At 50.6% G+C, this 144,179-nt stretch overlaps 1 protein-coding gene across 1 annotated transcript; it reads right to left on the bottom strand.

Moving 5' to 3' along the window:
- Positions 1 to 73,590: 73,590 nt before the first annotated feature.
- LOC139265765 (interferon-inducible GTPase 5-like) lies at positions 73,591 to 116,067 on the bottom strand. The gene is made up of 3 exons (XM_070883137.1): positions 115,931 to 116,067; positions 83,611 to 83,770; positions 73,591 to 76,810 (listed from the first exon to the last, which is right to left on the bottom strand). Exons 2-3 carry the CDS (start codon positions 83,628 to 83,630, stop codon positions 75,568 to 75,570), a joined length of 1,263 nt encoding a protein of 420 aa, XP_070739238.1. The 5' UTR covers positions 83,631 to 83,770; positions 115,931 to 116,067; the 3' UTR covers positions 73,591 to 75,567.
- Between the last annotated feature and the right edge of the window lie 28,112 nt (positions 116,068 to 144,179).

The following is a 144,179-nucleotide window of genomic DNA, read 5'->3' as shown; positions in this document are numbered from 1 at the left end:
ACAGGCATGGCACCGCACGCCGTCCGACGTCCAGAAGACACGGTAGGCAGTCCCCTGTGCGCCACATTAAAGCTGCCCTCTGTCGTCTCCTCCCGCGCCAGCCGGACAAAAAGCTGGCGGCGGAAGGAGAACACATGGCGCAGGCTGTTCTCCCTGAGGCCGAGCGGTATGGGGTTGATCCCTGACCTTACCTCCCCCAGTTGGTGTAGGTGAGGGAGGAGGAGCTCAGCGGGAACAAAGGGCGGGACGTTTGAAAGGATGACCCTCTGCGCGGTGGCCTCGAGAGGGTCCACTGGCAGGAACGTCCCGCCCACCGTGAGCCCCTTTTCAAGGGCCAGGGACACCGCCCACTCCGACCCCAGGAAGAATACAGCCTTCCCAGACATCTTGGAGGCTGCGACAATGGCCGAGGGGCCGACTACCCCAGCCATCACCCGCACGCACTCCTCAATGCTCATTGTGGGGTGAGTGTAGCTCTTGACCCCGTGTTTCTTTGTTATTAGTCTGAACGGTGGCAGGGCAGCAGGAGGCGCAGGAAGTGCCGTGGATATGGACGTCGCCTGTACATATGTCTTTGCTGGCCCTGGCACCGGCGTGGATGGGGTCACCATCACGGGGTCCCTTTAAGGGCCACACCCACCCCAAAGTCACAGGCCTTAATGGTCTTAAATGGCCTCGTTGGTGTTTGAACAGAGGGAGCTCTAAAAGAGGCACACCTCTCCCCTAGTTGACAATTGGGGAGGGGCCTTGCTCCCTCTGCTCAGTTGTCTTAATTGTCTTATTTCCAAATTAGGAGGAAAGGGCTCTCAGAGAGAGAGGGTAGAGACTGGGAGAGAGAGAAAGTGTGCGGGGGTGGGAAAGAGGGAAGCTGCGAGGGCAGGACTCCCCTCACAGTGATGGGTGGGTGTTTCTTGGGGTGCACTCCCCAGATGGCAAAAAACACAGTCTTTGTAGATGGTCTTCGGGTGAGGGGAGAAGATGTCTTCACCTGGGGTAGCTGGAGTCACCCAGGCACGCACTCGCAACGATGTAAAATAGGGTAATGAATGATTCTTCAGCCAGGTAGCTCCAGCTATCCCAGGCTAGGCAATGGGGGAGGGGTGCTTCAGTGATGTGTGGGGCCTAGCTGTAAGCAAGACCCCCACACACACTTCCACACACACACACCCACTGCGATGTTCCGGCCCTCGAATGGCCTTCTTTCCTCCCCCCACCGATACAACAAAGTCTTTCGGGGAATGCACCAAAAACACACCCACCTGTCGAAGATTGTAGAAATGGCTCTCCCTCCTTCCACACTGGATGGTGTTTTCTCAGGTTGTTCTTTTCCCCCTCTCTCCAACTCTCTGTAGCAGTAATAAAGTTGATACATTTTCTGCTTTCCTCCTCTCCCTCTGGATGTTGAACTGTAGTAAGCCCCCTCCTCCTCTTCCTGGGCTGGTCTCAGGGTTCACTCTCGGCCTTCCAGCCAGGAGCAAAGCAGGGAGTTCCTTCTCTCACAACAGCAGAGCTCCAACTGAATAGGCCACGCCTCCAAAGCTCCACCATTGGTCCTCAGAACTCTTTTTTGGGAGAAAATTAAAACATTAAATCATTAAATCGTGTCCCCCCGATCTGGGGGGCGCACCAAACATTTCCAAGGCCCATTTTTGTTGTGTTTTTTTTGTTTTTTTTGGGTTTTTTTAAGTTTTTATTTGGGCACTAAAATCTTATTTTTTTCCTCCAAGTGCCCCCTATAAAAGGGGAGGGGGACACTAAAAACACCGGCAATTAAAACAAATTAAACTTTAAAACATCAAATCAAATTTAAAATTTGTTTGCCGGGGGTTTGGCGCCGATGAGGAATTCCTTCCGGACGGGGGTCAGTTCGGACGGGATCGTCCCACGTGCTTGAGCCTCCTCGATGCACCTAACGGAGTCAGGGTCCAGAGCTGTTTTTAGCGACTCGATGGCATCGGCCGCGCGGCGGACGTTGGCGGAATTTAGGTGCCACGCCAGCGTGTCTGGCGCCATCCAGCCAGCTCCTCCGCCATCGAGCAGGTGGTCACCTCACCACCACAGCCCTCTCGTCCGACCGCCACCTAAAACCTCGGTTGTGGAGGTACGGATTCCCGAGCAGCGGCTCCTGCAGGACAGCCGCCACTCCAGCCGGTGGAGAGCTGCGCTTGGTGGAGACTTTGTTCCAGACCCTGGTGAGTTCCTTGTAAAAGACAGGCAGCTCCTGGAAGGCGGTCCTGACGACCCCCAAGCTCACAAACAAGAGCTGCGTGTCATAGTTGAGGCCGTGCTGCTGGCGGAAGAAGTACATCGCCAGAGCACGCCATCTGGGAGGGGGCTCGACGTAAAGGTATCTCTGCAGGGTCTGAAGACGGAATGTCGCGAGCTGGGTGCTGACGCACACCAACGACTGACCGCCCTCCCCAAGCCGGAGACTCAAGACCGCGGCAGAGACCCAGTGCTTCCTGTTGTTCCAGAAGAAGTCCACCAGCTTCTTCTGTATCTTGGTGACAAACGCAGGGGGAGGGGTCAAAGTGACCAGCCGGTACCACAACATGGCGGCCACCAGCTGGTTTATGACTAGAGCTCGACCCCTGTAGGACAGCACTCGGAGCTGTCCTGTCCAGCGCCCTAGGTGAGCGGCGACCTTGGCCTCCAGCTCTTGCCAGTTCGCCAGCCATGCTTCCTCGTCGGGGCTAAGGTAGACTCCCAGATAGAGGAGATGGGTCGTGCTCCAGGCAAAAGGCCTGAGCTCCTCCGGCAGGGAGTCCGGAACATTTCTCTCAGTTGATCATGGCGGAGGATGCGGCCGAGTAAATCTCCTGGCACTCACGCATCCTCCGCAGGTCAGCTGGATCCTCTACCGCGAGGAGCACGTCATCGGCATAAGCCGAGAGGACGACCTCCACGCCCGGCCCTTTCAGAGCCAGTCCCGTCAACCTCATCTGCAGGAGGCGCAGGAAAGGCTCCACGCAGATGGCATATAACTAGCCGGACATGGGGCATCCCTGGCGCACCCCTCTCTCAAAGCGAAGGGGCGCCGTCAAGGACCCATTAACCTTTATCAGACACTCTGCGGCGGCGTACAAAAGTTGGATCCGGGCGACGAAATGCATCCCGAACCCAAAAGCGCGCAGAGTTCCGAACAGATCGTCGTGATCCACCCTGTCGAACGCCTTCTCTTGGTCAAGTGATAGGAAGGCGACCGACAGACCAGCCTCCTGGGAATGATGGATGAGGTCCCGGACCAGATGGATGTTATCGTGGATTGTCCGGCCCGAGACCGTGTAGGACTGGTCGGGGTGGATCATGTGGTCCAGCACGGCGCCAAGGCGAGCAGACATCGCCCTGGCGAAGATTTTGTCGTCCGTGCTGAGGAGGGAGACCGGGCGGCAGTTCTTAAGGAGGCGGAGATCGCCATTCTTAGGCAGCAGGACGATGACTGCCCTACGCCAAGAGAGGGGCATCTCCCCGGTCGCCAGACTTCCCCCAGGACACGCGCATAGTCACCCCCCAAGGACGTCCCAGAACGCCCTGTGGAACTCCACGGTCAGCCCATCCAGCCCCGGGGCTTTTCCCCTCGAGAGCTGGGCGAGGGCGCCAGTCAGCTCCGCCAGGCATAGCGGAGCTTCCAGATTTTCGGCGCCCTCCGGGCCGACCTTCAGCAGGTCCTCCCACAAAACTCGACACGCTTCCTTGCTGGACGGCTCCGGAGAGAACAGAGCCCCGTAATATTCACGGGCCCTGTTGTTGACGCCCTCCGGATCCGAGACGAGAGAGCCGTCGTCGGCCAGCAGTGTCAAGAGCTGCTTACGGACACTCTGTCTTTTTTCCAGCGAGTAGAAGAAGGGGGAGCTGCGGTCCAGATCCCGCAGGAACTGGATCCGCGACCTCATGAAAGCGCCTTGGGACCCGACGAGCTGCAGGTCCTTCAGCGCGGCCTTGTTTGCTTCGTACACCATCCGCAGGGACGGGTCCTCGACGACTTGACCGAGACGGGACTCCAGGTCGAGCACCTCTTTTTCTAGGCGCCCGATCCTGGCTGCCCGCCTCTTGTTCGACCCCCTCGCGTACTCTTGACAGAAGACGTGGACATGAGCCTTGCCCACGTCCCACCATAGCCTCAAGGAGGGGAAGCCCCACTGCTTCCTTCTCCAGTCGTCCCAGAAACGACGGAACGAGTCCTGGAACCGCACGTCCTCCAGCAGCTGGTTGTTAAAATGCCAGTACGCGGACCCCGTCCTCGCGCGGAGCGAAGTGAGCTCCGCCCACACCATGTGGTGGTCCGAACACAGCACCGGCCGCATGGAGGTTGCCGGGATGCAGGAAACGTATGCCTGAGACACGTAAAGGCGGTCGACTCTGGACCATCCTACTCCAGGCCTCACCCAAGTAAAGGCGCTGGAGTCGGGATGGAGATTTCGCCAGACATCCACCAAGTCGAAGGACCCGACCAGGTCCCTCAACTTCTCCATCGCCGTCATGCTCTGCGGGGCACCGGAGCGGTCCCTCGCCTCAAGGGTGCAGTTAAAATCCCCCCCGAGGACAATGCATTCGCCGACATCGACGGAGCCAAGAAGAGCGGACACTTGTTCGAAGAAGCGCGTTTGCTGTGGGCCGGGCTGAGGGGCGTACACATTCACGAGATGGAGCGGAACGTCCCCCAGGCAAAATGTGACGTGCAGCAAGCGCCCTGGCACGGGCTCCTCGACCCCCAAGATCTCCGGCTGAAAATGCGGGGCCAACAAGATGGCCACCCCACAAGAGGTGGTAGTGAGGTGGCTCATGCGGACCTCTCCTTGTCATTCCAGGAGCCACGTGGCTTCGTCTCCCGGAACGATGTGGGTTTCTTGCAGGAAGCACACCGCATCTTTCCCCTCCCGCAGGAGCGAAAAATTGTTAAATCTACGGTGTGCCTCTCTGCCGCCGTTGATGTTGAGGCTGGCTATGGTTATCTTCATGACAAAAGTATAGTGCAACCTCTACCTAACCTATTGTGGGGGGCGGGGGGAGTGGAGTCGTTTGTTGACCTCCACTCCTTCAGCAGCCCAGCGAGGAACCTTTTGAGCCGGCACAGCTCAAGGCCTTGCGCCTTTGATAAGGGCCCGCCCGTGGCCATGGTTTTAGCGGTGGCGCGGACGGACGCGACGAGCAGCCCCGGCTCGGACCATCTTTCCAGGGCCAGATGGGCTCAGTTGCGGCGACCCTGGCTCTGGACCAAAAAGTCCCGGAGTTCTTTTGCAGGAATGAGGGGGTCTCAGCGGCGGGCACGAGGAGATCCACCGCCTCGCTGGCGATGGACTCGAGATCTTCTCCCGCGTCCCCCACCGAGTCCTCGTCCCCCTCCGGGAGGTCGCCGCCAGCAGCGGGCCCGTCGACCGCACGAGGTACGGCAAATGGCCCGGCCGCTCCATCCGGCCCTGGCTCTGCCCCGATCCCACCCCCAGGATCATCGGCAGAGGAGTCCCCACTGGGCTCTTTTAAAAGCGGTGCTGGGTCGGGAGGAGACAGCGGAAGGGGTTCCTCCTCCGCCCCAGGAGCCAGGGAAGGCAGAGAGACCCGGTCAAAGAAATGTTTCAGGTCCTCCAAGTAACCCAGCTCCAATGTAGGGGGTGAGGGTTGTTGTTCTTCCCCCTCCCCACTGCCACCCCCCGACCCAGCGTGTGGATGTTCTGTAATATTATTAACATTTTCAGTTTCTGCCGGGTCGAGCGACTCCCGGGGGAAGTTGGTTCATAGCTGGGTGGGCTCAGGTTCGGCCTTTTCGGCCCCGCCCGCCTCAGTCCCCGGGACGCTCGACCCGGCGGCTACGCATTCCTCCGTTGGCCCCACGCCATCCCCGGGAGGCAGAGGCCGGGCAGCCTCGACTGCCTCGCCCTCCCCGGGGACAGATTCCTCCTGCCTACGACGCAGTTTGGGGGCACTGGTGGGGGACGCGGGACACGCGGCGGGCACCGACTCCTCCGCGGAGAAATGTTATTCCCCCTCCGCCTCATTGGAGCGGCGCCTATTTTGTTCCTGGGGGGGCGCGGAGGCAGGGAGACCTCCATGTCTGCCGAGGCCTCCCGCTCCACTCCCCCTTTTTTTTTTATCTTGCCCGCGCCCGAACCCCTCTGCGGTATTGGTCAAGGGCTCGGGCACGGGCTCAGGGCACCCCGCGCTCGCCGGTGACGGGTTTGGGCTGAGCGCGGTAAACAAATTGTCTGGCGCACTGAGGGGACCCGCCTCGAGATGTTTCGCCTTCTTCCGCGCCTTCCTTCCGATCGGACGCTCTCCCTCCCCCCTGCCGGAGGCCGTGAAAACAAAGGCCCCCGACGATGCCCGCGCAACTACAGCTCCCGGCACGCGGACGCAATTGGTGGGAGGGGTGGCGGCGGCGCCAGCCTTGGCTGCCTTCGGTGGTTTGGCAGCCCTGGAGGCGGGGCAGTTCTTGCGAACGTGCCCCACCTCCCTACAGGCATGGCACCGCACGCCGTCCGACGTCCAAAAGACGCGGTGGGCAGTCCCCTCGTGCACCACATTAAAATTGCCCTCCGTCGTCTCCTCCCGCGCCAGCCGGACAAAGAGCTGGCGGCGGAAGGAGAAGATGTGGCGCAGGCTGTTCTCCCTGAGGCCGAGCGGCATGGGGTTGATCCCCGACCTCACCTCCCCCAGTTGGTGTAGGTGAGGGAGGAGGAGCCCAGCGGGAACAAAGGGGTGGACTTTAGAAATGATGACCCTCTGCGCGGTGGCCTCGAGAGGGTCCACCGGCAGGAATGTACCACCCACCGTGAGCCCCTTTACGAGCGCCCGCTCCGACCCCAGGAAGAATACAGCCTTCCCAGACATCTTGGAGGCCGCGACAATGGCCGAGGGGCCGACTACCCCAGCCATCGCCCACACGCACTCCGCGATGCTCATTGTGGGGTGAGTGTAGCTCTTGACCCCGTGTTTTTTTGTTATGAGTCTGAATGGTGGCATAACAGGAGGCACCGTGGATGTGGACGCCACCTGCGCGTACGTCTTAGCTGGCCCTGCCACCGGCGTGGATGGGGTCGCCATCACGGGGTCCCTTTACGGGCTACACCCACCCCAAAGTCACAGGCCTTAATGGTCTTTAATTGGCCTCGTAGGTGTTTTGAGCAGAGGGATCTCTTAATGGGGCACACCTCTCCCCTAGTTAATGAATGGGGAGGGGCCTTGCTCCATCTGCTCAGTTGTCTTAATTGTCTTATTTCCAAATTAGGAGGAAAGGGCTCTCAGAGAGAGAGGGGAGAGATAGAGATCAAGAGAAATAAAGCGGGGGGTGGGAAAGAGGGAAGCTGCGAGGGCAGGTCTCCTCTCACACCGATGGGTTGGCCTTTTTCTGGGGTGCACTCCCCAGATGATGGAAAAAATCAAGACACAGTCCTTGTCGATGGTCTTCGGGTGGGGGGAGAAGATGTCTTCACCTGGGGCAGCTGGAGCCACCCAGGCACACACTCCCAACGATGTTAAATAGGGTGATTAGTACTACTTCAGCCAGGTAGCTCCAGCTATCCCAGGCTAGGCAATGGGGGAGGGGTGCTTCAGTGGTGTGTGGGGCCTAGCTGTAAGCAAGACCCCCACACACACTTCCACACACACACACCCGCCACGATGTTCCGGCCCTCGAATGGTCTTCTTTCCTCCCCCCACCGATACAACAAAGTCTTTCGGGGAATGCACCAAAACACACCCACCTGTCAAAGATTGTAGAAATGGCTCTCCCTCCTTCCACACTGGATGGTGTTTTTTCAGGTTGTTCTTTTCCCCCTCTCTCCAACTCTCTGAAGTAATAATAAGTGATAAATTTTCTGCTCTCCTCCTCTCCCTCTGGACGTTGAATGGTAGTAAGCCAGCCCCCTTCTCCTCTTCCTGGGCTGGTCTCAGGGCTCTCTCCAGGCTTTCCAGGCAGGAGCTTTTGCAGCAAGCTCCTTCTCTCACAGCAGCACAGCTCCAACTGAATAGGCCACGCCTCCAAAGCTCCACCATTGGTCCACAGAACTCTTTTTGTGAGAACATTAAAACATTAAATCATTAAATTGTGTCCCCACGATCTGGGGGACGCACCAAACATTTCCAAGGCCCTTTTTTTTTGTTTTTTTTTTTGTTTCTTTTGTGTTTTTGTTTTTTTTAAAGTTTTTTTTGGGGCACTAAAATCATATTTTTTTTTTTTTCCTCCAAGTGCCCACTATAAAAGGGGAGGGGGACAATAAAAACACCGGCAATTAAAACAAATTAAACTTTAAAACATCAAATCAAATTAAAATTTGGTTGCCGGGCATGACGATGTACTCCAGTCCCTCCGGTGCCCACCTCTCGCGGAAGGCCGCGAGTGTACCGGTGGACACCGCGTGCTCCATCTCCAAGGATGTACGCGCGGAAGAGAGGCAGGCAGTCAGGTTGAACGACCCCTTCGATCACCCGCTGCCTGGACCGGCTGATGGGACCCTTGGCCGTGCCCAGGAGCAGTCCTACGAGGAGGCCCTCGGACCTACCCGCTCCCCTCCACACAGGGTGCCCAAAGATCAGGATTGTGGGATTGAAGTGCAGCCAGAATTTCAGGAGCAGCCCCTTTAAATAATAAAACAGGGGCTGCAACCTCGCGCATTCCATAAAAACATGGAACACGGACTCTTCCAGACCGCAGAAATTGCAGTCAGCCTGGGAGCCCGTGAACCGGCTTAAATATTTATTGCACGGGACTGCTCCATGCACCACCCTCCAGACCAAGTCCCCGATAAATACTGGGAGGACTCCCATGTAGAGTGCCCTCCATCGGGGACCCCCGCCTCCTCCGGACGGCAAGATGGTACGCCATGGCGTGTCCGGACGGCAGGCGAGGATGGCAAAGTTGAGAGTGTGCAGGAGCAGCCCGTACAGGAAACCCCTCCGCGTGGAACTGAAAGGCACTGAGGGGATTTCCTCGAGGCGGCTCAAGTTGTGAGGCGCCGGCTCCCGAGGGAGGTTCTGGGGTTTGGCGCCGATGAGGAATTCCGTCCGGACGGGGGTCAGTTTGGACGGGATCTCCCCACGTGCTTGAGCCTCCTCGATGCACCTAAAGGAGTCAGGGCCCAGAGCTGTTTTTAGCCACTCGATGGCATCGGCCGCGCGGCAGACGTTGGTGGAATTTAGGCGCCGCGCCAGCGTGTCTGGCGCCATCCAGCCCGCTCCTCCGCCATCAAGCAGGTCCCTGACCCTGGTCACCTCACCAGCCACAGCCCTCTTGACCGACTGCCACCTAAAACCTCGGTCGTGGAGGTACGGATTCCCGAGCAGCGGCTCCTGCAGGACAGCCGCCACTCCAGCCGGTGGAGAGCTGCGCTTGGTGGAGACTTTATTCCAGATCCTGGTGAGTTCCTTGTAAAAGACAGGCAGCTCCTGGAAGGCAGTCCTGACGCCCCCTAAGCTCACAAACAGGAGTTGCGTGTCGTAGTTGAGGCCGTGCTGCTGGCGGAGGAAATAGTCGCCAGAGCACGCCACCAAGGAGGGGGCTCGACGTAAAGGTATCTCTGCAGGGTCTGAAGAAGGAAAGTCACGAGCTGGGTACTGACGCATACCAATGACTGACCGCCCTCCCCAACCGGGAGACTCAGGACCACGGCAGAGACCCAGTGCTTCCTGTTGTTCCAGAAGAAGTCCACCAGCTTCTTCTGTATCTTGGTGACAAACGCAGGGGGAGGGTTCAAAGTGACCAGCCGGTACCACAACATGGCGGCCACCAGCTGGTTTATGACTAGCGCTCGACCCCTGTAGGACAGCACTCTGAGCAGTCCTGTCCAGCACCCCAGGCGAGCGGTGACCTTGGCCTCCAGCTCTTGCCAGTTCGCCGGCCAGGCTTCCTCGTCGGGGCTAAGGTAGACTCCCAGATAGAGGAGATGGGTCGTGCTCCATGCAAAAGGCCTGAGCTCCTCCGGCAGGGAGTCCACCCGCCACTGACCCATCAGGAGTCCGGAACATTTCTCCCAGTTGATCCTGGCAGAGGATGCGGCCGAGTAAATCTCCTGGCACTCACGCATCCTCCGCAGGTCAGCGGGATCCTCTACCGCGAGAGCACGTCATCGGCCGAAGCCGAGAGGACGACATCCACGCCCGGCCCTTGCAGAGCCGGTCCCGTCACCTCGTCCGCAGGAGGCGCAGAAAAGGCTCCAAGCAGATGGCATATAACTGGCCAGACATGGGGCATCCCTGGCGCACCCCTCTCCCAAAGTGAAGGGGCGCCGTCAAGGACCCGTTAACCTTTATCAGACACTCCGCGGCGGCGTACAAAAGTCGGATCCGGGTGACGAAATGCATCCCGAACCCGAAAGCGCGCAGAGTTCTGAACAGATAGTCGTGATCCACCTTGTCGAACGCCTTCTCTTGGTCAAGGGATAGGAAGGCGATCGACAGACCAGCCTCCTGGGAATGATGGATGAGGTCCCGGACCAGATGGATGTTATCGTGGATTGTCCGGCCCGGGACCGTGTAGGACTGGTCGGGGTGGATCATGTGGTCCAGCACGGTGCCAAGGCGAGCAGACATCGCCATGGCGAAGATTTTGTCGTCCGTGCTGAGGAGGGAGACCGGGCGCCAGTTCTTAAGGAGGGGGAGGTCACCCTTCTTAGGCAGCAGGACGATGACTGCCCTGCGCCAAGAGAGGGGCATCTCCCCGGTCGCCAGACTTTCCCCCAGGACCCACGTGTAGTCGCCCCCCAGGACGTCCCAGAATGCCCTGTGGAACTCCACGGTCAGCCCGTCCAGCCCCGGGGCTTTTCCCCTCGAGAGCTGGGCGAGGGCGCCGGTCAGCTCCGCCAGGCTTAGAGGAGCTTCCAGATTTTCGGCGCCCTCCGGGCCGACCTTCAGCAGGTCCTCCCACAAAACTCTACACGCTTCCTTGCTGGACGGCTCCGGAGAGAACAGAGCCCCGTAATATTGACGGGCCCTGTTGTTGACGCCCTCCGGATCCGAGACGAGAGAGCCGTTGTCGGCCAGCAGCGTCAAGAGCTGCTTACGGACACTCTGTCTTTTCTCCAGCGAGTAGAAGGGGGAGCCACGGTCCAGATCCCGCAGGAACCGGATCCGCGACCTCACGAACGCGCCTCGGGACCCGACGAGCTGCAGGTCCTTCAGCGCGGCCTTCTTCGCTTCGTACACCGTCCGCAGGGCCGGGTCCTCAATGACTTGACCGAGACGGGACTCCAGGTCGAGCACCTCTTTTTCTAGGCGCCCGACCCTGGCCGCCCGCCTCTTGGTCGACCCCCTCGCGTACTCTTGACAGAAGACGCGGACATGAGCCTTGCCCACATCCCATCATAGCCTCAAGGAGGGGAAGCCCCCCTGCTTCCTTCTCCAGTCGGACCAGAAACGACGGAACGAGTCCTGGAACCGCACGTCCTCCAGCAGCTGGTTGTTAAAATGCCAGTACGCGGACCCTGTCCTCGCGCGGAGCGAAGCGAGCTCCGCCCACACCAGGTGGTGGTCCGAACACGGCACTGGCCGCATGGAGGCCGCCGGGACGCAGGAAACGTACGCCCGAGACACGTAAAGGCGGTCGACTCTGGACCATCCTACTCCAGGCCTCACCCAAGTAAAGGCGTTGGAGTCGGGATGGAGATTTCGCCAGACGTCCACCAAGTCGAAGGACCCGACCAGTTCCCTCAACTTCTCCATCGCCGTCATGCTCTGCGGGGCACCGGAGCGGTCCCTCGCCTCGAGGGTGCAGTTAAAATCCCCCCCGAGGACAATGCAGTCGCCGACGTCGACGGAGCCAAGAAGAGCGGACACTTGTTCGAAGAAGCGCGTTTGCTGTGGGCCGGGCTGAGGGGCGTACACATTCACGAGATGGAGCGGAACGTCCCCCAGGCGAAATGTGACGTGCAGCAAGCGCCCTGGCACGGGCTCCTCGACCCCCAAGATCTCCGGCTGAAAATGCGGGGCCAACAAGATGGCCACCCCACAAGAGGTGGTAGTGAGGTGGCTCATGCGGACCTCTCCTTGTCATTCCAGGAGCCACGTGGCTTCGTCTCCCGGAACGATGTGGGTTTCTTGCAGGAAGCACACCGCATATTTCCCCTCCCGCAGGAGCGAAAAATTGTTAAATCTACGGTGTGCCTCTCTGCCGCCGTTGATGTTGAGGCTGGCTATGGTTATCTTCATGACAAAAGTATAGTGCAACCTCTACCTAACCTATTGTGGGGGGCGGGGGGAGTGGAGTCGTTTGTTGACCTCCACTCCTTCAGCAGCCCAGCGAGGAACCTTTTGAGCCGGCACAGCTCAAGGCCTTGCGCCTTTGATAAGGGCCCGCCCGTGGCCATGGTTTTAGCGGTGGCGCGGACGGACGCGACGAGCAGCCCCGGCTCGGACCATCTTTCCAGGGCCAGATGGGCTCAGTTGCGGCGACCCTGGCTCTGGACCAAAAAGTCCCGGAGTTCCTTTGCAGGAATGAGGGGGTCTCAGCGGCGGGCACGAGGAGATCCACCGCCTCGCTGGCGATGGACTCGAGATTTTCTCCCGCGTCCCCCACCGAGTCCTCGTCCCCCTCCGGGAGGTCGCCGCCAGCAGCGGGCCCGTCGACCGCACGAGGTACGGCAAATGGCCCGGCCGCTCCATCCGGCCCTGGCTCTGCCCCGATCCCACCCCCAGGATCATCGGCAGAGGAGTCCCCACTGGGCTCTTTTAAAAGCGGTGCTGGGTCGGGAGGAGACAGCGGAAGGGGTTCCTCCTCCGCCCCAGGAGCCAGGGAAGGCAGAGAGACCCGGTCAAAGAAATGTTTCAGGTCCTCCAAGTAACCCAGCTCCAATGTAGGGGGTGAGGGTTGTTGTTCTTCCCCCTCCCCACTGCCACCCCCCGACCCAGCGTGTGGATGTTCTGTAATATTATTAACATTTTCAGTTTCTGCCGGGTCGAGCGACTCCCGGGGGAAGTTGGTTCATAGCTGGGTGGGCTCAGGTTCGGCCTTTTCGGCCCCGCCCGCCTCAGTCCCCGGGACGCTCGACCCGGCGGCTACGCATTCCTCCGTTGGCCCCACGCCATCCCCGGGAGGCAGAGGCCGGGCAGCCTCGACTGCCTCGCCCTCCCCGGGGACAGATTCCTCCTGCCTACGACGCAGTTTGGGGGCACTGGTGGGGGACGCGGGACACGCGGCGGGCACCGACTCCTCCGCGGAGAGATGTTGTTCCCCCTCCGCCTCATTGGAGCGGCGCCTATTTTGTTCCTGGGGGGGCGCGGAGGCAGGGAGACCTCCATGTCTGCCGAGGCCTCCCGCTCCACTCCCCCTTTTTTTTTTATCTTGCCCGCGCCCGAACCCCTCTGCGGTATTGGTCAAGGGCTCGGGCACGGGCTCAGGGCACCCCGCGCTCGCCGGTGACGGGTTTGGGCTGAGCGCGGTAAACAAATTGTCTGGCGCACTGAGGGAACCCGCCTCGAGATGTTTCGCCTTCTTCCGCGCCTTCCTTCCGATCGGACGCTCTCCCTCCCCCCTGCCGGAGGCCGTGAAAACAAAGGCCCCCGACGATGCCCGCGCAACTACAGCTCCCGGCACGCGGACGCAATTGGTGGGAGGGGTGGCGGCGGCGCCAGCCTTGGCTGCCTTCGGTGGTTTGGCGGCCCTGGAGGCGGGGCAGTTCTTGCGAACGTGCCCCACCTCCCTACAGGCATGGCACCGCACGCCGTCCGACGTCCAAAAGACGCGGTGGGCAGTCCCCTCGTGCACCACATTAAAATTGCCCTCCGTCGTCTCCTCCCGCGCCAGCCGGACAAAGAGCTGGCGGCGGAAGGAGAAGATGTGGCGCAGGCTGTTCTCCCTGAGGCCGAGCGGCATGGGGTTGATCCCCGACCTCACCTCCCCCAGTTGGTGTAGGTGAGGGAGGAGGAGCCCAGCGGGAACAAAGGGGTGGACTTTAGAAATGATGACCCTCTGCGCGGTGGCCTCGAGAGGGTCCACCGGCAGGAATGTACCACCCACCGTGAGCCCCTTTACGAGCGCCCGCTCCGACCCCAGGAAGAATACAGCCTTCCCAGACATCTTGGAGGCCGCGACAATGGCTGAGGGGCCGACTACCCCAGCCATCGCCCACACGCACTCCGCGATGCTCATTGTGGGGTGAGTGTAGCTCTTGACCCCGTGTTTTTTTGTTATGAGTCTGAATGGTGGCATAACAGGAGTCACCGTGGATGTGGACGCCACCTGCGCGTACGTCTTAGCTGGCCCTGCCACCGGCGTGGATGGGGTCGCCATCACGGGGTCCCTTTACGGGCTACACCCACCCCAAAGTCACAGGCCTTAATGGTCTTTAATTGGCCTCGTAGGTGTTTTGAGCAGAGGGATCTCTTAATGGGGCACACCTCTCCCCTAGTTAATGAATGGGGAGGGGCCTTGCTCCATCTGCTCAGTTGTCTTAATTGTCTTATTTCCAAATTAGGAGGAAAGGGCTCTCAGAGAGAGAGGGGAGAGATAGAGATCAAGAGAAATAAAGCGGGGGGTGGGAAAGAGGGAAGCTGCGAGGGCAGGTCTCCTCTCACACCGATGGGTTGGCCTTTTTCTGGGGTGCACTCCCCAGATGATGGAAAAAATCAAGACACAGTCCTTGTCGATGGTCTTCGGGTGGGGGGAGAAGATGTCTTCACCTGGGGCAGCTGGAGCCACCCAGGCACACACTCCCAACGATGTTAAATAGGGTGATTAGTACTACTTCAGCCAGGTAGCTCCAGCTATCCCAGGCTAGGCAATGGGGGAGGGGTGCTTCAGTGGTGTGTGGGGCCTAGCTGTAAGCAAGACCCCCACACACACTTCCACACACACACACCCGCCACGATGTTCCGGCCCTCGAATGGTCTTCTTTCCTCCCCCCACCGATACAACAAAGTCTTTCGGGGAATGCACCAAAACACACCCACCTGTCAAAGATTGTAGAAATGGCTCTCCCTCCTTCCACACTAGATGGTGTTTTTTCAGGTTGTTCTTTTCCCCCTCTCTCCAACTCTCTGAAGTAATAATAAGTGATAAATTTTCTGCTCTCCTCCTCTCCCTCTGGACGTTGAATGGTAGTAAGCCAGCCCCCTTCTCCTCTTCCTGGGCTGGTCTCAGGGCTCACTCCAGGCTTTCCAGGCAGGAGCTTTTGCAGCAAGCTCCTTCTCTCACAGCAGCACAGCTCCAACTGAATAGGCCACGCCTCCAAAGCTCCACCATTGGTCCACAGAACTCTTTTTGTGAGAACATTAAAACATTAAATCATTAAATTGTGTCCCCACGATCTGGGGGACGCACCAAACATTTCCAAGGCCCTTTTTTTTGTTTTTTTTTTGTTTCTTTTGTGTTTTTGTTTTTTTTAAAGTTTTTTTTGGGGCACTAAAATCATATTTTTTTTTTCCTCCAAGTGCCCACTATAAAAGGGGAGGGGGACACTAAAAACACCGGCAATTAAAACAAATTAAACTTTAAAACATCAAATCAAATTAAAATTTGGTTGCCGGGCATGACGATGTACTCCAGTCCCTCCGGTGCCCACCTCTCGCGGAAGGCCGCGAGTGTACCGGTGGACACCGCGTGCTCCATCTCCAAGGATGTACGCGCGGAAGAGAGGCAGGCAGTCAGGTTGAACGACCCCCTCGATCACCCGCTGCCTGGACCGGCTGATGGGACCCTTGGCCGTGCCCAGGAGCAGTCCTACGAGGAGGCCCTCGGACCTACCCGCTCCCCTCCACACAGGGTGCCCAAAGATCAGGATTGTGGGATTGAAGTGCAGCCAGAATTTCAGGAGCAGCCCCTTTAAATAATAAAACAGGGGCTGCAACCTCGCGCATTCCATAAAAACATGGAACACGGACTCTTCCAGACCGCAGAAATTGCAGTCAGCCTGGGAGCCCGTGTACCGGCTTAAATATTTATTGCACGGGACTGCTCCATGCACCACCCTCCAGACCAAGTCCCCGATAAATACTGGGAGGACTCCCATGTAGAGTGCCCTCCATCGGGGACCCCCGCCTCCTCCGGACGGCAAGATGGTACGCCATGGCGTGTCCGGACGGCAGGCGAGGATGGCAAAGTTGAGAGTGTGCAGGAGCAGCCCGTACAGGAAACCCCTCCGCGTGGAACTGAAAGGCACTGAGGGGATTTCCTCGAGGCGGCTCAAGTTGTGAGGCGCCGGCTCCCGAGGGAGGTTCTGGGGTTTGGCGCCGATGAGGAATTCCGTCCGGACGGGGGTCAGTTTGGACGGGATCTCCCCACGTGCTTGAGCCTCCTCGATGCACCTAAAGGAGTCAGGGCCCAGAGCTGTTTTTAGCCACTCGATGGCATCGGCCGCGCGGCAGACGTTGGTGGAATTTAGGCGCCGCGCCAGCGTGTCTGGCGCCATCCAGCCCGCTCCTCCGCCATCAAGCAGGTCCCTGACCCTGGTCACCTCACCAGCCACAGCCCTCTTGACCGACTGCCACCTAAAACCTCGGTCGTGGAGGTACGGATTCCCGAGCAGCGGCTCCTGCAGGACAGCCGCCACTCCAGCCGGTGGAGAGCTGCGCTTGGTGGAGACTTTATTCCAGATCCTGGTGAGTTCCTTGTAAAAGACAGGCAGCTCCTGGAAGGCAGTCCTGACGCCCCCTAAGCTCACAAACAGGAGTTGCGTGTCATAGTTGAGGCCGTGCTGCTGGCGGAGGAAATAGTCGCCAGAGCACGCCACCAAGGAGGGGGCTCGACGTAAAGGTATCTCTGCAGGGTCTGAAGAAGGAAAGTCACGAGCTGGGTACTGACGCATACCAATGACTGACCGCCCTCCCCAACCGGGAGACTCAGGACCACGGCAGAGACCCAGTGCTTCCTGTTGTTCCAGAAGAAGTCCACCAGCTTCTTCTGTATCTTGGTGACAAACGCAGGGGGAGGGTTCAAAGTGACCAGCCGGTACCACAACATGGCGGCCACCAGCTGGTTTATGACTAGCGCTCGACCCCTGTAGGACAGCACTCTGAGCAGTCCTGTCCAGCACCCCAGGCGAGCGGTGACCTTGGCCTCCAGCTCTTGCCAGTTCGCCGGCCAGGCTTCCTCGTCGGGGCTAAGGTAGACTCCCAGATAGAGGAGATGGGTCGTGCTCCATGCAAAAGGCCTGAGCTCCTCCGGCAGGGAGTCCACCCGCCACTGACCCATCAGGAGTCCGGAACATTTCTCCCAGTTGATCCTGGCAGAGGATGCGGCCGAGTAAATCTCCTGGCACTCACGCATCCTCCGCAGGTCAGCGGGATCCTCTACCGCGAGAGCACGTCATCGGCCGAAGCCGAGAGGACGACATCCACGCCCGGCCCTTGCAGAGCCGGTCCCGTCACCTCGTCCGCAGGAGGCGCAGGAAAGGCTCCAAGCAGATGGCATATAACTGGCCAGACATGGGGCATCCCTGGCGCACCCCTCTCCCAAAGTGAAGGGGCGCCGTCAAGGACCCGTTAACCTTTATCAGACACTCCGCGGCGGCGTACAAAAGTCGGGTCCGGGTGACGAAATGCATCCCGAACCCGAAAGCGCGCAGAGTTCTGAACAGATAGTCGTGATCCACCTTGTCGAACGCCTTCTCTTGGTCAAGGGATAGGAAGGCGATCGACAGACCAGCCTCCTGGGAATGATGGATGAGGTCCCGGACCAGATGGATGTTATCGTGGATTGTCCGGCCCGGGACCGTGTAGGACTGGTCGGGGTGGATCATGTGGTCCAGCACGGTGCCAAGGTGAGCAGACATCGCCATGGCGAAGATTTTGTCGTCCGTGCTGAGGAGGGAGACCGGGCGCCAGTTCTTAAGGAGGGGGAGGTCACCCTTCTTAGGCAGCAGGACGATGACTGCCCTGCGCCAAGAGAGGGGCATCTCCCCGGTCGCCAGACTTTCCCCCAGGACCCACGTGTAGTCGCCCCCCAGGACGTCCCAGAATGCCCTGTGGAACTCCACGGTCAGCCCGTCCAGCCCCGGGGCTTTTCCCCTCGAGAGCTGGGCGAGGGCGCCGGTCAGCTCCGCCAGGCTTAGAGGAGCTTCCAGATTTTCGGCGCCCTCCGGGCCGACCTTCAGCAGGTCCTCCCACAAAACTCTACACGCTTCCTTGCTGGACGGCTCCGGAGAGAACAGAGCCCCGTAATATTGACGGGCCCTGTTGTTGACGCCCTCCGGATCCGAGACGAGAGAGCCGTTGTCGGCCAGCAGCGTCAAGAGCTGCTTACGGACACTCTGTCTTTTCTCCAGCGAGTAGAAGGGGGAGCCACGGTCCAGATCCCGCAGGAACCGGATCCGCGACCTCACGAACGCGCCTCGGGACCCGACGAGCTGCAGGTCCTTCAGCGCGGCCTTCTTCGCTTCGTACACCGTCCGCAGGGCCGGGTCCTCAATGACTTGACCGAGACGGGACTCCAGGTCGAGCACCTCTTTTTCTAGGCGCCCGACCCTGGCCGCCCGCCTCTTGGTCGACCCCCTCGCGTACTCTTGACAGAAGACGCGGACATGAGCCTTGCCCACATCCCATCATAGCCTCAAGGAGGGGAAGCCCCCCTGCTTCCTTCTCCAGTCGGACCAGAAACGACGGAACGAGTCCTGGAACCGCACGTCCTCCAGCAGCTGGTTGTTAAAATGCCAGTACGCGGACCCTGTCCTCGCGCGGAGCGAAGCGAGCTCCGCTCACACCAGGTGGTGGTCCGAACACGGCACTGGCCGCATGGAGGCCGCCGGGACGCAGGAAACGTACGCCCGAGACACGTAAAGGCGGTCGACTCTGGACCATCCTACTCCAGGCCTCACCCAAGTAAAGGCGTTGGAGTCGGGATGGAGATTTCGCCAGACGTCCACCAAGTCGAAGGACCCGACCAGTTCCCTCAACTTCTCCATCGCCGTCATGCTCTGCGGGGCACCGGAGCGGTCCCTCGCCTCGAGGGTGCAGTTAAAATCCCCCCCGAGGACAATGCAGTCGCCGACGTCGACGGAGCCAAGAAGAGCGGACACTTGTTCGAAGAAGCGCGTTTGCTGCGGGCCGGGCTGAGGGGCGTACACGTTCACGAGATGGAGCGGCATGTCCCCCAGGCGAACCGTGATGTGCAGCAAGCGGCCTGGCACAGGCTCCTCGACCCCCAAGATCTCCGGCTGAAAATGCGGGCCAACAAGATGGCCACCCCACAAGAAGTGGTAGTGAGGTGGCTCATGCGGACCTCTCCTTGCCATTCCAGGAGCCACGTGACTTTGTCTCCCGGAACGGTGTGGGTTTCTTGCAGGAAGCACACCGCATATTTCCCCTCCCGCAGGAGCGAAAAATTGTTAAATCTACGGTGTGCCTCTCTGCTGCCGTTGATGTTGAGGCTGGCTATGGTTATCTTCATGACAAAAGCATAGTGCAACCTCTACCTAACCTATTGTGGGGGGGAGTGGAGTCGTTTGTTGACCTCCACTCCTTCAGTAGCCCAGCGAGGAACCTTTTGAGCCGACACAGCTCAAGGCCTTGCGCCTTTGATAAGGGCCCGCCCGCGGCCATGGTTTTAGCGGTGGCGCGGACGGACGCGACGAGCAGCCCCGGCTCAGACCATTTTTGCCGGGCCAGATGGGCTCGGTTGCGGCGACCCCGGCTCTGGACCAAAAAGTCCCGGAGTTCCTTTGCAGGAATGAGGGGGGACTCAGCGGCGGGCACGAGGAGATCCACCACCTCAGTGGCGATGGACTCGAGATCTTCTCCCTCGTACCCCACCGAGTCCCTGTCCCCCTCCGGGAGGTCACCGCCAGCAGCCGGCCCGTCGGCCGCAAGAGGTACGGCAAATGGCCCGGCCGCTCCATCCGGCCCTGGCTCTGCCCCGATCCCACCCCCAGGATCGCCGGCAGAGGAGTCCCCACTGGGCTCTTTTAAAAGCGGTGCTGGGTCAGGAAGTGACAGCGGAAGGGGTTCCCTCTCCACCCCAGGTACCGGGGAACTCGGAGAGACCTGGTTTCGGAAATTCTCCAGGTCCTTCAAGTACCCCAGCTCCAAAGTAGGGGGCGAGGGTTGGTGTTCTTCTCCCTCCCCGCCGCCACCCCCCGGCCCAGCGTGTACAGATTCATTAAAATTGTTAATACTGTGTATTTCTGCCGAGTCGAGCAAGTCCCGGGGGAAGTTGGATGTTGGCTGGGCGGGCTCAGGTTCGGCCTTTTCGGCCCCGCCCACCTCAGTCCCCGGGACGCTCGATCCGGCGGCATCGTATTCCTCCGCTGGCCCCACGCCCCCCACGACAGGCAGATCCCTCATGTTATCCCCGGGAGGCAGAGGCTGGGCAGCCTCGACTGCCCCTCCCTCCCCCGCTCCATCCGGCCCTGGCTCTGCCCCGATCCCACCCCCAGGATCATCGGCAGAGGAGTCCCCACTGGGCTCTTTTAAAAGCGGTGCTGGGTCGGGAGGAGACAGCGTAAGGGGTTCCTCCTCCGCCCCAGGAGCCAGGGAAGGCAGAGAGACCCGGTCAAAGAAATGTTTCAGGTCCTCCAAGTAACCCAGCTCCAATGTAGGGGGTGAGGGTTGTTGTTCTTCCCCCTCCCCACTGCCACCCCCCGACCCAGCGTGTGGATGTTCTGTAATATTATTAACATTTTCAGTTTCTGCCGGGTCGAGCGACTCCCGGGGGAAGTTGGTTCATAGCTGGGTGGGCTCAGGTTCGGCCTTTTCGGCCCCGCCCGCCTCAGTCCCCGGGACGCTCGACCCGGCGGCTACGCATTCCTCCGTTGGCCCCACGCCATCCCCGGGAGGCAGAGGCCGGGCAGCCTCGACTGCCTCGCCCTCCCCGGGGACAGATTCCTCCTGCCTACGACGCAGTTTGGGGGCACTGGTGGGGGACGCGGGACACGCGGCGGGCACCGACTCCTCCGCGGAGAGATGTTGTTCCCCCTCCGCCTCATTGGAGCGGCGCCTATTTTGTTCCTGGGGGTGCGCGGAGGCAGGGAGACCTCCATGTCTGCCGAGGCCTCCCGCTCCGCCCCCCCCCTTTTTCTTATCTTGCCCGCGCCCGAGCCCCTCTGTGATATTGGTCAACGGCTCGGGCACGGGCTCAGGGCAACCCGCGCTCGCCGATGACTGGGTTGGGCTGAGCGCGGTGGTCAAACTTTCTGGCGCACTGAGGGGACCCGCCTCGAGATGTTTTGCCTTCCTCCGCGCCTTCTTTCTGATCGGACGCTCTCCCTCCCCCCCGCCCGAGGCCGTGAAAACAAAGGCCCCCGACGATGCCCGCGCACCTACGGCTCCCGGCATGCGGACGCAACTAGGGGGAGGGGTGGCGGCTGCACCAGCCTTGGCCGCCTTCGGTGGTGTGGCGGCCTTGGAGGCGGGGCAGTTCTTGCGAACGTGCCCCAACTCCCTACAGGCATGGCACCGCATGCCATCCGACGTCCAGAAGACGCGGTAGGCAGCCCCCTCGTGCACCACATTAAATGATCCCTCTGTTGTCTCCTCCTGCGCCAGCCGGACAAAGAGCTGACGGCGGAAGGAGAACACATGGTGCAGGCTGTTCTCCCTGAGGCCGAGCGGTATGGGGTTGATCCCTGACCTTACCTCCCCCAGTTGGTGCAGGTGAGGGAGGAGGAGCTCAGCGGGAACAAAGGGCGGGACATTAGAAAGGACGACCCTCTGCGCGGCGGCCTCGAGAGGGTCCACCGGCAGGAACGTCCCACCCACCGTGAGCCCCTTTTCAAGGGCCAGGGACACCGCCCGCTCCGACCCCAGGAAGAATACAGCCTTCCCAGACATCTTGGAGGCTGCGACAATGGCCGAGGGGCCGACTACCCCAGCCATCACCCGCACGCACTCCTCGATGCTCATTGTGGGGTGAGTGTAGCTCTTGACCCCGTTTTTCTGAGTAATTAGTCTGAATGGTGGCAGGGCAGCAGGAGGCGCAGGAGGCGCCGTGGATGTGGACGCCACCTGCGCATAAGTCTTAGCTGGCCCTGCCACCAGCGTGGATGGAGTCGCCATCACGGGGTCCCTTTAAGGGCTACACCCACCCCAGAGTCACACGCCTTAATGTTCTTAAATTGGCCTCGTTTGAATTTATGAGCAGAGGAGCTCTCAATGAGGCACACCTCTCCCCTAGTTGACAATTGGGGAGGGGCCTTGCTCCCTCTGCTCAGTTGTCTTAATTGTTTTTCCAATTAAGGAGGAAAGGGCTCTCAGAGAGAGAGAGGGGAGAGACAGAGAGAGTGACAGAGAGTGAGTGGGGGGTGGGAAAGAGGGAAGCTGTGAGGGCAGATCTTCCCTCACAGCGATGGGTGGGTGTTTTTCTCGGGCGCACTCCCTAGATGATGGAAAACAAAGCAAGGCACAGTCTTATGGGATAGTCTTCGGGTGGGAGGAGAAGATGTCTTCACCTGGGACAGCTGGAGCCACCCAGGCGCACACTCCCAATGATGTTTAATAGGGTGATTAGTAAATCTTCAGCCAGGTAGCTCCAGCTATCCCAGGCTAGGCAATGGGGGAGGGGTGCTTCAGTGGTGTGTGGGGACTAGCTGTAAGCTAGACCCCCACACACTTCCACACACACACACACCCCGCGATGTTCCGGGCCTCGAAGAAAATCTTCTTTTCTCCCCCCACCAATAAAACAATGTCTTTCGGGGAATGCACCAACACCCACCTGTAGAATGTTGTAGAATCTCCCTCCTTCCACACAGGTTGTTGCTCTTTTGCCCCTCTCTCCAACTCTTTGTTGAAGTAAATAAAGTTGTTGAATTTTTCAGCTCTCCTCCTCTCCCTCTGGACGTTGAGTTGTAGTAAGCCAGCCCCCTCCTCCTCTCCCTGGGCTGGTCTCAGGCTTTCCAGGCAGGAGCAAAGCAGGGAGTTCCTTCTCTCTCAGCAGCACAGCTCCAACTGAATAGGCCACGCCTCCAAAGCTCCACCATTGGTCCACAGATTCCCTGAATGTAACAGGACAGGTGGATAAGGTGTTAAGAAGGCATATGGGATATTTTCCTTTCGTAGTTTCAGCATAGAATATAAGAGCAGGGAGGTTATGATTGAACTGTATAAAGCAATGGTTAGGCCACAACTGGAGTATTGCGTGCAGTTTTGGTCACCACATTACAGCAAAGATGTGATTTCACTAGAGAGGGTATGGAAGAGATGTATGAGAATGTTGCCAGGGCTGGAGAATTTTAGCTATGAGGAAGGATTGGATAGGTTGTGCTTGTTTTCTTTGGAACAGAGGAGGCTGAGGGGAGATCTTATTGAGGTGTATAAAATTATGAGGGGCCTAGAAAGAGAGTTTAGAAGCAACCTATTTCCCTCAACAGAGTCGTCAATAACCAGGGAGCTTAGATTTAATATAATTGGTAGAACGATTAGAGGGGAGTTGAGGAGAACATTTTTCATCCAGAGGGTGGTGGGGGTCTGGGACTCACTGCCTGAAAGGGTGGTAGAGGCAGAAACGCCCTTCACATTTAAGATGTGCTTGGATATCCATTCGTCCGTCCGTCCATCCATCCATATTATCTTTCTGTTCTTTTTTCAAGTGGAAATGTCACTGTGTGTGCGTAACTAATCTCTTCTGTGTTTCACATCACGGGGGTCTTGCCTTGCTGGAAGAGGTTGGTCAACATGATGATCCACTGGGCACTTAGCTGCCAGATTCACAGCCACAACTGCTGCCACCTGCGCACCAATGTGTCGTGTCATCTTACTTACACAAGTCCAGAACAGAGCAACCCACTGCAGGGGACATAGCTGGTGATGAGAAGGGTTTTCATTGGGCGAGGCACAGAGCACTAATGAACATGAGAAGCTGGGAGTGGACGAGAGGAAGGGTGATGTTCGTCCACAGACAATGGAGAAATGGCCGTCCCTCACTGAGCAGCTGAGGATGCCCGATCTCAGAGGCCCAGTCTTTAAAACAGCTATGATGAGGGGGATTTCAATCTCATGCAGGCAGTGGAGATGATGGGAGAATGGGAGGATTCCAGTAGCTGCATCAGCAACACATTTATCAAGGATCCCCATGGCCTGCAGAACACCCTGGACACTGTGGCAGCCCGGGAGGTTTTTGCAGCATCGAGGCACCAGACTTGGACACGACTACCAAGACCTGGTTGGGACCATTCGTCTGCAATGACAATGACCAATAAGACCTTGGAGCCTGTGCCCACCACTGGGCAGTATGGAGTGGGCACAGATGTCCCTCCGGGAAGTAGCATTGAGCCTGTTGCCATCAGACTCCCTCCAATGGCGACACATGAAGGAGCTTCAGATGTGGGCCCCCTCCCCCTGCCACTGCCAGAGGAAAGTTGCCGGAGCCGGTCCCTCTGTGACAGCTGCTTCCCGGAGATGAGAGTTACCTCAGGCTTCTAAGGCTCCGGGGGAAACATCCCAGCTACATACCACTCAACCTCACCTCACTCAGGGAGCATCTCGTAGGAGTAGTAGTTTAGGAGCATGAGCAAGTAAGTTAAATGGCACAAAGGGGAGACATGGTGATAGGATGTAGTTGCAGATAGGGTGATTGGGAGTGCTGACACTTGGTGTAAATCTTGTTCTGTGCAGTAAACACGGCTTGTACACATAGATTTCTGAGTTCATGGGAATCGGATCATGGCAGGGGAAATGTAGACTTCTGTCTTATGAAGGAGCTTGGCAGAAATCTGTGGCAGTGAGGGAATTGTGAGGCTTTGTCTGAGTAAGAAGCCTCTTCTGGTCAAATTCGTGGTAAGGAATGTAAAAGCAAAATCTGCCCAGCAACAAGTGAATTTGCATTGTGCTTGATTCTCATTGGTTATCTTACAGGAAACTGTCCAATCCTATAAAAGGCTATGTTATTAGAGCAGTTCAGCTCTGTCACTATTTACTCCCAGTGTGAGGCACTGAAACAGCAGGACCAGTCACTCTGGATTAAGGTGCTGACAGTGTGAAAACTTCATTGATAGACCGGCCTCCTTCAAGGAACCAGCGCTGGTACTCTCCTTCCTTGAATAGTGCTGTGGGAACTTTTACATCCACCTGAGACGGCCGATGGGGCCTCGGTCTAGTGTTTCATCTGAAAGGCGGCACCTCTAACAATGCAGGGCTCTCTCAGTACTGCACTGCAGTGTCAGTGGAGATTATATACTCAAGTGGAACTTCAACCCACAACTTTCTGACTTAGAGATGTGAGAGCTACGAACTGAGCCAAGGCTGACACGACCAAGTCCTCCTGTGATTGAGGTACTCCCAAGAAAGCTTGTAACATTATGGTGAGTCGGGCGTGGTGGTGCTTTCTGATCAGCAGTCCCAGCTTCCTTTGAGAAGAGGAGCCTCAGCCTCTAATGTTGGTCAAAGTGTGGTACGTGCACATCTGTCTGCAGCTGGGCACAGGGCATCTCTCGTAGTGCCAGCTGTTCCTGGCATCTCTCAACTGGCCATCCAACAGCTCAGGCGGGGTCCCCACTGGGGTCACGGCAACCTAAGTGACAATCAAAGAGATAACACAACAAAAGTAAAGAGAAAGCGGGTCAGGAAATGGCCAAGATACTCTGACCTTTGTAAGATTATCATGGATTAGTTGATTTTTTCAGAATACTTGTTTTAATATCTTGTAATCATTAACATTTTATAATCATCTGTATCCTATAATCATTAGTAATGGATTTATAATCGTGTGTATAATGTAACAGTCTATAATGATCAATTGTATGAAATGATAACCTTTACATATGTGACATGTAACGCTTTTGCTTACAATTAAAAGTCTGTGAGTAAGCTGTATTCAGTCAGTGTGGGGTGAGAAAGAGGGTTGCCATGGCCGAATAGAGTGCAGTTAGCCTGGGAATCAAGGTCAGGGGTAGCTGCCACTGTGTTGGAATGTTATGATATCTGCGGTGACTTTAAAACATAGACCTCTCGCAGGAAACAGCAAGGACACGATGGCGACATGTTCCTTTTGTGTTGCTATAACTACTCCAGATAAGAGACTTGATGGTCAAAAACAGATGATGTAATGGTGTCATAAGACTAGAAACTGCATAACACCACGTGCTATGGCCATGGCATCTTTATCATTGGTTTTGAGCGTAAGCCAGTGATTGGTTCAGGAGGGCTCCATAGGATTTGAATGAGATTAAGTGTATAGGTAGGGGTCTTAACTGCCACAAATTTTGAAGATTTGAGGGGTGGAAGATTTGAGGGGTGGAAGAATTGAAGGGTCGAAGATTTCAGGGATGGAAGATTTCAGGGATGGAAGATTTCAGGGATGGAAGATTTCAGGGAATGGAAGATTTCAGGGATAGTCTGCATCCCAGCGTACTTAAGGAAGTGGCCCTAGAAATAGTAGATGCATTGCTGATCATTTTCCAACAGTCTATCGACTCTGAATTAGTTCCTATGGACTGCAGGGTAGCTAATGTAACACCACTTTTTAAAAAGGGAGGGAGAGAGAAAGCGGGTAATTATAATCCCCTGACATCAGTGGTGGGGAAAATGTTGGAATCAATTATTAGGGATGAAATAGCAGCGCATTTGGAAAGCAGTAACAGGATTGGACCAAGTCAGCATGGATTTATGAAGGGGAAATCATGCTTGACAAATCTTCTAGAATTTTTTGAGGATGTAACTAGTAGAGTGGACAAGGGAGAACCAGTGGATGTAGTGTATTTGGACTTTCAAAAGGCTTTTGACAAGGTCCCACAGAAGAGCTTGGTGTGCAAAATCAAAGCACATGGTACTGGGGGTAATATACTGACATGGATAGAGGACTGGTTGGCCAGCAGGAAGCAGAGAGTCGGGATAAACGGCTCCTTTTCAGAATGGCAGGCAGTGACTAGTGGTGTGCCGCAGGGCTCAGTGCTGGGACCCCAGCTCTTTACTATCGACATCAATAATTTGGATGAAGGAATTGAGTGTAATATCTCCAAGTTTGCAGATGACACTAAACTGAATGCCGGTGTGAGCTGTGAGGGGGACGCTAAGAGGCTGCATGGTGACTTGGACAGGTTAGGTGAGTGGGCAAATGCATGGCAGATGCAGTATAATGTGGATAAATGTGAGGTTATCCACTTTGGGGGCAAAAACCCGAAGACAAAATATTATCTGAATGGTGGTAGATTAGAAAAAGGGGAAGTGCAACGAGACCTGGGTGTCATGGTTCATCAGTCATTGAAAGTTAGCATACAGGTACAGCAGGCGATAAAGAAGCCAAATGTTGGCCTTCATAGTTAGGGGATTTGAGTATAGAAGTAGGGAGGTCTTACTGCAGTTGTACAGGGCCTTGGTGAGGCCTCACCTGGAATATTGTGTTCAGTTTTGGTCTCCGAATCTGAGGAAGGACATTGTTGCTATTGAGGGAGTGCAGTGAAGGTTCACCAGACTGATTCCTGGAATGGCTGGACTGACATATGAGGAGAGACTGGATCAACTGGGCCTTTATACATTGGAGTTTAGAAGGATGAGAGGGGATCTCATAGAAACATACAAGATTTTGATGGGATGGGACATGTTAGATGTGGGTAGATTGTTCCCGATGTTGGGAAACATAGAAACATAGAAAATAGGTGCAGGAGTAGGCCATTCAGCCCTTCTAGCCTGCACCGCCATTCAATGAGCTCATGGCTGAACATGCACTTCAGTACCCGCTTCCTGCTTTCTCGCCATACCCCTTGATCCCCCGAGTAGTAAGGACTTCATCTAACTCCCTTTTGAATATATTTAGTGAATTGGCCTCAACTACTTTCTGTGGTAAAGAATTCCACAGGTTCACCACTCTCTGGGTGAAGAAGTTTCTCCTCATCTCGGTCCTAAATGGCTTACCCCTTATCCTTAGACTGTGACCCCTGGTTCTGGACTTCCCCAACAGAAGTCCAGAACCAAGGGACTCAGTCTTAGGATAAGGGGTAGGCAATTTAGGACTGAGATGAGGAGAAACTTCTTCACTCAGAGAGTTGTTAACCTGTGGAATTCCCTGCCGCAGAGAGTTGTAGATGCCAGTTCATTGGATATATTCAAGAGGGAGTTAGATATGGCCCTTATGGCTAAAGGGATGAAGGGGTATGGAGAGTAAGAGGGAATGATCAGCCATGATCTTATTGAATGGTGGTGCAGGCTCGAAGGGCCGATTGGCCAATTCCTGCACCTATTTTCTATGTTTCTATGTATCCGGGATGGAAGATATCAGGGGATGGAAGATTCCAGGGGATGGAAGATTCCAGGGGATGGAAGATTTCAGGGATGGAAGAATTGAGACAGAGTAAAAGATTTCAGAAAGAATGAAGGAGACACCCGGGAGATGAAGGGAAACGAGAGACAAGGGACATCGGGTGCAGCTTACTCTCGGTTGCGGTGTCTGCCCAGAGTATACGGGGTAATATAAATCTCAATTATACTTGGTGAACTGCTGCTCGAATATTGTAATGTGGTAAGTCTTGCTTGTGGTGAATAAATATAAATCGCTGTCCACAATACGGGCCATCCTCCAATCATTTGGAACCAGGGTCCCTCTGGGATCGTATACCTTTCCATTACTGTGACCTTTTCCGTAAACTTACCGCTGGCGAGCGACCCTGGATAAGCCGCTCAGGCTCACATGTCTGGTGATGGTACGCTGGGTGTCCCGTCCCCCAAATTAATATTTAAATGAAGAGTTGGGTGTTTCAGGGGGACCCATGACTGCCCGCCCCAGGAATGTGTGCGATTCAGTAGGCGGGCGTGTAACGGATCTCCGCCCACTTTACCGACCGGGCCGGATCGATTCCGGCTGCAAATTGGGAAAACCAAATAAAGTGTGAAATATTAAATCTTGATGTGTGGCCTCGCCAGATCGCGCCTTAGAAAAATGAATAAAATACCTCACGACATACCCACCCGTGGAATTGCTCCTACCCTGCTGCCACTGTCCCATGTGAAGTGTCTCAGGACATTGTATTATGTTCAAGGCATTATATAAGGCCACATATTGTGACATTGCTTTACCCAGCCAGAATGGAGATGATTGCGCAATGCCCCTGTCAATCACACCTGGACTGGGACTGAGTTTACACACATGATGTGTCTGTAACTATTCCCCGCTCACTGCATGTTGCTGGTGACATCACCCTGCTGTTTGTCGGAGACTTTGCTGTGGGTTCGCCATGAGTTCTGTTTGTTGTTTCTTTACTAGCTGCCCTCTCTGGGTGTCCAGTGCCAGATGTTTGATACCCTCTCTGGGTGCCCAGAGTGCCAGATGTGTGATGTTTGTATTCTCTCCCAAGTCATCTCAATTCTATACAGTAATTACAACAAAACTAATGGTCTACTGGCTGGTTTCCCATCTTCCATTCTCCGCACACTTGAACACATCTGAAACTCTGCTGTGTGTATTTCTAACTCGTACCAAGTCCTGTTCACCCCTGTGCTCACTGACCTACACTCGCTCCCGGTCCGGCAACACCTTGATTTCAAAATATTCGTCCTCGTGTTCAAATTGCTCGATGGCCTCGAACCTCGCTTTCTTTGTAACCTCCTCCAGCCTTACACCATCTGAGATCTCAACGTTCCTCCAACTCTGGCCTCTTGTCCATCCCTGATTTTCATCACTCCACCACTGGCGGCCGTGCCTTCAGCCGTCTCGGCCCCAAACTCTGGAATTCCCTGCCCAAACCTCCGCCTCTCCACCTATTCCTCCCTCCTTTAAAACGCTGCTTAAAACCTACCTCTTTGACCAAGTGTTTTGTCACCTGTCCGAATGTCTCTTTCTTTGGCTCTCTGTCAATTTTAGTTTGACTTACGTTCCTGTGGAGCACCTCGGGATGTTTAACTACGTTAAAGGCGCTATATAAATGCAAGTTGCTGTAGTGGTGTCGAGCCTGCTGCTGCATTTCAGATTTCTGCTCCTGTGCCGGCAATTGTTCACTCCCTTTGCTCAGCGTGTTTCTGCTTTTCCTTCTCCGGGATTTATTCCGTTCCTTTCGTTTGTAGAATGAGCTCGATCCGCAGAGGCTTCAATGTCCCTTTATTCCGGAGCAGATCTTTCTTTCTGTCTCCTGTGACAAAGTGCAGGCTGTCGCCTGACTTTCCACACAAAAGAGTTCCCTCTTGTGATAATCCATGGTAAAGTCCTTCAGTGCTGCACTGCAGTGTCTGGCATTGTCTGCCGATCCAATGCCTGACTGTCCAATTGGAAATCTAGTCATTCATTGGCTGTGAAACGCTTTGGGTCGTCCGGAGGTCGGGATAGGCGCTATATAAATTCAAGTCCTTTCTTTCACTGTGGCTGCCACACAGGTCTAATTGTGGTCACTCCCAGCCCTAAATCCCATTCACCCATCACCCCTGACACATTAGGACAGGTGACCAAACACTTGGTCAAATAGGTAGGTTTTAAGTTGAGTCCTAAAAGAGGAGAGAGAGTAGGAGAGGTGATGAGATTTGGGGAGGGAATTACTGAACTAAAATTGAGCTTTACCATGTTAATCTGGGCTCAAGATTGGGGAAGGACTGGGCCATTAAAAAGAACCTGAGGGTTCTGTAGTGCCCGCTTGGTGAAACAAATCGTGGAAAGTAAACGGGCCGGCACTGAACACAATTAGGCCCGTGTGCCAGGATCCATATGTTCCCCCTTTGTACAGTGAAAGAAAGAGCTTGCATTTCTATAGCGCCTTTCCAACCTCCGGACGTCCCAAAGCAGTTTACAGGCAATGAATTACGCTTTGACATGTAGTCAATGTCGTAATGTAGGAAACGCTGCCACCAAGTTGTGCACAGCAAGATCCCACTAGCAACAATGCGATAATGACCCTACAATCTGTTTTTTTTTATTGAGCGGTGTTGGCTGAGGGATAAATAATGTCCTGGACACCAGAGAAATCTTCCTTGATCTTCTTTGAAATAGTGCCGTGGGATCTTTTACACCACCTGAGAGGATGGTTTAAGTGGGGCTTGAACCCTCAACCTTGTGACTCAGTGAATGGAAACCCATTTGAATGTTAATGGGGTGAGTGCGCACTGGTGTACTCAGTGTCTTCACAGGAGGAAGACACAAAACGTCAACATCTGGAACTGAATGATAAAACCTACAGCAGACCATTGGGCTCTTCATTCTGAGCTACCCACTCCAGTCGCCTTTCCCCATCCTTCCCGGGATCCCGCAGGGTCCTAGTGCTGACATTGTGAGGTGCCACCGACAGCATTGAGCCTCATCAGGGGCTGGATGATTGGGCGGGCAAGCCTGCAGGGTCCAATGTTAGAGCAAGGAATATCCTCAGCACGAGTTCAGAACAGGTCTGAGTGCGATATTATAATTATGGTAATTAGACCCCACACCTAATGTCACAGCATTCTGACGAGCCATGCCCAGCACTCACTCCCATGTGCAAACCCTGCCTATATATCTGGGGGCCGAATATACAAGGTTTTTGCTCCCTGGACAGATTCACGCTTGATGAGAGCACTGAGGGCCAGTGCCCCTGACCCGTGGCACTCCCGGTTATCTGGCCACTAAAATCAACGCCCGAGAATAATCAGGAGCACCACGAATCTGGTGCAATGACCTCTGACCTGCGCTGTCACCGGGCGAGACGCAGAGCCAGGTCAGAGAGCCCCAATGTCGGGGCTAGAAACACATTCGGGAACTCTGAGTGATGGTGTCATTTAGTTTTGGTTGGTCTCTTTAGCCAGTGTCATGGTGGATGGCAACCGACACAATTCAGTGCCACTGATGCAGGCAAACTGACACCTAGACTGGAGGATGAACAATTCTAATGTAAATTGATTGAGTTGATGATCAGCAAAACATACAGTCAGCTTATCTATAAAGGGTATTGGTGGAAAGTTAGATTACACTGTAAAATCTGAGAAATGCTGAAATTTGGCAAGAGAAGGCTTGCAGCCATTTTGGATACCAACTGAGAATAAACATGACAGTTCTCCCCATCCAACCCACCGGCTCCTTGCCGATGTATATTAGGGTTTGAGGTACACATGGTTCTTTGTGAACACTGCGTTCTGCTTCACCAAATTGAGGATAAGAAAGAATTCACTGAGACAGGTAGGTGGCTCACCAAACTGCACCAAGGAGTGGTGGGCAGTGGATTTGTGCCCACAGCATGTCTTCAATCTCCCCTGGGATATCAGGGGAGGGAGGGGATCAGGCAGGAGACAGACCCTTCCCCACAGGGAGTAGAATGGGAGAGGGAGACAGCGCAGGTCACTGTAGAATGGCACTGCCCGAGACCAGGGAGCAGGGGTCCATGTTTCATCTCAGTTGGGGAATGGAATGGGTTGTGCGCTTGGATCTAACGGGAAAAACACAAAGGAAGGAAGGAAAGGAATCTTAAAAGGGTTTCCTGAATAAATAAACACTATTTGTAAGGTAAAGGCATACAGTTCTTCCAATAAAATCTTTTTCCTTCTGATTGTCCCTAATATATGTATCGCATTCAATGCATTCATTCTGACATCTTGGGCGTGATCTGCCAGCAAGGCAATAGTCTTGTCCCAAATCTAACCTGCAGATAGTGAGGTGCAATAATCCACTGCTGCATTGTACATGAGGAAACCTAGGAATGTCACTGCCTTTCCTCTAACCTCGGGTAGCACATTCCTGAAGAAGACAGCACAGCTCCCTATGTACAAAGTGATCTGGTTGGACAAGTCTTTGCCAATGAGCCGGGAGATGTTGCTTAAATATTTATCATAATCCAGGGTGGTCTCCCCCAATGAAAGTTCTTTTTACTATTCGTTCCTGGGATGTGGGCGTAACTGTCAAGGCCAGCATTTATTGCCCATCCCTAATTGCCCTTGAGCAGCTGGTGGTGAGCCGCCTTCTTGAACTACTGCAGTCCGTGTGGTGAAGGATCTCCAACAGTACTGTTAGGGAGGGAGTTCCAGGATTTTGACCCAGCGACGATGAACAAACAGCAATATACTTCCAAGTCAGCATAGTGTGTAACTTGGAGGGGAATTTGCAGGGGATGGTGCTACTATGTACCTGTTGCCCTTGCCCTTCTAGGTGGTAGAGGTCGCGGGTTTGGGAGGTGCTGGGAAAGAAACCTTGGTGAGTTGCTACAGTGCATCTTGCAGCCACGGTGCACCGGCGGTGGAGGGAGTGAATGTTTAAGGTGGTGGATAGGGTGCCACTCAAGTGGACTGCTTTGCACTGGGTGGTGTCGAGCTTCTTGAGTGTTGTTGGAGCTGCACTCATCCAGGCAAGTGGAGAGTATTCCATTACACTCCTGACTTGTGCCTTGTAGCTGGTGGAAAGGCTTTGGGGAGTCAGGAGGTGAGACACTTGCCACAGAATACCCAGCACCTGACCTGCTCTTGTTGCCACAGTATTTATGTGGCTGGTCCAGTTATGATTTTGGTAAATGGTAACACCCAGGATGTTGATGGTGGGGGATTCAGTGATGGTAATGCTGTTGAATATCAAAGGGAGGTGGTTAGACTCTCGCTTGTTGGAGATAGTCATTGACTGGCACTTGTGTGGCACGAATGTTATTTGGCACTTATCAGCCCAAGCCTGTATATCGTCCAGGACTTGCTGCATGCGAGCATGGACTGCTTCAGTTTCTGAGCAGTTGCGAATGGAACTGAACGCTGTGCAGTCATCAACGAACATCCCCACTTCTGACCTTATGATCGAGGGAAAATCATTGATGAAGGAGCTGCAATTGATTAGGCCTAGGACACTGCCCTGAGGAACTCCTGCAGCAATGGCCTGGAGCTGTGATGATTGGCCTCCAAGCATTACAACCATCTTCCTTTGTGCTAGGTATGACTCCAACCAGTGGAGAGTTTTCCCCTGATGCCCATTAACTTCAGTTTTACTAGGGCTCCTTGATGCCACACTCGGTCCAATGTTGCCTTGATGTCAAGGGCAGTTACTCTCACCTCACCTCTGGAATCCAGCTCCTTTGCCCATGTTTGGACCAAGGCTGTAATGAGGTCTGGAGCCGAGTGGTCTGGAGCCGAGTGGTCCTGGCGAAACCCAAGCTGAGCATCGGTAAGCAGGCTATTGGTGATAGCACTGTTGATGACACCTTTCATCTCTTTGCTGATAATTGAGAAAAGACTGATGGGCCGGTAATTGGCCAGATTGGATTTGTGCTGCTTTTTGTGGACAGGACATATCTGGGCAGTTTTCCACATTGTCGGATAGATGCCAGTTTTGGAACAGCTTGGCTAGAGACGCGGCTAATTCTGGTGCACTCGTCTTCAGCACAACAGTCAGGATGTTGTTGGGACTCATAGCCTTTGCTCTATCCAGTTTGCTCAGCCGTTTCTTGATATCACATGGAGTGAATCGGATTGGCTGAAGACTGACTTCTGTAATGGTGGGGATCTCAGGAGGAGGCCGATATGGATCATCCACTCGGCACTTCTGGCTTGTCTTTTGCACTCGCGTGCTGGGCTCCGCCATCATTGATATTCATGGTGCCTCCTGCTCTCGTTAGTTGTTTAATGGTCCACCACTGTGAATGTTTAAAAATGTATAGAGACATTGAAGTTGAGAACGTGGGAATTGTACAGGGACAGTATAAGCTAACAAACAATTCATGGAGGAATAGCCATGACATCTCAGACTCGAGACTGCGAAATGTTACAACACTAACACATATTGAAACAAAACCCACAGCTTGCAGAAAAACCTCAAGGTCTTATTAAATCATGTTATTAACCTGAAACATTGACAGAAGGTCTTTGTTTAAAATCGGACCATGCTTGGGTCGGCTTATGAGTGGACAAAGGGAAGGAGGGATCAAAAGAGATGGGCTGAGCTGGGATGTCACTCTAGCCCTATCTTGTTATCTTTTGCCGAAAATGTATAACCATCGTGCCTTAACAATGTAACGTCACTTATCCGTAGTGTGTACGCTCTATCGAGAGAGTATATCTTCTGTCTGATAAGTCTTGCCGGCCGGTAAAATAAAGACTGCTTTGTTCAAAGCACAAGAGGTATTCGACTCAGTAATTTTACTGAACCAGATTGAGAGAAAAGAATCTACATTTACATTTGGTGTCAGAAGTGGGATCTCAACGGACGACTGCCGAAAACTTGCGAATTAAGAGCCAGACTAGCCTTGGACGAGACGAGGGGAAAGTGGCCACTGGAGTGAGTATGATTTCAATACTGCTACAGTTTCCCCCGGTTTCAAAAGTCTGAGGAAAGTTTAGCCACTCGCTGGTTCTCAGGTAGTGTCTGAACGAGATCCAGGACAATCTGGTGAATACCTTTCAAACTTAGAATAGGGATAGAGATAGGGAAATTGCGCGATGACGCAGCCAAGCGGCGACTTGGAAAGATAGGTTATAGTTAGAGCTAGATAGGGACAGATGATCAATCATGGATCCAAAAATTAATAGGAAAGAAAAGAGACTCTTGTGAACGTCTGTTTAAATGAGAAATGCTTCTGTGATTTTTACTGTAAAAAAAAGAGCCGGGGAGTTGTGGTTTGTTTTATCTCAAACAGAATGAAAGTTTTTTTTAACCCTTCGTAGTGTTGTCCTGTATGTGGGAAGTTTAAGAGTGTGAACCTTATTAAATTACGTATATTCGGATGATAAGTTACGGAGCCAGGAAATGCACAAAGGATAGGTTTGTTGAGTAAAAAAAAAAGGAAAAAATTACATGGTCCCGGTGGTTAAAAAAAAGGATTTAACATGCTCACTTACTTGTCGAAAGAAAACATTCAGAGAAGGCACAGCAAAACAACTGAGATGGATTCAAAAGGATTAAAAAATATATATATTATATTAAATAACACGACCTTGAGGCTGGAACAATTGAGATAACGAAAAGCAGTCCACAGCCTACATGCCAGACTTCTCTCTAGTTATGGAAAAGAAAAAAAAAAGTAACGTACTAAATAGGTGCTAAAAAAACAATGTTCTGAGATTTTAAATTATGAGAAAAATTCCACTGCAGTCTAAAAGAAAAAAATCACTCCTGTCCAGTTGGCAGAAAAACTCCATTAAATTAGGGCTTTCATTGACTGATTGGATTTAAACTGCGCAGTGACGCGAAAGGATAGGGAAATTTGGAGACTAAAAGAAATTAAATAAGGCTCATAAGAAATCAAATTTAGAAAATTAGGCTCACAGGGAATTAAATAGAGGATAGGTGTTCAAGTCAGGTGGGACGTCGACCTTGTATATCACTTGGCCCGTCCAGGCACTGATTGAATTTAAATCACGCAGCAACTCGGCGCGAACACGCAGCGACGCGAGACGTGCAGCGGCGCGAGCGTGCGGCCGAGTGAAGGAGGGCTGACGCAGACGCGCAGCGGCGCGAGCGTGCGGCCGAGTGGAGGAGGGCTGACGCAGACGCACGGCAGCGTGAATGCGTGGTGACGCGAGACGTGCGGCGGCGCGAGCGCGCGCCCGAGTGAACGTGGGCCGACGCGAATGCGCAGCGTACGTGAACCGCGAGGTAATATCAAGTCAGTGCTGATTTTTGTAAGTCCGTTTATTGTAAGTCTGTTAAGTCTGTTTACTTTGAATTGCACGGCGACGCGGCTTTGTGTTAGTTTAGTAAGTTTGTTAAGTCTGTTCAAGTTTGAATCGCGCGGCGACGCGAGCCGCGGGGCGACGCGGCTTTGTGTTAGTTTAGTAAAGTCTGTTAAGTCTGTTTACTTCAAGTGTTTTGAATCGCGTGACGACGCGAGCCGCGGGGTGACGCGGCTTTGTGTTAGTTTCAGTAAAGTCTGTTTGTTTTAAGTTTGTTCAAATCGCACGACAACGTGAACGCGTAACGACACGGTAATACGAGGGACAGCGTGAAAATGGGTAATCAGTTGGATAAAACAACGGATGCGGATAGTCCGCTACAACAGTTATGTGAGGAATTCCCTGAAAGAGCTAAAGACTTTAGAAAATTATCAGGAGCCCTGAACAAATTATTAGGAGATGACCAGTGGCCTCTAGGTGGCACTAGAAGCGTAGAGGTAGTAAAAAAAAAAGCACAGGGATTGTCAAAAAAAAATTAAAAGATGCATCACTTCTGTCAAGTTGGTAAATAAATGCTATTAAATTAGGACTTTCATTGACAGAGGGAACACATGTTAAAACTGTAGACGTCTTAAAAAAAGAATGTGCGCACGAGAAACTTACTAAGAGATCCTCTGGGACCTCTGAGAAAGGTATTGACCGACTACGTAGTAAAATGGCTGGCTTTGTGTTAACCGAGGCTGATGATGAAATTGATGAGTGGTCACTGACTCAGCGCCCAACGGCGCCTCCCGCACCCCCTGGCCCCTTGCTCCAGTCCTCTTCCCAACACCCTCCACCTTACACTCCGGCGAAAAGAGTTAAAAATAACCCCATACCACCAAAGCAACAAACCCAAACTGACTCCTCATCCTCTGATAGCGATTCGGATCCCCAGTTCACAAGCAATATAGCCGAAAGGACCAGATCTCACACTCGAAAGAGCAGAACTATATCTCGATATCACAGACAGTCCCGTAAATCTTCCAGTCAATCTACCAGTCCAAGTTGTGAAAGACATAGCAAACACCCCCACCGATCGAAACGCAGAACTGTCAAGCAGTCAGACAGCTCCGAAACATCCTCCGACCTAGAAATGATTTCCAAGATCCCAAAGTCCCGACACCAATTCCCTGTCAGACCAATGCCAAACCCTGATGCACAACAAGCTGCAGACCACCCCACTATAGATGTCTATGTGAACAACTATTTCAGTTTATAATGCAGAATCAAGGGACCTGTGGGCCTTGGTAAAGCAAACCTTGAGCCCAACTGAACACACCCGATTTCTAACTCACCTAGGACGTGCTACTCATGATGCATTGTTGGTTGCTCACCCTAAAGATATCCAGGATCGCCTAAACGCTATCTTCAATTCTCTCACCATGACCCTTCAGAAGCCAATCAGTATGGCCACAGTATTAGAAACTAAACCCAAGCGTGAAGAAACTGCCGATTGAAATATACGGGAGTCAATCAGGAGATAATGCCTTCAGGGCAGGAGAGGATTCTCCTCAATTCTGCGCTATCCTACTTCAGTGCCTGCCCTATTCGGTTGCTCACGCTATCCGGACAAATAATGGCCCGGGCCCTGCTAATTATGGACCGCCCTACTGTCCCCGGCCTGGTATGGGAAGAGGTCGGGGCTGGGAAAGACGAGATGGATGCTTTATTTGTGGACAAGAAGGACATTGGAATAGAAATTGTCCCTCCCGTCAGCACGAAAAAGGAAGAGGAGGAAGAGGAGGGGGGCAAGGGGGGAGAGGACAGGGATCTTACATTAACTTCTCTCAGAACAACCCCTTTGGCCAACCGTCCCCCGATTCGAATTGACTACGCAGGGACCCTCCCCGGATGATGAACCGATAATATTGTTAAAAATTCGGAATGAGTGGCAACCCTTCTTGATAGATACGGGAGCCTTCATGTCTTCTGTACAATCAAAGCTTAAACTCCCTGCCTCTACTGAAACACAGGAACTTTCAGGATTCCTGGGACAAATCTCGACATTCCCGGTGTCAGAACCGGTTAAAATGGGTTACCAAGAAGAATCGGTGGAACATCGATTTGTTATCACAACCAATCTGGACTGTAACTTGATGGCTAGAGACCTCCTCTGCAAATTCCAGTTGCATTTGGAGTATGGAGATGATGGGATTATTGTAAAACAGGGAACCCTTAAGTGTCAGTATTATACCACTAGAACCCCTCAGTGGTGGTCTCTGGACATGCCGCAGGCACCCTATCACGTGACCCTAGCATACGATCCCAGTGGAAAGAATCAGGACCTGCAGAACTTTTATCAGGATCACGAAGGGGAAGTGAAGGAAATTCTATTAAGGGCTAGAGTGACTGGACCGGAAGGGAAGGCAGATTTTGTGGAAATGGACAGCTCCCAACGGTGGCACCACATATTACTCGTGAAGTATTACCTCCCCACCACGCTAAAGATTTGGGAGTTATGGTGCGCCAGGCTATAGACGAGGCTGACCCTACCAGCCGGGATGTGCAAATTGTAAAACATGGCCGAACAGTCCAATTCCACGGGGACCCCGAGAAGGTCTTAACCACTCTGCAGCATCATACTGGCTCTGGCATACCTGACTATGTGGATCCTCATGTGTGGGCAGAGGACCCCTCCCAAGTGGGTTATACTCCCATTGATCCGATTGAGATCCCAGTGCAGGGCAATGTGGACTGGCCCTCTATCCGACAGAACCCACTGAAATCACAGGCAATCCTAAACTGACCTTTCGGCACTGTACTGCAATTAATCCGGCCTGTTTTCTTACTGAGCCACCCCAAGATGAGGAAGAACCCAGTCATGATTGTTTATCTTTAATTTAAGAGGCCACATCAGTCAGGGAAGATTTTGTTGATGTACCAATTGAAGATCCAGACTGTATTATGTATGTTGACGGAATTAATCCAGAAGGTACACGAATCTCAGGATACACCATAGTAAACCAGGAGAATCAGGTCTTGGAATCTGCCGCTTTTGAAACTGCCTATTCTGCTCAACAAGCTGAACTATTCGCCCTCACCCGAGCCTGTATCTTGGCCAAAGATCTCAAAGTCAATATCTATACCGACTCTAGGTATGCCTTTGGGGTGGCCCATGATTTCAGACAATTATGGAAAAATAGGGGATTCCTAACCTCACAGGGGAATGAGATATCTCATAAACAGCTAGTATCTGATTTGTTGCAAGCCCTCATGTTCCCCAAATGCATTGCCATTGTCAAATGTACCGCCCACACTACCGGAAATTCTCTGGTTGATATAGGGAATCGTTGTGCTGACCAAGAGGCCAAACAGGCCTCTCGTGACCAACAGATGGTAGTGCCCAAAATTATGAGTCAGACTAAAAATCCTGCGAAGGATAAGTTAGCCTCGGAAAAACCAATGCCAACCATCCAAGATGTTATAAAAGCACAGGAGGACGCTCCTGAAAAAGATAAACTGTTGTGGAAATATTATGGATGTACTTATGACAATGTTTCTAAACTCTGGACCACTCCCGCGGAACAGACTTGCATGTCTGACGAGTTGGCTCTATGGGTTATTGATTGTATGCATTTTGCTACTCATTGTGGAGCAAGAACCACGAGTGATACACTTTTGGCTACTTGGTGGCACCCTAGACTCCAGGCGCTCGCCCAGAACATCAGTAGTCGTTGCCTGGTTTGCCAGCAACATAATCTAGGGAAGGGAGTCCCCTGTGATTGGGGTAAAATGCCCCTACCCGAAGGTCCCTTTGAGACATTTCAGTTGGACTACATTGAGTTGCAAAAAGTTCAGTGTTACAAATATGTGTTAGTAATAGTAGATGTGTTTAGCAGATGGATTGAAGCCTACCCTACCCTGGACAATAAGGCTCAAACTGTTGTTAAGGTGTTAATGAGGGAAATTGTTCCTAGATCTCAGCTCGACTGATGACCACCTATGTTCTTTCTCTGACTCAGGCTCTGCGACTAGCTCACAACCAGGTTCAAGATGCTCACCTCGACCTCCCAGTTTTACCCGAATTGCCCCTCGTGGCACCAGGGAAGTATGGATTCGGAAGGGATTAGAGCCACAATTGGAGGGACCTTTTCAGGTGTTACTCACTACCCCCACTGCAGCCAAGGTTGAGGGGAAAAGTGCCTGGGTTCACCTGCACCACTGCAAGCTCACCACCCTCTAACGAACCTATTTTGCTGGTTATTCTAATTCCTGTTTCTGTTCCAGACTTCCTCTTCTCCATAGCTGAACAAGGCCGTTGGCATCCTAATTGGAATGTGGACCAGTTTGAACTTTTACCCGTAGTGATAGACAGCCAGCTACACCGATGGTGACCTGAGAAGAGAGACGGGAAAACTGAACTCTTTTAATCAGCAAAATAATTGGACTATTTACCTGAATCCTGAGCCATAAGATGAAACTGTCTGTATGCCACAGTCTGTATAATAGTGTTGATATATGACAGTTTCGGTGCATGGGAGGGGAGACAGAGACGAGAGCTACATGTCTTATGTTTATGGGCAAAATGGGAACTTTCTAGATGTTGGGTGTGTTCACATTCCCTATACATTTTACTCCTAGAATGATCCTAAGTGTTATCATGGAATGATAAAAGGGGGGAATGTGAATGTTTAAAAATGTATAGAGACATTGAAGTTGAGAACGTGGGAATTGTATAGGGACAGTATAAGCTAACAAACAATTCATGGAGGAATAGCCATGACATCTCAGACTCGAGACTGCGAAATGTTACAACACTAACACATATTGAAACAAAACCCACAGCTTGCAGAAAAACCTCAAGGTCTTATTAAATCATGTTATTAACCTGAAACATTGACAGAAGGTCTTTGTTTAAAATCGGACCATGCTTGGGTCGGCTTATGAGTGGACAAAGGGAAGGAGGGATCAAAAGAGATGGGCTGAGCTGGGATGTCACTCTAGCCTATCTTGTTATCTTTTGCCGAAAATGTATAACCATCGTGCCTTGACAATGTAACGTCACTTATCCATAGGGAGTGTGTACGCTCTATCGAGAGAGTATATCTTCTGTCTGATAAGTCTTGCCGGCCGGTAAAATAAAGACTGCTTTGTTCAAAGCACAAGAGGTATTCGACTCAGTAATTTTACTGAACCAGATTGAGAGAAAAGAATCTACATTTACACCACCATTCACGACTGGATGTGGCAGGACTGCAGAGCTTTGATCTGATCCATCGATTGTGGGATCGCTTAGCTCTGTCTATAGCATGCTGATTCTGCTGTTTTGCATGCATGTAGTCCTGTGTTGCAGCTTCCCCAGGTTGGTACCTCATTTTTAGGTACACCTGGTACTGCTCTTGGCATGTTCTTCTGCACTCCTCATTGAACCAGGGTTGGTCCCCTGGCTTGATGGTAATGGTAGAGTGAGGAATATGCCGGCCTATGAGGTTACAGATTGTGGTAGAATACAATTCTGCTGCTGCTGATGGCCCACAGTACCTCATGGATGCCCAGTTTTGAGCTGCTAGACTGGTTCTGAATTGATCCCATTTAGCACGGTGTTAGTGCCACACATCATGATGGAGGGTGTCCTCAGTGTGAAGACGGGAGTTCGCCTCCACAAGGACTGTGCGGTGGTCACTGCTACCAATGCTGTAATGTACAGATGCATCTGCGACAGGTAGATTGGTGAGGACGAGGTCAATTAGGTTGTTCCCTTGTGTTGGTTCTCTCACCATCTGCCGCAGGCCCAGTCTGGCAGCTGTGTCCTTGAGGACTCGGCCAGCTCGGTTAGTAGTGGTGCTAACGAGCCACTCTTGGTGATGGACATTGAAGTCCCCCAACCAGAATATATTCTGTGCCCTTCCTACTCTCAGTCTTTCTTCCAAGCGGTGTTCAACATGGAGGAGAACTGATTCATCAACTGAGGGAGGGCGGTAGGTGGTAATCAGCAGGAGGTTTCCTGGCCCATGCTTGACCTGAAGCCATGAGACTTCATGTGGTCCAGAGCCAATGTTGAGGACTCCCAGGGCCACTCCCTCCCAACTGTATACCACTGTGTCGCTGCCTCGGGTGAGTCTGTCCTGCAGGTGTGACAGGGCATACCCAGGGATGGTGATGGAGGAGTCTGGGACATTGGCTGAAAGGTATGATTCTGTGAGTATGACTGTGACAGGCTGTTGCTTGACTAGTGGTGGGACAGCTCTCTCAATTTTGGCACAAGTCACCAGGTGTTAGTGAGGAGGACGTTGGCGGGCCGACTGGGCTGGGTATGCCGTTGTCATGTCGGAAGCCGGTCCGAGATTGATGCCAAGTGGTCCGTTCGGTTTTATTCTTATTGTTGCTCTTAGTGGTAGGTCTTATGTATTTAACCCCTTGTAAACCTGCATTACACTTGACCACCAGAGGGCCTACCTGTTGGAGTCCCAAGTGATCCCAGCATCCCTTGGGAGCACAGTATATAAGCAGGCCACCCATGAGATACCTGCACTCTGGAACCTTAATAAAGGAGCTAAGGTCACGCTTGCTCATTACACACAGTACTCAGTCTGACCATTTATTATCAGTGTAACAATTGGCGACGAGGTAATGAACAACCGCGCAAAAATGCAAAGAACAGTCGGCACCCTGGAGAAGTTTTCAAAGAGGGACGATTGGGAGGCCTTCGTGGAGAGACTCGACCAATATTTCGTGGCCAATGAGCTGGAAGGGAACGAGAACATGACCAAATGAAGGCGATCCTCCTAAGTGTCTGTGAGGCAACAACCTATGGCCTCATGATGAATCTCCTGGCCCCAGAAAAATCCTACGAAGAACTGTGTATGCTGGTTCGAGAGCACCTAAATCCTAAGGAAAGTGGTTTGATGGAGAAATATCGATTCTACACGTGTCAACGTTCGGAAGGCCAAGAAGTTGCGAACCAAGTCGCCGAATTAAGGCACCTTGCAGGACATTGTGAGTTTGAGGGGTTCCGAGAACAAATGCTCAGAGACTTTTTTGTACTGGGCATCGGACATGAGACAATCCTTCGCAAACTGTTGTCTACAGAAACTCCGAATCTAAGTAAAGCCATAACGATAGCCCAGGCATTTATGTCCACCAGCGACAACACCAAGCAGATTTCGCAGAACAAAGAAGTTTCGGCCAGTACTGTGCATAAAGTAACATCGGTTTTGAACAGAAATGTACAGGGCAGAACGTACACGCCGGCTGCTGTGGCCCGACCTCAATTGACCCAGAGTCTGCCATCATCTGTTAATGCGAGGCAGTTAACACCCTGTTGGCGCTGCGGAGGTGATCATTGGCCCCGTCAATGCCGCTTTAAACACTATGCTTGCAATGGCTGCAGAACAATGGGACACCTCCAACGAATGTGCAGGCGAGCTGCAAACTTTGCAAACCACCATGTTGCAGAGGAAGATCGATCCACAGTGGATCAGACGGAATTGGAAACTCATACGGAGGAGGCAGAGGTGTATGGGGTACACGTGTTCATGACAAAATGCCCACCAATCCACCAATAATGTTGAAAGTTGAACTGAACGGTATTCCAGTGTCTATGGAGCTGGACACGGGGGCAAGTCAGTCCATAATGAGTAAAACGGCCTTCAACAGGCTGTGGGGAAAGAAGACACACAGGCCCAAGCTCAACCCCATTCACACCAAACTAAGGACTTACTCAAAGGAACTAATCCCTGTAATTTGGCAGTGCTGAAGTCAAAGTCTCCTATGATGGAGCAGTACATGAACTCCCACTGTGGATTGTGCCAGGGGATGGCCTCACGTTGTTTGGCAGAAGCTGGCTGGGGAAAATCTGCTGGAACTGGGACGACATCCAAGCGCTTTCGTCCGTCGACAACACCGCATGTACCTAGGTTCTAAGTAAGTTTGCTTCGTTATTCGAGCCAGGCATTGGAAGCTTCTCAGGGGCGAAAGTGCAGATCCATTTGGTTCCTGGTATGCGACCCATCCACTGCACGGCTCAGGCGGTACCGTACATGATGCGTGAAAAAGTGGAAATCGAGCTGGACAGCTGCAACGTGAAGGCATCATTACGCTGGTGTAATTTAATGACTGGGCCAGTCCAATTGTTCCGATACTCAAGGAGCATGATACAGTTAGAATTTGTGGGGAATAACGATTAACCATTTTTTGCTGCAGGACCAGTACCCGCTCCCCAAGGCAGACAACCTATTCACGACCCTGGCTGGAGTGCAAACGTTCACCAAGCTGGACCTGACCTCAGCCTACATGATGCAGGAGCTGTAGGAGTCTTCAAAAGGCCTCACCTGCATCAACACGTCTGTTTATCTACAACCGGTGCCCATTCGGGATTCGGTCGGCCGCAGTGATCTTCCAGCGGAACATGGAGAGCCTGCTAAAGTCAGTTCCTTGCACAGTGGTCTTCCAGGATGATATATTGGTTACAGGTGGGGACACCATGGAGCACTTGATGAATCTGGAAGAGGTTCTTAGTCGGTTGGATCGCGTGGGGCTCAGGTTGAAACGCTCGAAGTGTGTTTTCCTGGCACGATGTCGAATTCTTAGGAAGGAGAATTGCAGCAAACGGCATCAGACCCACCGACGCCAAGATGGAGGCCATCAAGAACGTGCCGCGACCACAGAACATGATGGAGCTGCGGTCGTTCCTGGGACTCCTTAACTACTTCGGTAATTTCCTACCTGGGTTAAGCACCCTGCTAGAACCCTTACATGCGCTACTGCGCAAGGGAGACGACTGGATATGGGGGAATTCACAAGAGGTTGCCTTTAAAAAAGCCAGAAACTTACTGTGTTCTAACAAACTGCTTGTCCTGTATAACCCATGTAAACAATTGGTGTTAGCTTGTGATGCGTCGTCATACGGGGCCGGGTGTGTTTTACAACAGGCTAATGAATCAGGAATTTTGCAACCAGTTGCGTATGCATCCAGGAGTTTGTCCAAGACCGTGAGGGCCTCCAGCATGGTTGAAAAAGAGGCTCTGGTGTGCATTTACGGGGTAAAAAAAATGCACCAATACTTATTTAGCCTCAAGTTCGAGCTTGAAACTGACCACAAGCCGCTCATATCGCTTTTCGTGGAGAGCAAAGGAATTAATACCAATGCCTCTGCCCGTATCCAAAGATGGGCGCTCACGCTGTCGGCATACAACTATGTAATCCGCCATAGACCACAGAGAATTACACAGATGCTCACAGTCGGCTACCATTGCCCACCACCGGGGTGGAAGTGGCACAGCCAGCGGACTTGCTCATGGTCATGGAGGCTTTTGAAAATGAGAAATCCCACATTACAGCCCGCCAGATCAGGACCTGGACCAGCCAGGATCCTTCACTGTCCCTAGTAAAAAACTGTGTTCCCTGTGGGAGCTGGTCCAGTGTCCCAGTGGAGATGCAGGAAGTGATTAAACCATTCCACAGATGCAAAGATGAGCTGTCCCTGCAGGTGGACTGACTTTTGCGGGGCAATCGCTTAGGTAGAGACACATTCATTTGCGAACTATACAATACCCACCCAGGCATCGTAATGATGAAAGCCATAACCAGATCCCACATGTGGTGCCCTGGCATCGACTCAGATTTAGAATCATGTGTGCGCCAGTGCAACACTTGCTCTCAGTTGAGCAATACACTCAGAGAGGCACCGCTAAGTTTGTGGTGGTCCTGGCCATCCAAACCGTGGTCGAGGATCCATGTAGACTATACAGGCCCATTCCTCGGCAAAATGTTTTTGTTGTGGACGCTTACTCAAAGTGAATTGAATGTCCAATAATGTCTGTAAGCACATCCATGCCCACCATTGAAAGTCTACGAGCTATGTTTGCCACGCACGGCTTGCCTGATGTCCTAGTCAGCGACAATGGACCGTGCTTTAAGAGTGCTGAATTGAAAGAATTCATGACCCGCAACAGAATCAAACATGTCACATCTGCCCCGTTCAAACCTGCATCCAACGGCCAGGCAGAACAGGTAGTTCAGACCATCAAGCAAAGCTTGAAACACCTGTCGGAAGGCTCCCTGCAGACCCGGTTGTCCCGTGCACTGCTCAGCTACCGCACCAGACCCCACTCACTCACAGGGATTTCCCCAGCCGAGCTGCTCATGAAAAGGACACTTAAAACAAGGCTCTCTCAAGTCCATCCTGATCTACATGATCATGTGGAGTACAAGCGGCATCAACAAAGTGTGTACCATGACCTCGCAAATTTGTCACGCGATATTGAGATCAATGATCCTGTGTTTGTGCTCAATTATGGACATGGCCCCAAATGCCTCGCTGGCACGGTCACAGCCAAAGAGGGGAGTACGGCGTTTTAGGTCAAACTGACCAATGGACAAACGCACAGAAAACACTTGGACAAATCAAATTGCGGTTCACTAACAGTTACGAACAACCTGAAGAGGACTCCACCAACTTTGACCTTCCAACACACACACAAGTGGCAACTGACATCACAGTCGACCATGAAACATCCCCAGCAGCCCGGCAAGGCCGGCTGCCAAACAGCCCAGTGAAGAACTGATCAACCCACCCACACCAGCATTTGTACCGAGACGATTGACAAGGGAGCGCAAAGCCCTAGATCGCCTCATCTTGTAAATAAGTGTACTGTTGACTTCACCGGGGTGGGTGATGTTATGTATTTAATCCCTTGTAACCTGCATCACACCTGTCCACCAGAGAGCCTACCTATTGGAGTCCCAAGGGATCCCAGCATCACTTGGGAGCAGAGTATATAAGCAGGCAACCCCCGAGTTACCTGCACTCTAGAACCTTATTAAAAGAGCGAAGGTCACACTTGCTCATTACACACAGTACTCAGTCTGACCATTTACTATGAGTGTAACAGTAGGCGTGTTGGCTTTTTCAATTTTGGAAATTTAGCGCCAGATGCAAGGGAATCTTAACTTCTTTTAAATTGGGTTTTAGCGCCCCAGGAGGAGGGCAGTAAATCAAGTGCTAATGACCTCAGTGGGGCGCTAACACCAGAGCACGACCCAATTTCAGGTGACTTGCATTCAGCAATCATCCTTCGATCCTTCACACTGGCTCATTCCAGCTCTTAAAGGGGAGGTTCTATCAAGCTGTAGCTGCTCACTTTCACCAGTCCTGCATCTTAAGGTGAACTGAGTGGAACTGCAAGAATTCTTTGCTATGGCTGCTGCTAATCCAACTGTAAAGCGGAGATCTCATCTTTTCAATGATGTAGCATTGGAGGCATTGTTGGGGGCAGGAGAACAAAGGAGGGAAACATTCGTGGGAAGTAGAAGGAGGCCATTGCCCCAGGGCTTCAGGATTATGTGGAGGGAAGTGGCAGAGGAGGTGTCGGCCAGCACTGTCGTACAACGCAGCCTCACACAGTGCCGGAAGAAATTCAACGACCTCGGTCGGCTGGTTAAGGTAAGTACATGCTTCAACAGGTCCTACGTACCAGCCTCTGAACCTCTGTCTGTGCACACTACGCAAACCACTACTCCCCACCACTCAACCACCAAATATGTGCAGCTACTCAAACTCACATCCTCATCTCACACCTTGCTTGCATTCACAGCTATTCAAAGACCGCACGCTTATCTCCCAGACACAGAGCTGGTTTCTGACTCACACAAATTCTTTTGCAGGCCAGGATGGCACACAATGGGAAGGAGCAGCGGAGGACAGGCCGGGGTGAATTCAGCTTTAGCAGCTCTCAGACCTGGAGGAGCGAGTGCTGCGACTGATTGGGCAGCAGGTGGTGGGCGCCATGGCCGTTGGTGACATTGACCCCGCCGGGGGCAACAACGGTGTCTTCATCCCCTCTCCTTTTCTCATCCCACTCCCCCCTCACACCAGAAGGCTTTATCACTTTCCAGTTCCTGATACTGTCTGCCTTCCTTGCTCCATTCCTGCCCCCTCTGCCCTCACTTTAACACGAGTCTTGTACCTTTTATGCTTTCAGATAATCAGCCAGCAGATGACCAGCCAACCCCTGAGCCCCCCCAGTGATAGTGACGGAGGAGAAGAGGAGGAGGACCCAAGCACCACGTCACTGCATCTCTCACCCGCAGGCACCAGGTCAGAGTCAGGCACTTCGTGTTCATTAGAGGTTTGCTGAGCAGAGGGGTCTGCACTGGGTGATGCACTGGGGACAAGCGGGCTGCAGCAAGGTCATGGGAAAGGGTAGCTCCCCGGGGGGAGTTCACATGCGAGATTTGCTGTACAGGACTCAGATACGGACCTTGATGGGGAGGCATTCACAAGAAGGATGATGGCCATGAACTCCGACATGATAGGTGCAATGGCAAAGCTGTCCGAGAGCCTGTCGGCAATGGTAAGGAGCATGGAGGAGTAAACCACAGCACAGAGCATCTGCACACACCATGGACCCCATCATTTCCAGTCTGCAGATGATGGTGGACTCCCAGAGAAACCATGGGAACCCCGACCTGATGCCATATGTGATGGGCAAAGTAGTAGCTTCCATTGCAGCAAAGGCGGAAGCACATAATGTCTTAGTACTGTAATGCAGTCAATAGTTGCTGGCATCAAAGCTCAGACTGCTCTCATGCAGTCTCAGCTGGATACCACGTGAGCTCTGACTGTTGCCATCATCACTGGGTCCACCACATTCGACCGGGGATCTCATGGTGTCTCGACAGGCCACCAATCTGTGCTCCAGCAGATTGGGAGGAGTGCTGAGGGGCTGCTCCGGGGGAGTGGCAGTGGGTCAGTGGAGCAGGAAGCTGCTGTACTCGCTCAGGATGGCATGGATAACCAAGGAAATAAAGGAGAGTATCAAATCAAAGACCAATGCGTATAAGGTGGCCAAGGTTAGTGGGAAACTAGAAGATTGGGAAAATTTTAAACAACAGCAAAGAATGACTAAAAAAGCAATAAAGAAAGGAAAGATAGATTACGAAGGTAAACTTGCGCAAAACATAAAAACAGATAGTAAAAGCTTTTATAGATATATAAAACGGAAAAGAGTGACTAAAGTAAATGTTGGTCCCTTAGAAGATGAGAAGGGGGATTTAATAATGGGAAATGTGGAAATGGCTGAGACTTTAAACAATTATTTTGCTTCGGTCTTCACAGTGGAGGACACAAAAACCATGCCAGAAATTGCTGGTCACGGGAATGTGGGAAGGGAGGACCTTGAGACAATCACTAACACTAGAGGGGTAGTGCTGGACAGGCTAATGGGACTCAAGGTTGAAAAGTCCCCTGGTCCTGATGAAATGCCTCCCAGGGTATTAAAAGCGATGGCAGAAGTTATGGCAGATGCATTCGTTATAATCTACCAAAATTCTCTGGACTCTGGGGAGGTACCAGCGGATTGGAAAGCAGCTAATATAACGCCTCTGTTTGAAAAAGGGGGCAGACAAAAGGCAGGTAACTATAGGCCGGTTAGTTTAACATCTATAGTGGGGAAAATGCTTGAAACTATCATTCAGGAAGAAATAATGGGACATCTAGATAGGAATAGTGCAATCAAGCAGACGCAGCATGGATTCATGAAGGGGAAATCATGTTTAACTAATTACTGGAATTCTTTGAGGATATAACGAGCATGGTGGATAGAGGTGTACCGATCGATGTGGTGTATTTAGATTTCCAAAAGGCATTCGATAAGGTGCCACACAAAAGGTTACTGCAGAAGATAAAGGTACGCGGAGTCAGTGGAAATGTATTAGCATGGATAGAGAATTGGCTGGCTAACAGAAAGCAGAGAGTCGGGATAAATGGGTCCTTTTCAGGTTGGAAATCGGTGGTTAGTGGTGTGCCACAGGGATCGGTGCTAGGACCACAACTGTTTACAATATACATAGATGACCTGGAAGAGGGGACAGAGTGTAGTGCAACAAAATTTGCAGATGACACAAAGATTAGTGGGAAAGCGGGTTGTGTAGAGGACACAGAGAGGCTGCAAAGAGATTTGGATAGGTTAAGCGAATGGGCTAAGGTTTGGCAGATGGAATACAATGTCGGAAAGTGTGAGGTCATCCACTTTGGGAAAAAAAAACAGTAAAAGGGAATATTATTTGAATGGGGAGAAATTACAACATGCTGAGGTGCAGAGGGACCTGGGGGTCCTTGTGCATGAATCTCAAAATGTTAGTTTGCAGGTGCAGCAGGTAATCAGGAAGGCGAATGGAATGTTGGCCTTCATTGCGAGAGGGATGGAGTACAAAAGCAGGGAGGTCCTGCTGCAACTGTATAGTGTATTGGTGAGGCCGCATCTGGAGTACTGCGTGCAGTTTTGGTCACCTTACTTAAGGAAGGATATACTGGCTTTGGAGGGGGTACAGAGACGATTCACCAGGCTGATTCCGGAGATGAGGGGGTTACCTTATGATGATAGATTGAGTAGACTGGGTCTTTACTCGTTGGAGTTCAGAAGGATGAGGGGTGATCTTATAGAAATATTTAAAATAATGAAAGGGATAGACAAGATCGAGGCGGAGAGCTTGTTTCCACTGGTCGGGGAGACTAGAACTAGGGGGCACAGCCTCAAAATATGGGGGAGTCAATTAAAACTGAGTTGAGAAGGAATTTCTTCTCCCAGAGGGTTGTCAATCTGTGGAATTCTCTGCCCAAGGAAGCATTTGAGGCTAGCTCATTGAATGTATTCAAGTCACAGATCGATAGATTTTTAACCAATAAGGGAATTAAGGGTTACGGGGAGCGGGCGGGTAAGTGGAGCTGCGTCCACGGCCAGATCAGCCGTGATCTTATTGAATGGCGGAGTAGGCTCAAGGGGCTAGATTGCCTACTCCTGTTCCTAATTCTTATGTTCTTATGTTCATTCCTGAGCCTACCACTGCAACTCCACCATTGCACTCATCGCTGCCTGTCAGCCAGCCAGCCCAGACTGCTGCCGCCCAGCCTGAGGTGATGCAGTCTACTGCCGGGCCTTCCAGGCCCAGAGCTGGTCAAGGGCATCCTGCAAAACCATCTGTAGTCTCTGGCTCTGACACTCAGCAGCCTTCCACCAGCCATGCTGCACCCACAGGGGACACACTACCAATGAGCAGTAGAATAGGAAAAGCCAGTGTTCAGGGGGGATATAAGATTTTGCATGAGGGTGATTTGTGAACATGATGAATGTTATGCGATAACATTTTAATTGTAATGCTGCATATTTGGTGCAGCTTCTCCTTTCAGTTTTGGGGCTGTGGTATGGAAGTGGAAGTTGATGTGCTGATGGGGACGTGCAGAGCAATCGGGAAGTGGGCTGGAGATCATTGGAACCGAAGTCTGATGAACCGGTTGTGGACCGTCCTTGCAGGATGCCGATTGAGTGGCTGCCTCCTCCGTCGCTGGTGTTGTTGTTCCCCCTCCTGCTCCTCCTCCACCTCGTCATTCTCCTCCTCCTCCTCCTTGTCCTCCTCCTCATCATCCTTCTGCTCCTCCTCCTCATCTTGCTCCTCCAACTCCTCGTCATCCTTCACCTTATCTTCCTCATATTCTTCCTTGTCATCCTCCTGCTCCTCCTGAGGTGGTGGAGCTAAGCCTGGTGGCATTGGCTGCAACTTCATGATGGCCAAGTTGTGCAGTATGCAGCAGACGACGATGAAAGGGACAGCCACTCAGCCGAGTACTGGCGGACTCCTCCCCAGTGGTCAAGGCAGTGGAACCATTGCTTGAGCACTCCCCTCATGGTTTGCTCAATGATGTTCCTGGTGGCAGCATGGCTCTCATTGTATGAGTGCTGGGCAGGAGTGTTGGGACTGTGGAGGGGAGTCATGAGCCAGGTGGAGAGCGGATAGCACTTGTCTCTGATCAGCCAGCTGTGAGCTTGATGTGGTGGCTGGAGCAGAGCTGGCACACCCATCTGGCACAGGATGAAAACATCATGGCTGCTGCCAGGATAGTGGGCATTGATGGTGAGGATTTTGCGTGTGTGAATGCACAACAACTACACATTCAGTGAGTGGTATCCTTTGTGGTTATGGAATACCTCAGGATTGTTATGAGGTGCCCTCAGAGTGACATGGGTGCACTCAATGGTGCCCTGCACCATGGGGAAGCTGGTTATCTTGGCAAAGGCACATGCATGCTCCAGCTGCTTCTCTCTGGTCATGGGAAAGGAGATGTAGTCCCTTCTCCTTCTGCACAGAGCATCTGTGACCTCGCAATGGACCATTGGACAGCAAACTGGGAGATGTTGGAGATGTCACTTGTTGCACACTGGAAGGGTCTGCTGGCGTAGAAATAGGTGACCTTGACTGCCACTGAGAGAGCCATCCTCACCCTTGTCTGAGGCTCAAGGTCTGTTTGCAGGAGCTGGAAGAGTTCTGTGACCATGTCGTTGCTGAAGCGCAGTCTTTGAACACACTGTTCCTCACTGAAATTGATGTTGGAGAACTGCTGCTGGAATACCTTGGGAGGGTAACGTCTCCTGTCAGCCACCCTGTTGGCCCTGCTCCCTCTGGCCACATTTTGCTTTCTTTCTCTCTGCCTAAGTTGCCTCCGACTGTGTTGTCCGGGCGTGAGGTCCAGTGCCAACACAGCCCCATGAAACGATACAAATGTCAGACTTTCAAATCTGCCCTCAATGAAAGTCATGAATCTTTAACAGTCTGAACACTCCGTCAACTGGAAATCAGTGAAATCTGTCAAAACGCCTGTCTGTCTGTGTGGAAGTAAGCAGAATCTATTATTGGCCGACGAAAACGTAACCCGATGCCGGCGCCATTAAATAGCGTTCCTCCCGATATCCGATGAAAACACCACAGCTGAAGCTGTCGTTGTCAGCGCCAGGCGCTAAAACAGGGGGCGAGGGCCAATTGTTCTTGCGGGGCAGTAATGGGGCTTGTTAGCTCCGCCACAAATCCATTGCTCAATTTAGCAATAGTTGCTATTCTCACCGCGCCCGAGTGAAAAATCATTTGCGGCCCGTCGCTAACTTCGTGATACAAGGATCAGGAGAACTGCTGCCGGAGTACCTTGGGCAGTCAGTGGATTATTCCGTCTACTGTTCGCGATACTGCTCTGCTCACCTTGGGCTCTTCATGGCCAGCTATCAATTGCAAAGTAGATAATAAGATTCTGAAATCTCATAGAAGAATATATTTTTCATCAGTCTCGCATTTTAGGTTCCTTCTGTGTTTGTCAGGTATTCTCGAATGCTCTCACTAAACAAAGAAACATAAAAACATAGAAAATAGGTGCAGGAGTAGGCCCTTCGGCCCTTCGAGCCTGCACCACCATTCAATATGATCATGGCTGATCATGCAACTTCAGTACCCCATTCCTGCTTTCTCTCCATACCCCCTGCTTCCTTTAGCTGTAAGGGCCACATCTAACTCCCTTTTGAATATATCTAACGAACTGGCCTCAACAACTTTCTGTGGTACAGAATTCCACAGGTTCACAATTCTCTGAGTGAAGAAGTTTCTCATCATCTCGGTCCTAAATGGCTTATCCCTTATCCTTAGACTGTGACCCCTGGTTCTGGACTTCCCCAACATTGGGAACATTCTCCCTGCATCTACTGTTTATGTTTCAGGTTAGCAATGTGAGTTAGTGCGACCTTGAGGTTTGTTTTGCAAGCTGTGGGTTTTGTTTCAAACTGTGTTAGTGTTGTAACATTTTGCAGTCTCGAGTCTGAGATGTCATGGCTATTCCTCCATGAATTCTTTGTTAGCTTATACTGTCCCTATACAATTCCCACGTTCTCAACTTCAATGTCTCTATACATTTTTAAACATTCACATTCCCCCCTTTTATCATTCCATGATAACCCTGGTGACTATTCCAGGAGTATCGTATTCAGCCGTTCGCACTCTCTTTCCTGATCCTCCTTGCCGAGTAGGTCTTTAGTTTGATGGATCATAACCCGGGAGCCCCTGGCCACAAGAGGGTTTGCTAACCTCGCCATCATGACTTTACAACAAAGGTTAAAGCAACCAACAATCAAGCAACAGGTAATTATTACTATGATGAGAATAATCGCTCCATGCATTAGATACGATCCCCAAGATCCACTTAACAACCAATCAAACCAGCCTACTCCTCCTGCAGGGGTGGTTAACTTCTTTACCTCCCTTCTTATGTGATCAGCGAGATTGGTTATGTTTTCTTAACTATCAGGAATGTAAGGATCTGAATGTTGTACTATCAGGGCACACGTTCCCGCTTTCTCAGCTAACAGGTAATCGAGGGCCATTCGGTTTTGTAATGCTACGGTCCTTATTGCTACCATTTCAGCTGTGATGCCTTCCAGAGCTTCAGCAGTATAGTTAGCTATCTGTTCCAATATCGTCTCTAGGTTCTGTACTTCATCCATGAGACATCCTATCCTGATTGGGAACATCATGACCCCAAAGAACTTGTCGGCGGGGGTGATGGCTCACTTGTATCGGCTGGAGGCATGTGCTTCCGCCAGGGTACGTACTTGCCGCACAAATGGCACCACATATCCCAGATAACAGGACCCTGTCCATCGCCTAGGCAACCAAGGATATGCCTTATGACCGCACACGAAATACGTGCCGTTAAAAGCTGCTTTCTGATAGATTGCTTCCGGGTCCCAGGACTGGGCCCACAAACCTCCACCTGTTTTATTCGGAAGGTGAGCGAGGATGGTGACTCGTGCACCTGTGGTGATGTTGAGACTAGGCATTTGCTGTACCCTATGATATGTCCCTTGTTACTGGTGTCATTTCGGGTTAGACATATGTCCCGGTTGGCCTCCCAATCCCCGAGGTATTGGTCAGGGCTAAGAATGGGGGTTCCTTTTCACGGTCATAGGTTGTTTGGTACCATCCCTGGAACGTTTGACCAATGGGGTACCCAGCACTCTCCCACTTGGTGACGTCCCCGTGGTTGTCTACACGGTAACGATAGATGCTCCTCCTGCCCTCCATGATTCCTCTCTTGACCCGCCTTTCATCTTTCGTATTTGTATTGGCCCCACTCCTCTCGTGATAGTTTGGCTCTGAATCCATCTGACAGTCTCAGTTAGGGTTAATGGAACGGGGCGCAAAGGAATGTATAGGGATATGTGAACACACCCAACATCTAGAAAAGTTCCCATTTTGCACATAAGCATAAGACATGTACAAAAAGGTGTTTACATGGAGCTCTCGTCTCTGTCTCCCCTCCCATGTGCCGAAACTGTCATATATCAACACTATTATACAGACTGTGGCATACAGACACAGTTTCATCTTATGGCTCAGGATTCAGATAAATAGTCCAATTATTTTGCTGATTAAAAGAGTTCAGTTTTCCCGTCTCTCTTCTCAGGTCACCGTCGGTGTAGCTGGCTGTCTATCACTACGGGTTAAAGTTCAAACTGGTCTCCTCGGGACCCACTCTTTTAATCAGGACGCCGCTAGAGATGGCCTTGTTCAGCTATGGAGAAGAGGAAATCTGGAACAGAAACAGGAATTGGAATAACCAGTAAAATAGGTTCGTTAGAGGGTGGTGAGCTTGCAGTGGTGCAGGTGAATCCAGGCACTTTTCCCCTCAACCTTGGCTGCAGTGGGGGTAGTGAGTAACACCTGAAAAGGCCCCTCCCATCGTGGCTCTAATCCCTTCCGAATCCATTTCTTAATCAGGACATACTTCCCTGGTGCCACGAGGGACAATTCGGGTAAAACTGGGAGGTCGAGATGAGCATCTTGAACCTGGTTGTGGGCTATTCGCAGAGCCTGAGTCAGAGAAAGAACATAGGTGGTCATCAGTCGAGCTGGGATACCATATCTAGGAACAATTTCCCTCATTAACACCTTAACAACAGTTTGAGCCTTATTGTCCAGGGTAGGGTCGGCTTCAATCCATCTGCTAAACACATTGACTATTACTAACACATATTTGTAACACTGAACTCTTTGCAACTCAATGTAGTCCAACTGCAATGTCTCAAAGGGACCTTCGGGTAGGGGCGTCTTACCCCAATCACAGGGGACTCCCTTCCCTGGATTATGCTGCTGGCAAACCAGGCAACGACTACTGATGTTCTGGGCGAGCGCCTGGAGTCTAGGGTGCCACCAAGTGGCCAAAAGCGTGTCACTTGTTGTCCTTGCTCCAAAATGAGTAGCAAAATGCATACATTCAATAACCCATGGAGCCAACTCGTCAGACATGCAAGTCTGTTCCGCGGGAGTGGTCCAGAGTTTAGAAACATCGTCATAAGTACATCCATAATATTTCCACAACAGTTTATCTTTTTCAGGAGCGTCCTCCTGTACTTTAATGACATCTTGGATGGTTGGCATTGGTTTTTCCGAGGCTAACTTATCCTTTGCAGGACTTTTAGTCTGACTCATCATTCTGGGCACTACCATTTGTTGTCCACGAGAGGCCTGTTTGGCCTCTTCATCAGCACAATGGTTCCCTATATCAACCGGGGATTTTCCGGTGGTGTGGGCGGTACAGTTAACAATGGCAATGCACTTGGGGAGCATGAGGGCTTGCAACAAGTCAGATACTAGTTGCATATGGGATATCTCATTACCCTGTGGGAATAGTTCAGCTTGTTTGGCGGAATAGGCGGTTTCAAAGGCGGCAGATTCCAAGACCTGATTCTCCTGGTTTACTATGGCGTATCCTGAAATTCGTGCACCTTCTGGATCAACAGAAGAGCTTCCGTCAACATACATAATACAATCTGGGTCTTCCATGGGTACATCAACTAAATCTTCCCTGACTGATGAGGCCTCTTGAATTAAAGATAAACAATCATGACTGGGTTCTTCCTCATCTTAGGGTGGCTCAGTAAGAAAACAGGCCGGATTAATTGCAGTACAGTGCCGAAAGGTCAGCTTAGGATTGTTTCGTAAGTAGATCTCATATCTGCTTTGCCTGGCCATGGTAAGGTGTTGAGTCTGCAGTTGACCCAGGAGGGCAGCTACGGAGTGAGAGGTGTATACAACAATATCCTGCTGGAAGGGTAAGGTTGGTAGCAGATTGAAGGCTATTGTAGATGGCGGTTAATATTTGAGTGCATACAGGGTGCCCCAAGGCAACGGGGTCTATTTTGGAAGAGTAGTAGGCAACAGACCTATGCTTATCCCCGTGTTTCTGAGTTAAGACAGCAGTAGCACAGTCTTTCAGGATTGTACAATACAGTTGAAAGGGCCGGTCATAGAGGGGCCGGCCCAAAGCCGGAGCTTGCAGCAAGGCTGTCTTTAGTTCCTTAAAGGCTTGGACGTCTGCGGTTTCTATTTCAAAGCTGCCTTCCTTATTTGTATACGGTGTGAGGTGCTTAGTCATCAGGGCAACATTAGGGATCCAGGATCTGCAATAATTGATCATCCCCAACCACTGTCGCATTTGTTTAGCCGTGCTAGGGACTGGAAACGGGCAAATCGGTTCGTCATCCAGGGAGGGTCCCTGCACAATCAAGCTACGTAGTCAATACGAATAATCAGGGGAAGGTTGACCAAAGGGGTTGTTCTGGGAGAAGTTAGTATAAGATCCCCATCCTCTCCCCCCTTGCCCCCCTCCTCTTCCTTTTTCGTGCTGACGGGAGGGACAATTTCTATTCCAATGTCCTTCTTGCCCACAAATAAAGCATCCATCTCGTCTTTCCCAGCCCCGACCTCTTCCCATACCAGGCCGGGGACAGTAGGGCGGTCCGTAATTAGCAGGGTCCGGGCCATTTGGGTGTTTGGTATAACCGTATCCCCGTTTATCCACCCAACCCTGCACGCAACACTGCGGTTCCATTTGGTATCCCCTTGGGTCGGGTTTTGGTCCTTCCACCCAAGGCGGCTCTTCCTTTCTAGTCACGTATTCAGTCTTGACCCGGGTTGGGGGCGCACCTCCCCCTCTCCTTTCTTTTCCTGCCAATAATATTTAACCGCCCTTTCCATCTGGGCTTTACTGTTATCTGCCCAATTCATATTATTTGTCCGGATAGCGTGAGCAATCGAATAGGGCAGGCACTGAAGTAGGATAGCACAGAATTGAGGAGAATCCTCTCCTTCCCTGAAGGCATTATCTCCTGATTGACTTCCGTATATTTCAATAAATTTTTCCATGAACTCATCGGCAGTTTCTTCTCGTTTGGGTTTAGTTTCTAATACTGCGGCCATACTGATGGGCTTCTGAAGGGTCGTGGTGAGAGCATTAAAGATAGCATTTAGGTGATCCTGGACATCGTTAGGGTGAGCAACCAACAATGCATCATGAGTAGCACATCCTCGGTGAGTTAGAAATCGGGCATGCTCAGTTGGGCTCAGGGTTTGCTTTACCAGGGCCCACAGCTCCCTTGATTCTGCATTATATCCATGCATGTCGAGGTCACTCCGTGAAATCGGAGGTCAGGGTTAAGTTGGGTTTGTGGATCCCTTTCAGCTTATTTATCTTAGCCTTTTAACTCTTCAATTTGTTTTGTTTGAGTATCTATTTCTTTATTGTATCAGGCAAGTATTATTACATAAGCTAGTTCTGTTTTTATTTTTATTCTGACTATCGCACCATTCCTCTGTTAGGTGAGTCTTTTTTCTATTAAGAAATCCAAATTGATACTGTTCAGTATGAAACGGCTGTCAATGGAAAGGGTTAACACCTTTACAGGTTTGTAAGAAGACCTGATGTCATTACGTGACTTCACGTAACCATCTGAAAAAATAATCTTCATCAGGAAAGGCAGCATTTGTTTAAACTCCAATATTTTTAACTTGTTATTCAAGTACTTGCCAAAGATATTTTTTTAATTGATTTAAAACGAGACCACACATTTTTAATCGCTATTTGTTTACTGAAATTCAATTTCGTCATCAGCCTCGGTCACTGCAAAGCCAACCATTTAACTACGTAGTCTGTCGATACTTTTTTCAGAGGTCCGAGTGGAACTCTTAGTACATTTCTCGTGCGCGCACTCTTTCTTTAAGACGTCTACGGTTTTTAATATGTCCTCCTTCTGTCAATGAAAGCCCTAATTTAATGGAGTTTTTCTGCCAACTCGACAGAAGTGATGCATTTTTTTTAACCTGCAGTGGAACTTTTCTCATAATTTAAAATCTCAGAACATTTTTTTTTCAGCACCTATTTAATATGTTACGTCTTTTTTTTTCGTCTTTTCCATAACTAGAGGGAAGTCTGGCACGTAGACGGAGGGCTGCTTTTTGTTATCTCAATTGTTCCAGCCTCAAGGTCGTGTTATACTGTCTCTTTTAAACTGCAGATTTAATATAATTTTGCTGTGCCTTCTCTGAATATCTCAAAATCCCAATTCAAACTTTGTAATCATCCGAATATATGTAATTCAATAAGGTTCACACTCTTAAAACTTCCCACATACAGGACATCACTACGAAGGGTTAAAAAAACTTTCACTCTGTTTCTAAAATAAACAGACACTTGCATTCCTCTTCCAACCATGCTTTCGGAAACATGAAAAATTCATTCCGCAGTCAAAAATCACACAGGCACTTCTCATTTAAAACAGACGTTCACAAAAGTCTCTCTTCTTTCCAATTAATTGTTTTGGCCGGCTCTATTTTTGGATCCATGATTGATCATCTATCCCTATCTAGCTCTAACTATCCCTACCTTCCATGTCGCTGCACGGATCGCATCCCACGCGATTTGATCTATCCCTATCTAGCTCTAACTATCCCTACCTTCCGTGTCGCTGCACGGATCGCATCCCATGCGATTTGATCTATCCCTATCTAGCTCTAACTATCCCTACCTTCCGTGTCGCCGCACGGATCGCGTCCCACGCGATCTAAGTTTGAAAGGCATTCACCAGATTATCCTGGATCTCGTTCAGACACTACCTGAGAACCAGCGAGTAGCTAAACTTTCCTCAGACTTTTGAAACCGGGGGAAACTGGAGCAGTATTGAAATCATACTCACTCCAGTGGCCACTTTCCCCTCGTCTCATACAAGGCTAGTCTGGCTCTTAATTCGCAAGTTTTCGGCAGTCGTCCGTTGAGATCCCACTTCTGACACCAAATGTTGAATGTAGATTCTTTTCCCTCAATCTGGTTCAGCAAAATTACTGAAACGAATACCGTTTCTGCCTTAAACAAAGCAAGCTTTTATTTCAAAGCAAGTCTCGATCGAGGGCTTTATCAGACAGAAGGAATGCACTGTGATAGATTGCATTCACTTCCTACGGACAAAGTGACGTTACATTGTAAAGGCACGACGGTTATACATTTTCGTAAAAAGATAACAAGATACAATATGAGTGACATCCTGGTTCAGCCTATCCTCTTTGATCCCTCTTTCCCTTTGTCCACTCATAAGCCGATCTAAGAATGGTCTGATTTTACACAAAGGCCCATTATTCTCTTACTGTTAATGTTTCAGGTTAGCAATGTGAGTTAGAACGACCTTGAGGTTTGTTTTGCAAGGGTTTTGTTTCAAACTGTGTTAGTGTTGTAACATTTTGCAGTCTCGAGTCTGAGATGTCATGGCTATTCCTCCATGAATTCTTTGTTAGCTTATACTGTCCCTATACAATTCCCACGTTCTCAACTTCAATGTCTCTATACATTTGTCTTCACTAATCTTTTTCTATTCACATACCTATAGAAGCTTTTGCAGTCAGTTTTTATGTTCCCTGCAAGCTTACTCTCATATTCTATTTCCCCCCTCATAATTCGACACTTTGTCCTCCTCTGCTGAATTCTAAATTTTTCCCAGTCCTCAGATTTGCTGCTTTTTCTGACCAATTTATATGCCTCTTCCTTGGATTTAACACTATCCCTAATTTCCCTTTTTAAGCATGGTTGAGCCACCTTCCCCGTTTTATTTTTATGCCAGACAGAGATGTACAATTGTTGCAGTTCATACACGTGATCTTTAAATGTCTGACATTGCCAATCCACCATCAACCCTTTAAGTATCATTCATCAGTCTATCCTAGCCAATTCACATCTCCTACCATCGAAGTTACCTTTCTTGAAGTTCAGGACCCTAGTCTCCGAATTAACTATGACACTCTCCATCTTAATGAAGAATTCTACCATATTATGGTCACTCTTCCCCAAGGGGCCTCGCACAACAAGATTGCTAATTAATCCCCTCTCATTACACAGCTCCCAGTCTTGGATGACCAGCTCTCTAGTTGGTTCCTCGACATATTGGTCTAGAAAACCATTCCTTATAAACTCCAGGGAATCCTCCTCCACCTACTAGTTTGGTTAGCCCAATCTATATGTAGATTAAATTCACCCATGATAACTGCACGCATCCCTTTATTGCACACATCCCTAATTTCCTGTTTGATGCCATCCCCAACCTCACTACTACTGTTTGGTGGTCTGTACACAACTCCCACTAGCGTTTTCTGCCCTTTAGTGTTCCGCAGCCCTACCGATACAGATTCCACATCATCCAAGCTCATGTATTTTCTTAGTATTGTGTTAATCTCCTCTTTAACCAGTAACAATACCCCACCTCCTTTTCCTTTCCTTTAATATCCTTGCTGAATCTTGAATACCCCTGGATGTTGAGTTCCCAGCCTTGGTCATCTTGGAGCCATGTCACCGTAATCCCAATGACATCACATCTGTTAACACCTATTTGCGCAGTTAATTCATTCAGAAAAAGACCCAATGCAACACAGTGAATCCACTTCATTTCCCCATCTGTTACTTTACGTTGCATGGGGACCATGGTTTTCAAGACAGGCTTTAGCAGAGGTGCAGTGCAATGCAGGTTTGCTGTACACAGCCTTGTCAATGTCAATACTACGTAGAAACGTGGTTGTTTCCATGGTTGGAACACTGACTGTATCTGATTGAAAATGTCAGTGGGAAACCTGCCACCCATACTAACCAGGCTACTTGCCCCTTGAGCAGTGGTGCAGCAGGGAGGGATTCAAATTCTTGGGGCATTGGAACCGGTTCTGGGGAGGTGGGACCAGTACAAACCGGACGGTCTGCACCTGGGCAGGTCCGGAACCAACGTCCTAGGGGGAGTGTTTGCTAGTGCTGTTGGGGAGGAGTTAAACTAATATTGCAGGGGGATGGGAACCTATACAGGGAGACAGAGGGAGACAAAAATGAGGCAAAAGCAAAAGACAGAAAGGAGATGAGGAAAAGTGGAGGGCACAGAAACCCAAGGCAAAGAACAAAAAGGGCCACTGTACAGCAAAATTCTAGAAGGACAAAGGGTGTTAAAAAAGCAAGCCTGAAGGCTTTGTGTCTTAATGCAAGGAGTATCCGCAATAAGGTGGATGAATTAACTGTGCAAATAGATGTTAACAAATATGATGTGATTGGGATTACGGAGACGTGGCTCCAGGATGATCAGGGCTGGGAACTCAACATCCAGGGGTATTCAACATTCAGGAAGGATAGAATAAAAGGAAAAGGAGGTGGGGTAGCATTGCTGGTTAAAGAGGAGATTAATGCAATAGTTAGGAAAGACATTAGCTTGGATGATGTGGAATCTATATGGGTAGAGCTGCAGAACACTAAAGGGCAAAAATCGTTAGTGGGAGTTGTGTACAGACCTCCAAACAATAGTAGTGATGTTGGGGAGGACATCAAACAGGAAATTAGGAGTGCATGCAATAAAGGTGCAGCAGTTATAATGGGTGACTTTAATATGCACATAGATTGGGCTAGCCAAACTGGAAGCAATACGGTGGAGGAGGATTTCCTGGAATGCATAAGGGATGGTTTTCTAGACCAATATGTCGAGGAACCAACTAGGGGGGAGGCCATCTTAGACTGGGTGTTGTGTAATGAGAGAGGATTAATTAGCAATCTCATTGTGCGAGGCCCCTTGGGGAAGAGTGACCATAATATGGTGGAATTCTGCATTAGGATGGAGAATGAAACAGTTAATTCAGAGACCATGGTCCAGAACTTAAAGAAGGGTAACTTTGAAGGTATGAGGCATGATTTGGCTAAGATAGATTGGCTAATGATACTTAAGGGGTTGACTGTGGATGGGCAATGGCAGACATTTAGAGACCGCATGGATGAATTACATCAATTCTACATTCCTGTCTGGCGTAAAAATAAAAAAGGGAAGGTGGCTCAACCGTGGCTATCTAGGGAAATCAGGGATCGTATTAAAGCCAAGGAAATGGCATACAAATTGGCCAGAAATAGCAGCGAACCTGGGGACTGGGAGAAATTTAGAACTCAGCAGAGGAGGACAAAGGGTTTGATTAGGGCAGGGAAAATGGAGTACGAGAAGAAGCTTGCAGGGAACATTAAGGCGGATTGCAAAAGTTTCTATCGGTATGTAAAGAGAAAAAGGTTAGTGAAGACAAACGTAGGTCCCCTGCAGTAAGAATCAGGGGAAGTCATAACGGGGAACAAAGAAATGGCAGACCAATTGAACAAGTACTTTGGTTCAGTATTCACTAAGGAGGACACAAACAACCTTCCGGATATAAAAGTGGTCAGAGGGTCTATTAAGGAGGAGGAACTGAGGGAAATCTTTATTAGTCGGGAAATTGTGTTGGGGAAATTGATGGGATTGAAGGGCGATAAATCCCCAGGGCCTGATGGACTGCATCCCAGAGTACTTAAGGAGGTGGCCTTGGAAATAGCGGATGCATTGACAGTCATTTTCCAACATTCCATTGACTCTGGATCAGTTCCTATCGAGTGGAGGGTAGCCAATGTAACCCCACTTTTTAAAAAAGGAAGGAGAGAGAAAGCAGGGAATTATAGACCGGTCAGCCTGACCTCAGTAGTGGGTAAAATGATGGAATCAATTATTAAGGATGTCATAGCAGCGCATTTGGAAAATGGTGACATGATAGGTCCAAGTCAGCATGGATTTGTGAAAGGGAGATCATGCTTGACAAATCTTCTGGAATTTTTTGAGGATGTTTCCAATAAAGTGGACAAAGGAGTACCAGTTGATGTGGTAGATTTGGACTTTCAGAAGGCTTTCGACAAGGTCCCACACAGGAGATTAATGTGCAAAGTTAAAGCACATGGGATTGGGGGTAGTGCGCTGACGTGGATTGAGAACTGGTTGTCAGACCGGAAGCAAAGAGTAGGAGTAAATGGGTACTTTTCGGAATGGCAGGCAGTGACTAGTGGGGTACCGCAGGGTTCTGTGCTGGGGCCCCAGCTGTTTACATTGTACATTAATGATTTAGACGAGGGGATTAAATGTAGTATCTCCAAATTTGCGGATGACACTAAGTTGGGTGGCAGTGTGAGCTGCGAGGAGGATGCTATGAGGCTACAGAGTGACTTGGATAGGTTAGGTGAGTGGGCAAATGCGTGGCAGATGAAGTATAATGTGGATAAATGTGAGGTTATCCACTTTGGTGGTAAAAACAGAGAGACAGACTATTATCTGAATGGTGACAGATTAGGAAAAGGGAAGGTGCAACGAGACCTGTGTGTCATGGTACATCAGTCATTGAAGGTTGGCATGCAGGTACAGCAGGCGGTTAAGAAAGCAAATGGCATGTTGGCCTTCATAGCGAGGGGATTTGAGTACAGGGGCAGGGAGGTGTTGCTACAGTTGTACAGGGCCTTGGTGAGGCCACACCTGGAGTATTGTGTACAGTTTTGGTCTCCTAACTTGAGGAAGGACATTCTTGCTATTGAGGGAGTGCAGCGAAGATTCACCAGACTGATTCCCGGGATGGTGGGACTGACCTATCAAGAAAGACTGGATCAACTGGGCTTGTATTCACTGGAGTTCAGAAGAGTGAGAGGGGACCTCATAGAAACGTTTAAAATTCTGACGGGTTTGGACAGGTTGGATGCAGGAAGAATGTTCCCAATGTTGGGGAAGTCCAGAACCAGGGGTCACAGTCTAAGGATAAGGGGTAAGCCATTTAGGACCGAGATAAGGAGAAACTTCTTCACCCAGAGAGTGGTGAACCTGTGGAATTCTCTACCACAGAAAGTAGTTGAGGCCAATTCACTAAATATATTCAAAAGAGAGTTAGATGAAGTCCTTACTACTCGGGGGATCAAGGGGTATGGCGTGAAAGCAGGAAGTGGGTACTGAAGTTTCATGTTCAGCCATGAACTCATTGAATGGCGGTGCAGGCTAGAAGGGCTGAATGGCCTGCTCCTGCACCTATTTTCTATGTTTCTATGTTTCAATAGTCACATGCTCCAACTTGGTCATGTCCATCAAAGCCAAGTTGGTCAGCTATTTAGGCAGCGGTTGGCATAATTTTTCAATGCTGTCTTTTATTATCAATGTCAGAGCCATTAGTAAGGCAGAGTGTTGTACCACCGACAATTTGTTTTTGGTAAGATACCTACGACAGAACAATTTCATCATTGATACTTCCTAGCTTTCGCAGCGACTCAGATAATCCAATTTTAACAAATATATCTTCATCAAAAGGCAAGTTCACAATCATGCCCAACGATCGTTGTATTCTGTTAGTCACCATTTTCTGGAATTCAAAATGTGTTTATTTATGGTTAAGTTGGCTCAGAGACTTGGGCCTTTTTGCTGGTAAATTTTTACTCTCGTTCTTGCTATCGGTTTATTTTCTCTATTTCTTTGCCGTCCTTGCCAGCCAGTAATGCTTTAAGTCACCAAAAATAGCCATTAAATTATCAATTCTTTTTGGAAATACAGAGTAGATTTGTTCTTAAATTCTTTATAAATTCAGCAGTGTAAATAAAATCTATATGAAACCAATTGTTTCAGACAATGTGCCCAAGTGATAAACACACTAAGTGTTACAACACAGAGCTCTCTGCTTTTACTCACAGATAATCCTGAGTATTGCTGTCGTTGTATTGTCCATTTGTTGTTTCGATGTTTATTTGTCTCCACCCTAACACGGGAAATTTCTCTCCTGTGAATGGAAGTTCTCACACACGCACAGATGTCCGTCCTATACAGACCTTTCTCCGTAGATTCCTACTCCGATGGTCTTGAACTAGTTTAATGATTTAAAGAGTTCGGTTGATTGTTTTGAAAAGGTTTCTTTTGAAAACTTTCTCCTTTGTTCCCCTTGCAGATACACACAAACTTTAACGGCTGGATGGCCAAGCAGCCAACAACTTTATTTGAAAAAGGCGCTGTGTCACTATTTCCTGCTTTAGTGAAGTCACGAATTGCATTGTGACATCTTGTAGCTCGAGCTGTCATGTGACCAACCAGGTGATGACCTCACTGGTGAGGGTGACGTCACAATTGATTGAGTCCTGCGGTTATGGGTTTATTGTTAAACTACTTTTAAATTAATTTTTGGAAAATAATGATAAATAATAGAGTTAATGGTAGATTCTGTGAATCTGTGATCCTGACAGGGTGTATTGACCCTCCATGCTCCAGATTCCCAATCTTATAATATCTCCCTTATGCAGCATCATTCTGGGTTCAGATCCAGTAATTAATGGTGCAACACAGATTGCAGTCAGGTGTATCAGTTATACCAGGGCGTCATGTCTTTCTCGGAGTGACAACACGGTCGAACTGCATCATCGGTGACATCACAACGGACATCAGCAGTAATGCCAGCTTTTGCAAATTAATTGCGAGAGACACGATTTTTAAGAAAGAATTTCCCCATGACTTTCCTTTAGAATTTCTCTCACCTGCGCAGTTCCACGTTCCTGATTAATAACATGCCGCCGTATTCAATGACTTCAGTCTCTTCCAAGCTGCGCATGCATCCTGACATTTTTTAAGTCGGGGTTAGGGGTGGGGGTGGAACCTTGAAAACGGATTGTAATTTACTTTCAAACCATTTAATGGGGTGAGGGGCACTTGGAGCCCCGCCCTGCCTCCTCCTCCAGAACTACACCGGTGGTGGCCGTCATAAGAACATAAGAAATAGGAGCAGGAGTAGGCCATTTGGCCCATCGAGCCTGCTCCACCATTCAATATGTTCATGGCTGATCTGATCTTGGCCTCAACTCCACTTCCCAGCCTGCTCCCCATAACCCTTGACTCCCATTCAAAAATCTGTCTATCTCCACCTTAAATATATTCAATGACCCAGCCTCCACAGCTCTCTGGGGTAGAGAATTCCAAAGATTCATGACCCTCTGAGAGAAGAAATTCCTCCTTATCTCTGTTTTAAATAGGCAAACCATTATTCTGAAACTAAGCCCCCTAGTTCTAGATTACCCCATGAGGGGAAACATCCTCTCTGCATCTACCCTGTCAAGCCCCCTCAGAATCTTATATGTTTCAATACGATCACCTCTCATTCTTCTAAATTCCAATGAGTACAGGTCTAACCTGCTCAAACTTTCTTCATATGACAACCCCTTCATTTTAAGAATTGACCTTGTGAACCTTCTCTGAGCTGCCTCCAATGCAAGGGTATCCCTCCTTAAATAAGAAAACCAAAACTGGATGGAGTACTCCAGGTGTAGTCTCACCAACGCCCTGTACAGTTGTAGCAGGACTTCCCTACTTTTATACTCCATCCCCTTTGCAATAAAGGTCAACATTCCATTTGCTTTCCTAATTACTTGCTGTACCTGCATGCTAACTTTTTGCGTTTCATCTACAAGGATCCCCAGATCCCTCTGTACCGCAGCATTTTGTAATCTCTCCCCATTTAAATAATAATGTTTTTTTATTTTTCCTACCAAAGTGGATAACCTCACATTCTCCCACATTATACTCCATCTGCCAAATTTTTGCCCACTCACTTAACATTTTATCTTCTTGCAGATTCTTTGCATCCTCTTCACAACATGCTTTCCCACCTATTTTTGTATCATCACCAAATTTGGCAACATTTCACTCGGTCCTTGATTCAAGTCATTAGTATAGATTGTAAATAGTTGAGACCCCAGCACTGATCCCTGTGGCATCCCACTAGTTACAGTTTGCCAAGCTGAAAATGGCCCATTTATCCCAACTCTTTGTTTTCTGTTAGTTAGCTAATCCTCTATCCATGCTAATATATTATCACCAACCCAGTGAGCTCTTATCTTGTGCAGGAACCTTTTACGTGGCACCTTATCGAATGCCTCCTAGAAATCCAATAGATGACATCTACTGGTTCCCCTTTATCTACCCTGCTCATGACATCCTCAAAGAACACCAGCAAATTTGTCAAACATGATTTCTCTTTCATAAATCCATGCTGACTCTGCTTGACTGCATTATGATTTTCCAAATGACCTGCTACTACTTTCTTAATAATGGACGTCAGCATTTTTCCAATGACAGATGGTAGCCAAATTGGTTTATAGTTTCCTGCTTTCTGTCTCTCTCCTTTCTTATATTTGTGGATTTGCAATCTGCGAGGACCTCTCCAGAATATAGGGGATTTTGGTAGATTACAACCAATGCATCCACAATCTCTGCAGCCACTTCTTTTAAGACCCAAGGATGCAGGCCATCAGGTCCAGGGAACTTGTTCACCTTTTGTCCCATTAGTTTGCCTAGTACCTTTTCTCCAGTGATAGTGATTGTTTTAAGTCTGTCCCCACCCACCCCGCCCACCCCCACTCCCCCAATAGCCCTTGATTATCAATTTTTGGGATGCTTTTAATGTCTTCTACCGTGAAAACCGAAACAAAATATTTGTTCGTCTCTGCCATTACCCTGTTTCCATTATTTATTCCCGAGTCTCATCCTCTAAGGGACCAATGTTTACTTTTTCTACTCTCTTATTTTTTTATATACCTGTACAAGCTATTACTGTCTGTTTTTATATTTTTTGCTCGTTTACTCTCTTTCTCTTTCATTTTTTTTGTTGTCCTTTGATGGTTTCAAAAAATTTCCCAATCCTCTGGCCTTCCACTATTCTTCGCAACATCGTATGCCTTTGTTTTCAATTTGATGCCATCCTTAACTTCATTAGTTGGCCATGGATGGTTCATCCTTCTCTTGGAGTCTTTCTCACTAGAATATACCTTTGTTCAGAGTTATGAAATATCTCCTTAAATATATCACGGGATGATACCAAGGTTAAGTAGCTATGTCAACCGGGCTCTTTGGGCAGGACAATTCTGGATGGTACCAAGTTTGGTTGCAGTGCTAGTGAGGTTGGATGGTATCAGGGTTGGCTTGACTGGGAGTAGGGTTGCATGAGATTCTACTAAAGTTGTGTGCCTATTGTAGTAGTATTGGCTGGGTGACAGAATGAGGTAATACCAGTGTTGGGCAGGTATGGTAGAAGGGTTGGGTGTGTTTGGTTGCAGGGTTGGGTGCTGGCAACACAGGTTTGAATGGCATGGTACCATGCATGGGTGGAGTAGTAACAGAGTTGGACAGCAAGGTACCAGAGATGAGTTCATTGGTGTCAATGTTGGATGGGAAAGTACCAGTGTAGGGTGGAGTGGTAGCAAGGTTGGACTGGACATATCAGTGTTAGAGGGAGGGGGGTAACAGGGTTGGATGTGATATACCAGGGCTAGGTGGAGAGGAAGCAGGGTTGAATGGGATATACCAGGGTTGTGTGGAGGGGCAGCAGGGTTGAACTGGATATACCAAGGTTTCAGTGGTGGGGTAAGATAAAAGTTCACGGGGTTGGGGGTAATATATTAGCATGGATAGAGGATTGGCTAACGAACAGAAAATAGAGCGTAGGGATAAATGGTTCATTTTCGGATTGGCAATCAGTAACAGTGGGGTGCCACAGAGATCAGTGCTGGGACCCCAATTATTTAAAATTTCCAATCTATATTAATGACTTGTAGGAAGGAATGTAGCCAAGTTTGCCGACAATACAAAGATGGGAGGAAAAGCAATGTGTGAGGAGGACACAAAAAATCTGCAAAAGGACATACACAGGCTAAGTGAGTGGGCAAAAATTTGGCAGATGGAGTATAATGTTGGAAAGTTTGAGGTCATGCACTCTGGCAAAAAAAAATCATTCCAAAAATTATTTAAATGAAGAAAGATTGCAAAGTGCTGCAGTACAGCGGGACCTGGGGGTACTTGTGCATGAAACACAAAAGGTTAATAGGCAGGTACTGCAAGTGATGAGGAAGGCCAATGGAATCTTGGCCTTTATTGCAAAGGGGATGGAGTATAAAAGCAGGGAAGTCTTGCTCCAGTTGTACAGGATATTGGTGAGGCCATACCTGGAATACTGTGTGCAGTTTTGGTTTCCATATTTACGAAAGGATATACTTGCTTTGGAGGCAGTTCAGAGAAGGTTCACTAGGTTGATTCCGGGGATGAGGGGGTTGACTTATGAGGAAAGGTTGAGTAGTTTGGGCCTCCACTCATTGGAATTCAGAAGAATGAGAGGTGATCTTATCGAAACGTATAAGATTATGAGGGGGCTTGACAAGGTGGATGCAGAGAGGATGTTTCCGCTGATGGGGGAGACTAGAACTAGAGGGCTTAATCTTAGAATAAGGGGCCGCCCATTTAAAACTGAAATGAGGAGAAATTTCTTCTTTGAAGGTTGTAGATCTGTGGAATTCGCTGCCTCGGAGAGTTGTAGAAGGTGGAACATTGAATAAATTTAAGGCAGAAATAGACCGTTTCGTAAACGATAAGGGAATAAAGGGTTATGGAGAGTGGGCAGGGAAGTGGACCTGAGTCCATGATCCGATCAGCCATGATCGTATTAAATAGCGGCGCAGGCTCGAGCGGGCCGTATGGCCTACTCCTGCTCCTATTTCTTATGTTCTTATGTAATAGGGTTGTATGGGCTATACCAGGGTTGTGTGGAGGGGCAGCAGGGTTGGACTGGATATACCAGGGTTTCAGTGGTGGGGTAACAGGGTTGGACTGGATATACCAGGGTTTCAGTGGTGGGGTAACAGGGTTGGATTGGATATACCAGGGTTGTATGGAGGGGCCGCAGTGTTGGACGTGATGGCACTAGGGTTGTCTGAAGGTGTAGCAGGGTTTAATAGGATAGACCAGCATAGGGTGGAGTGGTAGTAGGCTTGGGAGGGATGTAGCAGGATTGTGGGGGATTGTAGAGTATGGGAGGGGCAAATACAATCTTCCTTATAAAGAAACTCTGAAATTGAAGGATGCCTGGAGCATGCTGTCAGACCCATGATGCTCCAGAAAGAGAAGCCATTGTTTGCATAATGGTGTTGGTCAATGGGGGAAATGTTGGCTGGTACCAGTCGAGCTCCCTGCATTTGGTCAAATAGTACCCTGGGATCATTATCACCTATCTCGGCAGACCGAGCCCCAGTTTAACATCTCATCCAAATGGAGGCATTCCCACACTACTGCACTGAAGTATCAGCCTGGACTATGTGCTGTAATCTATAATGGGGCTTGAACCCACTCCCTCGAACCTCTGAGGTAAGACTGGCACCAACTGAGTTAAACTAATGTTGATTGGAATAGTTAATAAGGGTATGGGGCGCAAGAGAGTAGAGCAAAAACTGTGAAACATAAATAAATTATTCTGCCATATCACAACAGTACAAGAGTAGTTAGTCAAGGGTGGAATTGTAAAGACAAATAACACTCAGTTCTCACTGTTCTATAGAGAGACCCTTGTGGCTTCAGGTTCTATTGTGAGAGTTGCCTTTAAATTGGATCCACTTGTCGTTGCCAAATCCTCAGGAGACATCCTGGATTGTGGATTTTGAACAGTTCAGACCCTGGAATGACCAGGAGGTTGAGATAGTGAAGCAACAGCTCACTGCTAACCATCCCTATCTCAACAGCTACCTTTGTCTTTAAACATTATCTGTAATTCTGTTTACAAATAACATTCACTCACATCATTTTCAGAAAGATCACCAGAAGGGGTTTCACATCACTGAGGTATCGACATCATATCAAAGAATCTCTGATGGACGGTTTCACCCAAAATTCTTGTGCATTATCAGACTGTGTAAGAAGTATATTCAAGAGAAGATATTTGGATTATTTGAAGACTAATTTACCTTTGTTTTCCCTGTGTATGTGTATTATCTCACAGACCGTCTCCCTACTCCCATGTACTATCTTACTTGTAAATAAATCTATTGGTCCAAGCAGAAAGGTGTTGACAGTATGGAATTTACCTCCTTTGGAAACAGACAGGAGAATGTGAGCGATCCACGTCATCTCTGGTGAAATATTCCATAGTTTAGGAGTAATTATTTGCTCCTTAGCACACAATCTCACTCAGAGCATGCAGAAGGGTGCCGGTTTTAGTCAGAGGAAACTGATCTGATTATAGAGACATACTTTATCTGTGAACACAATTAAAAGTGTGAGGAGAAAGCTGAACTATAACACCGGATACTTTAGCTGACAGTTGTTGCACACTGTGGGGATTACATTCAGTGCTCTTTAAAACCCAACAGAAGCCGATGACATCAGATGGCACACAAGGTAACACACACACCACTACGCAACTGCTTCCATATGGGACACTTTGGGAATGAGAGTAAAAATATTCCTGAAGAGACTAAGATTTGTGAGACAGCTAATTCCAGGGCTGTGTCTCCTCCTTCAGGAAGACTTCCCGATAAGATGTAAACTCCTCAAGACACTGCCACTGGGCATCACACCCAACTCTCAATGTTTATGCGTTTTACTCCTTTCACACTTTCAGAAGGGACGACTGCAGTGCCAGCTACTTTCCATAAATGAAACAAGGTCAAGCGGAGCAAGAACTGACATCCTTGTGTTAATAATCTACAGGAGTGATGTAAGGGGGAACCAATTCTACAGATCTATTGGCTTTCCCAGAGGTAACGGCCCTCAATGGTTCTCACGCTGTCATTCAGTCCATGTGCACAATGCTGTGCCCTACATGAAGCAACAAATACTTTATTCTCTCAATGGACGGATGGAATGTGACCACCAACAGAATCAAGCAGGCCAGTGATTGCTTGCTCAGGAACTGCCATGATGACTTAATTGAAATCGTAAGCCAGATATCTGCACTACCATTAGATGAAAGGGATGGACTCGGGGAGGAATGTCTCCTGGGAGACCAGGTCTACCCTCTGCAGCCATGGCTCAGGTATGCCTTACAATAACTTCAGATAGAAGCAAAGCCCGGATACAATGAAGCTCAGACTACAAGCAGAATTATCAAACATACTATTAGGATCCTGATGGAACTATTCACATGGCTTGGTGGAAAAGTGATGCCTCCTTTCTTCCCCCAAACCCCCCACTACATGGTCATTAACTTTGCATCTGCACAGGGGCCTCAACATGCAGGTTGATGATCAGATCGGCAAAGTCATGGCAGAGCGAGAGTGTGAAAATGACAATAAGGAATGAGCTGCAAACCAGCACGGCAGCAAGAAAGTCTGGAGCTTCAGTCACTGTCTCCAGCTGCCTTCCAATCAGTGCCACATCGACACCATGTCTTAAATCTACGTACATCTGTAAGTGACCATGTCCAAGTGACCTTCACCTACACGTTCCTGCTCAGTTCTTCCAACACTATCTATGGATGTTTACCCTGCATTCCTGTTTCAGTAGCTAATGACAAATACTCAGCACAATCTTCAAGGTGAAGTGTTGGCCATTTATTGCATTCTTTGCAGTGTGCGTGGATATTGTCTGCCTGAGTTGGCACAGTTTTGCCTCAACAGCAACGCCCAGGCTATAGAATCTGATTCACTGCAGCATTTCCCACAACCGCTGGTTTGGAAAGCAATGACACACAATACATTTCTCCAGGGAAACAACACTGTGTTCATGTTTAGAATATGTTGTGGTACAATGACATTGTTCATCAGTTTCACTTGGTCAAATTACCATCAGTCCTGATAAGAGCAGATAATTCATACAGCAACAGTTTGCAATTATATAGAGCATTCAGCAATTATTGATTAACAAGAATTGATACAGATGGATATGTTTAAATTAAGTTTAATTGATCTGCCAGAATTACATTAAAGCACAGTATAGAGTAAAAGTACAATATTTCACACCAATAGCATCAATGAGTTGCTGATATCACTGTGCAGCACACATGTTGCAGTAAGTTGATGTCACACGTTCCCACACCTCTCCTCCTGCAGTAACTGCTCCTCTGCTGCAGCTTCTTCCACATCATTGTCCTCTCCCTCCTCCCATCCCCAGGGACTTCACATCTCAGGTCTCTGTTCCTGGTTACAGTGTCCAACATACAACACCTTCAGCTTCACCAGCTGGAACTGACGTGTTGGCCGGCGTTCTGACACTGAGCTTCAGTCACTTTCCTGATCAATCAGTTGGTCGCATAATCACTGGCAGTGGTGAATCCGCCATTGGGAGGGTACTGGCTGCTTTCGTTACTCTGCCTTCTACGTGAAAGGTGGTTTCCACAGGAGGCACAGACCCCAGTCACAGTGTCTTTGGACATTCAGAGCCTCACAGGGCACCGCTCCTCCTAGATTGACGTAGTTGTGTATTGTTGTCCACTATTTTCCCGCAGGTGATTGGTTGTCACAGTGTTACATGCTCCTTACCCTGGTAAGTCCCCCATCACCATCTGCAAGATCTGCCCTTCTACACTCACACACTGATGATCAACCACCAATGCTGCTCAGTAACAAAACTTACCGAGGGGAACAGTGCAATTACTGGCCTTTCTCAGCAATATACAAGTGTCCTTATCTCTCTCGACTGAATGCTTAAGGTGAAGAGATTTCCCCCCTTCCCGTCCCTAGAGGTTTTCTGTTCATGGCTCTCAGCTGTTTGCCCCTGGCAGAAAAACAAGGACTAAGGAAAATAAATGATTTTCAGGCACATTTCCTCTCCACCCTGATTTCTAGAAACCATACCTACCCAATGAAAATTCTGTCCCATCGGCCCCCACTGTCAGACACGCTGGTATAAAGGCCCTGAGATATATTTACAATTACTGCTCAGCAAATTGCATCAAAGAAAATGAAGAACTTTGAGGTGTGGTCACTGTTGTAATGTAGGACGAGAATGTATGAGGGATGGTCTATAGGAGGGGCGGGATAGTCTGTGGGGGGGGGTCTGTCGGAGCGGTGGTCTGTCGGAGGGGTGGTCTGTAGGGGGGATGGTCTGTAGGGGGGATGGTCTGTAGCGGGGATGGTCTGTAGCGGGGATGGTCTGTAGGGGGGATGGTCTGTAGGGGGGGGTAGTCTGTGGGGGGGGTCTTTCGGAGGAGTGGTCTGTCGGAGGGGTGGTCTGTCGGAGGGCTGGTCTGCAGGGTGGATGGTCTGTCAGAGGGGTGGTATGTAGGGGGGATGGTCTGTAGGGGGATGATCTGTAGGATGGATGGTCTGTAGGATGGATGGTCTATAGAGGGGATGGTCTGTCGGAGGGGTGGTCTGTCGGAGAGGTGGTCTGCAGGTTGGATGGTCTGTCGGAGGGGTGGTATGTAGGGGGGATGGTCTGTAGGGGGGATGGTCTGTAGGATGGATGGTCTGTAGGATGGATGGTCTATAGGGGGGATGGTCTGTCGGAGGGGTGGTCTGTCGGAGGGGTGGTCTGCAGGGGGGATGGTCAGTGGGAAGGGTGGTATCTATGAAGGGTGGTCTGTCGGAGGAATGGTGTCTGAGGGGTGGTCATCAGTTCCAAATGCAGCCTTCACCACTCTCTGCGCATTCTCTGTAAGCTCATCCAGTGCACCACTCAGTATCTTGTAGGTCATAAGGAATGATGATCCTGCTCCAAAGATGGACCCAATGACTGGTATGATGTCAAGAGCGATCTCAAGTGCTGAAATGGTGACAACAGCGACACCCCACGCTCCCCTTGTAATCAAATCTGGAGTTACTTCACCCACCAGGGGAGTTTTCACCACTGCTTTCAGAACTCCCACAGGTTTCTCTGCCTTGTTGGCCAGTCTTTGAATAGAGGCATCATCCAGACCCAGACACTTACGGAAATGTATTATTCCTCCAACCAGTATCGCAATGTCACAAGCAAGGGATATCCCAGGGACTGGCACTGCTCCCACTACTCCAGAAAGTGTTGCCAACATCCAGACTCGTTTCCTCAGCTCTTTTCTTTTCTTCTCTACAATCTCCTCATTGAGGTTTGGAAGGGCCAGTATGAACACACTTTTCTTTATATCCGGAAGATTATCTTCAAGAGCCTCATTTAACAGATTAAAATCATACAGATTCAGATCAAAGCTTGATATCAGGAAAACATTGGGCGATGGAATCCCTGCCTCGAGCAACTTGCTGACACAGTCATTCCTGATCTTCTCCAGTTCTTCTTCTTCATTAAACTCCTTCCGTTGCTTTTTCATTGAATCGAGATCACCGTCAATTTTAGATCGAACAAAGTAAAAATTCTTCCCCAGTCGTTTAATCTCTTTGGCCAGTTTTAGATCATTTTCTGTGAAGCGACAGTATGAGATAATGATGAAGAAATCGTATGTTTTAAATTTCATTTCCCTCAGGTATTTGTTGGCTGGGAATTGTTTAGTTCCAATTCCTGGCAGGTCCCAGAAGCAAACATTAGGCAGGGTGGGATGTGGGAACCCGGTTGGCTCCATTGTGGTTTCTGTGGTCCCAGTTTTAGCTGCTCCCTCATCACCATCCTGAAGCTCTCTCATAGCATTGATGAAGGTGGATTTCCCTGCGCCTGATTCTCCCGTCACTGCAATGTTTACCTCTGTACTGTCCAGCTCCTTTACCTTCTTCTGTAGCAGAGGTGTAATCTTTTCGAGCCCACCCGTTTTATACTCAGACTTCAGTTTGTTGAGCTCCTCCTCAGTGAAGAATGTTGAGTTCGGAGACTGAACAAACTGTTCACTGAAAGGAAACATTTTACATGATGTTTTATAACAGAATAAAAGAACTTGCATTTATACAGCACATTGTCACAGTCTCAGGACATCCCCATACACTTCACATCGAATTATTTGCTTTTGAAGTGCAATTACTGTTATTATGTTGTCAAATGTGACAGCTAATTTAGGCACAGCAAGGTCCCATAACAAGCAATGAGATGAAGGCCAGTTAATTTGTCTTTCCTTAAGGTAGCCACCCTACCTTTAACTAATGGATCCCTTAGATCTGTGTCCTGAGGTATCACAGCTGAAGGCAAGTATCTCCTGTCCTTCCAGACAGCATCGACTGCCCCCTCATTCCCGCCCAAGCTTCTCTTCACCACGTGCGCTCTAGTCTACTCTCAGTCTGACAAAGCCCTACCGAGTGGGTATCTCTCGGCTGGTGCTTGTGAGATGGAGCCCAAACTGAGAGCCCTGGTTCTTGAGGCTGCTCCTCCTGTGCTGAAGGGCTGAAGATGAGGAGAGGTTAACAGGGGAACATGAGCTGCAGAATGGACAGTGCACTCATTACAAGCGACAAAATGAAACACTGGCATTGCGATGTATCAGGGAGGGAGAAAGTTACCTGGACACTTTGCTCCAGGAGGCAGTCACATCCTTTAGGTTCAATAGTAGCCGTACCGTTGGACAGAATATTAATCAATCAACAGTAGGAGCTTGTAACAAAGATAATGCACTAATCTTGGGCAAGTTTAATCTTCATATAGACTGGACAAATCAAATTGGCAAAGGTAGTCTGGAGGACAAGTTCATGGAATGCATTCGGGACAGTTTCCTAGAACAATACTTCATGGAACCAACCCGGGAACAAGCTATTTTAGATCTTGTATTGTGTAATGCGACAGAGTTAATTATCAGTCTCATAGTAAAGGATACTCTGGGGCAGAATGATCATGACACGATAGATTGTCACCTTACGTTTGAGAGTGACTTGCCGAAATCCAAACTAGTCTTAAACTTAAATAAAGCCAATTACATAGATATGAAAAGTGAGTTGGCTAAGGTAGACTGGAAAAATAGATTAAAAAATATTTAAGAATGCATTGAGGACAACTTCTTTCGCCAGTATGTAACAAGCCCAACAAGGGAGGGGGCGGTTCTGGATTGGTTAGGGGGAATGAAGAGGGGCAGGTGGAAGGGGTATCAGAGGGAGAGCATTTTGATACGAGTGACCAATACTGTAAGATTTAGGGGAACAAAGAAATGGCAGACCAATTGAACAAGTACTTTGGTTCTGTATTCACTAAGGAGGAGACAAACAACCTTCCGGATATAAAAGGGGTCAGAGAGTCCAGTAAGAAGGAGGAACTGAGGGAAATCCTTATTAGTCGGGAAATTGTGTTGGGGAAATTGATGGGATTGAAGGCCGATAAATCCTCAGGGCCTGATGGACTGCATCCCAGAGTACTTAAGGAGGTGGCCTTGGAAATAGCGGATGCATTGACAGTCATTTTCCAACATTCCATAGACTCTGGATTAGTTCCTATCGAGTGGAGGGTAGCCAATGTAACCCCACTTATAAAAAAAGGAGGGAGAGAGAAAGCAGGGAATTATAGACCGGTCAGCCTGACATCGGTAGTGGGTAAAATGATGGAATCAATTATTAAGGATGTCATAGCAGTGCATTTGGAAAGAGGTGACATGATAGGTCCAAGTCAGCATGGATTTGTGAAAGGAAAATCATGCTTGACAAATCTTCTGGAATTTTTTGAGGATGTTTCCAGTAGAGTGGACAAGGGAGAACCAGTTGATGTGGTATATTTGGACTTTCAGAAGGCTTTCGACAAGGTCCCACACAAGAAATTAATGTGCAAAGTTAAAGCACATGGGATTGGGGGTAGTGTGCTGACGTGGATTGAGAACTGGTTGGCAGACAGGAAGCAAAGAGTAGGAGTAAATGGGTACTTTTCAGAATGGCAGGCAGTGACTAATGGGGTGCCACAAGGTTCTGTGCTGGACCTCAGCTGTTTACATTGTACATTAATGATTTCTAGACGAGGGGATTAAATGTAGTATCTCCAAATTTGCGGATGACACTAAGTTGGGTGGCAGTGTGAGCTGCGAGGAGGATGCTATGAGGCTGCAGAGTGACTTGGATAGGTTAGCTGAGTGGGCAAATGCATGGCAGATGAAGTATAATGTGGATAAATGTGAGGTTATCCACTTTGGTGGTAAAAACAGAGAGGCAGACTATTATCTGAATGGTGACAGATTAGGAAAAGTGGAGGTGCAACGAGACCTGGGTGTCATGGTACATCAGTCATTGAAGGTTGGCATGCAGGTACAGCAGGCGGTAAAGAAAGCAAATGGCATGTTGGCCTTCATAGCAAGGGGATTTGAGTACAGGGGCAGGGAGGTGTTACTACAGTTGTACAGGGCCTTGGTGAGGCCACACCTGGAGTATTGTGTACAGTTTTGGTCTCCTAACTTGAGGAAAGACATTCTTGCTATTGAGGGAGTTCAGCGAAGGTTCACCAGACTGATTCCCGGGGTGGCGGGACTGACATATCAAGAAAGACTGGATCAACTGGGCTTGTATTCACTGGAGTTCAGAAGAATGAGAGGGGATCTCACAGAAACATTGAAAATTCTGATGGGTTTAGACAGGTTAGATGCAGGAAGAATGTTCCCAATGTTGGGGAAGTCCAGAACCAGGGGTCACAGTCTAAGGATAAGGGGTAAGCCATTGAGGACCGAGATGAGAAGAAACTTCTTCACCCAGAGAGTGAATTCTGTGGAATTCTCTACCACAGAAAGTTGTTGAGGCCAATTCACTAAATATATTCAAAAAGGAGTTAGATATAGTCCTTACTACTAGGGGGATCAAGGGGTATGGCGAGAAAGCAGGAATGGGGTACTGAAGTTGCATGTTCAGCCATGAACTCATTGAATGGCGGTGCAGGCTCGAAGGGCCGAATGGCCTACTCCTGCACCTATGTTATATGTTTCTATGTAGTTATGGAAAAGGACAAAGGTGGACCAGGAAAAAAATTCTCAACTGAGGTAAAGCAAATTTTGCTGAGCTGAGCTGAGATAGAATTTGACAAACGTGGATTGGAAACAGCTACTTGATGGTAAAGAGCAGTGAGAGGCATTCAACGAGCTGATCCTAAAGGTACAGAGCAAGTATGTTCCCTTAAAGAAAAGGGGTGGGGCTACCAAATCTAGAGCCCCCTGAATGTCAAGGGACATACAGCGTAAGAGAAAGAAAAAAAGGGAAGCTTATGACAGATACCGAGAACTCAATACTGCAGAAACTCTCAAGGATAGGCCAGTCAGCCTAACCTCAGTGATGGGAAAATTAATGGAAAAAATCCTGATGGAAAGGATAAATCTTCATTTGGAAAGACATGGATTAAATCAAGGTCAGTCAGTATGGATTTGTTAATGAAAGGTCGTGTCTGACTAACTTGAATGAATTTTTTGAGGAGTTGAACAGGAGGGTCGATGAGGGTAGTGTGTATGATATAGTGTATATGGATTTTAGCAAAGCTTTTGATAAGTCCCACATAGTAGATTGCTCACGAAAGTAAAAGCCCATGGGATCCTGGGCAAAGTTGGATCGAAAATTGGCTCAGAGGCAGGAAGCAAAGGGTAATGGTTGATGGGTGTTTTTGTGAATGGAAGGCTGTATTCAGTGGGGTTCCATAGGGTTCAGTGTTGGGTCCATTGCATTTTGTGGTACATATCAATGACTTGGACTTGAAGTTTGCAGATAACACTAAAATAGGCTGTGTGGTTGATAATGAAGAAGAAAGCTGCGGACTGCAGGAAGATATCAATGTACTGGTCAGGTGGGCAGAACAATGACAAATGGAATTCAATCCGGATAAGAGTGAGTTAATGCTCTTGGGGAGGTCTAACAGGGAAGGGCATACACATAAAATGGTACGACACTGTGAAATGTAGAGCAATAAAGGGACCTTGGAGTGCAGGTCCACAGATCCCTGAATGTAGCAGGCCAGGTAGATAAGGTGATTAAGAAGGCATATGGAATACTTGCCTTTATTAGCTGAGGCATGGAGTACAACAACAAGGAGGTTATGCTTGAACTGTATAAAACACTGGTTAGGCCGCAGCTGGAGTACTGTGTGCAGTTCTGGTCACTACATTATAGGAAAGATGTGATTGCACTGGAAAGGGTGCAGAGGAGATTTACAAGAATTTTGCCTGGAATGGAGAATTTTGGCTATGAGGAAAGATTTGAGAGGCTGGGTCTGTTTTTTTTGGAACAGAGGAGACCTGATTGAGGTGTATAAAGTTATGAGGGGCCTGGATAGAGTGGCTAGGAAGGACCTGTTTCACTTGGCAGAGGGGTCAACAACCAGGGGGCATAGATTTAAAGTAACTGGGAGGAGGGTTAATTCCCCAGAGGGTGGTGGGGATCTGGAACTCACTGCCTGAAAGGGTGATAGAGGCAGAAAGCCTCACGACATTTAAAAAATACTTGTGTACTTAAAGTGCCAGAACCTACAGGGCTACGGACCAAGAGCTGGAAAGTGGGATTAGGCTGGATAGCTCTTGGTCGGCCAGCGCAGACAAGATGGGCTGAAATGGCCTCCTTCCGTGCAGTAAAGTGTATAATTCTATGTTTCTATGATCAGTAGAAAAGCAGTGGCTAGCATTTAAAGAAATATTTCATAATTCTCAACAAAAATTAATTCTATTGAGAAACAAAAACTCCACAGGAAAAGTGATCCATCCGTGGCCAGCTAAAGAAGTTAAGGTAGCATTAGATTGAAATAAGAAGCTTATAATGCAGCGAAGAATAGTAGTAAGCCTGAGAGAGAGAGTTTCAGAAACCAGCAAAGGATGATCAAAAGCATTTTTAAAAAGGGAAAAAATTGACTGAGAGAAAACTAGCAAGAAATATAAAAACAGATTGTGAGAGCTTCTACAAGTATGTAAAAAGGAATAGAGTAGCAAAAGTAAACATTGGACCCTTAAAGATTGAGGCAGGAGAAATTAATATGGGGAATAAGGAAATGGCAGAAACATTAAACAAATATTTTGTATCTGTCTTCACAGTTGAAGATTCAAAAAGCATACCTAAAATGGTGGGGAACCAAGGGTCTAATGAAAGTGAGGAACTTAATCTAATTAATATAATAGAGAAAAAGTACTAGAGAAACTAATGGGACTAAAAGCTGACAAATCCCCTGGACCTGACGGCCTCGATCCTAGGGTTCTAAAAGAGGTGGCTGCAGAGATGGTGGATGCATTTGTTTTGATCTTTCAAAATTCCCTAGATTCTTGAACGGTCCCAGTGGATTTGAAGATAGCAAATGTAACACCGCTATTCAAGAAAGTAGTGAGAGAGAAAAGAGGGAACTACAGGCCAGTTAGCTTGACATTAGTCTTCGGGAAAATGCTGGAATCCATTGTTAAGGAAGTGGCATTGAGGCACTTAGAAAATCATAACATATTTAGGCAGTGTTAATAAAGTTTTATGAAAAGGAAATTGTGTTTGAAAAATTTATAAGAGTTTTTGAGGATGTAACTAGCAGGGAACCAGTGGATGTAGTATATTTGGATTTCCAAAAGCCATTTGATAAGTTTGCCACATAAAAGATTGCAATTGATCATGGGATTAGAGGTAATGTATTAGCTTGGATAGAGGATTGGTTAACGGACAGAAAACAGTGAGTCGGGATAAATGTTTATTTTCAGGTTGGCAGCCTGTAACTAGTGGGGTGCTGCAAGGATCAGTGCTAGGGCCTCAGCTATTTACAATCTACATTAATGACCTAGATGAAAGGACCATGTGTAATGGATCCAAGTTTGCTGATGATACAAAGCTAGGTGGGACATTAAGCTGTGAGGAGAACGCAAAGTGTCTGCAAAGGGACATAGCTAGATCAAGTGAGTGGGCAGTAAATGTGGTAGGTGGAGTATAATGTAGGGAAATGTGAGGTTATTCACTTTGGTATGAAGAATGGAAAAACATAATATTTTTTAAATGGTGAGAAACTTTAAATGTTCGTGTTCAGAGAGATTTGGGTGTCCTTGTGCTAGCATATAGGTTCAGCAAACAATAAGGAAGGCAAATGACATGTTCTTTTTTGCAAGGGCTTTGGAGTATAAGAGTAAGGAAGTCACGCTACAATTGTACAGGGCCTTGGTGAGATCACACCTGGAGTACTGTGCAGAAATTTACTCTCCTCATCTGAGGAACGATATACTTGCCATAGAGGCAGTGCAACCAAGGTTCACTAGTTTGATTCCTGGGATGAGAGTGCTGTTTTATAACGAGAGATCGTGTAGAATGGGCCTATAATCTCTGGAGTTTAGAAGAATGAGAGGTAATCACATTGAAACATAAAAGATTCTGAAGGGGAGTGACAGGATAGATGCTGAGAGGTTGTTTCCCCTGGCTGGAATGTCTAGAACTAGGGGGCTCAGTATCAGGATAAGGGGTAGGCCATTTAAGACAGAGATGAGGAGGAATTTCCTCACTCAGAGGGTTGTAAATCTTTGGAATTCTCTGTCCCAGAGGGCTGTGGATGCTGAGTCTCTGAATATATTCAAGGCTGAAATAGATAAGATTTTCGGAGTGATGGGGAATCAAGGGATATGGAGATTAGGCGAGAAAGTGGAGTTGTAGTCAATGATCAGCCATGATCTTATTGAATGGCGAAGCAGGCTCAAGAGGCCATATGGCCTACTCCTGCTCCTATTTCTTATCTTCTTATAATGCGATGACAGATTGTGGTGTAACAGAATTAACTGATGAGACACAATATGAGGAGTTTCCTGACCAACCTGGAACGGGCTCCTCCCATCCTACTTCTCCGTCTCTCGCTGCTTGCTCCGTGTGACTGCCCAGCGATTCCAGAGCTCCCTCAGAAAGGGTGAGAGGTCGGAGGCTTGTGGCTCCTCCCCCGATGTCACTTTTCTGTCTCTGGTTGTATGCGGTTTTCTCCTTTAAGAGGAAAGTAGAGAGTGTGAGTAGCGGCAACACTTTATTTACCATCAGATACATTACAAGACTGGTGAGAGTATTCATCCTCAATCAGGGTGAGAACAGGTACAAGAAACTAGAAAATAAATGAAGGACCTTTTTCACATCTTCACTGAGTCAGACTGTGAGGGAAGGAATGGGATGCACAGCATCCCGTGTTCCCTCCTCAATATCTCAGGGCAGTAGCACCTGGTGTGGACACAGAGACACAGGGGGGACAAGGTGAGAGGAAATGGAAAACATGGTGTTGTGGAGAACTCTTCCTTTCTCCCGAGCGGACCCACTGAAATAGAGGATCGACGCCCGATTGGTGACAGACTCCAAAGATAGGTTCGAAACGATCTTTATTCAAGCATATGCAGGGGAAGAACCCTTCTCAATCACTCCCGAGAGAGACTTCTCTGATTCTCAAATCAACATTTATATATAGTATTATTTTGCAATCTTACAATATTTCATATGCAGCTACCAGGCATCCTATCTATGTTTCCAGACTGTCCTTGGAGATTTTATTAGTAGGTGCTGTCAACTCCTTTTGAGTTCTGCCCTTTGTTCCCTTATCAGTCAAAACTATCCTTTTCCCATGAGCTCAGCTGCTGCCACAATAATGTTATTAGTTTTAACTCTTACAATCCCCCCTTATGGCCCTTGGCTATACACAAGCAGGCCATATCTTTGAGATTTGTTAAAGAACACACTCCGGTTTTCCTTGAGCAGTGGCCATCTAGTCTGGAATACGATTGTGTGTCTCTCTAAACCTCAAACAGTGCGCTGCTGTGCCCCGAGGTTGACCTAGCCTTAATTGACTTTACCAGTAGTTGGGCCTTCCGTTTTCTTGCTGCAGCACATTGCAAACACAGCAAATATAGCACAATCAATAATTGAATCATGATAAGTACATGGGATATTATCCTTATCCAAGGATGGATTTGAACGTTCAATCCCCAGTTCCATAGGTTATCCTGCCATGTGGTGACCTTAATGTCCTCAATTTCCCTCCGGAAGTCCTGATTGTTCTGCCTGAGAGTGTAGTAGACTCTCTGACTCTTGGCAACTGTTTCTCGCAGTTTGACGAGGTGTTCTGGTAACAGGGGCACCTCATATCTAAACATGTTCACGTATTTGGCGAGCTCCTCCTTTATGTCACCTGACATCTGTATCGATGTTGATTCTCGTCGATGTATGTCTACCAATTCTTCCTTTCCGATTCTCACGGGTCCTTCCGGATCAAAGCAGAATGTAGCAGTGGGGATCTGGCATTCCTGTTGATTGTACTTTAAAGATTTCTGATTAGTCGTTACACAGTATTCTCCGTTGCTTACATACGCCACGTGGGTCTTTCCTCATTGTGCACCCACGGTTTCCATGGTGCAATTTACCTGCGTACTAGTAATATTAAAGCCGCAAGCCGCCTCAGGATCATAACTAATTTTGGGAGGGCATACCGTGGTGCCTTGATGAGTAACAAATCCTTCCAATTTTGTTCCCATCAAACTGTCTCTGTAAGTTACAGCATATGGTAGCATCTCGTGATACGCTATATACACACTTTCTCTAATAATCCGTATGTTTTGTACTTCATACACTTCTTTTGGGTTATCTCCTTCCATAATTACTGGAATGACCAGGACCAATCCTACTAGCCCCGCTTTATCATTATTACATCCACTTGTGTGGGAAATACGCGTTTCATCCCCTGAGTTGGCACTCTTGTATTTCCTTCGAGTGCATGGTCAAATTGATCACTTGGTCATTGCTGACCCATTGGGGAACCTCCCCTCTGTGGATCTGTGCCAAATTTTCCCTTGTCTGTTCTACTACCCAGGTCCCGAATATACTACAGGCATCATTCTTAGCTGCTTGGTCAGAAGGCTACATGCTCTTCCTTGATTAGCTTATTAATGGTCCGTGCATGGGCCTCGAGGACTGTTGCTATGTCCTGTAATCTAATTGTCAGCACTTGGTCCTCTGTTAACTGTGAACCTTGATTCTGATTTTGTTCATGCAAAATTCTCTTAATACGAGAATCTCATACTTTATTATCCAAAGTTGCCAAATCAATGGTGTTAGCCACCGAGGTTTCGGTGTTAAAGACCGTAGCTGCATTATTTACCAGGCCTTGTTTATGTAGTCTATGAGAACGGGTCCTAATTGGCCCCCCGTTGGCATAATTACTTCGTCTGAGGATTTGTTGCACCAATCTTCGGTACAACTGTTGCATTCTTTTAGAACACCATTCAGGGAGTTCCAGATTAGTCAATTTAACACAATAGATACCAACTCATGGTGTACATTATCATATAATATCTCTTCACATTTTACTAACACTAATCCAATTTGTGCCCAAGTGTGTGTTCCGGCCACTGAACCCGCCTATCGGGCACTGACGGTGTATCTAGTTCAGCTGCCTGTGACGTGGTTGTTGAGATGCGGTGGTAGGCTCGTCCCTTGTTACCACCGTATGCCTGGTGGTTGCGGGCACTGTTCCTGCTTTATGCACAGGACAATTCCCTCTTTCCCTTATTGTATGCATCCTTGTGACGTTCTTAACAGTGTCATTCTGGCTATTTTAAACTTGGTCGTTGTCTTAGTCGGGGGATCTGCATTGTCTGGGCAATCAGATGTTTCTCGCTTTGGCGTTCCTGGGTCACACTCTCCCTGGCTTGTTCCTTGCTGTGTTTGGTATCATATGCCATTATGACTGGAATAGATGTCCCTGAGAATGTACACTTTTCATTTTCTTACTATCTCTCCACCATTCTATCCCAACACGTCTATGGGCTAGAACCCCTCCACCTTTGTGGTTATCGCCCAAAAATGGGAATTATTTCTGGCATGGGCAGTAAAAAAGGTTTTTCAAATCGCTGGCTTCGCGCCCATTCCTAAAACACCTAGTTTATATTGTTGAAAATGAGCATTACCGCGAGCGATGTCAGATGGGCGGTAGCGTTAAATTTTTCTGACCTTCTGGCCATCCTTAGCAATGGCATGGCAACACTCGATTCCCACAATTCTGGAGGTCAAGGTTCAACATGACATGCGCAGAAGAGGAGACAGAGGAAGCTCAGAGGGACTGAAGGCGTGTCTGGGTATGGTGTGGCTGCTTTGAGAGGAAGGAAGGAAACTTTAGAGCTTCACAGCAAGTAGGCAAACAAAAATTAGCTGTTACCAGCCACATATTTGACTGAATTTGTCCTATAATGGAGAGAGAGGAGGAGGCATCATAGCATGCCGTGGAGACTGACGCTGGAGAGAGCAGTGAGGTGGGAAAGGAGCACATTGGAGGCTGCAAAAGAGCCAGGAGGTTCTCAGACGAGGCAAATGCCTCCCTCCTGCAAGAGGTCGAGTTATGCTGGGGTGATTTGACACAGGGAGGGCGTGGGAAGCCCAAACCAAAGGCCTACCAGAGGATATGGACCGAGATAGCAGCGGTGGTCTCGTCGACCAACGAGATGCATGAGGGCAACCAATGCCGCAAATGATGGAACGACCTTGTGGGATCCGCAAAAGTATTACATTGATTTCCATGTACTTGTGTATTTATGTAATTTGATTTGTAACAGTCATGAGTAACCATCAGCAGATGTGACGTCTTGCACTTTTACCGGGAATGTTTTACTCAAAGCCTGCAGTCACGGTGTTCGTCTTTAGCTAAAGAATGATAATAATCATAATAATCATGATTACATCTGTCGGTTATGTGTTGTATCGGTCTCTGTGACAGTACCTAGCAACGATATCACGCAATGATCTCATGCCATGTCGTCCTGGTACCTTTTACAGAAGAAGCTATCGACGATGAGGTCCGAGCAGAGGTGAACGGGCGGGGGGCCACCAGTCCCCAGCGATATCACTGAGATGGAGGAGCGAGTGCTCGCACTCGTGGGGAAGCACCCCCACACAGCTACGGACACATCTGCAGACCCTGAAGTGATGCCACGTGAGTAAAGCTTACACCATTGCTTGATCTAAAGTCAATAGATGCCACACCAACTCATATCCGTACAATCATATATGATAGATGATTTCTAAAAGTGTCATATAAATAGTGCTGGCCTCATGCAAATCATTGGAATGCAAATGTGTTGATGGTCATGAAATGTGATGTCTGCAATGATTTTGAGAGTGGTAGTGCTGTTGTCGTGCATATGCTTTGTGTAGCGCTGGACTCACCTTGTCACCCTAGCACCCCCTTCTCCTCTAATAACCTCATTTGTGTCTTGCAGCTCAGTCAGCAGCATGGCCCCAGGCACAGAGGCCAGAAGGTGGGGGCGTGGGGCAGGAGTCGGCGGACGATCCTACTACATCTGGTGCTGAGGAGCTCCGATTGTCGCCCGTCAATCCGCTGGGTCTTTTCTCGATGGATGAGAGTGCGGACTTCGAAGAACCTGCATTGCCACTCTCCAGAAGCCATTCCACCCCAAGGCCATCTAGTGATCCTCCGGTCATTCCCGCCTCCACTCTGGAGGTGCCGGCCCCAAGCATCTCTCCACAGGGCACACCATTTGTCCCCAGGACGGCGCCGACCCCAAGGAGGCCTCGTGGACATGGCAGGTCAGTTCCATGAGCGTGACGTGACAGTGGAGAGATGGTACAGTTGTCTAGGACTGTAGACATTGGTGACCAGTTCATCGAGGCATTGGGAGGCATATCCCGACACCTGACCAACATGACCGAGTACATTCCGCACATGATGGAGTAACTGGATGCGATAGCCAGGAACATTGCTGCCACAGGCCGCCCAGTGGTCCCCGAGCACGGCACACCACCCCTAGGTTCCGTCCCACCACTGCAAACGACAGATGAGAGCAAGGACCAAGATTGTGCTTCTGCTTCAGAGAATGTTGCCCCCTCGGCACCCCCCGCTCCTGTACCCGTGCAACCAACGCATCTGCCTTCATCCCCCCCCAATGAGGCATCGCCTGAGGAGCTCCTCGGCTAGGCACCGTGGAGTGAGCAGGGGAAGGGGTAGAGAGGTGGGGAGAAGGAGAGGGGGAAGGAAAGTGAGGTGCATGTGCGCAGGTGATAGCTGTGTTGTATCTCCATCTGGGTGTATGCAATTTGTTATTGTATGGGAGCTGGGGACCATGCTCCTGCCTTGCCTTTCTATTCTGTGTTGGTGGACATGTTGAACATGTGATCGATGTCAATGGTGGAAAAAGTGGGGTGTGGGCTGGGGTTGGGTGTTATTGGCTGTAACATTTATGATTTCAGACCAATGTTGGTATTAAACTTTTGTTATTGAACATAATCTTGTTGTGCATTGTCTCAGATAGCTGGACCGTTACACACTGGTGATTTGTTACCATGAAAGGGTTAAATACAACTTAACATCAATCAATGTAAACTTTAACTGGCACCAAGCTGATGGGCACCATTGATGTCTGAGCTGCACACACACAGCAATGTGTCAGCGTTGCCACTAACATCAACGCTCTTTCAGGCAAATCTTTCCGATATCAGCTCCTCACATAAGAGTGGAACTTAACAAATGCCGGCCACACCACTGGCGTCCGCCACGGTTAGTTTCACTTTTTGTGGATGATATGTGTGCGAGGTGGTGAAATTGACAGGGGGTGATCTCCATGGCCGCTAGTTTGGGTAAATATGCTCTTTATGCCAAAAAACAATCGCCGGGTGTTAATATTGAATCTTAGCGTTAATCCCATTGGGAAAATAACGCTCCGCGATAAGTTTCCAAAAAAAGCCCGTCACTTTCCATTTTGTGCCAAAATGGGCGATGTATGGGTGTTGTACATCATTTCAGTGGTAAAATGGGCGATAAGTGGGCGTTAAGCGTGCAAAAAAAGGAGGTTCTAGCCCTATGTCTCTTGCTACAGTTTCTTACGGTCATCTCTTGCCATTTAGTTTGGCTATATGTATTAACGGGTGTATTATCGTAATATATAGTTTCCCATGGCTCATTCGCCCCTGGGGCAAGCATCAATGTGTACTTCTCTTGTGGGTTAACACAGGACGAGGAGCCCGAAGCTGAATTCCTTTTACGCCATTCCATTGTGGTCTTAGGTTCGCTTAGGTCTGTGCTGTCTGCGGGTGACTACTACCCATCGTGCTGTAGGTCACTTGGCTGCCATCCTTGTTCCATCTCACCACAATGGATTCCCCATTGGTGTGGGGAAAGAGGCCGTGGGACTGATCTTTCCTTGAATATCGGGTTATTGGGCCTTCATCATCATCATCATAGGCAGTCCCTCGGAATCGAGGAAGACTTGCTTCCACTCTTAAAATGAGTTCTTATGTGACTGCACAGTCCAATACGAGAACCACAGTCTCTGTCACAGATGGGACAGATAGTCGTTGAGGGAAGGGGTGGGTGGGACTGGTTTGTCGCACGCTCTTTCCGCTGCCTGCGCTTGATTTCTGCATGCTCTCGGTGATGAGACTCGAGGTGCTCAGCGCCCTCCCGGATGCACTTCCTCCACTTAGGGCGGTCTTTGGCCAGGGACTCCCAGGTGTCAGTGAGTATGTTGCACTTTATCAGAGAGGCTTTGAGGGTGCCCTTGTAACGTTTCCACTGCCCTCCTTTGGCTCGGTTGCCATGAAGGAGTTCTGAGTAGAGCGCTTGCTTTGGGAGTCTCGTGTCTGGCATGCGAACAATGTGGTCTGCCCAGCGGAGCTGATCAAGTGTGGTCACTGCTTCAATGCTGGAGATGTTAGCCTGGTCGAGGACGCTAATGTTGGTGCATCTGTCCACCCAGGGAATTCGTAGGATCTTGCGGAGACATCGTTGGTGGCATTTCTCTAGCGACTTGTGTACATAGTCCATATCTCTGAGCCATACAGGAGAATGCGTATTACTACAGCCCTGTAGACCATGAGCTTGGTGGCAGATTTGAGGGCCTGGTCTTCAAACACTCTTTTCCTCAGGTGGCCGAAGGCTGCACTGGAGGCGGTGTTGAATCTCGTCGTCAATGCCTTCACATGTCAGCTGAAGTCCAGTACCAGCTGGCAAGGAGATGGTAGTATCATTGATACAGCTCCAAACATCAGGGGCATAGTATACCTCCAAAGTGGTACCTATGCTCCCCTGGAGGATCCTGATCACTAATGTTATCATTAACTGCACCGGCTCTAACTCCTGCTGGTGGTTGATGCCTCTCCACTGTTGTCTCTCTATCCACACTTTCCAAAACAGCACAATTGTTACAGTATCGTTATGGTCCCCACTCTTGACCATATAGTTCCGACAATGAGTTTATTTTCCCAGTCCCGGTATCTTATATAGTACTCCTCAGTTTCGTGATATGGAATGATAGCAGGATCGCCGGTCATCTGTAAGAAAAGATAACCCGGTCGTCACCGGTTAACTATTGGTATAATTTTAGCTGTGTCCAATGCTTCCATCTTCCCTTTCTCTCATGTCTACGCATGCACAGGTGTCACTAGTCATAAGCACCTCATATGGGCCCTGCCACTCGGTGCAAATCCTGGTTTGTCAGGGGTTATCTTAACCATCATCTTCTCACCTACTCCCGGGCTGTTTCCCTGTTGCTTATCTGCATCCCGTGTAATATCCTTAATTATTTGTTGATCCCGCGCTTCTTGTTTAAAGGTATGCAATTGCTCGCACAATTGTTTAATAAACCTCCTAACTCTATCCCTTGCTGGTCCTACATCCTCCCCTCCTGTCATTATTCCCTCCGATAGTCTCATAGCTCTACCCATCATCAATTTGAAGGGAATCAGTCCTGTCGTTCTATTCGGGGTGGACCTAGGTCTCATTAGAATACCGAGGAGCAAATCTGCCCATCCCTTCCTGATCTCCTCTGTAGCTTTAGCTAAGGATAATTTAAGAGTTTGGTTCATTCTTTCCACTATCCCTGAGCTTTGCGGGTGATATGGGATGTGGAATTGTTGCTTAATCCCTAGCAAGGCGCATGTATGTTGGATCACCTTCCTGGTGAAGTTGTCCCCTGATCTGAGTCTAACTGGAGGGGAACACCTCAACGAGGGATTATTTCTTCTGCAAATATTCTTGCTACGGTGGTGGCAGTGCAATCCCTTGTGGTAAAGGCTTTCACCCATTGTGTAAATTGATCAATTACCACGAGACAATATGTTTTTCCCCTAGAATTCGGGAGGGGTCCAGTAAAATCTATCTGTAGGTTTTCCCACGGTCCTGTGGGCCTTAACTGGTGTCCCATTCATACCTTTAAAAGCTTCCCAGCATTATACTGTACACATGTAATACATAATTGACAGTATTTGGCCACCTGGCATCCCAGTGCTGGCCACCACCATTCTTTCTGTAAGCTCGTGATCATGGCATTGTGCCCCTGGTAGTCTATGCCATGGTGTAGTTCCATCAGCATTCTCCTAATACACTCAGGAGCTATGACTCGATCGTCATGCCTCCATACATCATCTGCTCCCAGGATTCCTCCCAGGCGCTCTCATTCTGCTTTTTCCTTTTCATCTGTATCTGCGTGTAACTGTTTAATGTCCACATCCTTCTCCCAAGTGTTAGCGCACAAACGGATTCTGGGTCTGGGTCCAGGGACTCAGCTGTTTCGCAAGCAGCTATGTCCGAGGCCTCATTCCCTTTCTGTATTTCGCTAACCACTTTCTGTTGAGCTTTCACCGTCACCACCGCCGCTTGGGCGGGTTTTGTAGAGGCGTTTAGCAGTAGTTTAATTCTTCCTTTATGTTTAGTTGCATGGGGAGTCCTCCCATTCCAGTAAGCTACAATTGTAGGGTTCCCCTTGCTCCAGAAGTCCTTCTGCAGGGTTTTCCCCAGTGTCTCGCACTATTTTGAGGAACTCGTCTTTTATTATTTTCTTTTCAATTTGGTGAAAGTCTCATATCCAGAGCTAGGGACACTCATACTTTGAAATAACCAGAATTTCATCGTGGCCACAATGTAAGTCTGGTTTTCATTGGTTAATTAACCTGAATAATTCCAATTAAATTCAGACCAATATGTTTTTTTTCATAGCTAATATGTTATTAGCTAAACACAATGCAGAGCAGATAAAATTTGACGTCAGTTTCCGTATTTTCCTTTCTTCGGATGCCTTTCCAATGAACTGTAAAAATACTGAATTAGTTTTTGTAGTTAACAAATTTCACACATTTTACACAAAAGGGAAGAGGGCGGAGCTTCCCTTAGCTTGTAGCTCCCAGAAATTTATGCAGGCTTTTTTTTTTAAAAAGGAACACTAGAGAAGACAGTGCTTTTTAAACATTGAAATTGATTTGCTTACAATAAAGACAGTGCTTTGTTACGATTCAAATTGATTTAAAACAAGACCACACAATTTTTTTTGGTAATCCAATTAAAACGTTCAATTTGTTTTTCTTTTCGCAACTGTAACTTCAAGGCTGAAGTTTTATCTTTTGTTAAACAAACCGTCTTTGTGCGTCATGGCTCCGTAAATCATAATCAAAATAAATCCGCACCTGCATTTCTAACTTAAAATCTAGCTCACTTCTAGGTACACAATGAACATTTATTCATACTTTCCCAGATCCAGTACAACATTACAAAGGGTTAAAAAAGCTTTCAGCTCCATATCCAAAAAATGGGGTAGCTGAAACAAACATGCAGATTATTCTTTCTTTTTAAAAGACAGGCTATCAGACAAATGAAAAATTGATTAACTCCTACCCCAAACATTCCACAGTCAGGAAAACATCCACACAAACACACACTTTCATACAAACTGAAAACTTCTAAACAACATTCTTTCACTCAATAAAGCTTATCTTTCTCTTTTTTTTCTTATCTCTCTCGGCTAAGAACTTAGTAATCGATCCCGCGGGTACCCAATGGTTGTTTCGGCCATTGGCTAAGAACTTAGTAATCGAATTCTCAGGTCTCCATTCGATGGTTATTTCGGCCATCCCTTTAAAATTGTAAGCCTAGCAGATTTTTCCTTTTGACTGCTTTCAGGTGTTTCTTGCGCGGCTTGTTTGCCTGCTCTTTTATAGATCTGACTCTGTGGTTCGCTCTATAGTTACACAGCTTTACAAGTATGTTCCAACCCGATCACACCATCTCCAGGGTCTGTCTCAAATTTGTTCGGATACGTCGGTCTTTCCGGGCGACCAGCATTGGGCTGTACCCTGACTATTGGGTGGGAACTTAAAAATATTCACCCTTTTTGGTTCGCCGCTGCTGGCCACACTCGGGTGTTGCAGGATGATGCCACGACTATGCCAATTGTTGTGGAGAAATTTTCCTTTCTCCCGAGCGGACCCACTGAGAGGATCGGCACCCAATCGATGTCAGACTCCGGAAATAGGTTCAAAATTATCTTTATTCAAGCATATGCAGGGGAAGAACCCTTCTAGATCACTCCCGGGAGGGACTTCTCCGATTCACAAATCAACAACGGTTATATATAGTATTATTTGGCAATCTTACAATATTTCATATGCAGCTGCCAGGCATCTTATCTATGTTTCCAGACAGCTTACTCCCTACTGTCCTTGGAGATTTTATTGGTAGGTGTTGTCAACCCCCTTGAGTTGTGCCCTTTGTTCCCTTATCAGCCAAAACTATCCCTTTCGCATGAGCTCAGCTGCTGCTACAATAGTATTATTATTTTTAACCCTTACACATGGGGCCAGATTTTGCTGAAACAATAACAGTGTGTGAATGACGCTTGCCGTTATTAATGAGCAAATCAGCCAGCAACTTGTGGTGAGGAAGAGAGATCCTGTGTATCGCAACAAGTTGCTGGCCGATTTGCCCCGCTCGGCATTAGCTTCCCAAAAATGGCATCTCGTGCTTAACCTCCCTGTGATTTCATGTAGTTGCTGCATTTGTACATTAATTGCCCATTAATGACATTGTCATTGAAAATCAGCAAATGGCTGACTTGCTAAATACTTACTTTGTCTTCACAATAGAGGAAAAAGTACCACAGACTCGTTGAAAAGTAAAAGTAAATCAAGGGGAGGAATTTACTCGGCTTAATATAAGTTAAAAAATGGCATTGTGGAAAATAATGAGAGGAAATGATTGGCTAACTGTCTAACATGTGTTGTGGGGAAGTTACGAGAATCAATTATTAGGGACAGAGTGACTGAGCACTTCGACAAACAGGAACTAATCAGAGAGAGCCAGCATAGATTTGTAAAGGGTAAGTTACGCCAACAAAATTAGTTGCATTTTTTGTGAAGGTAACTAACTTGGTAGATAAGGGATTCTTTATGGATATTACTTTTTATAAACTTCCAGAAGGCGTTCCACAAAGTTGCACGTAAGAGACTGCGAACAGAAATGAGAGCACATGGAACTGGAGGCAACCTATTGCCATGGATAGGGAATTGGGTAGGGGTTAGAAGACAAAGAGTGGGGATAATGGGGATGTACTCCAATTGGCAGGATGTGACAATGATGTCCCATCGGGATCTGTCCTGGGACTTCAAACTTGCACCATATTTATAAATGACTTAGATGAGGAATAGAGAGCCATATATCCAAGTTTGCAAACGACACTAAGTCAGGTGGTAGTAAACAGTGTAGATGGGAGCAGAAAGTTACAAAGGGACATCGATAGACGAGATGTGGGCAATATTGTGCAGCTGGCATTCAAAGTGGGGGCAAGTGACTTTGGACCAAAGGAAAATGGATCAGAATATTTTCTAAATGGTTAGAAGCTATGACCTGTATAGGAGCAGAGAGATTTATATAGTGTTACATTGTTATTATAGGGGTCATGTTTCAGCCTGAGTTGCTCCTATTTTTTTGGAGCAACTAGTTTAGAATGGAGTATCTTAGAAATTGCAATTCTCGGCTTTTAGTTTGCATCAGTTCTCGTGAGTTAGAACAATTTCACTTTAGAACAGTTTTTTTTTCCAAAAGGGGGCGTGTCCAGCCACTTACGCCTGTTTTGCAAGTTTAGGCAGCAAAAACTTACTCCAAACTATCTTAGAATGGAGTAAGTGTAGATTGTTGTACGCTCAGAAAAACCTTGCCGACACTTAGAAATCAGGCGTAGCGAACGAGAGATGGTAGGGGGGAGGGGGGTTTATAAACATTAAACACTTCACTTTCACAAATAAAGAGCCATCATCAATAATAAATGATAAATAAATCAATAAATAAACCAATAAATCAATCCAAATAAATTAAAAAATTAAAAATTAAAAATCACACAATAAATAAAAAAATATTTCTACTCACCAACTGCAGCACCAGGGGGGGAAGAGAAGTCGATTTTTTGGGGGGGAAGAGAGGAAGATGGGGGGGAAGAGAGGAAGATGGGGAGGAGGAGAGAGGAAGATGGGGAGAAGAGAGGAAGATGGGGGGGAAGAGAGGAAGATGGGGGGGAAGAGAGGAAGATGGGGGGGAGACAAGAGAGGAAGATGGGGGAGGGGGAGAAGAGAGGAAGATGGGGGAGGGGGAGAAGAGAGGAAGATGGGGGAGGGGGAGAAGAGAGGAAGATGAGGGAGGGGGAGAAGAGAGGAAGATGGGGGAGAGGGAGAAGAGAGGAAGATGGGGGAGGGGAGAAGAGGAAGATGGGGGAGGGGGAGAAGAGAGGAAGATGAGGGAGGGGGAGAAGAGAGGAAGATGGGGGAGAGGGAGAAGAGAGGAAGATGGGTGAGGGGGAGAAGAGAGGAAGATGGGGGAGGGGGAGAAGAGAGGAAGATGGGGGAGGGGGAGAAGAGAGGAAGATGGGGGAGGGGGAGAAGAGAGGAAGATGTGGGGGGGGAAGAAGAGAAGATGATGGGGAGGGGGGAGAAGAGAGGAAGATGGGGGAGGGGGAGAAGAGAGGAAGATGGGGGAGGGGGAGAAGAGAGGAAGATGGGGGAGGGGGAGAAGAGAGGAAGATGGGGGAGGGGGAGAAGAGAGGAAGATGGGGGAGGGGGAGAAGAGAGGAAGATGGGGGAGGGGGAGATGAGAGGAAGATGGGGGAGGGGGAGATGAGAGGAATATGTGGGGGGGGAAGAAGAGAAGATGATGGGGAGGGGGGAGAAGAGAGGAAGATGGGGGGGAAGAGAGAAGACGACGAATAAGAAGCCCCGCACACAGCCGATGCCAGGCTGCCGACACCGCCGACTCTTCGGGAGGGGCCCACCCCAGCGAGATGCAGGGCGGGCGGGCCCTGCCAACGTCAAGGAAGCCGGGCCCCGCTGAGGACTTTGGGCGGAGCCCGCATGCAGCCGATGCCGGGCTACCGACGTCTCTTCGGGCAGGGCCCGCCTCAGCGAGATGCGGGCGGGCAGGCCCCGGTGGCGACAACGACGACGCCGGCTGCCAGGAGTTCTTCGGGCGGGGCCCGCCCCCAGCGAGAGGCCAGGCGGGCAGGCCCCACTGCCGAGGTAAGATGCACAGGCCACTTGGCTGGGGATAGGGGCGCCGTCCCTTCGGCCTGGAATAGGGTCGTTGCCCCGGAAACAGCACGCCGGCAGCTACTGCGCACACGCGCAGCCTCCAGTGCGCACACGTGCAACTGCCGGCAATGCTTTCAGCGCTGGGCTGTAGCTCCGCCCCCAGCAGCTCCTGCTGTGCAGCGCTGAGGTGGAATTGGTCCTACAGCTATCTGAGAATCGCGAGGTAAGTATTCGGCGTAATCTTTGTTCTATAAATTAGGCGGGCCTCTCCGATGTGCGCCGTTCTAGCGGCCGGCCGAAACTTGACCCCATAGAGTATACACAGCACAGAAACAGGCTATTCAACCCAACCAGTCCATGCCTGTGTTCATTCGCCACTCGAGCCTCCTCCCATTCTTCCTCATCTAAACTATCAGCATAACACTGTATTCCTTTCTCCTTCAAATGCTCATCTATTTTCCCCTTAAAAACTTCTATGCTATTTGGCTTAACTACTCCTTGTGGTACTGAATTCCACATTCTTACCATTCTTTGGGAGAAGAAGTTTCTCCTGAGTTCCCCATCGAATTTATTATCTTATATTTATAACCTCTAATTTTGGTCTCCATACAAGCGGAAACATTTTCTCAAATCTATCCTATCAAACCATTTCATAAACTTAAAGCACTCTGTTCGGTCACCCCTCAGCCTTCTCATGTTTACAGAATGGTCTTTTCTGCTCAGTATTTCCTCTCAGTTCTGGTATCTTCTTTGTAAATATTGTTTTCACCTTCTCCAGTGCCTCTATATCATTTTTATAATATGAAGACCATTACTGTGCACAGTACTCCAAGTGTGGTCTAACCAAGGTTCTATACACGTTTAACATAACTTCTCTGCTTTTCAATTCGAACACTCTGGAAATGCACGCAAGAGCGTGATTTGTTTTTTTATGGCCTTATTAACCTGCATTGCTACTTTTACTGATTGTATATCTGTACACCTAGATCCCATTGGTCCTCTACACCATTTAGACTTATTATCCAAGCAGTATGTGGCCTCCTTACTCTTCCTACCAAAATGCACTGCCTCACATTACATAAGAATATAAGAACATAAGAATTAGGAGCAGGAGTAGGCCGTACAGCCCCTCGAACCTACTCTGCCTTTCAATAAGATCATGGCTGATCTTCGACCTCAACTCCACTTTCCTGCCCGATATCCATATCCCTTCATCCCCCGAGAGACCAAAATCAATCTATCTCAGTCTTGAATAAACTCAATGACTCAGCATTTTGGGATAGAGAATTCCAAAGATTCACTCTCTGACTGAAGAAATTCCTCCTCATCTCAGTATGAAATGACCGAACCCTTATCCCGAGGCTATGTCCCCTAGTTCTACATTCTTCTGCCATGGGAAACAACTTCTAAACCTCTACCCTGTCAATCCCCCTCAGTATCTTATATGTTTCAATGAGATCACCTCTCATTCTTCTAAACTCCAGGGGATATCGGCCAAGTCTACTCAATCTCTCCTCATAGGACAACCCTCTCATCCCAGGGATCAATCGAGTGAACCTTCGTTGCACCGCCTCTAAGGCAAGTATGTCCTTTCTCAGTTGAGGAGACCAAAACTGTGCACAGTACTCCAGGTGTGGTCTCACCAAGGCCCTGTACAACTGTAGCAAGACTTCCTTACTCTTGTACTCCAAACCCCTTGCAATAAAGGCCAACATGCCATTTGCCTTCCCAATTGCTTGCTGTACCTGCATGCTAACTTTCTGTGTTTCCTGTACAAGGACACATAAATCTCTCTGAACACAAACATTTAATAATTTCTCACCATTTAAAAAATATTCTGTTTTTCTATTCTTCTACCAAAGTGACTAACCTCACATTTCCCCACATATACTCCATCTGCCACCTTATTGCCCACTCACTTAACCTGTCTATATCTCTTTGCAGGCTCTTTGTGTCTTCCTCACAGCTTATTTTCCCACCAAGCTTTGTATCATCAGCAAACATGGATACTTCCAATCTGCTGGGACCGTTCTAGAATCTAGTGAATTTCAGAAGGTCACAACCAATGTACCCACTACAGGGGCAGCGTCCCGAATCCGGAACCCTCGGGACCGAGGCCGTTCTGGGTTTTGCTTTTTAATGGATTTTGGAACGTCTTTCTGACGTCACGAATCCGAAACACCCGAGTCCAGGTTCGGGTATTTCCAGATTTCAGTAAGTCAGAAAGGGAGTGCGGGGGGCGGGGGTGGGGGGTCGGGGGGAGGTGTTCGGGTCCGCCGGGCGGGGCCTCGCCACCGTGGAGTTGTTCGCGTGGTCCCACCGAAGAGGAGATGTTCGTGCGGGCCCCGCCACCGTGGAGTTGTTCGCGTGGTCCCACTGAAGAGGAGATGTTTGTGCGGGCCCCGCAGCCGTGGAGGTGTTCGGGTGGGGCCCCACCGAAGAGGATGTGGTCGGATGGCCCCATCGCGGAGATGGTGCTCGGGCAGGCCGGCTAGCTGAGGCCCGAGGTCGGGCGGCGGTGAGGCCCGAGGTCAGGCAGTGGCGAGGGGCGGTGTGGTGAGGGCCGAGGTCGGGCAGCGGCGAGGGGCGGTGTGGTGAGGCCCGAGGTCGGGCAGCAGCGAGAGGCGGTGTGGTGAGGCCCGAGGTCGGGCAGCGGCGAGGGGTGGTGTGGTGAGGCCTGAGGTCAGGCACTGGCGAGGGGCGGTGTGGTGAGGCCTGAGGTCGGGCAGCGGCGAGGGGCGGTGTGGTGAGGGCCGAGGTCGGGCAGCGGCGAGGGGTGGTGTGGTGAGGCCTGAGGTCAGGCAGTGGCGAGGGGCGGTGTGGTGAGGCCCGAGGTCGGGCAGCGGCGACGGGCGGTGTGGTGAGGCCCGAGGTCGGGCAGCGGCGAGGGGTGGTGTGGTGAGCCCCGAGGTCGGGCAGCGGCGAGGGGCGGTGTGGTGAGGCCCAAGGTCGGGCAGCGGCGAGGGGCGGTGTGGTGAGGCCCGAGGTCGGGCAGCGGCGAGGGGTGGTGTGGTGAGCCCCGAGGTCGGGCAGCGGCGAGGGGCGGTGTGGTGAGGCCCGAGGTCGGGCAGCGGCGGTGTGGTGAGGCCCGAGGTCGGGCAGCGGCGAGGGGCGGTGTGGTGAGGCCCGAGGTCGGGCAGCGGCGAGGGGCGGTGTGGTGAGCCCCGAGGTCGGGCAGCGGCGAGGGGTGGTGTGGTGAGGCCCGAGGTCGGGCAGCGGCGAGGGGCGGTGTGGTGAGCCCCGAGGTCGGGCAGCGGCGAGGGGTGGTGTGGTGAGGCCCGAGGTCGGGCAGCGGCGAGGGGCGGTGTGGTGAGGCCCGAGGTCGGGCAGCGGCGGTGTGGTGAGGCCCGAGGTCGGGCAGCGGCGAGGGGCGGTGTGGTGAGCCCCGAGGGCGGGCAGCGGCGAGGGGCGGTGTGGTGAGGCCCGAGGTCGGGCTGCGGCAGTGTGGTGAGGGCCGCGGTCGGGCAGCGGCGGTGTGGTGAGGCCCGAGGTCGGGCAGCGGCGAGGGGCGGTGTGGTGAGGGCCGAGGTCGGGCAGCGGCGAGGGGCGGTGTGGTGAGGCCCGAGGTCAGGCAGCGGCGAGGGGCGGTGTGGTGAGGCCCGAGGTCAGGCAGCGGCGAGGGGCGGTGTGGTGAGGCCCGAGGTCGGGCAGCGGCGAGGGGCGGTGTGGTGAGGCCCGAGGTCGGGCTGCGGCAGTGTGGTGAGGCCCGAGGTCGGGCAGCGGCGAGGGGCGGTGTGGTGAGGCCCGAGGTCGGGCAGCGGTGAGGGGCGGTGTGGTGAGGCCCGAGGTCGGGCAGCGGCGAGGGGCGGTGTGGTGAGGCCCGAGGTCGGGCTGTGGCAGTGTGGTGAGGCCCGAGGTCGGGCAGCGGCGAGGGGCGGTGTGGTGAGGCCTGAGGTCGGGCAGCGGTGAGGGGCGGTGTGGTGAGGGCCGAGGTCGGGCAGCGGCGAGGGGCGGTGTGGTGAGGCCCGAGGTCAGGCAGCGGCAGCACCTCGAGGTCGGCAGGGTCCGGACTCCGGAACATTTTACGGATTCCGGACGACCCTGCCACCAATCGGTCTGGAGTCCAGATTCCGGAACTCCGGATTTTGCACACTGCACCTGTATCTCTGCAGCCACCTCTTTGAGAACCCGAAGACGTAGGCCATCAGATCCAGATCTGTTGGTTCTAGTCCCATTAGTTTCTCAATTACTTTTTCCCTACTGATAGTAATTACTTTAAGTTCCTCACTCTGATTAGCCCCTTGGCTCCCCCTATATTTGGTATGCTTTTTGTGTCTTTTGTTTTAAGTCTCTGCCATTATAATTTCACCTATCTCAGCCTCTAAGGGACTAACAACATACTTTTGCTACTCTCTTCCTTTTTACATACTTGTAGAAGCTCTTACAATCTGTTTTCATATTTCTTGCTAGTTTACTTTCATATTCTATTTTCTCCCTTTTTTATCAAGTTTTTGGTCATCCTTTGCTGGTTTCTAAAACTCTCCTAATCCTCAGGCTTACTATTATTCTTCAGAACATTATAAGACTCTTTTTTAAATCAAATACTATCCTTAATTTCATCAGCTAGCCAAGGATGGGTCACTTTTCCCATGGAGTTTTTATTTCTCAATGGAATTTTTATTTGTTGAGAATTTTGGAATATTTCTTTAAATGTCTGCCAATGCTTATCTACTGTCACAGCTTTTAATCGAATTTCCCAATCTACCTTCGCCAACTTGCGCCCCATACCTATGTAATCAGCTTTATAGACTCTCGTTTCAGATTTAAGTATTTCACTCACAAACTCAATGCGAAATTCTATCATATTATGATCACTCTTCCCCAGGTGATCCTTTACTATGAGATTACTAATTAACACTGTCTCATTAAACCATACAAGCTCTAAAATAGCCTATTCCCTGGTTGGTTCCATGACCCATTGTTCCATGAAACTGTCTCGAATGCCTTCCATGAAGTAACAGTGTGAGTCATCATCATCATAGGCAGTCCCTCGGAATCGAGGAAATCTTGCTTCCACTCTTAGCATGAGTTTTTAGGTGGCTGAACAATCCAATACGAGAACCACAGATTCTGTGTCACAGGTGGGACAGATAGTCGTTGAGGGAAGGGGTGGGTGGGACTGGTTTGCCGCTGCCTGCGCTTGATTTTTGCATGCTCTCGACGACGAGACTCGAGGCACCCTCCCGGATGCACTTCCTCCACTTAGGGCGGTCTTTGGCCAGGGACTCCCAGGTGTCAGTGGGGATGTTGCACTTTATCAGGGAGGCTTTGAGAGTGTCCTTGTAACGTTTCCGCTACCCATCTTTGGCTTGTTTGCCATGAAGGAGTTCCGAGTAGAGCGATTGTTTTGGGAGTCTTGTATCTGGCTTGCGAACTATGTGGCCTGCCCAGCGGAGCTGCTCAAGTTTGGTCAGTGCATCAACGCTGGGGATGTTGGCCTGGACGAGGACGCTAATGTTGATGCGTCTGTCCTCCCAAGGGATTTGTAGGATCTTGCGGAGACATCGTTGGTGGCATTTCTCCAGCGACTTGTGGGGTCTACTGTACATGGTCCATGTTTCTGAGCCATACAGGAGGGAGGGTATTACTACAGCCCTGGTGGCAGTTTTGAGGGCCTGATTTTCAAACACTCTTTTCCTCAGGCGGCTGAAGGGTGCACTGGTGCACTGGAGGCAGTGTTGGATCGCGACAACAATGCCTGCTCTTGTTGATACGAGGCTCCCGAGATAAGAGAAGTGGTCCACATTGTTCAGGGCCACGCCATGGATCTAGATGACTGGGGGGCAGTGCTGTGCAGTGAGGACAGGCTGGTGGAGGATCTTTGTCTTACTGATGTTTAGCATAAGGCCCATGCTTTCATATGCCTCAGTAAATACGTCGACTATGTCCTGGAGTTCAGCCTCTGTTTGTGCGCAGAGGCAGGCATCGTCCGCGTACTGTAGCTCGATGACAGAGGTTAGGGTGGTCTTGAACCTGGCCTGAAGACGGCGAAGGTTGAACAGGTTCCCACTGGTTCTGTAGTTTAGTTCCACTCCAGTGGGGAGCAACCTTTTAACTGTGATCATTTTTAATGACTGCCAATTAATCTCGCTTGCCCAGAAAGTGAACAATGATGTCTGGAGTCTCATTCCTTCAGGTTGTGAATTGTATTGGGTGAGTTTAAAAATGCTGAAAAAATGTCTTACTTCTCCTCTCTGTCTCTTTTTTTCTCTCTCAATCAAATCTTTCGTTTCCTCTCTTTATTTCTCTTTCTGTACCTGATTTGACTCGAATTCACCCTCCTTCTCAGTCCATCCTCTGTTTATTTCTCATTCCTTAAATCTCATTGGTTCAGGAGACACACTCGTTGTCCCGTTGTTCACCAAGGTCCCAGATGCGAGCATGAGTGATGGGTGAACAGAACTTGGTGCATGTTAGGGTATGGGCTGCAAAGGATGTTTGAGCTCAAGTTTACAGAGGGTGCAAGGTAAGAGGCTGGCCAAGAGAGCTTTGGAATAGTTGAGTCTAGAGGTAATAAAGGCATGAATGGGTGTTTCAGCAGCAGATGAGCTGAGGTCGGGGCGAAGGCGGGTGATGTTGCGGGTGATGTTACGGAGGTGGAAGTAGGCAGTCTTCGTGATGGAGAGGATATTGGGTCAGAAGCTCAGCTCTGGGTCAAATAGGATGTCAACATTGTAAATAGTCTGGTTCAGCCTCAGACAGTAGACAGGAACAGAGTTGGAGCCAGTGGCCAGGAATGGAGTTTGTGATGGAGACCGAACATGATGGCTTTGATCTTTCAAATATTTAATTGGAGCAAATTTCTGCTCATCCAGTACTGCTTGTCGGACAAGCAGCATGACATCAGTAGCAGTGGAGAAGTTGAGTGGCGGTGGTGAGGTAGAGCTGGTTGTTGCCAGCGTACGTGTGGAACCCGACGTTGTGTTTTCGAATGATGTCGCTGAGGGGCAGTAAGCAGATGAGAATTCGGAGTGGCTAATGATAGATTCTTGCGGTGGGGGAGGGGGGGCTGCAGCAGAGCTAACGGTTCAGGAGTGAGAAGAGAAGCCATTCCAGGTGATTCTCTGGCTGCAACTGGATAGATTGGAATGGAATCAGGCAAGGGCAGTCCACTAGCTGGACAACAGAGGAGAGACATTGGAGGAAAATGGTGTAGTCAACCATGTCAAAGGCTACAGACAGGTCGAGAAGGACGAGGAGCGATAGTTTACCACTGTCACAGTCACAATGGATATAACTTGTGACTTTGATGAGGCTGACTACAGTAGGATATCTCTCAGGTCCGCCTTGAACTCTAACCCATCCAGGTGAGTTCTCAGCATGGAAGATCAAACAATTACTGAAAGTGATCGTATTTATACACCTAAATGGAAAGCATCAGGTGACTTCCTCTCAACTATTGTCATGAGTTCTTTAGATCATATGCCCCGACATCAGTCGATGGCAATGCCCCACCACATATACCCCTTTGGAACCGGTTCTGAGGGAGGTGGGACCAGTACAAATCGGACGGTCTGCACCTGGGCAGGACCGGAACCAATGTCCTAGGGGGAGTGTTTGCTAGTGCTGTTGGGGAGGGGATAAACTAATATGGCAGGGGGATGGGAACCTATGCAGGGAGACAGAGGGAAGTAGAATGGGGGCAGAAGCAAAAGATAAAAGGAAGGAAAGTAAAAGTGGAGGGCAGCGAAACCCAAGGCAAAAAGTAAAAAGGGCCACATTACAAAAAAATCCTAAAGGGGCAAAGGGTGTTAAAAAGACAGCCTGAAGTCTCTATGCCTCAATGCGAGGAGTATTTGGAATAAGGCGGACGAATTAACTGCACAGGCAGCTATTAGCGAATATGATATAATTGGGGTTACGGAGACATGGCTCCAGGATTACCAAGGCTGGGAACTCAACATCCAGGGGTATTCAACATTCGGGAAGGATAGACAGAAAGGAAAAGGAGGTGCGGTAGCGTTGCTGGTTAGAGAAGAAATTAATGTAATAGTAAGGAAGGACATTAGCTTGGATGATGTGGAGCTACGGAATACCAAAGGGCAGAAAACGCTAGTGGGAGCTGCGTACAGACCACCAAACAGTAGTGATGAGGATGGGGAAAGCATCAAACAAGAAATTGGGGATGCGTGCAATAAAGGTACAGCAGTTATCATGGCCGAATTTAATCTACATTTTGACTGGGCTAACCAAACTGGTAGTAAGGCTGTGGAAAAGGATTTCCTGGAGTGTATTAGGGATGGTTTTCGAGACTAATATGTCGAGGAACCAACTAGAGGGCTAGCCATCCTAGTCTGGGTGATGTGTAATGAGAAAGGACTAATTAACAATCTTGCTGTGCGAGGCCCCTTGGGGAAGAGTGACCATAATATGGTAGAATTCTTTATTAAGATGGAGAATGACACAGTTAATTCAGAGACTAGGGTCCTGAACTTGGGGAAAGGTAACTTCGATGGCATGAGACGTGAATTGGCTAGAATAGACTGGCGAGTGATACTTAAAGGGTTGATGTGGCTAGGCAATGGCAAACATTTAAAGATCACATGGATGAACTTCAACAATTGTACATCCCTGCCTGGAGTAAAAATAAAACGGGGAAGATGGCTCAACCGTGGCTAACAAGGGAAATTAAGGATAGTGTTAAATCCAAGGAAGAGGCTTATAAATTGGCCAATAAAAGCTGCAAACCTGAGGACTGGGAGAATTTTGTAATACAGCAGAGGAGGACAAAGGGTTTAATTAGGAGGGGGGAAATAGAGTATGAGAGGAAGCTTGCTGGGAACATAAAAACTGACTGCAAAAGCTTCTATAGATAGGTGAAGAGAAAAAGATTAGTGAAAACAAACGTAGGTCCCTTGCAGTCAGATTCAGGTGAATTTATAATGGTAAACAAAGAAATGGTGGACCAGTTAAACAAATACTTTGGTTCTGTTTTCACGAAGGAAGACACAAATAACCTTCTGGAAATACTAGGGGACCGAGGGTCTAGTGAGAAGGAGGAACTGAAGGATATCTTTATAAAGCGGGAAATTGTGTTCGGGAAATTGATTGGATTGAAGGCTGATAAATCCCCGGGGCCTGATAGTCTGCATCCCAGAGTACTTAAGGAAGTGGCCATAGAAATAGTGGATGCATTGGTGATCATTTTCCAACAGTCTACCGACTCTGGATCAGTTCCTATGGACTGAGGGTAGCTAATATAACACCACTGTTAAAAAAAGGAAGGAGAGAGAAAACAGGTAATTATAGACCGGTTAGCCTGACATCAGTAGTGGGGAAAATGTTGGAATCAATTATTGAAGATGAAATAGCAGCGCATTTGGAAAGCAGTGACAGGATCGGTCCAAGTCAGCATGGATTTGTGAAAGGGAAATCATGCTTGACAAATCTTCTAGAATTTTTTGAGGATGTAACTAGTAGAGTGGACAAGGGAGAACCAGTGGATGTGGTGTATTTGGACTTTCAAAAGGCTTTTGACAAGATCCCACACAAGAGATTGGTGTGCAAAATCAAAGCACATGGTATTGGGGGTAATGTACTGACATGGTCAGAGAATTGATTGGCAGACAGGAAGCAGAGAGTCGGGTTAAACGGATCCTTTTCAGGAATGGCAAGCAGTGACGAGTGGAGTACCGCAGGGCTCAGTGCTGGGGCTCCATCTCTTTACAATATACTTTAATGATTTAGATGAAGGAATTAAGTGTAATATCTCCAAGTTTGCAGATGGCACTAAACAGGATGGCGGTGTGAGCTGTGAGGAAGACGCTAAAAGGCTGCAGGGTGTCTTGGACGGATTAGGTGAGTGGGCAAATGCATGGCAGATGGAGTATAATGTGGATAAATGTGAGGTTATTCACTTTGGGGGTAAAAACACGAAGGCAGAATATTACCTGAATGGCGGCAGATTAGGAAAGGGGGAGGTGCAATGAACCTGGGTGTCATGGTTCATCAGTCATTGAAAGTTGGCATGCAGTTACAGCAGGTGGTGAAGGCGGCAAATGATATGTTGGCCTTCATAGCTAGGGGATTTGAGTATAGGAGCAGGGAGGTCTTACTGAAGTTGTACAGGGCCTTGGTGAGGCCTCACCTGGAATATTGTGTTCCCTTTTGGTCTCCTATTCTGAGGAAGGAAGTTCTTGCTATTGAGGAAGTGTAGCGAAGGTTCACCAGACTGATTCCAGGGATGGCAGGACTGACATATGAGGAGAGACTGGATCAACTGGGCCTTTATACACTGGAGTTTAGAAGGATGAGAGGGGATCTCATAGAAACTTACGCGATTCTGACGGGACTGGACAGGTTAGATGCGGGAAGAATGTTCCCGATGATGGGGGAAGTCCAGAACCAGGGGACACAGTCTTAGGATAAGGGGTAGGCCATTTAGGACTGAGATGAGGAGAAACTTCTTCACTCAGAGAGTCGTTAACCTGTGGAATTCCCTATCGCAGAGAGTTGTTGATGCCAGTTCATTGGATATATTCAAGAGGGAGTTCGATATGACCCTTACGGCTAAAGGGATCAAGGAGTATTGAGAGAAAGCAGGAATGGGGTACTGAGGGAATGATCAGCCATGATCTTATTGAATGGTGGTGCAGGCTCGAAGGACCGAATGACCTACTCCTGCACCTATTTTCTATGTTTCTATGTTTCTATGTTTCAATGTTTCTCACTGGACAGTGGCTAGTCTTTTCTCCTCAGTAGACGTCAATTTTGCATGGTTATAAACGTGACTCCTTAACAGAATGACTGCTGAAACATCGACATGTTGGGTCCATACTAGCAATAATTTTTGCACAAACCTTTTGCTGCTTTAATTGCATTTGCATGACATCTCACAATATTACAGTAATATCCGCATAAACACACAGTATCATGGATACTGGATGTTGAATGTAGATGAATATTCCATTGTTTAGTTTATTTCTTGTAATCAGACAGAATAAATTATTCGCAGTGTTTTGCTTTAAATAAAGTGAGGGTTTGTGACAACCTCCACCCTTCTGAGGACAAGGAGGATTTATGGAGCCCCTGAACCGCCAATCAATTTTCCTGCACCTCATCCACTTGGTATGTGGATATGCTCACACTATTAGATGAGACCCAATCTTTGTTTTGTTACACTAGATGCTGCCTGTGTGACCATCACACGAGATCAAGCATTGTGTTCAGTATAACACTAGAATCTGCCTCTGTTATTATTGGGTCAAGCACTGTCTTTGTGACTCTCACAGTGGGCTATGCATTTGTGAGAACACCACCGCAGGTCAGGGCTATAAATAGAGCTGGGGCACCGGGCCCTGTAACATTGTGGGCCGCCCCGACCTGTGTGAGAACACCACTGCAGGTCGGGGCTATAAATAGAGCTGGGGCACCGGGCCCTGGAACATCGTGGGCCGCCCCGACCTGTGTGAGAACACCACTGCAGGTCGGGGCTATAAATAGAGCTGGGGCACCGGGCCCTGGAACATCGTGGCAGAGGTGCGGCAAATGAGGGTATGGGGCCCAGAAGAGTCGAGGGCCCAGGGGCAGCACAGGCCAGCCCACACTACGATATATGTGCACACTGGGTCCGTGCAGCAGAACAGGTCTCCAGTCATCCTGGTTAAACCTTGCCACTGGATAAAGGCCTTGCTCTGTCAAGGCCTTGCAATGGCTGACGTGCAACGGTCACCACACGTTAAAAAAATTCACGCACAGGCTTCTTCCACCCCTCAACTGGAGTTCAGGACTGGAACATCGGGTCCTTCATCGAAACACCTGTGAACTCTCGTGGAAGCAAGTCATTCTCGTTCGAGGGATCGTCTATGATGGATGAGATGCCCTGTTGCTCTCACTGTGCCATTATCAGCTTGCACCTCCAGCAACATTGTGGGAAAAAAATGTTAAAACCCAAAAGTGCATGGACAAGACTAAACAATGGGGCATGCCGTAAGATGCCGAACTCCAGCAAAATCTGGCCCATGCTTTTCACTTTGATTCAGTTCAATTCTTGATTTGACCTTTTTACCTTGGCTTCCCTCCTGAGGTCATTACATTTCTTCTGGCATTGAGTTGCTGACTGAGAGGCACTGAAGAGGGTTTGCTCTCATTGGCAAGGGCAGGTCCACAGTGACTGAATTACACTTTTCATTGACTCCTGACCTCAATCTCTAAATGGTTTTCCTCCTTTGCTTTATTTCTACCAATTAAACCTCAAGTAAGGAGTCAGACACTTTGGGCCACTGTGCCTTGAAGAACCAGGCTCAAGCATTATCCTCGATTTCTGAGTTGCTGATCAAACACAATGGAAACTCAGGCCTCGTTAAGCTGCTGCAGCATCACTGGAATTTCCCTCCTCTCCAGAGACAGCCTCCCAACAGAGGGAGTGAATATCTCTGGGAACACACCCAGAATAGTTCATTAAGCTCCACCGATGAAAATAGAACAGGGTCACATGGTGAGTTGACGTGCAGTCCTGGCACAATTCCAAGATTACTCTGCCACAGAGGAAAATCTCAACTTTGGCTTTCGTCAAACAAAGGGGGATTATTACGCTGTTGTCGACTGAATGCAGAGTTCACCGAATCATCGAATCATGGACATTTACAGCACAGACAGAGGCCAATCGTCCCACTGAATCTGTGCCAGCCGAAAAAGAGCTATCCAGCCTAATCCCACTTTCCTGCTCTTGGTCCGTAGCCCTGCAGGTTACGGCACTTCAATTGCTTACTGTGAGGGTTTTTGTCTCTGCCACCCTTTCAGGTGGGGCTGTGCAGTGGGACTGTGCCTTTAAACGACCGGTGCCTGTGTTTCAGAATGCGGGCTGGAATCATTTCAGATCCCCCCACTCCCCCCCACCCCCTCTGCACTCCCCCACCCTCTGGGTGAAACAAATTTCTCCTCAATTTCCCTCGAATCCTTCTACCAATTACTTTAAATCTATGCCCCCTGGTTAGTGACCACTCTGCTAAGGGAAATATGTCCATCCTATCCACTCTATCTAGGTTCCTCATAATTTTATGCATCTCAGTTAAATCTCCCGTCAGCCTCCTCTGTTGCAAAGAAAACAACCCTGGCCTATCCAATCTTTCCTCATAGCTAAAATTATCCAGTCCGGGCAACATCCTTGCAAATCTCCTCTGTACCCTCTCTCGTGCAATCACGTCTTTCCTGTAATATGGTGACCAGAACTGCACGCAGTACTCTACCTGTGACCTAATTAGTGTTTTATAAAGTTAAAGCGTAACCTCCCTGCTCTTGTATTCTATGCCTTGGCCAATAAAAGGAAAGTATCTCATATCCCTTCTGAACCACATTATCTACCTGTTATCGGGATTATTAAAGCATTGTTTGAATGGCTATCACTGGTACAATGTTTTGTTCTGACATAGATTCACGGAGTCTTGAAACAGATGGACGATGTCTCTAGCTCAGATTAGAGAATCGGGCCAGCCTGGAGTTGGTGATTTTGATTGCCAGCTGTATTTGAGACCTGTGAGAAGGGGTAGGATCAGTGATTAGCTCTGGTCATTTTGACAGATCTGTGGCCACAACCAGCAGAGCATGTTATTGTGACTCTTTCATTGTGGTTAGCCATGAAAAAAGTGGGTCTGGTTGTTGGAGGCCAATCATCTCAGCCCCAGGCCATCGCTGCAGGAGTTCCTCAGGGCAGTGTCCCAGGCCCAACCATCTTCAGCTACTTGATCAATGTCCTTCTCTCCATCATAGTGTCAGAAGTGGGGATGTTCTCTTATGATTGTACAGTGTTCAGTGCATTTACAATTCCTCAGATAACGAAACAAACCCATGACCACATGCAATATGACCTGGACGACATTCCAGTTTGATGATAAGTGGCAAGTAACATTCACACCATACAAGTGTCAGTCAATGACTATCTCCAAAATGAGAGATTATAAACACCTCCCCTTGACATTCAATGGCATTACCATCGTTGAATTCCCCACCATCGACATCCTGGGGTCATTATTGACAAGAAACCTAACTGGACCAGCCACATAAAAAGAGCAGGTATTCTGTGGTGAGTGACTCACCTGCTGACTCTTCAAAGCCTTTCTACCATCTACACGGCACAAGTCAGGAGTGTGATGGAATACTCTCCACTTGCCTGTATGGGTGCACCTCCAACAAGACTCACAAAGCTTGACACCATCCAGGACAAAGCAGCCCACATGATTGGCACCCCATTCACAACCTTAAACATGCACTCCCTCCACCACCAGCACACTCTGGCAGCAGTGTATACCATCTACAAGATGCACTGCAGCAACTCAGCAAGGCTTCTTCGACAGCACCTCCCAAACCCACAACCTCTACCACCTAGAAGGACAAGGGCAGCAGGTGCAAGGGAACACCATCACCTACAAGTTCCCCTCCAAGTTACACACCATCCTGACTTGACAATGTATCACCATTCTTTTGTTGTCGCTGGGTCAAAATCCTGGTACTCCCTCCCTGACAACAGTAACAACAACTTGTATTTATATAGCACCATAAACATTTGAAATGTCCCAAGGCTCTTCACAGGAGTTTTACGAGATGTAAAAAACTCAACACCAGCCACATAAGTAGAAATTAGCGCAGGTGTTTGGTCAAAGCGGTAGGTTTTAAGGAGCATCTTGAAGGAGGAACGAGAGGCAGAGAGGCGGAGAGTATAAGACACTGAGTTCCAGAGCTTGGGGCCGAGGCAACAGAAGGCAGGGCCACCAATGGTTGAACGATTACAATCAGGGATGCTCAAGGGGGCAGAATTAGAGGAGCGCAGACATCGCGGGGGCTGGAGGATAATACAGAGATAGGGAGGAGAGAGGCCATGGAGGGATTTGAAAACAAGGATGAGAATTTTGAAATCGAGGAGATGCTTATCCAGAAGCCAATGTAGGTCAGCGAGCACAGGGGTGATGGGTGAGCGGGACTTGGTGCGAGTTAGGACACGGGCTGCCGAGTTTTGGATCGCTTCTAGTTTACATAGGGTAGAATGTGGGAGGCCAACCAGGAGTGCGTTGGAATAGTCAAGTCCAGCGGTAACAAAGGCATGGATGAGGCTGAGGCGAGGGCGGAGATGGGCGATGTTACGGAGGCGGAATTAGGCAGTCTTAGTTATGCTGCAGATATGTGGTTGGAAGCTCATTTCAGGGTCAAATATGACAACAAGGTTTCGAACAGTCTGGTTCAGCCTCAGACAGAAGTTGGGGAGAGGGATGATATCAGTGGCTAGGGAATGGAGTGCGTGGCAGGGGCTGAAAACAATGGCTTCGGTCTTCCCAATATTCAACTGGAGAAAAGTTCTGCTCATCCAGAACTGGATGTCGGACAAGCTGTCTGACAATTTAGAGATCATGGAGAGGTCGAGAGAAGTGGTGGTGAGGTAGAGCTGGGTGTCATCAGCGTACATGTGGAAACTGACACTGTGTTTACGGATGATGTCGTCAAGGAGCAACATGTAGATAAGAAATAGGTGGGACCAAGGATAGATCGTTGGGGGACACCAGAGGTAATGATGTGTGGGTGGGAAGAGAAGCCGTTGCAGGTGATTCTCTGGCTATGGTTAGATAGGTAAACATGGAACCAGGCGAGTGCAGTCCCACCCAGCTGCACGACATTGGGGAGGTATTGGAGAAGGATAGAGTGGTCAATCGTGTCAAAGCCTACAGATAAGTTAAGAAGGACGAGGAGGGATAGTTTGCCTTTATCACAGTCACAAAGGATGCCATTTGTGACTTCGATGAGAGATGTTTCGGTACTGTGGCAGGGGCGGAAACCGGAATGGAGGGATTCAAATATGGAATTGCAGGAAAGGTGGGCACAGATTCGGAAGGCGAAAACACGTTCAAGGACATTAGAAAGGAAAGGGAGGTTGGAGATGGAGCGGTAGTTTGCAAGAATGGAGTCGGGAGGCCTACACTGCTTTCTCTGAAAACAAGGGAGAGAGGACCTTTGGGAAGGCCTGGTCTCCAATTGTCCATCCTTTTCATCAGATACCAGAGAACTCATATTAGTGTAGACTCCGAGAGACTGCCTAAGGAGAGAGAGAATAGGGTCAAGGGAGCAGGAAGTGGGTTTCATGGACAGGATGTGCTCAGTAAGGTCATGAGGGGAGATCGAAATGAAGCTGGAGAAAGATGTGAGGTCAGGGCTAGGACAGGGGGATCCTTAGAGGAAGTTTGGTCCGGTGGGCAAGGGGAAGGAAGAGAACAGGCAGAGGCGGCGAGTGGGTGGTCTCACTCTAAGAGACAAAGAAGTCCATGAGGTTCTCACATTTATTGTCGGAGGTGAGGGTGGAGACTGGGGACAGGGGTGTAAAAAGATGGTTAGCTGTGGAGCATAGAAGCCGGGGTTTATCTTTACATTCCAGAATGATTATGGAATAGTGAGTGACTTTGGCAGACGAGAGCAGGACCCGATAGAGCTTTGTGCTCCAGCCATATTTGGCGGTGAATGGTTTAACCAGTTGTCCGCCATATCCATTCAAGTCTGCATCCCTTGGATTTAAGAGAGTGAAGCTCAGGGTTATACCAGGGGAATGGCCGGGGCGAGAGAGAGTAATGGTTTTAACAGGGACTAGGGTGTCAAAGATGGTGGTGAGGGTGTGATTGAGCAGATTGGTAGCTGCAGAAATGTCATGGTGAATGGAGGGCCAAAGGCTGGACAGTTGGGAGTTCATAAGTGCAGTTGTAAGAGAGTCGGGAGAGAGTTTTTTCCAGGGGCAGACACAGAAGAAGGTAGGGTTGGGGGGTTGATGGAAGGGGATGTAGGTGGAAAGTGATACGAAGAAGTGATTAGAGATGGCCTTACCTGCGATTGACACAATGGGAGTAGCAAGGCCACGAAAGATGGCAAGGTCGAGAGGCTGGCTGTGAATATAGGTTGGGGAGTTTACCTGGAGGGAGAGATTAAGGGAGGATAGGAGGCTGGTGAACTCAGAAGATAGAGAACATGATGAATTGAGATGGAGGTTGAAATCACCAAGGATGAAAAGTCGTTCGGTGCAGAGGCAGAGGGAGGAAAGTAGTGAAGAAATATCGGTAATAATATTTTTATGGTACTTGCGTGGGGGGTCGAGAACGAGAATGTTAAATGAGAAGCGAGAGGGGTGGAATAGGGGGAGACGCTCAAAGGAGGAGAAAGTGCGGGAGGAGTAGGGAGACAGACCAGGCTGTGATTTGTCGACGAAAGCCACACCGCCACCAAGGCGGTCTGAGCAGGGAAAGTGATAGAAGGTATATCCAGGCGGGGAGGCTTCATTTAAGGCTAAGGTGTCATCGACCCTCAGCCAAAATTCCGTCAGGGCCATAATGTGCATGCCATCATCCACGATAAGCTGATGGATGGGAAGGGCCTTGTTCGCAAGCGAACGGAAGTTCTGGAGAGAGATGCGTCCACAGGGTCAGTGCTGGCAGGGGAGGGGGTGAGTGAGTTGGACGGGGAGGAGATTGGCAAGACTAGCCCGCAGGGGGCATGCAGGGTGGGAAGGTCGGCGAGAGCGTAGGATGGGACGGTTAGGGTTGCTGTACGTAAGGAGGCAGTGATGAGTGCTTCAATGGGCCCTTCATCGGATGCCAAGAGAGGCCCAGAGTGAAGCTGTAGATTTATCGAAGAGGAGTCAAGCCTGGGATGGAGGCAGGAGAGCATGAATGTCGAAGAGTAATGAAGGATTGGGTTAGGGATTTGGGAGGGCAGAGTATCCGAGAGAGGAGAGATGAAAGGAGGCATGATGACAGCGGAGAACGGTCAGGGAGGGAGAAAGGGAACAGGAGAGGGGGAAAAGTGGAAACGTATTGAGTGGCTGGGGTCCGGAGCGGCAGCCACAGTGTGTACGCGAATGGACAGGGGAAAAGCTCAGGTTACATCGGCCTGTTTACACTTCCTACATAATCGCTTTCCCCCTCGCAGCCATGTAGTCATCTGGGAAAGGCACAAAACCAAAGAAAAAACACACGTTTCGAATAGCAGCATTATGTGAGTACCTTCACCACACGGACTGCAGCGGTTCAAGAAGGTGGCTCACCACCACCTTCACAAGGGCAATTAGGGATGGGCAATAAAGACTGGCCTCGCCAGAGACGCTCACATCCCATTAACAAATTAAAAAAACACTCCCAGTATTGTACACACTCCCAGTATTGTAAACACTACCATTATTATAAATCCCAGCCTTGCCAACAACGCCCACATTGCATGAATGGATTTTTAAAAAGTGACCATTTTTAATGAGGGGTTTAAACCCATTTAAAATAAATCTCTGTGTTAAATTAACAGGGACAGGCAAATTATGAGTGTGCTAAGCGTTCACGCATTAATATCAAACAGTAATTTCTCATTTAAAAGGGATTAAATGTTTGGAATAATCAGACGGGCAGGGAAGGGGAGATAAAACATGAGCGGTGATTTGCCCTTTTTGTTGTTGATTTTTCTGAGGTTTTGCAATGAGTTGTTGGGTTTCCTCTCTCTGTATTGACTGTAAGGCCTCCTCTACTGAGAGTAATCTCCACATCCTGCCACGTTACACACATCCCCCATTCCGATCAATACACGGCCCTCGACATTTCATCACAAGGCATTTCCTGCAGTTTGTTTCTCTTGTGACACTTTCACTCAACTCTCCTGCACAACCCCGAATGAAACTCCTCACTTTTAGGAGTTTATGTTTTGAACACATCCAGAACTTGAAGAGAAAGGAGATTGGGACAATGACGGAGAACATTTAAAACACTCCTTCAAGTTGGTCTGGAATTCTGTTCAAACCTGTTGAATATGTTTCACCCTCATAATTCTGATAAATACACTCAGCTTGGTGTTTCATTTCTTGGTCCTTACCTGCACTGGTTCCTTGAAGGAACAGAGTCCGTCTTTTTTTTGAGAGTCTGTCAGTGAAGTTCTCACACCGTCAAGACTTTAATCCAAAGTGACTCGTCCTGCAGTTTCAGTTTCTATTAGGGACGGTGCTAAACTTGTTCAATAACAGAGCTTTTATAGGATTGGGCAGTTTCCTGTACGTTCTCCAATGTGAATCAAGCACTGTCGGAGCTCATTTGTTGCTGGGGAGATTTTGATTTTGCCTTCCTGAACATGAATCTGAACAGAAGAGATTCTTCATCAGACACAGAATGGTTGGGAAATCGTGGGCAGTGTGAGCCTCAATTTCAGATATACACTCTCACTGGGCGAGACTCCCAACGGATAAGAATATAAGAACATAAGAAATAGGAGCAGGAGTAGGCCATACGGCCCCTCGAGCCTGCTGCGCCATTCAATAAGATCATGGCTGATCTGATCATGGACTCAACTCCACTTCCCCGCCCGCTCCCCATAACCCCTTATTGTTTAAGAAACTGTCTATTTCTGTCTTAAATTTATTCAATGTCCCATCTTCCACAGCTCTCTGAGGCAGTGAATTCCATCTCCTCATCTCTGTTTTAATTGGGCAGCCCCTTATTCTAAGATCATGCCTCCTAGTTCTAGTCTCCCCCATCAGTGGAAACATCATCTCTGCATCCACCTTGTAAAGCCTGCTCAAAATCTTATACATTTCGATAAGATCACCTCTCATTCTTCTAAATTCCAATGAGTAGAGGCCCAACCTACTCAATCTTTCCTCATAAGTCAACCCCCTCATCCCCAGAATCAACCTCGTGAACCTTCTCTGAACTGCCTCCAAAGCAAGTATATCCTTTCGTAAATATGGAAATCAAAACTGCACGCAATATTCCAGGTGTGGCCTCACCAATAACTTATACAGCTATAGCAAGACTTCCTTGCTTTTATACTCCATCCCCTTTGCAATAAAGGCCAAGATATAATTTGCCTTCCTGATCACTTGCTGTGCCTGCATACTATCCTTCTGTGTTTCATGCACAAGTACCGCCAGGTCCTGCTGTACTGCGGCACTTCGCAATCTTTCTCCATTTAAATAATAACTTGCTCTTTGATTTTTTTCTGCCAAACCTCACACTTTCCAACATTATATTCCATCTGCCAAATTTTTGACCACTCACTTAGTCTATGTCCTTTTGCAGATTTTTTGTGTCCTCCTCACGCATTGCTTTTCCTCCCATCTTTGTATCGTCAGCAAACTTGGCTACGTTATACTCAGTCCCTTCTTCCAAGTCGTTAATATAGATTGTAAATAGTTGGGGTCCCAGCACTGATCCCTGCGGCACCCCACTAGTTACTGGTTACCAACCAGAGAATGAACCATTCATCCCTACTCTCTGTTTTCTGTTCATTAGCCAATCCTCTATCCATGCTAATATATTATCCCCAATCCCATGAACTTTTATCTTGTGCAGTAACCTTTTATGTGACACCTTGTCAAATGCCTTCTGGAAGTCCAAATACACCACATCCACTGGCTCCCCTTTATCCACCCTGTTCATTACATCCTCAAAGAAATCCAGCAAATTTGTCAAACATGACTTCCCCTTCATAAATCCATGCTGACTTGCTTTTCCAAATATCCTGCTACTGCTTCTTTAATAATGGATTCCAACATTTTCCCAACCACAGATGCTAGACTAACTGTTCTATAGTTTCCTGCTTTTTGTCTGCCTCCTTTTTTAAATAGGGCCATTACATTTGCAGCTTTCCAATCTGCTGGGACCTCCTCAGAATCCAGGGTATTGTGGTAAATTACAACCAATGCATCCACAGTCCCTGCCACTATTTCTCTTAAGACCCTAGATGCAAGCCATCAGGTCCAAGTCATTTATCTGCCTTTAGTCCCATTATCTTACTGAGTACCACTTCCTTAGTGATTGTGATTGTGTTAAGTTCCTCCCCCCCATAGCCCCTAGACTATCCACTGTCGGAATATTGTTAGTGTCCTCTGTTATGCATGTTAATGTATGGACTGTAACACTAGACCACTGAATGTACTTTCACCCTGTATACACCATATCTGTACCACCAGAGGGTGTTACTGGTGGAGACCTAAGGGTCACCTGCACACTGCAGGTAACGAAGTATAAAGGGGAGCTCGCCTCTTGGTGTCTTCACTCAAGGAGCTGCAATAAACGTACTAAGGTCACTACAGTTCAAGTACTATACCCTTACCTCGTGGAGTGCTTGCATATACTACAACTTGCGACGAGGTTACAAATTTCCACGCACAACATGTCTAACCTAAGCAACTTCCAACAATTCGCTGATGGGGAAGATTGGGATGCCTTTGTGGAAAGGCTCGAACACTTTTTCAGCACGAGCGATCTGGCTGGAGACACACCGACCTTGCTGGCTGAACCATCCTGCTCAGCTGTTGTGGGCCCAACATCCATGGCCTCGTCAGGGACCTGCTAGTCCCAGCGAAGATGGCAACCAAGACTTATGCGGAGCTCATAACTATAATACAAGAACAACTCAAACCTAAAGAGAGCATCCTCAACAGTCAGACACCGGTTCTACACCCACCGGTGGCCCGAAGGCCAAGAAATTGCTAAATATGCTGCAGACCTGAGAAGATTAGCTGTACCTTGTGATTTTGGTGACCACCTCACCGAAGCACTAAGGGATATCTTCATTATTGGAATCGGCCACGAGGGCCTCCTCCACAAGCTGCTCTCTGTGGACACTACGGTCACCCTGCAGAAGGCAATCAAAGTGAGCCAGGCCTTCATGATTTCAGACTGCGACCCCAAGAGGATGATGACTCACCCCCAGGACACTAACCTGACATGTACAGTGAACCGAATGGCGCCTTTCAGAGGCAAGACTGCTGCCCCGAGTCCTGCAACCTTGAGTCCGCCACATGGGGCCAACCGGCTAGCCCTGTGCTGGTACTGTGGAGGAAACCACAGGGCCCACCAGTGCTGGTAAAAAGACTATACCTGCAAAGGCTGTAACACTAAAGATCACCTCCAATGAATGTGTAGAAGAAATTTTACTCACCGAGTCACTGATGAGTTGGTTGATCACCTGGGTTCCAGCGCTGATGAAGACGAAACGGCTCAGCCCCTGGAAGAGGTGTACGGAGTTTATACCTGCTCCACCGAGAGTTCCTCATGGAAAATGGAAGTAGAAATCAACGGTGTTCCAGTCTCAATGGAGATCGACACAGGAACGAGCCAATCGCTGATGAATCAGACGGCCTTCGAGAAACTCTGGGACAATCCCGCCAAACGACCCAAAATGTTCCCAATCCAGGCAAAGCTGCTCATTTACACAAAAGACACCATCCCAGGCCCCGGCGATCGACATCCTATGTGGCCCCAAATTTGGATCCATCGCAGCAGCTGGAAATCCTACCATCCAGCTCAACTGCGTAGCGACGACTCAGACTGCACAACTCAGTGGCGAGATGATCCACCCTGAACGACCAGACCTCACCTTCCGGCTTCCAGTGGCATGACTCCGAGGGAAGAAGATTGGCGCAGAAGGTAGATTCCCGGCTTCCGTGGCAGAACCTGGGGAGAAAAAGATCACCGCAGCCTACCTCGTGGAGAGAAAGAAGATGGCGCCCGCACCACGAGGTGAAGCACCTGAAATCAAGATGACCGCGAGGGGCAGCATTGAGGGAGCAAAACGTGTTGCCGAGCAGTGAACCGGATTGGGGTAAAGATTGCAAGGTCCTCTTAAAGGATTCCCGCAACCCAAAACAATTAAAGGGACAGTCCACTCTTGGTACAGCAATGCCGGTGACACTAATGATAAACGTGTAATTGATGAATGCAAGTATATAAATGTACTGTTGAATGGTGATGCCAGTAACGCTAATGAGAAAAATTTAACTAACAAAGGCCAGTATCCAAATGTAACCTTGCACAGAGATACTGATAGTACACAGGAAAGTGTTGTAATGGACAAATGTGAAAGTGTAATGACAAATAACAATATTGAGTCAGTTGGTTGCGGTCGGAGCCAATGCATCATGTATGCTAATGATAAAATGAGAAATGATTCCAGGTTCTATATGTATGCCGATAACGCCAAAGGTAACCACCCGTGGGAAACACCCAGGTCCAGCGGGCTACCCGATCATGTAGCCTGCACCTCCGGGACCAATGTGATGCCCCAGGGAGTGTTCACACACACACACAGTGGGAGCATACTCACTGTAGGGCCAGCGATCAATGGATGTCACAGCCACCACCACTGGCAACCTGCCCCAGATCGGCCCTACCGCAATGGCCACCAGGGCGAGCACCGGGAGCAAGAGTACCCTCCAGCTTTCCCGGCGGGACCAGCGATGACAAGACTTCCACCACTATGAAGGGCAGCAGGGTGACCTTGCAGCCCTCAATGGAGGACAGGGAGGCCACTCCACCCTGTGGCTCTGCCCACATTAAACGTCCTCACCCATCCAAACAATATATTGCATGTACCTTACCTATAACATGTACTTACTCCACCACTGCTGAACTCATGAACAGTGACATAACCAACCAGATTCCTTACTCACTCTACATGTATGCCAATGCAGGGGTTGAGCCACATACATGGTCTATGTATGGCGGGGGGGGAAATGGATGTATGTAGCTACGAACACATGGATCACACCCAGAACTCACCCAACCTTCGCTACAACCTCCAACCGTCCACTGCCGACCACTTCCCAATGTCATGGCAATAAGGACTTGGGGGTCCACAGGGAGAGAGCCATTCCCAAGCAAAGACAAAGTGCAAGGGCTTTGGGCACTCAAGTTGAGGGCCAAAGAACACAGTGCAAAAGCCTGTGGCACAAGACTTAGGGGGGGGAGCGTTATGTATGTATGTTATGTCTGTCAATGTATGTACTGTAACACTAGACCACTGAATGTACCTTCACAATGTATATACCATGCCTGTACTACCAGAGGGTGCTACTGGTGGAGACCTAAGGGTCACCTGCACACTGCAGGTAACCCCGTATAAACGGGAGCTCACCTCTTGGTGTCCTCACTCAAGGAGCTGCAATAACCAGACGAAGGTCACTAGAATTCAAGTATTATACCCTTACCTCGTGGAGTCGTTATTAGAGTGGTTGCATATACGACATCCTCTGCCATAAAGACTGATACAAAATAGTTTCTGCCATCTCCGTGTTCCCCATTACTAATTCCCCGGTCTCGTCCTCTAAGGGACCAACATTTACTTTAGCCACTCTTTTCCTTTTTATATACCTATAGAAACTCTTGCTATCTGTTTTTATATTTTGTGCTAATTTACTTTCATGGTCTAGCTTCCTTTTCTTAATCATTTTTTTTGTCGTTCTTTGCTGGCTTTTAAAAGCTTCCCAATCTTCTGTCCTCCCACTAGTTTTGGACACTTTGTATGCCCTTGTTTTTAATTGGATACCATCCTTTATTTCTTTAGTTAGCCACGGATGGCTATCTTTTCGCTTACACCCTTTCCTCCTCACTGGAATATATTTTTCTTGAGAGTTGTGAAATATCTCCTTGAACGTACCACTGTTCATCAACTGTCCTACCCTTTAATCTATTTTCCCAGTCCACTTTACCCAACTCTGTCCTCAAACCTTCATAGTCTCCTTTATTTAAGCTTAGTATACTGGTTAGAGATCCAACTTTCTCACCCTCCATCTGAATTTGAAATTCAATCATGGGTTGGAAAAATTCTCACTCTTTAGTGAAGGATTTGGTACTGTTTAAAATTATCTGTTTACTTATTTCCTTCCCTGTTCTCAAGTCCCATTTTCTCGATTCTAATCATATGGAAATTCCTATGTTAAAAAATGTTAATATAAATTAATATCATGTGGAAATCACTAAAGCTGATGATGCATAGCTGATTGTTTTCTGCCGAATGTTGTCCAACAACAGAACCAGTTTCATTTGCCATGTAGTTGATCAAAATACACCGGCCACAGAGCCTTCCCCCTTCGAATTGTAAATCTGTGGCACCACCCATAACATTCACAGAAGCTAACTTTTTGTCATCCTGACAGAAACAAATATGCCGCTGAATGACTTATTCAAGGTTATACAAGCAGCAAAGTAGAACACACACTGTTGGGGCGAGGCTAAATTCTCCCCCTCTTGACGGGTTAGGTGCAGACTGGTAATACCGTCCTGCCTGGTGATTGTCGTACTGGGTCAGCAGCCCAAAGGTCAGGAGTTCAAATCCCACCATGTCAAGTTGAGCAATGGAATTCAGTAGACACAATAATGAAACTTACCAATCATCATCATAGGCAGTCCCTCGGAATCGAGGAAGAGTTGCTTCCACTCTTAAAATGAGTCCTCAGGTGACTGAACAGTCCAATACAAGAACCACAGTCCCTGTCACAGGTGGGACAGATAGTCGTTGAGGGAAGGGGTGGGTGGGACAGATTTGCCGCAAGCTCTTTCCGCTCTTTGCGCTTGATTTCTGCATGCTCTCGGCGATGAGACTCAAGGTACTCAGCGCCCTCCCGGATGCACTTCCTCCACTTAGAACAGTCTTTGGCCAGGGACTCCCAGGTGTCAGTGGGGATGTTGCATTTTATCAGGGAGGCTTTGAGGGTGCCCTTTGGCTCGTTTGCCATGAAGGAGTTCCAAGTAGAGCGCTTGTTTTGGGAGTCTCATGTCTGGCATGTGGACAATGTGGTCTGCCCAACAAAGCTGGTCGAGTGTGGTCAGTGCTTCGATGCTGGGGATGTTGGCCTGGTTGAGAATGCTAATGTTCGTGCGTCTGTCCTCACTAATGTCCTTCCAGCAAGGGTAGTGATCCTCTGGAATACATTGCAGCTGTGCAGGCTTTCTGACTTTCCAAGATGGAGCACAACCGGTCCTTGGCTGGGGCAGAGATCACAGCAAATAGAGGGTAAGTGGACTAACAGTCCATATGATCTCCTGGACTGGTTTCGATTGCCTGAAGGGGTCGGAGTTGAATTTTCCAGTGTTCGTTTCCCCTTGTTGGCCCTGGGTTTTTCTTTGCGTTTTTTCCTTTCCCAAGGAATTGGGGCAGGAGAAGTGTCTGGTCACAATGTTCCATGCATCATGGTGTGGAGGAGGTTTGATGGACCAGTTGGTCCCTTCCTTTCCATCATTGTTCTACGTTCCGATGACCTGCCATCCCTACTTGGTTCTGCCCACCTGTGACTCCAGTCCCACACTATGTGGATGCTTCCTACATTGGCTCCTGTTTAAGCAACGCCTCAATTTCAAAATTCTCATTCTTGTATACAAATCCCTCAATGGCCTCGCCCCTCCTTATCTCTATAATTTCCTTCAGCCCCACAATCTCCCAAGATGTCTGTGCTCCTCTAATTCTGCGCTCTAGACCATCCCTATTTATAACTGCCCTCTAGACCATCCCTGATTATAACACACCGTTATGAAGCACCCCAAGAGCTCTGCCTAACTGGATGCTTAGCTTTTCTTAGATTGGGTTTTTCTGCAAGTCTGAGGAACATAGGAACAGGAGTAGGCCATTCATCCCCTCGAGCCTATTCTGCCATTCAATGAGATTATGGATGATTAGTGACCTAACTCCATATACCTGCCTTTGGCCCGTGTATAATAATAATAGTCAGATTTTGGCTGTCCTGAGATGTGGGCAGGGCTGCGGGCTGGGAACACATGATGTTCTGAGTGATAGTTGCACCGACCAATGGGCGATCAGGGCCTGCTTGGCCTCGCTACAAATCAAGACGGGAAGCGATGGCGCTTAGCTGGGTCTGCTCCACTGAGGAGGCTGCTGCGGATGCAGCGGGTCAAAGGGGCGGGGCCTCCCCGGGCATTGCTGTGGAGGCGAGAGGGGCGTGTGGCGAGACCACGGATGAGAGAGAGAAAGCGAGAGCGGGATGGATGGGGAAGAGAGAGGGGGAGACGGTGGGGGGGAGAGAGGGTGGTAGGGAGAAGGAGGGAGTGCGAGGATGAGAGGGAGAGAGAAGTTGCGAGGGAGAGAGAGAGGGTGCTCGGGAAGGGAGAGGGGAGGGAGAGAGACAAAGGAAGAGAGGGAGATGGTGGCAGGGAGGAGGAATTCATAGAATGCATACAGGATTGTTCCTTAGAACAGTATGTTACAGAACCTACAAGGGAGCAAGCTATCTTAGATCTGGTCCTGTGTAATGAGACAGGAATAATAAACGATCTCCTAGTAAAAGATCCTCTCGGAATGAGTGATCATAGTATGGTTGAATTTGTAATACAGATTGAGGGTGAGGAAGTAGTGTCTCAAACGAGTGTACTATGCTTAAACAAAGGGGACTACAGTGGGATGAGGGCAGAGTTGGCTAAAAGAGACTGGAAACACAGACTAAACGGTGGCACAATTGAGGAACAGTGGAGGACTTTTAAGGAGCTCTGTCATAGTGCTCAACAAAAATATATTCCAGTGAAAAAGAAGGGCAGTAAGAGAAGGGATAACCAGCCGTGGATAACCAAGGAAATAAAGGAGAGTATCAAATGAAAAACCAATGCGTATAAGGTGGCCAAGGTTAGTGGGAAAATAGAAGATTGGGAAAATTTTAAACGACAGCAAAGAATGACTAAGAAAGCAATAAAAAAAGGAAAGATAGATTACGAAGGTAAACTTGCGCAAAACATAAAAACAGATAGTAAAAGCTTTTACAGATATATAAAACGGAAAAGAGTGACTAAAGTAAATGTTGGTCCCTTAGAAGATGAGAAGGGGGATTTAATAATGAGAAATGTGGAAATGGCTGAGTCCTTAAACAATTATTTTGCTTCGGGCTTCACAGTGGAAGACACAAAAACCATGCCAGAAATTGCTGGTCACGGGAATGTGGGAAGGGAGGACCTTGAGACAATCACTATCACGAGGGGGGTAGTGCTGGACAGGCTAATGGGACTCAAGGTAGACAAGTCCCCTGGTCCTGATGAAATGCATCCCAGGGTATTAAAAGAGATGGCGGAAGTTATAGCAGATGCATTCGTTATAATCTACCAAAATTCTCTGGACTCTGGGGAGGTACCAGCGGATTGGAAAGCAGCTAATGTAACGCCTCTGTTTAAAAAAGGGGGCAGACAAAAGGCAGGTAACTATAGGCCGGTTAGTTTAAAATCTACAGTGGGGAAAATGCTTGAAACTATCATTAAGGAAGAAATAATGGGACATCTAGATAGGAATATTGCAATCAAGCAGACACAACATGGATTCATGAAGGGGAAATCATGTTTAACTAATTTACTGGAATTCTTTGAGGATATAACGAGCATGGTGGATAGAGGTGAACCGATGGATGTGGTGTATTTAGATTTCCAAAAGGCATTCGATAAGGTGCCACACAAAAGGTTACTGCAGAAGATAAAGGTACGCGGAGTCAGTGGAAATGTATTAGCATGGATAGAGAATTGGCTGGCTAACAGAAAGCAGAGAGTCAGGATAAATGGGTCCTTTTCGGGTTGGAAATCGGTGGTTAGTGGTGTGCCACAGGGATCGGTGCTGGGACCACAACTATTTACAATATACATAGATGACCTGGAAGAGGGGACAGAGTGTAGTGTAACAAAATTTGCAGATGACACAAAGATTAGTGGGAAAGCGGGTTGTGTAGAGGAAACAGAGAGGCTGCAAAGTGATTTAGACAGGTTAAGCGAATGGGCGAAGGTTTGGCAGATGGAATACAATGTCGGAAAGTGTGAGGTCATCCACCTTGGGAAAAAAAACAGTAAAAGTGAATATTATTTGAATGGGGACAAATTACAACATGCTGCGGTGCAGAGGGACCTGGGGGTGCTTGTGCATGAAGAGCTGTTTTTAGCGACTCGATGGCATCGGCCGCGTGGCGGACGTTGGCAGAATTTAGGCGCCGCGCCAGCGTGTCTGGCGCCATCCAGCCCGCTCCTCTGCCATCGAGCAGGTCCCTGATCCTGGTCACCTCACCAGCCACAGCCCTCTCTTCCGACCGCCACATAAAACCTCGGTCGTGGAGGTACGGATTCCCGAGCAGCGGTTCCTGCAGGACGGCCGCCACTCCAGCCGGCGGAGACCTGCGCTTGGTGGAGACTTTGTTCCAGACCCTGATGAGTTCCTTGTAAAAGACAGGCAGCTCCCGGAGGGCGGTCCTGACACCCCCCAAGTTCACAAACAGGAGCTGCGTGTCGTAATTGAGGTCGCGCTGCTGACGGAAGAAATACGTCGCCAGAGCACACCACTTAGGAGGGGGCTCGACGTAAAGGTATCTTTGCAGGGTCTGAAGACGGAAAGTCGCAAGCTGGGCGCTGACGCACACCAACGACTGACCGCCCTCCTCAAGCGGGAGACTCAAGACCGCAGCAGAGACCCAGTGCTTCCTGTTGTTCCAGAAGAAGTCCACCAGCTTCTTCTGTATCTTGGCGACAAACGCAGGGGGAGGGGTCAAAGTGACCAGCCGGTACCACAACATTGCGGCCACCAGCTGGTTTATGACTAGCGCTCGATCCCTGTAGGACAGCACTCAGAGCAGTCCTGTCCAGCGCCCTAGGCGAGCGGCGACCTTGGCCTCCAGCTCCTGCCAGTTCGCCGGCCAGGCTCCCTCGTCGGGGCTAAGGTAGACTCCCAGATAGAGGAGATGGGCCGTGCTCCAGGCAAAAGGCCTGAGCTCCTCCGGCAGAGAGTCCACCCGCCACTGACCCACCAGGAGTCCGGAACATTTCTCCCAGTTGATCCTGGCGGAGGACGCGGCCGAGTAAATCTCCTGGCACTCACGCATCCTCCGCAGGTCAGCGGGATCCTCTACCGCGAGGAGCACGTCATCGGCGTAAGCCGAGAGGACGACCTCCACGCCCGGCCCTTGCAGAGCCAGTCCCGTCAACCTCGTCCGCAAGAGGCGCAGGAAAGGCTCCACGCAAACGGCGTATAACTGGCCGGACATGGGGCATCCCTGGCGCACCCCTCTCCTAAAGCGAAGGGGCGCCGTCAAGGACCCGTTAACCTTAATCAGACACTCCGCGGCGGCGTACAAAAGTTGGATCCGGGCGACGAAATGCGTCCCGAACCCGAAAGCGCGCAGAGTTCCGAGCAGATAGTCGTGATCCACCCTGTTGAACGCCTTCTCTTGGTCGAGGGATAGGAAGGCGACCGACAGACCAGCCTCCTGGGAACAATGGATGAGATCCCGGATCAGATGGATGTTATCGTGGATTGTCCGGCCCGGGACCGTGTAGGACTGGTCGGGGTGGATCATGTGGTCCAGCACGGCACCAAGGCGAGCAGACATCGCCCTGGCGAAGATTTTGTAGTCCGTGCTGAGGAGGGAGACCGGGCGCCAGTTCTTAAGGAGGCGGAGATCGCCCTTCTTAGGCAGCAGGACGATGACTGCCTTGCGCCAAGAGAGGGGCATCTCCCCGGTCGCCAGACTTTCCCCCAGGACCTGTGCGTAGTCGCTCCCCAGGACGTCCCAGAACGCCCTGTGGAACTCCACGGTCAGCCCGTCCAGCCCCGGGGATTTTCCCCTCGAGAGCCGGTCGAGGGCACCGGTCAGCTCCGCCAGGCTTAGCGGAGCTTCCAGATTTTCGGCGCCCTCCGGGCTGACCTTCGGCAGGTCCTCCCACAAAACTCTACGCGCTTCCTCGCTGGACGGATCCGGAGAGAAGAGAGCCCCGTAATATTCACGGGCCCTGTTGTTGACGCCCTCCGGATCCGAGACGAGAGAGCCGTCGTCGGCCAGCAGCGTCAAGAGCTGCTTACGGACACTCTGCCTTTTTTCCAGCGAGTAGAAGAAGGGGGAGCCGCGGTCCAGATCCCGCAGGAACCGGATCCGCGACCTCACGAACGCGCCTCGGGACCCGACGAGCTGCAGGTCCTTCAGCGCGGCCTTCTTCGCTTCGTACACCATCCGCAGGGCCGGGTCCTGGACGACTTGACCGAGACGGGCTTCCAGGTCGAGCACCTCTTTTTCTAGGCGCCTGACTCTGGCCGCCCGCCTCTTGGTCGACCCCCTCGTGTACTCTTGACAGAAGACGCGGACGTGAGCTTTGCCCACGTCCCACCATAGCCTCAAGGAGGGGAAGCCCCCCTGCTTCCTTCTCCAGTCGGACCAGAATCAATGGAACGAGTCCTGGAACCGCACGTCCTCCAGCAGCCGGTTGTTAAAGTGCCAGTACGCGGACCCCGTCCTCGCGCGGAGCGAAGCGAGCTCCGCCCACACCAGGTGGTGGTCCGAACACGGCACCGGCCGCATGGAGGCCGCCGGGACGCAGGAAATGTACGACCGAGACATGTAAAGGCGGTCGACTCTGGACCATCCTACTCCAGGCCTCACCCAAGTAAAGGCGCTGGAGTCGGGGTGCAGATTTCGCCAGACGTCCACCAAGTCGAAGGACCCGACCAGGTCCCTCAACTTCTCCATCGCCGTCATGCACTGCGGGGCACCGGAGCGGTCCCTCGCCTCGAGGGTGCAGTTAAAATCCCCCCCGAGGACAATGCAGTCGCCGACGTCGACGGAGCCAAGAAGAGCGGACACCTCTTCAAAGAAGCGCGTCTGCTGCGGGCCGGGCTGAGGGGCGTACACGTTCACGAGATGGAGCGGCACGTCCCCCAGGCGAACCGTTACGTGCAGCAAACGGCCTGGCACGGGCTCCTCGACCCCCAAGATCTCCGGCTGAAAATGCGGGCCCAGCAAGATGGCCACCCCACTAGAAATGACGGTGAGGTGGCTCATGCGGACCTCTCCTTGCCATTCCAGGAGCCACGTGGCTTCGTCTCCCGGAACGGTGTGGGTTTCTTGCAGGAAGCACACCGCATATTTCCCCTCCCGCAGGAGCGAAAAATTGTCAAATCTACGGCGTGCCCCTCTGCCGCCGTTGATGTTGAGGCTGGCTATGGTTATCTTCATGGCAAAAGCATAGTGCAACCTCTACCTTAACCTATTGTGGGGGAGGGGAGCGGAGTCTTGTGTTGAACTCCGCTCCCTCCGCAGCCCAGCGAGGAGTCCCTCGAGCTCCTGCGGCTCAAGGTGTTGCGCCTTTGTCAAGGGCCCGCCCGCGGCCAAGGTTTTAGCGGCGGCGCGGACGGACCCCTTGATCAGCTCTGGCTCGGACCATTTTTCCAGGGCCAGTCGGGCTTGGTTGCAGCGACCCCGGCTCTGGGCCAAAAAGTCCCGGAGTTCCTTTGCAGGAATGAGGATGGTCTCGGTGGCGGCCGCGAGCAGATCCACCGCCTCGCTGGCGGTGGTCTCTAGATTTTCTCCCGCGTCCCCCACCGAGTCCGCGTCCTCCTCCGGGAGGTGGCCGCCAGCAGGCGGCCCATCGACCGCACAAGGTACGGCAAATGAACCGGCCGCTCCAACCGGCCCTGGCTCTGCCCCGATCCCACCCCCAGGATCGTCGGCAGAGGAGTCCCCACTGGGCTCTTTTAAAAATGGTGCTGGGTCGGGAAATGACAGCGGAAGGGATTCCCCCTCCGCCCCAGGAACCGGGGAACAAGGAGAGACCCGGCCATAGGAAATCCCCAGGCTCCCCAAGTGCTCCAGCTCCAAAGTAAGGGGCGAGGGTGGGTGTTCCTCCCCCTCCCCGCTGCCACCCCCCGGCCCAGCATGTACAGTATAATTAAAATCATTAATTTCATTTTCTGCCGGGTCGAGCGACTCCCGGGGGAAGTTGGGTATTGGCTGGGCGGGCTCAGGTTCGGCCTTTTCGGCCCCGCCCGCCTCAGTCCCCGGGACGCCCGGCCCGGCGGCAATGCATTCCTCCGCTGACCCCACGCCCCCCACGACAGGCAAATCTTCCACGCCATCCCCGGGAGGCAGAGGCTGGGCAGCCTCGACTGTCTCAACCTCCCCGGGGACAGACTCCTCCCGCCTACGGCGCTGCTTGGGGACGCTGGTGGGGGACGCGGGACACGCGGCGGGCACCGACTCCTCCGCGGAGGGATGTTGTTCCCCCTCCGCCTCAACGGAGCGGCGCCTCCTTTTGTTGCTGGAGGTGCGCTGAGGCAGGGAGACCTCCATGTCTGCCGAAGCCTCCCGCTCCGCCCCCCCCTTTTCTTTTTCTTGCCCGCGCCCGGGCCCCTCTGCGGTATTGGTCAAGGGCTCGGGCACGGGCTCAGGGCACCCCGCGCTCGCCGGTGACTGGGTTGGGCTGAGCGCGGTGGTCAATCTTTCCGGCGCACTGAGGGGACCCGCCTCTAGATGTTTCACCTTGTTCCGCGCCTTCTTTCCGGTCGGACGCTCTCCCTCCCCTCCGCCGGAGGCCGTGAAAACAAAGGCCCCCGACAATGCCCGCGCACCTACGGCTCCCGGCACGCGGATGCAACTAGGGGGAGGGGAGGCGGCGGCGCCAGCCTTGGCCGCCTTCGGTGGTTTGGCGGCCTTGGAGGCGGGGCAGTTCTTACGAACATGCCCCACCTCCCTACAGGCATGGCACCGCACGCCGTCCGACGTCCAGAAGACGCGGTAGGCAGTCCCCTCGTGCACCACATTAAATGATCCCTCCGTCGTGTCCTCCCGCGCCAGCCGGACAAAGAGCTGGCGGCGGAAGGAGAACACGTGGCGCAGGCTGTTTTCCCTGAGGCCGAGCGGTATGGGGTTGATCCCCGACCTTACCTCCCCCAGTTGGTGTAGGTGAGGGAGGAGGAGCTCAGCGGGAACAAAGGGCGGGACGTTTGACACGATGACCCTCTGCGCGGTGGCCTCGAGAGGGTCCACCGGCAGGAACGTCCCGCCCACCGTGAGCTCCTTTTCAAGGGCCAGGGGCACCGCCCGCTCCGACCCCAGGAAGAACACGGCCTTCCCAGACATCTTGGAAGCTGCGACAATGGCCGAGGGGCCGACTACCCCAGCCATCGCCCGCACGCACTCCTCGATGCTCATTGTGGGGTGAGTGTAGCTCTTGACCCCGTGTTTCTTTGTTATAAGTCTGAATGGTGGCAGGGCAGCGGGTGGCGCAGGAGGTGCCGTGGAAGCGGTTGCCACCTGCGCATATGTCTTCGCTGGCCCTGCCACCAGCGTGGATGGGATCGCCATCACGGGGTCCCTTTAAGGGCTACACCCACCCCAAAGTCACAGGCCTTAATGGTCTTAATTAGGCCTCATTTGATTAGACTGAGCAGAGGAGCTCTTAACGAGGCACACCTCTCCCCTAGTTGGCAATTGGGGAGGGGCCTTGCTCCCTCTGCTCAGTTGTCTCAATTGTTTTATATTTTTTTTTAATTAATTTGGGAGGAAGGGGTCTCAGAGAGAGAGGTGAGAAACAGAGTACCAGAGAAAGAGAGAGGGGGGTGGGAAGGGGGGGGAACTGCGAGGGCAGGTCTCCCCTCACAGCTGTGGGTGGGTGCATTCCCCAGATGGAAAAGCACAAAATAGTCTTTGGGATGGTCTTCGGGTGAGGGGAGAAGATGTCTTCACCTGGGGCAGCTAGAGCCACCAGGCACACACTCCTAATGAAGTTAAATAAGTGGTAAATAAAATCTTCAGCCTGGTAGCTCCAGCTATCCCAGGCTAGGCAATTGGTGGGGGGGGCGGTCAGTTGTATGTGGGGCCTAGTTGTAAGCAAGGCCCCCACACACACTTCCACACACACATACCCCCCGCGATGTTCCGGCCCTCAGTGGTCTTCTTTCCTCCCCCCACCGATATAACAAAGTCTTTTTGGGAAATGCACCCACACCCACCTGTAGAAGATGTAGAGTCTCCCTCCTTCCACACTGGATGTTGTTGTTGGTCTTTCCCCCTCTCTCCAACTCTTTGCAGAAATGGTAAAAGTTAGTAAAAGTTTTCTGCTTTTTCCTCCTCTCCCTCTGGGTGAAAGTTGGTGGTGAAGCCCCTTCCTTCCTTCTCTTCCTGGGCTGTTCTTAGGGCTCTCTAGGCCTTCCAGGCAGGAGCTAAGGTTGGTAGCTGCTCCTCTCTCAGCAGCTCAGCTCCAACTGTGCAGGACATGCCTCCACTGCTCCACAATTGGCCCTTGTGCATGAAACTCTTTTGAGTTTACCTGAAAAAAAACATGAACATTAAACCGTGCCACCCGCCCTGGATGACACAGCAGACATTTTCAAGGCCCCTTTTTTTTTTTCCTTTTTTTGTGGTTTCACTTGTGCATGAAACTCTTTTAGAGTCTACCTACAAAACATAAAACATTAAACCGTGCCACCCGACCTGGGTGACACACCAGACATTTACAAGGCCCTTTTTTTCCTTTTTTTTGGTTTTTTTTTTGGTTTTTTTTGGGCACTAAAATCACAATTTTCCCAGTGCCCCCTATAAAAGGGAAGGGGACACTAAAAGCACCGGCAATTAAAACAAATTAAACTTTAAAACGTAAAATCAAATTAAAATTTGGTTGCCGGGCGTGATGATGCACTCCAGTCCCTCCGGTGCCCACCTCTCGCAGAAGGCCACGAGCGTACCGGTGGACACCGCGTGCTCCATCTCCAAGGACAGCCTGGACCGGATGTAAGAGCGGAAGAGAGGCAGGCAGTCAGGTTGAACGACCCCCTCGACCGCCCGCTGCCTGGACCGGTTGATGGCACCCTTGGCCGTGCCCAGTAGCAGTCCTACGAGGAGGCCTTCGGACCTACCCGCTCCCCTCCGCACAGGGTGCCCAAAGATCAGGAGAGTGGGACTGAAGTGCAGCCAGAATTTCAGGAGCAGCCCCTTCAAATAATAAAACAGGGGCTGCAACCTTGTGCATTCCATAAAAACATGGAATACGGACTCTTCCAGACCGCAGAAATTGCAGGTGGCCTGGGAGTCCGTGAACCGGCTTAAAAATTTGTTGCACGGCACTGCTCCGTGCACCACCCTCCAGGCCAAGTCCCCGATGAATAGTGGGAGGACCCCTGCGTAGAGTGCCCTCCATCGGGGACCCCCGCCTTCTCCGGACGGCAAGATGGTACGCCATGGCGTGTCCGGACGGCCGGCGAGGATGGCAAAGTTGAGAGTGTGCAGGAGCAGCCCGTACAGGAAACCCCTCCGCGCGGAACTGAAAGGCACGGAGGGGATTTCCCCGAGGCGGCTCAAGTTGTGAGGCGCCGGCCCCCGAGGGAGGTTCCGGGGTTTGGCGCCGATGAGGAATTCCGTCCGGACGGGGGTCAGTTCGGACGGGATCTCCCCACGTGCTTGAGCCTCCTCGATGCGCCTAACGGGGTCAGGGCCCAGAGCTGTTTTTAGCGACTCGATGGCATCGGCCGCGTGGCGGACGTTGGCAGAATTTAGGCGCCGCGCCAGCGTGTCTGGCGCCATCCAGCCCGCTCCTCCGCCATCGAGCAGGTCCCTGACCCTGGTCACCTCACCAGCCACAGCCCTCTCTTTCGACCGCCACATAAAACCTCGGTCGTGGAGGTACGGATTCCCGAGCAGCGGCTCCTGCAGGACGGCCGCCACTCCAGCCGGCGGAGAGCTGCGCTTGGTGGAGACTTTGTTCCAGACCCTGATGAGTTCCTTGTAAAAGACAGGCAGCTCCCGGAGGGCGGTCCTGACACCCCCCAAGTTCACAAACTGGAGCTGCGTGTCAGAATTGAGGTCGCGCTGCTGGCGGAAGAAATACGTCGCCAGAGCACACCACCTAGGAGGGGGCTCGATGTAAAGGTATCTCTGCAGGGTCTGAAGACGGAAAGTCGCGAGCTGGGCGCTGACGTACACCAACGACTGACCGCTCTCCTCAAGCGGGAGACTCAAGACCGCAGCAGAGACCCAGTGCTTCCTGTTGTTCCAGAAGAAGTCCACCAACTTCTTCTGTATCTTAGCGACAAACGCAGGGGGAGGGGTCAAAGTGACCAGCCGGTACCACAACATTGCGGCCACCAGCTGGTTTATGACTAGCGCTCGACCCCTGTAGGACAGCACTCGGAGCAGTCCTGTCCAGCGCCCTAGCCGAGCGGCGACCTTGGCCTCCAGCTCCTGCCAGTTCGCCGGCCAGGCTCCCTCGTCGGGGCTAAGGTAGACTCCCAGATAGAGGAGATGGGTCGTGCTCCAGGCAAAAGGCCTGAGCTCCTCCGGCAGGGAGTCCACCCGCCACTGACCCACCAGGAGTCCGGAACATTTCTCCCAGTTGATCCTGGCGGAGGACGCGGCCGAGTAAATCTCCTGGCACTCACGCATCCTCCGCAGGTCAGCGGGATCCTCTACCGCGAGGAGCACGTCATCGGTGTAAGCCGAGAGGACGACCTCCACGCCCGGCCCTTGCAGAGCCAGTCCCGTCAACCTCGTCCGCAAGAGGCGCAGGAAAGGCTCCACGCAAACGGCGTATAACTGGCCGGACATGGGGCATCCCTGGCGCAACCGTCTCCTAAAGCGAAGGGGCGCCGTCAAGGACCCGTTAACCTTAATCAGACACTCCGCGGCGGCATACAAAAGTCGGATCCGGGCGACGAAATGCGTCCCGAACCCGAAAGCGCGCAGAGTTCCGAGCAGATAGTCGTGATCCACCCTGTCGAACGCCTTCTCTTGGTCGAGGGATAGGAAGGCGACCGACCGACCAGCCTCCTGGGAACAATGGATGAGGTCCCGGACCAGATGGATGTTATCGTGGATTGTCCGGCCCGGGACCGTGTAGGACTGGTCGGGGTGGATCATGTGGTCCAGCACGGCACCAAGGCGAGCAGACATCGCCCTGGCGAAGATTTTGTAGTCCATGCTGATGATGGAAACCGGGCGCCAGTTCTAAAGGAGGCGGAGATCGCCCTTCTTAGGCAGCAGGACGATGACTGCCCTGCGCCAAGAGAGGGGCATCTCCCCGGTCGCCAGACTTTCCCCCAGGACCCGCGCATAGTCGCTCCCCAGGACGTCCCAGAACGCCCTGTGGAACTCCACGGTCAGCCCGTCCAGCCCCGGGGATTTTCCCCTTCGGCAGGTCCTCCCACAAAACTCTACGCGCTTCCTCGCTGGACGGATCCGGAGAGAACAGAGCCCCATAATATTCACGGGCCCTGTTGTTGACGCCCTCCGGATCCGAGACGAGAGAGCCGTCGTCGGCCAGCAGCGTCAAGAGCTGCTTATGGACACTCCGCCTTTTTTCCAGCGAGTAGAAGAAGGGGGAGCCGCGGTCCAGATCCCGCAGGAACCGGATCCGCGACCTCACGAACGCGCCTCGGGACCCGACGAGCAGCAGGTCCTTCAGCGCGGCCTTCTTCGCTTCGTACACCGTCCGCAGGGCCGGGTCCTGGACGACTTGACCGAGACAGGATTCCAGGTTGAGCACCTCTTTTTCAAGGCGCCCGACTCTGGCCGCCCGCCTCTTGGTCGACCCCCTCGCGTACTCTTGACAGAAGACGCGGACGTGAGCCTTGCCCACGTCCCACCATAGCCTCAAGGAGGGGAAGCCCCCCTGCTTCCTTCTCCAGTCGGACCAGAATCGATGGAACGAGTCCTGGAAGCGCACGTCCTCCAGCAGCCGGTTGTTAAAATGCCAGTACGCGGACCCCTTCCTTGCGCGGAGCGAAGCGAGCTCCGCCCACACCAGGTGGTGGTCCGAACACGGCACCGGCCGCATGGAGGCCGCCGGGATGCAGGAAACGTATGCCCGAGACACGTAAATGCGGTCGACTCTGGACCATCCTACTCCAGGCCTCACCCAAGTAAAGGCGCTGGAGTCGGGGTGGAGATTTCGCCAGACGTCCACCAGGTTCCTCAACTTCTCCATCGCCGTCATGCACTGCGGGGCACCGGAGCGGTCCCTCGCCTCGAGGGTGCAGTTAAAATCCCCCCCGAGGACAATGCAGTCGCCGACGTCGACGGAGCCAAGAAGAGTGGACACTTCTTCAAAGAAGCGCGTTTGCTGCGGGCCGGGCTGAGGGGCGTACACGTTCACGAGATGGAGCGGCACGTCCCCCAGGCGAACCGTTACGTACAGCAAGCGGCCTGGCACGGGCTCCTCGACCCCCAAGATCTCCGGCTGAAAATGCGGGCCCAGCAAGATGGCCACCCCACTAGAAGTAGCGGTGAGGTGGCTCAAGCGGACCTCTCCTTGCCATTCCAGGAGCCACGTGGCTTCGTCTCCCGGAACGGTGTGCGTTTCTTGCAGGAAGCACACCGCATATTTCCCCTCCCGCAGGAGCGAAAAATTGTTAAATCTACGGTGTGCCTCTCTGCCGCCGTTGATGTTGAGGCTGGCTATGGTTATCTTCATGGCAAAAGCATAGTGCAACCTCTACCTAACCTATTGTAGGGGGGGAGTGGAGTCGTTTGTTGACCTCCACTCCTTCAGCAGCCCAGCGAGGAACTTTTTGAGCCGGCGCAGCTCAAGGCCTTGCGCCTTTGATAAGGGCCCGCCCGCGGCCATGGTTTTAGCGGCGGCGCGGACGGACGCGACGAGCAGCCCCGGCTCGGACCATCTTTCCAGGGCCAGACGGGCTTGGTCGCGGCGACCCCGGCACTGGACCAAAAAGTCCCGGAGTTCCTCTGCGGGAATGAGGAGGGTCTCAGTGGCGGCTGCGAGCAGTTCCACCGCCTCACTGGCGATGGACTCGAGATCTTCACCCGCGTCCTCCACCGAGTCCCGGTCCCCCTCCGGGAGGTCGCCGCTAGCAGCCGGCCCGTCGACCGCACGAGGTACGGCAAACGGCCCGGCCGCTCCAACCGGCCCTGGCTCTGCCCCGATCCCACCCCCAGGATCGTCGACAGAGGAGTCCCCACTGGGCTCTTTTAAAATTGGTGCTGGGTCGGGAAGCGACAGCGGAAGGGGTTCCTCCTCCGCCCCAGGAGCCGGGGAACATGGAGAGACCTGGTTTAGGAAGTTCTCCAGGTCCACCAAGTCCCTCAGCTCCAAAGTAGGGGGCGAGGGTTGTTGTTCTTCCCCCTCCCCGCCGCCACCCCCCGGCCCAGCGTGTGGATGTATATTAAAATTGGCATTTTCAGTTTCTGCCGAGTCGAGCAAATCCCGGGGGAAGTTGGGTATTGGCTGGGCGGGCTCAGGTTCGGCCTTTTCGGCCCCGCCCGCCTCAGTCCCCGGGACGCTCGACCCGGCGGCTACGCATTCTTCCGCTGGCCCCACGCCCCCCACGACAGGCAGATCTTCCACGCCCTCCCCAGGAGGCAGTGGCTGGGCAGCCTCGACTGCCTCACCCTCCCCGGGGACAGACTCCTCGCGCCTGCAGTGCAATTTGGGAGCGCTGGTGGGGGACGCGGGACACGCGGCGGGCACCGCCTCCTCCGCGGAGGGATGTTGTTCCCCCTCCGCCTCATTGGGGCGGTGCCTCCTTTTGTTCCTGGGGGTGCGCGGAGGCAGGGAGACCTCCATGTCTGCCGAGGCCTCCCGCTCCGCCCCGCCCTTTTCCTTATCTTGCCCTCGCCCGAGCCCCTCTGCGGTATTGGTCAAGGGCTCGGGCACGGGCTCAGGGCACCCCGCGCTCGCCGGTGACTGGGTTGGGCTGAGTGCGGTGGTCAAACTTTCCGGCGCACTGAGGGGACCCGCCTCTAGATGTGTCGTCTTCTTCCACACCTTCTTTTCGATCGGACGCTCTCCCTCCCCCCGCCGGAGGCCGTGAAAACAAAGGCCCCCGACGATGCCCGCGCACCTACGGCTCCCGGCACGCGGACGCAACTAGGGGGAGGGGTGGCGGCGGCGCCAGCCTTGGCCGCCCTCGGTGGTTTGGCGGCCTTGGAGGCGGGGCAGTTCTTACGAATGTGCCCCACCTCCCTACAGGCATGGCACCGCACGCCGTCCGACGTCCAGAAGACACGGTAGGCAGTCCCCTCGTGCACCACATTAAAATACCCCTCTGTCGTCTCCTCCCGCGCCAGCAGGACAAAGAGCTGGCGGTGGAAGGAGAACACGTGGCGCAGGCTGCTCTCCCTGAGGCCAAGCGGTATGGGGTTGTTCCCCGACCTCACCTCCCCCGGTTGGTGTAGGTGAGGGAGGAGGAGCTCAGCGGGAACAAAGGGCGGGACGTTTGAAATGATGACCCTCTGCGCGGTGGCCTCGAGAGGGTCCACCGGCAGGAACGTCCCGCCCACCGTGAGCCCCTTTTCAAGGGCCAGGGACACCGCCCGCTCCGACCCCAGGAAGAACACGGCCTTCCCAGACATCTTGGAGGCTGCGACAATGGCCGAGGGGCCGACTACCCCAGCCATCGCCCGCACGCACTCCTCGATGCTCATTGTGGGGTGAGTGTAGCTCTTGACCCCCTGTTTTTTTGTAATTAATCTGAATGGTGGCAGGGCAGCGGGTGGCGCAGGAGGTGCCGTGGAAGCGGTTGCCACCTGCGCATATGTCTTCGCTGGCCCTGCCACCGGCGTGGATGGGGTCGCCATCACGGGGTCCCTTTAAGGGCTACACCCACCCCAAAGTCACAGGCCTTAATGGTCTTAATTGGCCTCTTATAGTAAGACTGAGCAGAGGAGCTCTTAATGAGGCACACCTTTCCCCTAGTTGGCAATTGGGGAGGGGCCTTGCTCCCTCTGCTCAGTTGTCTCAATTGTTTTTTCTCAATTAATTTGGGAGAAAAAGTGCTCTCAGAGAGAGAGGGGAGAAACAGAGAGTAACAGAGAAAGAGAGAGGGAGGTGGGAAGTGGGGGGGGGGAACTGCGAGGGCAGGTCTCCCCTCGCAGCTGTGGGTGGGTGCAATCCCCAGATGGCAAAACACAAAATAGTCTTTGGGGTGGTCTTCGGGTGAGGGGAGAAGATGTCTTCACCTGGGGCAGCTTGAGACACCAGGCACACACTCCTAACGATGTTTAAAGAGGTGGTAAATAAAATCTTCAGCCTGGTAGCTCCATCTATCCCAGGCTAGGCAATTGGGGGGGGTTCAATTGTGTGTGGGGCCAAGTTGTAAGCAAGGCCCCCACACACACTTCCACACACACACACCCCCCGCGATGTTCCGGCCCTCAGTGGTCTTCTTTCCTCCCCCCACCGATACAGCAAAGTCTTTACATGGAAATGCACCAACACCCACCTGTAGAATGTTGTAGACTCTCCCTCCTTCCACACAGGTTGTTGTTTTTTCCCCCTCTCTCCAACTCTCTGTAGTTGTAATAAATGTTAAATTGTTTCTGTGCTCCTCCTCTCCCTCCGGATGTTGAATGGGTAGCAAGCTAGCCCTTTCCTCCTCTTCCTGGGCTGGTCTCAGGGCTCTCCAGGACTTCTCGGCAGGAGCTAAGGTTGGTAGCTCCTCTCCTCACAGCAGCTCAGCTCCAACTGTGCAGGACACGCCTCCACTGCTCCACAATTGGCCCTTGTGCATGAAACTCTTTTGAGTTTACCTGAAAAAAAACATAAACATTAAACCGTGCCACCCGCCCTGGATGACACAGCAGACATTTTCAAGGCCCCTTTTTTTCCTTTTTTTGTGTTTTTTTTTGTTTTTTCTTTTTTTTGGGGTTTTTTTTTTGGGAGCTAAAATTAAATTTTTCCAAGTGCCCCCTATAAAAGGGGAGGGGGACACTAAAAGCACCGGCAATTAAAACAAATTAAACTTTAAAACGTAAAATCAAATTAAAATTTGGTTGCCGGGCATGATGATGCACTCCAGTCCCTCCGGTGCCCACCTCTCGCGGAAGGCCGCGAGCGTACCGGTGGACACCGCGTGCTCCATCTCCAAGGACAGCCTGGACCGGATGTAAGAGCGGAAGAGAGGCAGGCAGTCAGGTTGAACGACCCCCTCGACCGCCCGCTGCCTGGACCGGCTGATGGCACCCTTGGCCGTGCCCAGTAGCAGTCCTACGAGGAGGCCTTCGGACCTACCCGCTCCCCTCCGCACAGGGTGCCCAAAGATCAGGAGAGTGGGACTGAAGTGCAGCCAGAATTTCAGGAGCACCCGCTTCAAATAATAAAACAGGGGCTGCAACCTTGTGCATTCCATAAAAACATGGAACACGGACTCTTCCAGACCGTAGAAATTGCAGGCGGCCTGGGAGTCCGTGAACCGGCTTAAAAATTTGTTGCACGGCACTGCTCCGTGCACCACCCTCCAGGCCAAGTCCCCGATGAATAGTGGGAGGACCCCTGCATACAGTGCCCTCCATCGGGGACCCCCGCCTCCTTCGGACGGCAAGATGGTACGCCATGGTGTGTCCGGACGGCCGGCGAGGATGGCAAAGTTGAGAGTGTGCAGGAGCAGCCCGTACAGGAAACCCCTCCGCGCGGAACTGAAAGGCACGGAGGGGATTTCCCCGAGGCGGCTCAAGTTGTGAGGCGCCGGCCCCCGAGGGAGGTTCCGGGGTTTGGCGCCGATGAGGAATTCCGTCCGGACGGGGGTCAGTTCGGATGGGATCTCCCCACGTGCTTGAGCCTCCTTGATGCACGTAACGGGGTCAGGGCCCAGAGCTGTTTTTAGCGACTCGATGGCATCGGCCGCGAGGCGGACGTTGGCAGAATTTAGGCGCCGCGCCAGCGTGTCTGGCACCATCCAGCCCGCTCCTCCGCCATCGAGCAGGTCCCTGACCCTGGTCACCTCACCAGCCACAGCCCTCTCTTCCGACCGCCACATAAAACCTCGGTCATGGAGGTACAGATTCCCGAGCAGCGGCTCCTGCAGGACGGCCGCCACTCCAGCCAGCGGAGAGCTGCGCTTGGTGGAGACTTTGTTCCAGACCCTGATGAGTTCCCTGTAAAAGACAGGCAGCTCCCGGAGGGCGGTCCTGACACCCCCCAAGTTCACAAACAGGAGCTGCATGTCGTAATTGAGGTCGCGCTGTTGGCGGAAGAAATACGTCGCCAGAGCACACCACCTAGGAGGGGGCTCGACGTAAAGGTATCTCTGCAGGGTCTGAAGACGGAAAGTCGCGAGCTAGGCGCTGACGCACACCAACGACTGACCGCCCTCCTCAAGCGGGAGACTCAAGACCGCAGCAGAGACCCAGTGCTTCCTGTTGTTCCAGAAGAAGTCCACCAGCTTCTTCTGTATCTTGGCGACAAACGCAGGGGGAGGGGTCAAAGTGACCAGCCGGTACCACAACATTGCGGCCACCAGCTGGTTTACGACTAGCGCTCGACCCCTGTAGGACAGCACTCGGAGCAATCCTGTCCAGCGCCCTAGGCGAGCGGCGACCTTGGCCTCCAGCTCCTGCCAGTTCGCCGGCCAGGCTCCCTCGTCGGGGCTAAGGTAGACTCCCAGATAGAGGAGATGGGTCATGCTCCAGGCAAAAGGCCTGAGCTCCTCCGGCAGGGAGTCCACCCGCCACTGACCCACCAGGAGTCCGAACATTTCTCCCAGTTGATCCTGGCGGAGGACGCGGCCGAGTAAATCTCCTGGCACTCATGCATCCTCCGCAGGTCAGCGGGATCCTCTACCGCGAGGAGCACGTCATCGGCGTAAGCCGAGAGGACGACCTCCACGCCCGGCCCTTGCAGAGCCAGTCCCGTCAACCTCGTCCGCAAGAGGCGCAGGAAAGGCTCCACGCAAACGGCGTATAACTGGCCGGACATGGGGCATCCCTGGCGCACCCCTCTCCTAAAGCGAAGGGGCGCCGTCAAGGACCCGTTAACCTTAATCAGACACTCCGCGGCGGTGTACAAAAGTCGGATCCGGGCGACGAAATGCGTCCCGAACCCGAAAGCGCGCAGAGTTCCGAGCAGATAGTCGTGATCCACCCTGTCGAACGCCTTCTCTTGGTCGAGGGATAGGAAGGCGACCGACAGACCAGCCTCCTGGGAACAATGGATGAGGTCCCGGACCAGATGGATGTTATCGTGGATTGTCGGGCCCGGGACCGTGTAGGACTGGTCGGGGTGGATCATGTGGTCCAGCACGGCACCAAGGCGAGCAGACATCGCCCTGGCGAAGATTTTGTAGTCCGTGCTGAGGAGGGAGACCGGGCGCCAGTTCTAAAGGAGGCGGAGATCGCTCTTCTTAGGCAGCAGTACGATGACTGCCCTGCGCCAAGAGAGGGGCATCTCCCCGGTCGCCAGACTTTCCCCCAGGACCCGCGCATAGTCGCTCCCCAGGACGTCCCAGAACGCCCTGTGGAACTCCACGGTCAGCCCGTCCAGCCCCGGGGATTTTCCCCTTCGGCAGGTCCTCCCACAAAACTCTACGCGCTTCCTCGCTGGACGGATCCGGAGAGAACAGAGCCCCGTAATATTCACGGGCCCTGTTGTTGACGCCCTCCGGATCCGAGACGAGAGAGCCGTCGTCGGCCAGCAGCGTCAAGAGCTGCTTATGGACACTCCGCCTTTTTTCCAGCGAGTAGAAGAAGGGGGAGCTGCGGTCCAGATCCCGCAGGAACCGGATCCGCGACCTCACGAACGCGCCTCGGGACCCGACGAGCAGCAGGTCCTTCAGCGCGGCCTTCTTCGCTTCGTACACCGTCCGCAGGGCCGGGTCCTGGACGACTTGACCGAGACAGGAATCCAGGTTGAGCACCTCTTTTTCAAGGCGCCCGACTCTGGCCGCCCGCCTCTTGGTCGACCCCCTCGCGTACTCTTGACAGAAGACGCGGACGTGAGCCTTGCCCACGTCCCACCATAGCCTCAAGGAGGGGAAGCCCCCCTGCTTCCTTCTCCAGTCGGACCAGAATCGATGGAACGAGTCCTGGAACCGCACGTCCTCCAGCAGCCGGTTGTTAAAATGCCAGTACGCGGACCCCTTACTCGCGCGGAGCGAAGCGAGCTCCGCCCACACCAGGTGGTGGTCCGAACACGGCACCGGCCGCATGGAGGCCGCCGGGATGCAGGAAACGTATGCCCGAGACACGTAAATGCGGTCGACTCTGGACCATCCTACTCCAGGCCTCACCCAAGTAAAGGCGCTGGAGTCGGGATGGAGATTTCGCCAGACGTCCACCAGGTTCCTCAACTTCTCCATCGCCGTCATGCACTGCGGGGCACCGGAGCGGTCCCTCGCCTCGAGGGTGCAGTTAAAATCCCCCCCGAGGACAATGCAGTCACCGACGTCGACGGAGCCAAGAAGAGCGGACACTTCTTCGAAGAAGCGCGTTTGCTGCGGGCCGGGCTGAGGGGCGTACACGTTCACGAGATGGAGCGGCACGTCCCCCAGGCGAACCGTTACATGCAGCAAGCGGCCTGGCACGGGCTCCTCGACGCCCAAGACCTCCGGCTGAAAATGCGGGCCCAGCAAGATGGCCACCCCACTAGAAATGGCGGTGAGGTGGCTCATGCGGACCTCTCCTTGCCATTCCAGGAGCCACGTGGCTTCGTCTCCCGGAACGGTGTGCGTTTCTTGCAGGAAGCACACCGCATATTTCCCCTCCCGCAGGAGCGAAAAATTGTTAAATCTACGGCGTGCCTCTCTGCCGCCGTTGATGTTGAGGCTGGCTATGGTTATCTTCATGACTAGAGCATAGTGCAACCTCTACCTTAACCTATTGTGGGGGGGGGAGTGGAGTCGTTTGTTGACCTCCACTCCTTCAGCAGCCCAGCGAGGAACTTTTTCAGCCGGCGCAGCTCAAGGCCTTGAGCCTTTGATAAGGGCCCGCCCGCGGCCATGGTTTTAGCGGCGGCGCGGACGGACGCGACGAGCAGCCCCGGCTCAGACCATCTTTCCAGGGCCAGACGGGCTTGGTCGCGGCGACCCAAGCACTGGACCAAAAAGTCCCGGAGTTCCTCTGCGGGAATGAGGAGGGTCTCAGTGGCGGCTGCGAGCAGTTCCACCGCCTCACTGGCGATGGACTCGAGATCTTCACCCGCGTCCTCCACCGAGTCCCGGTCCCCCTCCGGGAGGTCGCCGCTAGCAGCCGGCCCGTCGACCGCACGAGGTACGGCAAACGGCCCGGCCGCTCCATCTGGCCCTGGCTCTGCCCCGATCCCACCCCCAGGATCGTCGACAGAGGAGTCCCCACTGGGCTCTTTTAAAATTGGTGCTGGGTCGGGAAGCGACAGCGGAAGGGGTTCCTCCTCCGCCCCAGGAGCCGGGGAACATGGAGAGACCTGGTTTAGGAAGTTCTCCAGGTCCACCAAGTCCCTCAGCTCCAAAGTAGGGGGCGAGGGTTGTTGTTGTTCTTCCCCCTCCCCCGGCCCAGCGTGTGGATGTATATTAAAATTGGCATTTTCAGTTTCTGCCGAGTCGAGCAAATCCCGGAGGAAGTTGGGTATTGGCTGGGCGGGCTCAGGTTCGGCCTTTTCGGCCCCGCCCGCCTCAGTCCCCGGGACGCTTGACCCGGCGGCTACGCATTCTTCCGCTGGCCCCACGCCCCCCACGACAGGCAGATCTTCCACGCCCTCCCCAGGAGGCAGTGGCTGGGCAGCCTCGACTGCCTCACCCTCCCCGGGGACAGACTCCTCGCGCCTACAGCGCAATTTTGGGGGGGCGCTGGTGGGGGACGCGGGACACGCGGCGGGCACCGCCTCCTCCGCGGAGGGATGTTGTTCCCCCTCCA

The sequence above is a fragment of the Pristiophorus japonicus genome, chromosome 6 (assembly GCF_044704955.1).
Source record: "Pristiophorus japonicus isolate sPriJap1 chromosome 6, sPriJap1.hap1, whole genome shotgun sequence".
Taxonomy (NCBI): Eukaryota; Metazoa; Chordata; class Chondrichthyes; family Pristiophoridae; genus Pristiophorus; species Pristiophorus japonicus.
This window is presented reverse-complemented; position numbering and strand designations above follow the sequence as displayed.

What these genes read in the sequence shown, in the direction of transcription:
- LOC139265765 (XM_070883137.1), bottom strand. Translation starts at nt 83,630, where the DNA reads ATGGGAGGAGCCCGTTCCAG. An exon ending in ATGGGAGGAGCCCGTTCCAG is followed by an intron (nt 76,811 to 83,610) that starts GTTGGTCAGGAA and finishes GTTTCCTTTCAG; the next exon opens with TGAACAGTTTGTTCAGTCTC.